This window comes from Phoca vitulina, unplaced genomic scaffold, assembly GCF_004348235.1.
Source record: "Phoca vitulina isolate PV1807 unplaced genomic scaffold, GSC_HSeal_1.0 scaffold3, whole genome shotgun sequence".
NCBI classification, from domain to species: domain Eukaryota; kingdom Metazoa; phylum Chordata; class Mammalia; order Carnivora; family Phocidae; genus Phoca; species Phoca vitulina.
In genome coordinates, this window is record NW_022589706.1 from 63369161 (window position 1) to 63513339 (window position 144179).

The following is a 144179-nucleotide window of genomic DNA, read 5'->3' on the forward strand; positions in this document are numbered from 1 at the left end:
TGTGTGGCGTCAGCTCAAACTGTGATTTCTTGCATTTTCTCTGGGGCTGCCACCTTACCCTGCTTTCAATCCCTCCTTGGCATGCTCCTTCTGCCACTGGGCCTTTCCATTGTCTATTCCCTTTCTCTCCGTTCTTCAGTTACTATAAAGAAGCCTTCACGGAACTACCTAAGTCACAAAATCCCACCGTTAAAAGCTTTCATATAGTCACTCAACCTTTCTTCGTAGCACTCATCACAGATGCGATTTTATAGTTTTATATGTTAGTAATAACATGTTATTACATGACTTATGACTATAAATTCCAGGAGGACAACGACTGTCTGTTTGTGCTTTGTATTGTTCCAATTTTGGCAACACTTTTTTGCATTACAAACATTTTTCCAATTCATATGGAAAAGTATTAAATCAAGCAATTAAGAGCTATCATGACTTAATGACACAGACTAATAAAAGGGATGAATAGAACAAGCTGGATTATTGATGATTCCAAACACATAATATTTCCTCTTATTGGAACACCAATTTACTTTATTATTTTTTCTCTGCTTCTTTCCTCTATGTCACAATGAGACTAGAAAACATATCTGTTTTCTTTAAAATTGCCTACTGGGTCTAGTTATCTCAATCAGAATGCTTGCTAACTTAGGGGTGCACTATCTTCAAGACAGTATTATACTGGGGGAGAAACTACAAATAAAGTTAAACATGGACCTAATTTTTTTCTAGATCTTCCCCATCACTGAAATGTTCTGTGCTTCCTCTTTTGTTGTTCCTTATCTCCTGACATTTCAGCCATCATTATGTGCCTTTAAAAATCAAGTTCCTTTTTTACTGTACTTTTGAAACTTCCAGCCAATTGGATAGGTGTAGAGGGACGTAACAAACAAATCAACCAAAAACACAACCTACAGCTTCTTTGTTTTACTTTTACATTGTCTCAATACCTTGGGTGTTTTTGTTTTGTTTAAGTAGGCTCCACTGCAGGGGCTTGAACCCACGACCCTGAGATCAAGACCCTGAACTGATCAAGAGTTGGATGCTTAACCAACTAAGCCACCCAGGCACCCCACAATACCTTGGGTTTCTAAATAGAACCAGTCACTAAAAAATAAATTTTTATTTTCTTACATTGTCAAGAAGTTAAATCATTCTGAATTCAAATCAAAGTTATATAAAATCAATTTACATTATACATACAACATCAAACATTCATTTTTCTTAAAATAAATCCAGATTTCATTTAATGACATACTGAGATGGTTGATTTCATGTGTCAACTTGAGTGGACCATCAGTTACTCAGATATTTGGTTAAACATTCTTCTGGGTTTATCTGCGAGGGTATGTCTAGATGAGATTAACATTTGAATAGGTATGCTGAGTAAAGCAGATTGCTTTCCCCAATGCTGGTAAACCTCATCCAATCTGTTGAAGGCCTGCATACAACAAAAAGGCAGAGTAAGGGAGAATTTATTTGCTGCATAACTATCTTCGAGCTGGAACATTGGTCTTCTGGCTTTGGACTTGGACTTGGACTGGAATTTATACCATTGACTCTCCTGGGCCTCCAGTTTGCTCACTGCAGATCTTGGGACTTCTCAGCCTCCAATACTGTGTGAATCAACTCCCTATAATGAATCTCTTCATTATATCTATAGATTTTATCTATCTATCTGTATCCTATTGGTTCTGTTTCTCTAGAGAACCCAGACAAATATACATACCATGATATTAAAGATTGACCATAGGTACACAGATTTTATAGTATTTAAACATAGTTATGTGGATTGATTTTAGTTTTAAATTCCATGCAATTTTTTTAAAAGATTTTATTTATTTATTTGAGAGAGAGAATGAGTGAGTGAGAGAGAGAGAGCATGAGAGAGAAAGAGAAGCGGGTAGGAGCAGAGGGAGAGGGAGAAGCAGACTCCCTGCCGAGCAGGGAGCCCGATGTGGGACTCAGATCGCAGGACCCTGGGATCATGTCTTGGGCTCAAGGCAGATGCTTAAGCAACTGAGCCACCCAGGCACCCCTCCACGCAATTTTATCTTTTATATTCATCCATAAATTAGAATGAAGACATACAAACACACACACACAATCTTTGGTCTTTTAAATACTTTCAAATTCTCTTGGTCAAATGGGGGGAAATCTCCCAATCTTTTTTTCCCTCCAAACTTTTCAAAGGAATAGACTACTTATGCTCCATTTATACTCAGTTTCTCCACTCAAATCCCTAATAGTCATTCAGTTGCCTGTTACTTTACCACTCTGTTGAAACTGATCCAATTCTACCATTCTGTTGAAACAGTTCTTACTAAAGTCACTAATAATCTAATGCAGCATTAAATAATTTCCATTTTATACAAGAGGTTCTCTATCCTTATTTTGGAAATGTTGATGCTTTCTTTCCTTGGTACTCTCCACTTCCTCGGTTATTTTGAAAAAGGACTTTGGCTGCCTCCGTTTTGATCTCAAACTTTCTAGTTCTTCTTTCCAGCTTGTTTCTTGCCCTCCCCTGAGGGCAAACCTTCCCCTGATGGGAACCAAAACTACCCCCTCAAGTAATAAGGACTGCCCTGAGTCAGCAAGACCCCAGGTGACCGACTCCAAGACAGTGATCAACCTGACCTTTACTTCGCACCTGCACAAACCCACCAACCTTTGTCCCACATTTTCCTTATATAAACCTGGAAGTATTTTCAGCACTTTGGAGACAGGCTTTGAGAGACTAGTCTGCTGTCTTCCCAGTGTTGGCCTCACTGAACTAAATTCCTTTCTTGTTTCACCACCCCTTGTCTCTCTGGTCTTTGGGTTTTTTCAGCAGTGAGTGACTGAACCTGGTCTCTTTGCAACCTCCAGGGCCAAGCGTTCTTACATGCCTGTGCCCTGGCTACAATATGACAGGCTTCTTCCTGGTTCCTCTCAAATTCTCTACCCATTCTTTCTGTTTCCTTTACCAAATCTGTTTCTTCTGCCTGATCTTTACAGTTATTGCTCTCCAAGGTGACACCGTTATTCCAGTGCTCCTTCCAGTAATTCTTAAGAAATTCAATTCTATACACTGATTACATAACTTGATATCCCCAACCTAGACTTTTCCCCATACGTTCAGCCTCATATCCAATTACTGCTAGATATTTTATACTCAACTCTCTAAAACAAAAATCATTATCTTTTCCCTAAACTGATTTCTGCTCCTGTTTCTCACGTCTCTATTGTAGTAGTCTTCATTTCACCTTCTTCTTTATGAATGAAAATGCTAGCATAATGGGGCAATGTCTGTGACATATGGAGGGTGTAGTAAATTGCATTATTATTTACAACTACTGTTTACAAATATTGGCCGTTCACCCCTGGGAGACAATTGTACTCCCTTGCCTTATTGACAACAGGTCTGACCATGTGACTTGCTCTGGCCAATAAAATGCAAGTGTAATGACTTGTCACTTCCCAGCAGATACTTAAGAGCCAGAACATAGTTTGTCATGCTCTTTGCCCTATGCCAGGACAACCAACAATATTCTAGATGCTCCATCAGCTTAGGCGTAGCATGAAGATGAAGCCAATCTGCCACGAAGTAGTAGTGTGACTGAAAATAAAGCTTTAAAATTCTAGTCACTGATCCGGGGGTCATTTGTTAACATAACACATCCTAGACTAAACTGATGGAGCTGGGACTGGAGAGTTTTACCCAGAGAATTTTATATCCATACATGTGATTAGTAATGTGTAAAGGCAATGGAAAGATGTTCTCAGGTATGCAAGTCCTATCAGACAATCTTTATATGACTTTTTATTTTTATTTATTTATTTATTTTTAAGATTTTATTTATTTGACAGAGACACAGCGAGAGAGGGAACACAAGCAGGGGTAGTGGGAGAGGGGAGAAGCAGGCTTCCCACTGAGCAGGGAGCCGGATGCGGGACTCGATCCCAGGACCCTGGGATCATGACCTGAGCCGAAGGCAGATGCTTAACGACTGAGCCACCCAGGTGCCCCTTCATATGACTTTTTAAAATAAACACCTTAAATATTCTCCAAAGAGTGAAATATGAAGCAAAATTAAGAGCTAATGGAAAACGAGAATTTGAAATGACTAACTACAAGCACTGAAACTTGGTAAAAGAGCAATATCTGAAAAAATCGATGCAAATCTGCTTATAAACTGAATGCAAATATCATAAATAATTCCTAAAAGGAAAGAGATATAAAATATTAATACAGTAACACCTTGGATCTAAATTCCATAGTTGGAAAAGGAAAAAAGTTTACAAAATGCATTGTATCATACTCTGGTTTCTCTTCAGATCGCATAAATCTTTCGCCTTCTACAAAATGCATTGTATCAAATAGAGAAAATTAAAAATACATCATTTTACTCTCAACTATGAATATTATAGAAGTAGAAGTTAAATAATTACTTCAAAGCTCTTAAAGAGTTTAGTAGAGGCTTTTAAAGATGACAAAATAAAGATGTTTTTATTTCATTCCCCTCCTTGAAACCTACTACTACTAATAATAAAAAAAAAATTGACAAATAATGTAGAGAGGGAAAAAACCCTCATCTTCAATGAAATAAGGAAATGATACAACCCTAAATTACAAAATAGGAAGCAGGTTTACCAGGCAATGAAGTGAAATGAGGAAAGAGACTGAGTGCTGAGAACCAAACCATGCCCTCTCCAACCTTGAGCAGGACACAGACTTCTCTCAAAGGAAGAGGCACAATCCTGAAAGACTGTGATTTGAATAGCTAGCTCTGGGCCTGGAGGAGCCTCAGCAAAAGTGGAATGTCTAAGTTGAAGTTGAAGGGGTAGCAGAACTAAAGAAGACACCAGGCTGGCATACCATCTTGACAGGCTTCCGCCTGTTCTCTCAGCCAAGGAGATTGCTGGAGCTAAAGCAGAGTGAGGAAAAGAAACAAGGAGCCAGCAATCTCATATCACTCCTCAGCCCTAAATGAATTCTGCCAGTAACTCATTTACAAGTACTTTGTGTCATGGTAACGACTAACTGTAAGGAAGGCAGGGAAAACAAATACCTATTATAGCTTCTGTGGTAGAGACAAGCAAAGGAGAAAGGTAAGCAAACCTGCCATTTTTACCACCATAAGAGAAGAAAAGAAGAAGAAGAAAGGGAGGAGGAGGGGGAGGAGGAGGAGGAGGAGGAGGAGGAGAACCAGAATGGAACCTAGCAATAAAAAAACTAAAAAGAGGAGAAAGAGAAAATAAATGAACTGGAAAAAGAGAGTATACAGTGCAAAATAAATTATCTAATGAATAGACCAAGAGGGGTTCTTGGGCGGCTCAGTTGGTTAAGCATCTGCCTTCAGCTCAGGTCATGATCTCAGGGTCCTTGGATTGCACCCGACATTGGGTTCCCTGCTTGGCAGGGAGTCTGCTTCTCCCTCTCCCATCCCCCTCACCCACTTGTGCTCTCTCTCTCTCTTTCTCTCTCTCCCCACCAAATAAATAAAATCTTTAAAAATAGATAGATAGATAGATAGATAGATAGATAGATAGATAGATAGATGATAGACCAAGAACTAAGATATGTTTCTGCATTGTCTTTGAAGTGGGTCGAATAACGTCCCCCCAAAATTCATGTCTACTCAGAACCTCAGAATGTAACCTAATTAAGAAATAAGTCTTTGAAAATGTAATTAGTTAAGATGAGGTCATACTGGATTAGGGTGGGCCCTAAATCAATGACTTATATCCTTATAAGAAGAGGAGAGGATATGCAGAGACACATATAGAAAAGAAGGGCATGTAGAGCGAAGGCAGAAATTGGAGTGATGTATCTACAAGTCAAAGAATGCCATGGATATCAGGGAACTACCAGAAGCTAGGAAGAGACAAAGAAGGACTCTTCTCTAGATCTTCAGAGAGAGCATAGCCCGGCTGACATCTTCCTTTCAGACTTCTGGTCTCCAGAAACATGAACCAATAAATTTTTCTTTCAAGCCACCTAGTTTATGTTACTTTGTTATGGCAGTCCTAGGAAACATACACTCTCCAAGAAATTATACACAACATGAATGTGGCAGACACATTCTAGGGTAGTTCCCATGATTCCCGCTTCTTGGGGCTTATGCCCTCATATTATTTTTTCTCCTTCAGTATAGGTAGGACCCATAATCTGCTTCTAATCAATAGAATTCAGTAAATGGGATAGGATGTATATGGCCATATGAATGACATGGAGGTTAGAGGCACCAACCCCTTGTGCAGTCAAAAATCCACATAAACTTTTGACTCCTTAACTTAACTGCTCATAAATAGAATAAATAATAAATAATAAATAGCCTACTGTTGACTGGAAGCCTTACTGAAACATGAAGAGTCAATTGATATATATTTTGTATGTTATATGTATTATACACTATATTAGTAGAATAACCTAGAGAAAAGAAAATGTTATTAAGGAAATCATAAGAAAGAGAAAATTCATTTACAGTATTGTATTTATTGAAAAAAAATTCACGTGTAAATGGGTCTGTGCGATTCAAACCCAGGTTGTTCAAGGGTCAATGGTATATATGATTACATTACCTAAGACTGTGACCCATCTTGTTAAGAGACCTTCCCTTGCTAACTTCAAAGAAGCAAGCTACCATGTTGTGAGCTTCATGCCATTTGGAAAGGACCACAAAGCAAGGAGGGGAGGGTTGCAATAGCCAGCAAGAATTGCAATAGCCAGCAAGAAAATGAGGCCCTCAGTCTGGCAGCCTGCAAGGAACTAAATTCTGCAAACAACCATGTTGAGTTGGGAAGTAGAGCCTTCCCCAGTCAAGCCTCAGATAACAGCAGCCTGACACCTTGATCACAGCTTTGTGGGATTTCAAAGCAGAGGATCCAACTAAGCTGTGCTCAGACACCTGACCCACAGAGATTACAAGTATGTGTTGTTTTAAGCCCCTAAGTTTGTGGTAATATCGTTATGCAGCAATAGATAACAGTGTTCTCTGTTGAGGAAGAACTCAAAGAAGAGAGTCAAGAGTTTGTTTATTTGTTTGTTTGTTTGTTTATTTATTTATTTTTTGAGAGTCAAGAGTTTAACAATTTAAGGCCTTAGAGGAGAGGAATATTGAGATGGAAGACCTCAGAAAATAAACGAAAGAGATAAAAGCCAAAAATACAGTAAAGAAAAACCCAGAAACATGCAGTTAACATTTTGGTGTTTATCCTTTAAATCTTTTATTCCCTCTGCACATATTTGTTCATCTCAAAAATAAAGGCCAATTTTCAGATCTTTAAGAAAAGAAAAAAATTAGACTGACTATACAATCTAATAAAATCACATGATGCAAAATGAAAAAAGTATAGCAATATAACAATAACTAGATTTGATATAAAAAAGATAACATATGGGCATAACGAAGTAAATAGATTTGAAGAAGACATAGAAATTGAGGAAGAAAATAGAAAAAGTGTAGTTAAATAAATAACAACAACAAAAATAATTACATGGTACTTTCAGGAAATGAAGACCAGAATTTGCAGATTGAAAGAGCAAACTTTATCCAAGAGAAAAACTGATGCAGAACAAGTGCACCAAAAAGTATCATGGTACCCAAAATATCCAAATTGTTAAATTTTAGGAATAAAGACAGTATTCTATGGAAATTCTATACAGCAAACCATGTAGCATTCAAAGTGGAAAAAAAAAATCAGGCTCTCCTTGGGTTTCCCCATAGCAGTACTTGAATGTCAGAAAACAGAGGAATGATATCTAGTCTATAAATTTCTGAAGGAGAGAAAATGTGACTGTAAAATTTATCCCTAGCCCAGTTATCCTTCAACTATAAAGAGAAAGACACATATTCTTAAGGATACAGAAACTCAGGGGATACATTGCCCATAGGCCTTTTTGAAAAAAAGTATATCAATGAAATTTAGTCAACTAAGACGAATATAGAATCACAGAACTCAAGAAAAAATAAACTGAGGTTAAAGGAACAATAATGAGCTCTGAATCCCTTTAGGTATAAAGCCACCACTGAAAAGCGTCAAGAATTTTGACTGCAGAATAAGATGTAAATGTTATTAATGTTGACATTATACAATTAATAATATGAATAATGCAATATTCCCTTCCAAACAAGAAGGCCATGGATACTCTGCAAAGTCACATGTGGCTTATGAAGTCATGAGCCTAACCTCCTAACGCTTTGCTTAACTCAAGAGAAAATTTTAAAAAATGTATTATTAGTAGTAAAGAAACACTGATGTCAAGTTCACCAATTCCTCCAGCTTCACTTCAGTTTCTCCTTTTGTTCAATTAAATTTTAACTGAATAATTTATCAAGTACAATCCTTTAATCCCCATTTTGATTCTGTTCGCATCACTGAATATAGAAAAGTGAAATTATGCTAACCAGAGTTCAGTAATGGCCATTTTTGGGCAACAGGACTTGGGATCAATTGTGCCTATCTCCTTTGTATTTTTGTGAACTGTTTATTTAGATTTTTTAAATGATAAATGTGTATGGGGCACCTGGGTGGCTCAATTGGTTAAATGACTGACTCCTGATTTTGGCTCAGGTCATGATTCCAGAGTGCTGAGATTGAGCCCTGCATCGGGCTCTGCGCTGGGCATTGAGCCTGCTTGGGATTCTCCCTCCCTCTCCCTCTATCCCTCACCTCCCCTAAAAAAATAAAGGAAAAAAAATTATGTCTGTATATTTTTATAAAACTAACTTTTCTTATAAATAAGTCTTGTTAATTACTAATGAAATTAAAAGCATAATGTATATATCTAATAAAATGAAAGAGAAGATAAAACAAATTATTGATTAAATAAATATCTATGTCCAAAATTCAACTATATGCTGTTTATAGATATATATGGGACAAAATGACTTAATAAGCCTATAGTTTATTGTGCAGGAAAACACAAGCAAAAAGAAAGCATAGTTGCTATAAGAAATGAATGCATTTCAGAAAAAAAAAACCACCTGCATTAAACATATTTCATAAAAAATAAAGGAAGGGCGTCTGGATGGCTCAGTCAGTTAAGCATCGACTCTTGATTTCAACTCAGGTTATGAGATTTCAGCTCAGGGTCGTGAGATGGAGCTCTGTGGCAGGTTCTGCACTAAGCATGGAGCCTGCTTAAAATTCTCTTTCTCTCTCCCTCTGCCTCTCTCCTCACCTGTCTCTCTTAAATAAATAAATAAATAAATAAATAAATAAATAAATAAAGGAGACCATTCACCAATGTAACTTCATGAAATATCATGTGTATTAAAATGTATTATGCAAAAGCTATTTGAATAAAAGAAGAAATTAGCAGAAATATACATGAGAAAATTTAATTTAGAGTAGGCAAAAAAATAAAACAATTTAAAATATACAAAATATAAATAAAATCAGTTTGTACCCTATAAACAAAGAATATGATTTCTCAGTGCCTAAGAACATCTATAAAATTTGATTACATATTGAGTGAAAAAAATACACACTGATATCTGAAAGATAGAAGGCCATATTCACTGAGCATAATGCAATAAAATTAGATAAATAAAAAGTACCGAAAAAAAAAAGAGGGACTATCCAATCCCTTGGAAATAATATTTTGCTAAAGAATCACTGGTTAAAAAAAGAAATGAAACCTGCAATTATATACGAGTTGGATATTAACAACAACAGTACTACATATCAAAATATGGGTTGGACCCAAAACTATTTGCAGAGAATAATGCATAGTGTTCATGTATTTGCTCTTTTTTTTTTAAGTTTCAGGTATGTATGTATGTATTTATTTATTTTTATTTATTTATTTTTTCAAAGATTTTATTTATTTGACAGAGGGAGACACAGCGAGAGAGGGAACACAAGCAGGGGGAGTGGGAGAGGGAGAAGCAGGCTTCCTGCGGAGCAGGGAGCCCAATGCGGGGCTCGATCCCAGGACCCTGGGATCATGACCTGAGCCGAAGGCAGATGCTTAACGACTGAGCCACCCAGGCGCCCCTATTTATTTATTTATTTATTTATTTATTTATTTATTTATGTGATCTCTACAGCCAACGTGGGACTCAAACTCACCACCCGGAGATCAAGAGTCGGATGCTCTACAGACTGAGCCAGCCAGGCACCCCTCAAGTTTTTATTTAAATTCCAATGTATTTACTCTTTAACAAGAAAAGGAATAAAAGAGGAAGAAAGATAAGCAGGAAAGAAGGAAAAGAATGAAATATATCCAAGAACCAAGAAAAATAACAATGGATAGCTATATAGGGAAATGGAGTGAATAAAGATAAATCAGATAATTAATGAATTAGAAAATAGTAGGACTATCAAAAATACATAACTTTAGGAAACAGAAACGATTCCAACTATTTTCAAGAGATTTACTTCAGTGAATCTGATACCTACAACATAATTAGAAGGGCTGGAAACTAAAGCTTTTGGCCAGGCCTTCAGGAATTGCTGGAGAAGATTGCTGAACTGGACTTCCAGTTTCACCCATGTCATATCAAGAAGATGGAGATTTCAGACGCTGCAACTGGAACGGTTGAATTCAAGTACACAATTATCAGAAGATTTTATACAGGAATTGGAAATCTTGGATCAGAAGCTTCCGTGGCTACCATTGGAATTGCTTCTTTGCTACTCATGACTAGGCTTTGCTCTTGCAGAACCCCCCCCATCTCTACCACTGGGTCAGGCAGCAGCAGCAGCTGGGTGAGATGCATCCAGAACCCTGCCTCAGATGGACCTGGAAAATATGGTTTTAGGCTTTCAGATGCTTCAGTATAAAAAGTGACATTAAAAGCAGGCTGGAAGGAGCGCTGGGTACTAGTTACCTACATCTACCGTAATAGCTAGTATTTCCTGAGCAGTAATACCGGGCACTGTTTTAAGCATTTTACATGTATTAACTGATTTAATCTGCATAATATTTCTACAATTTTTGGTACAATTATTAACCTCTAGTTTACAGACAAGGAAAATGCAGGTAGAGATCAAATAATTTATGCCAAGTTTCATGGTAAAGGCCTGTGTCAGGATTCAAATACAGTCAGTCTCTGACTCTAGAACTTGCAGTCCGTGCTGTTACATGGAACATTTATTGGTTGTTTTCCTTTCTTTTTTAAAGACCAATAAAAATTTGGGGTGCCTGGGTGGCTCAGTCAGTTAAGCAACCCACTGGTGATTTCCGCTCAGGTCATGCTCTCATGGGGTGTGAGATTGAGCCCCGCACCTGGCTCTGTGCTCAGCAGGGAGTCTGCTTGAGATTCTCTCTCTCCCTCTCCCCCCGCCCCTTCCCCCACTTGCACTCTCTCTCCTTTTCTCTCTCTCAAATAAATACATAAATCTTTAAAAAAAAAAAGACCAATAAAAATTTAAAACTTCCGTCAAAGTTAGTGGAGAAAAACAAGAGCAAAAAAACAAATGTATGCTATAGGTCCTACCACTGAGACAGAGGACATAACAAATGTTATATAATGGTACCAGAGGAATCTTGATGGTATTAAATTAAGAAATTTTAATGAAATGGATATTTCTAAGAAAATAAAATAGTCCAAAATTGATGCAAAAATGAATTTGTAAATGTCAATGTATCAACAGTCATAGTAAAAAATACCTACCCTCTCAAAAGTATAAGACCCAGACAGGTTTTTTTTTAAGTATTTTTTAAAAAAAGATTTATCCATCTATTTGAGAGAGAGAGAGAGAGCATGCGAGCACAAGCAGGGGGAGTGGCAGAGGGAGAGGGAGAAGCAGGCTCCCCACTGAGCACGGAGCCTACTGGAGGCTCAATCCCAAGACCCTAAGATCGTGACCCTAGCCGAAATCAAGAGTTGGATGCCAGCCAACTGAGCCACCCAGGTGCCCCAAGACCCAGACAGTTTTATAAGCAACAGCTGAAAAATCCTCAAGGAACAGATAATTTCTATACTATTATGCCATTTATAAAATTTCTGAGCCACACTATTAGGTTTAGTGAAAATGTCACATTGTTTTTCTATAGTTCACCTTAACCACATTAGAAATAACTACATTAGGGATGCCTGGGTGGCTCTGTCAGTTAAGCATTTGCCTTTAGCTCAGGTAGTAATCCCAGGGTCCTGGGAGGAGCCCCACGTTGGCCTCCCTGTTCAGGGGGGGAGTCTGCTTCTCCCTCTCCCTCTGCCCCCCCCCCCCCACTCATGCTCTCTGGTTAACTCTCTTTCTCTCTCTCAAATAAATAAATATCTTTAAAAAAAAACCCACGTATTTCAGGACTTCTATTATAGCAGAAAAATAATATTTTCATAGACGTAATTCCCTGGACTGTTTTCTCTCTTTCTCTTCCTCTCCCTGGGACAGCATTTACCTTCTAAGGGCTTAAGCGTAGTCATAGTCTGATGGCGTGGGCTGTCTGCAGCTCCTGGGCCAACAGCTGCCTGAGGGTTCAATTCTCAGTTATAGCCGCCTCTCCTCAGTGTCATCAGCTGAGTCCTGCTTGACCTTAGCTGGTTTCCAGTCATTCAGTTTCATTACTGTCTACTGCCCAATTCCCTTTCTTACCTGTGAGACTTCTCCAGTCTTCATAGGGTTCAAACAAGCAAGAAGAAAAACATTTGGTTCCTCTGTCATCCTTCTGAGGATACAAAGTGGCTCTCCAAGAGTCTGTCTCGCTCCTGGACCTCTAAATGTAGGGCAGAGGTTTTACTCAGCTATTCCCTACTGTGTAAAGTTGAGGGACACTTCTGGGCTCAGCAGCTTGCAGGTACAACCAGACCTGAAGCTGAGCACAGGTCTCTCCTAGTCCCAGATCCCCAATATTTCCTGCAAGATCATCACCATCCCCTCTCTCCTTTAGGAGCTAAAGGGTCAGAATGGGGGCCAACGTGGAAAGGTTGGGGAGCACTTGGCTTTTTCTTGGTGATTGTACCAATGTCCACGCCTTGCTTTATCTCCATCTCTATGGAGGATAGAGAGAAGACAAGGAGAGGCCATCCTGATAAACTATTTAGAAACTTGGAGTCAAGAATGTGGTGGTCAGGAGACTCATCGTGCTTATTTACATGTCCTGTCAAAATACTTCTTTCTTAAACCTAGACTTGGATCTTTGATGTTCAAAACTAAGAATGTGATGCTTTTGTTTCTCTGCTTCCACTAAGAAAGTTAAAGGAGGAAAAGAGTTTGCTGACCTGTGGGCTAATAACCGTCGACACTCAGTTGACTGTAAGCTCAGTGTACACCTCCTTCAAAAGTTACCCCCATGTGCAGTTTAAGTTCCCAGTCTACTTTCTCTGGACTTTCTCTCTCTCAAGACGTCGATGCACAAATGATCAGCTCTTGTGCCATCTACACTACCTTTATTTTCTAGACCCAGTCCCTGGGTTCTTTTCTGTTATCCACATCAAGGCACACTCAATCCTAAAATGGAGATAAACCTATTGCTAAAAGTTATACAGAAGAAAAATCACTGACTGAAACTTTCACAAAATGAACTGAAAATTGGGGAGGGATAACTGTGCTGCATCGAACGATTTCTGTTGTTGCTGTTTCTTCATGTCAACATGAAGTTTTTCTAATTGGGCTGTGGATTCCTTGGGGCTCACAGACTAAATATTTATAGTTCTTTGTGTATATTATATGCTTAGTGGGAGCTTCGGCAACAGCTCCAGATGTGGAATTACTTCATTGGTTTAGACGGAAACACACAGCAACTTTATCTCTCTACTCAGGGATGCTAACCAAAGAAGACTCCTTACTTGTTTTCAGAATTTTTGGCCACTCTCCTCACCTTCCACACCCTCCATCCGCCTGCCAGCTGGCCCAATATTCTTTTTTTTTTTTTTAAGATTTTATTTATTTGTTTGACAGAGAGAGAGAGAGAGAGAGACAGCGAGAGCAGGAACAGAAGCAGGGGGAGTGGGAGAGGGAGAAGCAGGCTTCCTGCGGAGCAGGGAGCCCCATGCAGGACTCGATCCCAGAATCTCGGCATCATGATCTGAGCCGAAGGCAGACGCTTAACGACTGAGCCACACAGGCACCCCAGGCCCAGTATTCTTGATATCTACTGAGTCTGCTCTGACTGCATTAATATCTCGCATAGATCTCAGTGTGTAGTTCGTGAATCTGAGCAGAGCTTGCCTTCTCAAGGTCCCCTCCACTTTGCCTCAGCTTCCTTTACCTTTTCCAAGAGGGCACTGCAAAAACATCTCTCCTACTCTCCATCTGCTTCACCTCTCATCTTTTCTCAATCTCCTCCTTTGTTATCATTCCCAACATAGTGCCCTTACTCTCTAAATATTTGTTGATTGATTGGCTGGTTCTGCATAATACAAAAAGGGTTACTGACTCTATTTAAAAAATAATGAGAATTGTGACTTCCTGCAAGCATGAGTAGGGAATAGATAAACTCCTGCATGACAGATCGAGAAAATAAACACTTTAGCTTATTAGATTGTTTCCACCGAGATGCAAATGAAGCAAGTGATAAATCACCACCATCAACTAAATTATAAACACTGCTTAGGCTTACACTAATCATTATTATATCTGCAACCATTTTTTTCTTGTTTTTAAAATTACTCTCTCCATCAAAAGGAAGAATGAAAATTGTCCACTGGATCAATAATGTGTTCTTTTAACCTGACCCCATGTCCTAAGAGTGGTTACAGACGCATTAAGTGCTGGTTAGTGTGGGGCTCCATCAGGGCGTAAGGGGCCAATGGTAGCATAAAGAGCAGCGGTCATATTAGAGCCACACTATCTTGTATCCCACTTCTGTTCCATCAACAGATGGTCCACTATGTTTGGTATGTGAAGATCTGGATTTTGTATTCATTTCAATTCATTTGCTTTTTCTTAGTGATGGTAGACTGGTTTCACTCACTCCCTTCCTGAATTGTATTCCCCAGCTTACCATGGCTTCATGGCGGGCCAAATAGACTCCCAACTCAAAAGATTGAGGCGTTCCTCTCAAATTTTAGAAATATAGTGAAATAGATTGTGTAGCTGATTTTATGTGAGTATTGTTCATTGAGGATTATTACACTAGTTGTTTTTCTGTCTTTTTTAACTCACCAGATTAAAATTACAGGGGACCATGGCTTGTTCACCTCTATTTATATAGAGTCTGGACCATTGGTGATGCTCAGTATGTATTTGATTAATAAATGAGTGGCTATGGATGGAAGAGTTGGGAACAGAGGAGAAGAAAAGGCATTTCTATTGGTTTATGATGTGACAAAACAGAGAGAGGTGGGGGGGAAAAGCAAAGGATATTTACAATAAAGACATTTCCCTACCTTGGTTGAAAGGTATAATATGTATGCTAGGAAAGGTCAAATGTGTTCAGATTTGAATACTAGAATGAATGCCAGATTTAGGAGTTTGGGTCTTTATTCTACAGATAGTAAGAAGTTTGAACTATTTGTAACAGAAAAATGTCACATGGAACAATGCTTCAGGAAGATTAATCTATCTGCAGAATGCCAAAAGGACTAAATTAGGAAAGGACTGGAGGTCGGAAGGTGAGCAAAGAGACTTAACTATAACGAAAAGTAAGGTCTGAACTAGAATGTTAGCACCAGAGTAGCAAGGTAGGGATGATGGAACAAATGTTTTGAAGAAAGAATCATCAGAATTTTTGTTATGTTTGGGTTTGGAAAGCAAAAGAGAACCATGCAAAAGATGACTTTCAGCTTCAGAGTCGGGATAACAAAAACACCTTTAGTTCCAATGCCAATAAGATAGGAGCCTGGTGCCATGTTGGGAGGGGGAAGGCACTGGAAATAGATATTAGAAATTTTAATTTTAAGGAGATTGAGAAATATATGAATATAGGGGCGCCTGGGTGGCTCAGCCGTTAAGCATCTGCCTTCAGCTCAAGTCATGATCCCAGGGTCCTGGGATCGAGCCCCACGTCGGGCTCCCTGCTCTGAGGGAAGCCTGCTTCTCCCTCTCCCACTCCCCCTGCTTGTGTTCCCTCTCTCTCTGTCTCTCTCTCTCTGTCAAAAAATAAATAATATTGTTAAAAAAATAAAAGAAATATATGAATATAAATATCTTACACATAGTTTAAGATGAGGGACTAAAATTCTGAGGAGAAAACTGTGCCAAAAATAAACATTTGGTAGTAATCTATATAAAGGTGATAGCTGATTTTTTAGAGAAATGGAAAAAATCTCTAAGAGAGATACCAAGAGAACAGTAGTAATAAAAAATAAACTTTTGGATTATCAATATTAAGTATGGTTATTTGTGGACAATGTACATGGAAAAATAATATTATCAAATTATTGTTTATAATTATTTCACACTTTACCAGGCAACTTAATTTGGTTGTAACCTCTCTAAATAAATGTCTTAAAGTGACTTAAGCTGAGTTAAAGGAACTAAGGATGATTAAAGGCATTCCATCCACCCTCATAGTTTTCAAAGTGAGAGATATTTAAAATTCTAGACAGGGATGGTATTTTTACTTATTATTTCATTCTACTCCTATACATATTTTATATGAATATAACAGTAACTTTCTTTGAGAAATTTATTATTTGTCAGTTTTTGGTATTCCATTATATTATAATATCAGAACATTTCCCTTCCTGCCCTGCCCAGTTTTATTGTGATAATAGGACATCTTAATGTCAAATTTCTAAAAAGTCTTAAAAACAGTTAAACTTTTATACAAATAACATTATGCAGATTGTCTTATACAATTCTTTTACTCATCTTATGTCTCAATACCCTGCAGGCTTATAACTCCCACCAAAATGTTTATTAGTATTAATCAACAATTATATAGTATTTTATACTGGATTTTGTACATAATGTTCAATTTGATATTCATAGTAAATCTGTCAGTATGGTATTATTATTATAATTGCCATCTTACAGATGAATGAAATGAAGCTCAGAGAGGTTAAGTAACTTTCCTAAGTTTTTTTTTTTTCTATTTTTCTTTTTACTATGAAGGCTCATAAGTTCCCCAGTAGTCTCTAAACAATATAAAAATAGGGTGCACAAAAAAATCCACTAGATGTGAGAAATAATGATCACTTTTATATTTTAAATATAAAAATAAGATAGTGAGGCAGCTGGGTGGTTTAGTCGGTTGAGCACCTGACTCTTGGTTTTGGCTCAGGTTATGATCTCTGGGTGGTGGGATCGAGCCCGGCCCCCCCTCAACCAGCTCTGCACCGAGTCTGCTTGGGATTCCTTCCCTCTCCCTAACCCCGGCCCCTTCCCCCACTCACACACATGTGCTCTCTCTCAAGTAAATAAATAAATAAATAAATAAATAAAATATTTTTAAAAATAAGATAGAAGTTAAATATTGCTGATATTAATATAAAGACCGACTGTTGGCATGGCGAACAGCTGGTACGTCCGGTGGTCATGCTCTCTGGCACTCTGGGTACGTACGGGAGGTGTCTGGATGGAAGCGTGGGACCTCCACATGCAGATGACCTCACAGGGACCCCTCTCTTATATGTTTACTCTCAGTGTATCATGTCACAGAGTAGCTTGCATGTGCCCAACTGAGAGGATTTATGGATTAAATGACCCATTTTTAACTAAACTCATCCCCACAAAATAAAGAAATGACATACAGAGATTCCTGTAAAAAAGATGAACATTGGAATAAAGATGAACAATGCTTAAGCAAGTAAATTACAAAATGGCAGAACTGTCCCTTCCCTTACTCATAATGTAAGATTTTTAAATTTTATTTAATTTATTTGTTTGAGAGAGAGTGAGTGAGAGAGAGACCACAAGTGGGAGAGAGTGAGAAGCAGGCTCTCCGCCCGGCTGAGCAGGGAGCCCAACACCGGGCTCAATCCCAGGAACCTGGGATCACAACCGACTGAGCCACCCAGGCACCACCATAATATAAGATTTTTATCAGCCCTATTATAAGATAAAATAATGATCTGAAGAGCAGTTAGCCAAAAAAAAAAAAAAATGACAATCAAGGATACTACTTAAAATATAGATTTATGGGGCACCTGGGTGGCTCAGTCGGTTAAGCGGCTGCCTTCGGCTCAGGTCATGATCCCAGGGTCCTGGGTCCTGGGATCGAGCCCCACATCGGACTCCCTGCTCAGCGGGAAGCCTGCTTCTCCCTCTCCCACTCCCCCTGCTTGTGCTCCCTCTCTCGCTGTGTCTCTCTCTGTCAAATAAATAAAATCTTTAAAAAATATATATATAGATAGATAGATTTATATCCACTGTCATTATTCATGAATATCACATGAAGTGCATATTTTCCCTAGAGATGTTGGCTAATGATTAGTAAGCCATTTTAACACTAAGTACCTAACATGATGACAAATTCTATGTTTGAAATAAAACTCAACTCAGTATTTTATAAAATTTTTCTAAAAACTAATGAAAATTCTGAGTTTCCTTTAAAATTTCTTATTTAATTGCAAAGTAGTCATTCACCATGTCACAGTAAAATTACTGAATTAATACACCCAATATAGTAGCAAACCAACAGGCATTCCTTTTATAGCAAAGTGTCAGAAGATGCCTAGTGAACATTGCTGAGGATTTGAAAAATGTTACAACACATTTCACAATAAAGTAGGACATGCTATACAGTCAAGTATCAATGTTTCTCCAAAGTGGAAGCTTGTGGTATTTTGCTAGATTCTATTTCAATAATAATGTCCACAAAAAAGCACTACTCTTCTAGTCACTAAAGAACTTCTAGCCAAAGTCACTAAAGAACATGAACTAGAAAAGATATCCCTCAAAAACTTCCTTAATGAAAACAATGCTTTCTACAAATATTATTTACATAACCAAGCTGTATTGCCTGGAATTTTAAAAAGTACTCCTAGGTTACAGATAAATTTCAGAGAAAGCACAACTCAAATTTGTTCACTCCATCAATCATAAAAACATAAAGTGAAATTAAAGTCACACATGCACAAAGGGTGTCATCAACATGGTTAATTTCTTTTTTTAAAGATTTTATTTATTTATTTTGAGAGAGACAGAGAGAGAGGAAGAGAGCATGAGCAGAGGGAGGGACAGACGGAGAAGGAGAAGCAGACTCCCTGCCGAGCAGGGAGCCCGATGTGGGGCTTGATCCCAGGATCCTAAGATCATCACCTGACCTGAAAGCAGATGCTTAACAGACTGAGACACCCAGGTGCCCCAATATGGTTAATTTCATAAAAATGACAAATTTAAATCTACAACAAAAGTTCTGAATATTGCAATCACATGTGGCATGATCATAAAATCTTTTATACTACATTGAGTCTAGTTGGTTATCTTGTACCAAACACTTTTTAAATAGTTTTTTTTTTTAAGATTTTTTTTACTTATTTGACAGAGAGAGACACAGTGAGAGAGGGAACACAAGCAGGGGAAGTGGGAGAGGGAGAAGCAGGCTTACCACGGAGCAGGGAGCCCCAATGCGGGGCTCGATCCCAGGACCCTGGGATCATGACCTGAGCCAAAGGCAGACGCGTAACAACTGAGCCACCCAGGTGCCCTGTACCAAACACTTTTAAAAAGCTGAATTTATGGGCACCTGGGTGGCTCAGTCGGTTAAGTGTCTGCCTTTGGCTTAGGTCATGATCTTGGAGTCCTGGGATCGAGCCCCACGCTTCTCCCTCTCTCTCTGTCCTTCTCCTTGCTCATTCTCTCTCTCTCAAATAAATAAAACATTTTTTTTTTTAAGTTGAATTTATGGACAAGTATACATTTTTCTTTAAAAAAAAAAAGATAAAGGTTCCTTTTCTAATATAATGAACAGAGCTGTCTATTAAACTGTTGTACTACCTGCCACCTATCAGGTAATAATAATTTAAAAATCACCCTTAATCTGTCCCTTGGAGGCAAATGTGGCATTTTAATGAGAGAAAATTAGTAGGTTTTTTTTTGAAGGAAGTTGTATTATAAAAAGAACATTTAAAAAAATGGATATTTAGAAATATTTCCATCTTTCTGTGATGTGAGTGTATGGGAGATAATGAGATGAGCTGACCAGATTAAAGAAGGCCTTCCTGCCCAGCTGTGGGGACTGAGGTCAGCTGCTTCAAGGTTAGCCTCAGCTACAGAGCTACGCTTCCTGGGATACGTGGTGACTGAGTGATCCAGGAGTATGAAGGCTCAAGCCCTTTTTGACTAATGCAAGATACACGTTCCTGACTTCCCTATTTGAGGGGTAATCTAAGCATTGTTGGCTTCCATCGAAGTTCGACTTCTTCCTCTGCCTCACTCTGTTTCCTCTTTCTTTTCTTTGGTCCCTGAAAAACATCTTGTCCCCAAACTCAGAAATGTCTGCTTTCTAGGACCTAAACTGCAACATGTATCACTTAGTAAAACTTTGTGCACACCTAAAAATTTGGAAATAGATTTTCTTAACTTTTTAAAAAAAATCCTCTTTACAAAGAATTCCAATGTTTTTGAAAATATTTACAAAGGGGCGCTTGGGTGGCTCAGTCAGTTAAGCATCCGACTGTTGATTTCAGCTCAGGTCATGATCTCAGGATTGTGAGATCGAGCCCCACGTCATGTTGGGCTCCATGCTGGGTGTGGAGCCTGCTTAAGATTCTCTCTCTCCCTCTCCCTCTGCCTCACCCCCCCAAAAAAACCAAAAAATAAGAAAATATTTATGAAAAATACAAAAATTAACTTTTGATGGATTTGTAGGATTTTAGTGATCAAAATCATGGAAGATCAAAATTTACTCTTCAAATTTCAATAAAATCTTTACCTAATTAGTAGATTAAACTGAATTATTTTAATAAGCATAATTAATGATGAATTTTCTGGATTAAGATTTATATATTTGAATGTGGTATATTTTCCAGCCAAAAAACTATTAAATCCGAGTATTTGAATAAAATGAACTTAGATTTAGACTATCAGATTGGTATATTACAAAGTATTAAAACAATGTTTTCAAGAATAATAAAATATTCACATTGTTCTTTCTAAAAACACTGATCTCACTAAAATAATTATTACTAGTTAGAGCAAAGATGTTTTACCTGTTCGATAAATAAAACAGTTGTTTATAAAAGTTCTATTTCATCTTGTCAACATATTTTGTTTACATGTATATAATTTATAAATATGTTGGGGGTTCTTAAAATTTTTTCACTGATATGATATGGATACAACATTAAAAATTTTGGTCATCATCGTAGTACCCATGCACTGCCTTTGATAATCAAAGAAAAAAGACCTGTGACAAAGAGCAAGATGAATAGAGAAAACATGAGAGGATAGCAGAAAGAAAAGTTTATATTTTAGCAACCAGAACACATTCCCTTATCCTGGGATAGCATAAACTAAAATCACAGGAGACTAGATTCTCAGGAGATTTTCTTTGCCTACCACATAGTGTATTCCATACCCTGGAATTCAGGCAATATTCTAGATCAAGAGTGTGATAGTTAATTCTATGTGTCAACTTGATTAGGCCACAAGGTGCCAAGATATTTGGTCAAACATTATTCTGTTTGTGTTTGGAAGGGTGTTTCTGGATGAGGTTAACATTTGAATCAGTAGACTGAGTAAAGCAGATTGCCCTCCTTAATGTGGCTGGGCCCTATCCAATCGATTGGAGACCCAGATAGAACAGAAAGGCTGAGTAACTAGTCATTTTGACTGCCTGTGCTACAACAGTGGTCTTCTGCTCTTGGATTAAAACATACACTATCAGTTCTCCTGGGTTTATAGCTTGCGGACTACAGATTTTGGAACTTCTCAGCTTCCCTAATCACATGGGCAAATTCCTTATAACTGTCTGTCTGCCTGTAACTGCAGTGCAGGGATGCAAGAGGACCTGGCTTTGGGGGTCCCAAACAGACCAGATTCATCCACTCGCTGCTAACAAAATCCAAAAGCAGAGAAACGAGTGTTGGTGAAACAAGAAAAGAATTTAGTTCAGTGAGGCCAACATTGGGAGGACAGCAGACTAGTCTCTCAAAGACCATCTACAAAATGCTGAAAATACTTCCAGTTTTATATAAGGAAAATGTGGGGAAAAGGTTGGTGGGTTTCTGCAGGTGGGAAGTAAAGGTCAGGCTGATCATTGTCTTGGAGTCTGTCACCTGGGGTCTTGCTGGCTCAGTAATAAGGGCAGTCCTTATTGTGTAAGGGGTAGTTTTGGATCCCATCAGGGGATGGTTTGCCCACAGGGTCTTTTGCCTGAGTCAAGGGATAAGGGGGAAAGAAGAAGTTAATCAGAAAGGTGATGGGTATTAAAGAGGGCACATACTGCATGGAGCACTGGGTGTTATACGCAAACAATAAATCATGGAAATCACTACATCCAAAACTAATGATGTAAGGTATGGTGATTAACATAACATAATAAAATAAAGTTTAAAAAAAAGAAAGTACAGACTGAGGTCAAAATGGAGGTAGTTTAAGTTCTTTGTCTGTTATCCATCTATCTATCTATCTAATTATGGAAAATTCTCTATATAATTAGGTAGATAATTCTCCTACCTTCCCCGATTACTGTCTTCACAAAATACTTTAAACTCTACCTGATAAAGAATAGGGAAGTGGAGGGAATGTTACCAAGTGAGGTTGAACTCTTTGTCCTTTGTCCTGAGAGGTCTCTAATTCTACATTGTTGGAAGTTCTTGGCATTAAGAAAATTCTAACATCCAACCTATTTGTTGTAGAATTAAGCTATATTAAGCACTTTATTACTTATATCAAACTTCAAAAAACCAAGGTTAGGTATCAGGTGAGGAAAAAAAGATTACACTTTTCCAAGTTACTCCAAAGCAGAGAGAGTTAAATAATGAACCATATTTCCAACGTCAGATTGAACAATTATCAATATTCACCACCCTTGTTTTATCTACTAATTTATTCTTTCTTTTCCCCTTCTTTTTTCTGTGTTCTGTTTAAGATAAATTCCTGACACTAGGTCATTTTATCTATACATACTTTAATATGTACCACTAAAAAAATAAGAATTTGTTTCTAACACAAACTGTCAACATCATATAAGTCAACATATTTTCTTAATATCATTTAATACACAGTTCATATTTCAATTCTCTAATTGCATCCAAACTCCCTTTTCATGGTTGGTTTATTAGATTAGAGATGCACACAAGATTCACACTTAAAATATTATTTGCTCTATTTTAATCTAAAAGTCTCACTTTTATTTTTAACTTGCCGTTGATTTATTGGTGAAACTGGGTCACTTGTTTTGAGTCTTGAGAAATGACCCATTTGTCTAATTGTTTCCTTGTGGTGTTGTTTAACTTGTCCCCTCTAGCCCCTAGAGGGGCAATACATACATCTTTTTTTTTTTTTTTAAGTAGTCTCCACACCCAGCATGGAGCCCCAGTGAGGGGCTTGAGCTCATGACCCTGAGATCAATACCTTAGCTGAGATCAAGAGTCAGACACTTAACTGACTGAGCCATCCAGGCACTTATCTTAAGCTAGAATTTGGTTTGAAAGTTCTAATTAGATTGATTTTTTTTTTTTTTTTTGCAAGATTACTTGTGCTATATACTCCATATTGCATCATACCTGAAGGCACATGATATATGGCTATCCAAGTTTTACTGATGCTTAAGTTTGATCACTGGTTTTTGGTGGTCACAAATTGGTCCTCCCATTTTTTTTTTTTTTAAGATTTTATTTATTTGAGAGAGAGATCACGAGCAGGGGGGAAGGGTAGAGGGAGAAGCAGATTCCCCGCTGAGCAGGGAGCCTGATGCAGGGCTCAATCCCAGGACCCTGGGATCATGACCTGAACGGAAGGCAGATGCTTAACTGACTGAGCCACCAGGGTTCCCTAGTCCTCCCATTGTTAAGTGTTCCTACCAATTTTTCTCCTAATGGATTTTTCTCAGCCCATCAATTCCTTTACATTTACTTTCTGGAATTTTTCTCTAAGTAACTTTCCTTAATCAATGCGGACTATTTTAAATATTTTACACAGAACTGATGTGATAAAAGCTTATTTCTTTCTCATTAATTGCTATTTTCAAAGTAACGAGTCAGTGCTCTTACTGCCTCCAATGATATCTGAGGAGTTCTTGTTAATTTTTTGTTTTTGGCTATCTCTCCTTGTTGGAATCTCATTATCACTTATGAATTTTTATAAAATTATTTTCAATGAATTGAAATTATTGTTTTTATGCTCAAATTATTCCATCTTTGACCAAGCTGGCTCTTACATTCTTTTGACAAAACCCTATAATAGTTTGATGGCTGCTTTGTCTTCCACCACAAGATGTCTAAGGCTTTTCTTATAAATTGCCTGACCTGGACTGGAATCCGGCATTTTTATAAGGAGCCCTACTTTCTTTTATTGATCAATGATATCTAGAGTTCACCATCTGTCACTAGGTGTAGTCATTGCTTAGACATTTTCAGTAGACAGAGCTAACTTCTTACAGAAAATTTAACCTATTATAGAAAACTTTAAACATACCTATAAGTAGAGAAAATAGCATAATAAACCCCTCATGTGCTATCTTCCATTTTCAACAGATATCTGTATTTTGCTTATCTTATTTTATCTAGTTCCCAACTTTCTATAAAAAGCTCTTGAAAATCTAGGATAGAAATATGGACAAGGGACAGGAAGTAAAACTCTATAAATGAGAAACCACAAATGGTCAGAAAACTTGGAAAGATATTTGAATTTCACAATAATTTTTATTTTTATTTATTTATTTATTTATTTAAAGATTTTATTTATTTATTTGACAGATAAAGACTCAGAGAGAGAGGGAACACAAGCAGAGGGAGTGGGAGAGGGAGAAGCAGGCTTCCCTGCTGAGCAAGGAGCCCGATGCGGGGCTCGATCCCAGGACCCTGGGACCATGACCTGAGCCGAAGGCAGATGCCTAATGACTGAGCCACCCAGGCGCCCCTCACAATAATTTTTAAATTACAAGAAGTAAAGATTAAAAAAATGATTGCCCATTGTGGAAAAGGTTAGAGAAAAACAGAATGTTCATACAGAGCTGAAGGGAATACAAATTGGTGTAAGCTTTCTGGACAGAAATTTAACAAATCACATAAGAAACCTTAAAACTATTCTCTCCTCTGTAACAAAGAGACTTTACAATGCAATGATTTAAATAAGAAAGAGATTTACTTCTTTCTGCTCCATGGAGTCATTCAAGGGCACAGGTTGGCAGGAAGACTGCCACAACATGAGGCACTGTCGTCACGTGCATGGTGAAAGGCTGGGTCACCACTGCAACCAACTTCCTGGTGGCAGAAAGGGGGGAAAAACATGGAAGAGGTATGTCCAGCATTGTCAAGACCAAGTCTAGCCACTCATATTCTATTAGTGAAAATGTAGTTATATGGTGGAAATATAGTTATATGTAGTTATACACTAATCTTCAGGGAAAGCTGGGGAATATAGATTAGTTGGTCAGCCATGTGTAAGAAGGAGGAGAAAATAGATTTTTGTGAACACCTTGTAACTCTTCCATACTTAGTTCCTAGGAATTTCATTCTAAAAATTTAACTTTAAAAATTATGACTGTTCCCAAACATTCACCTGCAAGTATCACAGCTTTGTGTATAATTGTAGAAATTGGAATTAACATAAATGTGTAAAACAGTGGATTCTTTAAATAGATTTTTTTTTCAGAGAGAGTGCACACAGACTTAAGACGAGGTGGGGGGGGGAACAAAGGGAAAGGGAGAGAGAGAATTTATATATATTTTTAAAATCTTTATTTATTTATTTATTTAGTTTAGAGAGAGAGCAGGGGGAGGAGCAGAAAGAGAGGGAAAGAATCTCAAGCAGATCCTGAGCTGAGCATGAAGCCAAGAGTCAAACACTTAAACGACTGAGCCACCCAGGTGCCCCTCTTTAAATTATTATGCATTATTATGAAGGAATACTCTGTAGCCCTTAAAAATGATGTACTGAATACTTAATGACAACAAAAGAAGTTCAATGCTATAGTAGAAATGTTTGAAACTCAAAATGGATTAAAGACCTAAATGTGAGGCCTGAAACCATAAAACTCCTAAAAGAAAATATAGACAGTAATCTCTTGGATATCATCTTTAGCAACACATTTATGGATATGTCTCCTCAAGCAAGGGAAACAAAAGCAAAAATAAAATATTGGAACTACACCAAAATAAAAAGCTTTTACATAGCAAAGGAAACAATCAACAAAACAAAAAGGCAACCCACTGAATGACAAAAGATATTTGCAAATGATATATCTGATAAGGGGTTAATATCCAAAATATACAGAGAACTTATATAACTCAACAACAAAAAACAACAAAAAATAAACCCAAACAATTCAATTATAAAATGGGCAGAGGATTTGAATAGATATTTTCGCAAATAAGACACACAAATGGCCAATAGACACATGAAAAGATGCTCAACATCACTAATCATCAGGGAAATGCAAATCAAAACCACAATGAGATATCACCTCATACGAGTCAGAATGGCTAGTATCCAAAAGACAAGAAATAATAAATGTTGGCCATGATGTGAAGAAAAGCAAACACTCATGCACTATTGGTGGAAAGGTTAATTGGTGCAGCCACTGTAGAAAACAGCATGGAGGTTCCTCAAAAAATTAAAAATAGAACTACCCTATGATCTAGTAATTCCACTACTGAGTAGTTACCCAAAGAAAATGAAAACACTAATTTGAAAATATAATATGCACCCCTATGTTTATTCAGCTTTATTTACATAGCCAAGATATGGAAGCAATCCAAGTGTTCATCAACAGATGAATGGATAAAGAAGAGATATATATATATATATATATATATATATATATACACACACACACACATACACACACACACACACACACCACATACTTACATTATATACTGGAATATTATTCAGCCTTAAAAAAGAATGAGATCTTGCCATAATTTGTGCCATTATGCTGAGTGAAATAAGTCAGACAGAGAAAGACAAATGCCATGTGATTTTACTTATATGTGAATCTAAAAACAAAACAAATGAACAAAAAACAACTCTTAAATACAGAGAAAAAACTGGCTGTTACCAGAGGGGAGGTGAGTGGGGGGATGGGCAAAGTGGATAAAGAGGATTAAGAGGTATAAACTTCTAGTTGCAAAATGAATAAGGCACAGTGATGGAAATTATAGCATGGGGAATATACTCAATAACACTGTAATAACATTGTATGGTCACAGGTGATGACTACACTTATTATGGTGAGCGTTGAGTAATGTATAGAATTGTCAAATCAATATGTTGTATACCTGAAGCTAATATAACATTGTATGTCAATTATACTTCAATAATTAAAAAAAGAGAGAGAAATGTTAGAGGTACTCATCCAGCTCACAATTATTTTACAATTAAATTTTAGTCCCTATTTAATGGGTAGGCTTAGGTAATCATTTTCACATCAAGTGATATTACAGTAGTAATCATTGTGTTTGTATGAGAAATAATCTCAAATATATTTTCTCTCAATATTTTGAACCAAGATGCACAGAGTAGTCATATCATACTGGGATTTGGGGTTGTAAGATGATGCACATGCAGTCTGAGCTGAATGCATATCTTCATGTTCTCTCCATAAATTCTACTTTTGTTCTAAGATTCTTTGAATATTTTGTTTCTTGCAGCTCAATGATCTCAAAAAAAAAAAAATCATGTATTTTTACCTAAAAAAGAAAACAATCAGGTTATGTGTACAGTATGATTCCTCTTTTCAAAAAGACAAGTGATAGAAAACAGTTTATATTACCGACAACAATTAATGAAGGATAGTTGGAAGAAAGGTAGGCAGGGACAAGGGGCCCCTGTCCTAAGAGGAAACTACCCTTAAAAGGATTTTATACCACCCTGGAAGGAGTCCTCCACCCTTTCCCATGTGAACAACTACCTGATAGGTGGATGAGCACATGGACCAAAACCTGACTGGGTGACAGATGCATGGAGGGTTAATCAGATTAAAACAGCCCATCACCACCACCTCCTAAAAACCCCTAGACTTAGAAACTCCGGTGGCAACCCTCTAAGGTCCCCTCCCTCTTTGGGAGCTTTGTACTATAGCTCAATAAACTTCGCTTTGCTGCCCACCACTGTTTGTCGGGTCTACCTCTTCATTCTTCGAAGTGGCGTGACCAAGAACCATGGGCACCAAAGGAAAAGAAATCCTGCAACACGATGAATATCTCTGGGTGGTAGTATTACAGTTGATTTTTGTTTTCTTCTATTAATCTGTATTTTCTGAACTTTTTACAATGAACATGTTTTCTTTTTATTTTTTAAAAAAATGAATAATAGCATTTTTTAGAATTTGACAGAAAATTCTAAAAATCGGTATTGGGTAACCTCACTATCCTTTGGCACACCAGTCTGTCCCTGTTTCTGGATATCACTCCCATATGAAGCTCAGGCAGAACTTGTCAGTACAGAGCAGTTGAAAAATTACCATATGGGAAATTAAAGGCTTTGCATTTTATGAATTCATTGAAAACATTAACATATTGAGTATTTATTTAAAAGATTTAATTTATTTATTTGAGAGAGAGAGAGACAGAGTGAGAGAGAGAGAACACGAGCGGGGTGAGGGGCAGGAGGAGAAGCAGACTCCCTGCTGAGCTGCGGTGCCCCACACAGTGCTCTGGGGTGAGGGGGTGGGGGGCGTATAATTGATCTTATGACCTATGAGATCATGACCTGAGCTGAAATCAGGATGGGTCCCTTAACCCCGACTGAGCCAGAGCCACCCAGGCACCCTGGGAGGTCTGTACTGAAATTAGATACTGGGTCGCCTGAGTGGCTCAGTCGGTTAAGCGTCTGACTCTTGATTTTGTCTCAGATTATGATCTCAGGGTGTGAGATCGAGCCCCATGGGCTCCACGCTGGGTCTGGAGCCTGCTTAAGATTCTCTCTCTCCCCCTCTGCCGCTCTTCTTCCAGCCTCCCCCCTGTACATTTGCATGCTCTCTCACAAAAAAAAAAAAGTTAGAAATCAATGTAGCATTTGTACCTGGATTTGTTCAACATACAGAGGGAAATATTCTCAAAGAATGAGACATAATGAGAATGCTTCAAACCTGAATAGCATATGCACAAAACGCAGACATTGTTTTGCATAATCTGTATGAATCTTCTAACAAAGATAATAATTTGAGCCTCTCAACTGAGGTGGCATGCTATGTTTTTGGCGAAGAAACAGCAACACTAAAAATCATAATTAGAATAGGTAATGATTAAGTTATAGAAAAACCATTTTAAAAATAGCCATAACACTTTGCAACTTTAATAGCAATTCTGCCTCTGATGCAATATAAATCATGAATTAGACTTTCAGCCTCCACAATAAATCCTTTATCAGCACCACAAATTTAGAATATATAAAAATATCAGCACCATTTTCCCACGTGAGCAGCATAACACAGTTCTCACAACTGTGATGTTCTGTAAGAGCAGAGTGAAAGAATCACCAGGACTAATTAACAATATTGTTTACTAGAAGACTTTATGAGGGTATAAAATATATTTTATTAGGGAATAATGATTTGTTTACAGACTTTCAATTATAATCTCACCTCATCTAAAATCATCTTTCTTTACTATTTCCTTTTGTCAATTTCATTTTCCTTGTTTCTATCAGTTAAGTTTAACATATCAGCATTAGCTCTGATTTGTTCCAGTATTAACCGTCTACAATATGCAGGGCACTGCATAGGGAATGGAAGGGGTATACAGATAATATATCACTTCTGCCCTCAAGGGGTTTGTAATGTAGTTACAAAAAAATTACAAAAATGTAACTAATACTTTTAGAAATAATGGAACTAAAACATTTAGAAATAATCATCAACATTTTATAGTTCATTAGATTTGTAATTTTAGTGTAAATATTGATAATTTATTCTTATCATAATATAAAGTCATACTCTTTTATTTGAATCTCTAGAAAAAACCCCACAAATTATTTATTATATTTTAAGACAAAGTGTGTGATGGTTGAAAAAAAGTTAAAAGTTTATTGGCTTTTTGAATTAAACCAATGCTATAATTCAAACAAGCTTTGGAAAACACTAACTTTTGTCTGATTATTTTAATTGAGCATGTACAACAATCATTGCACTTTAATACTCAAAATTGGCAAGTTAATCTCGCATGTCCGTAATTGGAGAAGGATGGAGTTTATTCCTCGGTACCTCGGGCAGAGGGCAAACTTTATAAACCTATTAATGCCAAAGGGCAAGGCTCATGATAACCTGACAGCAGGCAAGCAGGAAGTCATGCTGCCCTCTTCTGGAATGCTGCCTCTCTTCTCCTCATTGTACTGTGCTCTGTGGTGTTGGGGAGGTAACTGAGAGGACACTACCACCCCTTGACCTGAAGTGAGACCTGAGTAATGAATCAGAGGCTCCCCACCCCCTCCCATCTTTGGAATGTACATTTCTCCGCCGTTCCCAGCACCAGGAACCACTGGGAGGACATAGACAGAAATGAGATAGAAATGTATTATTGAGAATCTCTGGGGGATGCACGTGACTGAACCCTCTGAAGGCTTTTATAAACGCTTAGGTTTCTGGCTGGCTGGTGTGCAGATCTCAGCTTGCCAGCCCCCAGAAGACAAGCCTTGTGTATAAATAAGTTCCCTTGCTTATGAAATCTGCCACCCACCAATCTGGAGCGGCTGCCTCCTTCTTGGGTCTCTCCTTGGCCTCCCCCACCACCGCCAGTTTAGAATTTTCATCTGAGGAACTACCGAGGTTTGGAACCAACAGGTGGTAAGACAGTTTTGTATTGTTTCATTTTTTTTTAAACTAAACTGTTCAGATAAATATCCTAAGGCAGTATAAAATTGGAAGGTGGGCATTCTGACTTTGATTAAATTTGCTCCCATGTTCTACAGAAAAGCGATGAAGCCTTTTAAGACCCATTCTCATCTTCATTCCCATGGCTTTCTTACCTCACTACCTTCATCAAGCACGCCTTCCTTGTATCCTCACCCCTCCCTGGGGACACTCCAACTCTCTCCATGTGACAGAAGACTCTTGAGGGAGTCCTGGCCCCCAGAGTCTTTTAGGCCTCTCATCAGTTTTCCTGTGGCAGGTTTGGCTGGGAGGTATGCACCTGTCCGCGAGTCTCCCGGTCTGAGGGGATAGGAGGAATCCGGTGTCTGGAGTGGCACTGAGCTGGGGGTGCTTTGACGTTGCTCCATGCTCTGCACCAGGAAAGACGAGGCTGTTTAGTTCCTCAGTTTGCCTATGCACAAACACACCTATCTTAATTTTCTTCCGAAAACCAGTCTATCCTCGACATGCAGAATTTCAATTCTTCCTATTAGTGTGACTCCAAAACTAAGCTTTGGGAAACAATAGCATTAAATTTGCAAAACCTGGAGGCCCTTAGACCCAGCTGGCTCTAATATGTTGGCAGCCTATGTAAACAAAGCAAAACTGAAGCCAGAGTCGATGCCTATTCGTGTCTCAAGGCTGAGAAAGCAAAACCCAAGGACGACCAAAGAGCCAAGTAGACTTTCCCAACAAAGACCTGCTTAAGCTGGAGCCAATCAAATAATTTCCTTGCTTTGCTTCTGCCTCTGCTCTGTAAAGGTCTCTCCCCTAGCCCCAGCTGGTGGAGTGCTGCAAACCACTTTCAGCTAGGTGCTGAAGGCTCAGTTTGAATAGAGGTATGCTAAAATACGCTCTTCAAAACTGTAATGTACCTCAGTTTATCTTTTAACATTTAGTCTGTTGTTATTATTAATAGTGTGCTATTATTATTGTGCTAAGGGAACAAGCCCCTTAAAGGCAGATTCTTTCTTTCTTTCTTTCTTAAGATTTTATTTTACTATTTGACAGAGAGTTAGAGAGAGAGCACAAGTAGGCAGAGCGGCAGGCAGAGAGAGGGAGAAGCAGGCTCCCCACTGGGCAGGGTGCTCGATCCCAGGACCCTGGGACCATGACCCGAGCTTAAGGGCAGATGCTTAACCGACTGAGCCATCCAGGCACCCCAGATGTATTATTTCTGCAGGCATTTTATAATGTTGGATTGGGTTGGAAACAATACCAAGGTTTTAAGCCTGCATGTACATTTCCTCCTGAGAGTAAGTGATGAATTTAGGTTCATCTTGCCCCCAAAATATAAACCTCATGCAGCATATATACTTATTCCTAGAACAGAAACCTAGGGGTCAAGGCTCTCTCTTCTTGCCAAGTCTAATTTACCATAATATCTAGTTAATCCTACTTCATAGCTATTTCTTGACTCTGTTTTCTTTTTTCCAACCCTTCTTACACTATTGGACCCACAGGATGAATTCTAAATTTTGTAGCCCTGAATACAAGGCATTTTATCATCTGACCCTTGCCTAGCTACTTTGTGGCCTCATTTGCAGCTACTCCTCATTTGTGGTCATGAAAATGCAGCCCTCAGGTCTCCTACTGCAGGAAGTGTAATTGATGGCCCTTGTGTTACAATATTAAACCCTGTTAAGGAACTAGGAGCTTACCCTATAGCATCTGGTATTTCTCCTCTGTTCTTAGGGCATCTAACTTGATTTTTTTAGTTTGGTTCCTGGAGAGTCTCTTCTATGCTTATATGCTTTGGTTCCTCCCTATCTCTTCAGCTTTGCCTCAGAGTAACCTAATAAAATAAAAGTCACACCATTCATTCTACAAATATTTACTTATTGAATGTCTACTGTTTGCCAGGCACTGGGGACATATTACTAAACAAGATAGAAAAAAAAAAAAGAAGATAAAAGTCCTGTTTTTGTGGAGCTTAAGTTGTAACTGGGGGAGACAGACAATAAGTGATAAACATAATATATAATTTAAAATAGCATATGTAAGAAGATGATATGTACTGTGGAGTAAAATTGTATAGGGTAAGACACAACTCGAGTGTGTATGGGGATGGGGCGTGAGTTGCAATTTTTAACACTTTTTATATCAACCTTCTGCTCAAAACCCTCCCAATTGCTCAACGAAGTTCACCATTGGACTACAAGAGCCCACACAATCTGGTCTCTACAATCTCTCTGACCTCATCTCCTTATACTGTCTTCCTCTCTCCCTCTATCTGATGACACTGGCCCCCTTGCTGGTTTTAGAATAGTCCAAGCATGCATCTAACTCTGGCTGGACCAAGCTTCTCCCAGATAGCCACACAGCTGGATTCTTTACCATGTTAGGTATTCTCAAATGTCACTTTTCTCAGTGAGGCTGTTTACAACCACTTTATTTTAAATGGCTTTTTTTTTTTTTTTTAATCCCCTGTAGCCTGTCTCCCATCTCTTTGATCTGATTTCTTCTCAGTTGCATGTGTGTGTAATAAACTATGTAATGGACTTATTTACTGTGTGTTTCTCCCTCACGGAATGTAAGCTCCATGAGGGCAGTGTTCCACTGTGCCTCAAACTTAATAAGTATTCAATAAATATTGGTTGAAAGAGTCTGAGCCTGGATAAAAATGGAGAACCTGAAAGATGGTGGCAAATGGGACCTGTTCTGGTGCAACTTGAGACCTACAGGATAAAACTATCTTACATCATCTCCTTAGATTCATGTATATTTGATCACTTTCTGTAGCCTGGAGAAAATTCTGTTACCATGTAATAGCTGTAAATAGCCTGGGTAACTTTGACGATTGTGATGTCTTCATACTTTGGTCTACTGCGTCTCAGGGGCCAGCTTGTTGTGATTTGCTAAGAGATAACAGAATATATATTTAAAAATCTAGGAAGATAGTTTTTCTTGACCTCATAAATCATAGTAATGAGATTGTACCTGTTGCTGATTTCTCTCCCAAGTTAAGATTACTAGTGTTGGAGTTCTATTTGTACCTGCACATATTGATTTTACCAATATTCCATTAACTATGAAATTTTGATTTTGGAATCCATCAGCTCAGAGAGATAGAAATTCACATACTATAGAATCTCAGTTGTAGTTGCCACTTCCTCCCCCAAATTAGGGTTACTACTAACATTGAAGTCATGTTTATTATTTGTAATTATATCTGCACATGTTGTTTTTACCATTTTTCTACTAACTATGGAAGTTTGGTTTTGAAATGTATCACAGCAGAAAGATGGACGTACATACACTATGGTATCTCAGCTGCAATCGGCTGGGCAACTGCTACAAGCCATGACTTCCAGATGTTGGGAACAGATGCTCTGTGCTCAGTTTTATTCCTCTTATCTCCTATAGGGAAGATTAGGTTATTATGTAGAACATTGCAGGTCATCCTTTTGGGCATGAAATAGAATGGATTGCTTTGTCATGAACATGATAAAAGCTTATGGAAGACATAGGCTAGCATGATTTGATGCTATACTTATGAAGTTTCAGAGTATATTAAAATTCTACCATTCCTGTCAGACTGTATTTTAAATATCATTATATCAGACGCATAGCTCACATTTTTCTATTTCCTTGACTCATACCTTAGTTGGTCTACCTCATAAATTAGGAATTTTGAAGATACTGTTTGGGAACTCTGTCTGATCCTCATAGTTTCTCCTTTATTTGCTGGCTTCCTAATGATTTTGTTTCTTTAGCTGTAGATTCCTGGAATTTTCTAAGTGGATACTATTAATTCAAGTTTCTAAATTCTCTGGGAACTGGTTATTAATATCAAATACATCATTTTGGTGTTCAAACCTTTTTATAATAACACATCGTTGCTATGCTTAGTGCATTCTCTATATTGCTTTCATAAAAAAACTCTCTTTTAAATAGTTTACGTGACAATATACTTGTTTGAATTTTCATTATTCCCTCTGGGTGGGCCAATTTACAAAGGTAACTATATATCTTAACCATTGAAACTAATATTAACAAATCTGGGCACAGCAACAGATAACAAAAGGTGAATGTCTGAATTCAGTTGAGTTGAGGCATTAGTTAGTTATAAGGATGTTCAAGTTAAACCTAAACATCAGTATTGATAAGGGTCAGTCTCTCTATAGCTGTTTTTGTGACTCTTTATATTGTAACTTAAAAACACACTGCAGGACAAGAAAGACTTACTAGCACTCCTGCATGTTGCTTGCTTTATGCATCTGAGGGAAAGAGCTTTCCAATGGAAAGCTTGGTATTTGTGAAAGATGGCATTGATCATTCATACATTCACCAAATATTTTATAAGAAAATGACATGCTAGGTAATGAACTGGTAACTAGTAATACAAGAAATAGTCTTGGCTGTTATGGAACTAATAGGTGAAGACAACAAAGGAACATACAAATATATGAGAATTCCGGTAGCAGTAAGTCCTGTAAGAACACTGGGGAGCATCGCACAGAGAGTGACTGGGATGACTTTGATGGCATGCCAGAGGAAGTTTCTTGAGAAAATGGCATTAAAGCTTAGATTAAAAAAATAAGGAAAACAAGGGGTGCAGAAATCCAAGAAAGTAATGGTATGGCTGGATTAGGGGAGCAAATGGTACAAAATCACGTTGGAGAGAGAGATAAACAAGAGCCAGATCATGGGTGGCCTTGTGGGCCATAGCAAGGAACTTGTCTTTTATTCTAATTGTGATTAAAAGCCACTGAGGAGTTTTAAACAGGGGGGAGAGAGAGATAATCTAATGAATTCTAAAAAGATCACTCTGGATTCCGTAGGGAAGGTGGAGAGAGGAGTAGTGTGAATGTTTTGGAAACTCATTTTTCTGCATCATGAGTGGAACGCAGGGAGTAGCATAGGGAAAATAAGGATCCCCATACCTTTTCCATACTTGAAAACCTGGAACGGTTGTTAGCTAGGATTTGTTTCAACCAATTTAGGTTTACACTAAACACACACATATTATATTTGATGAACACTTATTAATGTGACTTTTTTTGATGCTTTCACCCATTTTTCTACTCTCTTATCTGCCCTCTCCTTCTTGAGGCTTCTTATTTCCCTGAATCTCAGCTACATGAGAAAACAGCTTGCTTGTTAAGGATTTCTCTCTCTTTAAACCTTCTGTCAAAGTTCTGTTATGCAGATTAAATCTTCTTTTTTTTTTTTTATTTTTTTATTTTTTTATTTTTTTTAAAGATTTTATTTATTTATTTGAGAGAGAGAATGAGATAGAGACAGAGAGAACATGAGAGGGGGGAGCGTCAGAGGGAGAAGCAGACTTCCTGCTGAGCAGGGAGCCCGATGTGGGACTCGATCCCGGGACTCCAGGATCATGACCTGAGCCGAAGGCAGTCGCTTAACCAACTGAGCCACCCAGGCGCCCCGCAGATTAAATCTTCTAAGTGAGAATAGGTAAAGATGAAAGTGAGAAATAAAATGTAATGTATGAAATCAAATAATAAACCATCTTAAAGAAAAACCCAAGCTTAAGTGTAAGAACAGATTTTATTCAGGAACTGTTGTGATAGGGGAAAAGAGATCTTGGTGTGGAACTGGGCTCAATTCTGAATGCAGTAAGGACAAGTGGGGGATTTACTGCCAAGAAGTAGGGTGGGTGTCGATGTATAGAAAATTACTAAGAGGTGGGGCACCTGGGTGACTCAGTTGGTTAAGCATCTGCCTCTTCATTTTGGCTCAGGTTGTGATGTCAGGGTTGTGAGATCGAGCCCTGTGTTGGGCTTCCTGCTCAGCGCGGCAGCTGCTTGGGATTCTCTCTCTCCTTTTCTCTCTGCCCCTCCACCCCCTCAAATAAATAAATAAATATTAAAAAAAATTTTTTTTTATTTTTTAAAGATTTTATTTATTTATTTGACAGAGACAGCGAGAGAGAGAACACAAGCAGGCGGAGTGGGAGAGGGAGAAGCAGGCTTCTTGCGAGCAGGGAGCCCGATGCAGGGCTTGATCCCAGGACCCTGGGATCATGACCTGAGCCGAAGGCAGACGCTTAACGACTGAGCCACCCAGGTGCCCCTAAATAAATAAATCTTTTAAAAAAAATTACTAAGAAGAAACATCCAGTGTAAGGGAGATTGTCGCTAAACTAGTATGCCAAGATTCTTGAAGAACTGGGCAATTCGGTCCCAAAAAGTGTGGACACTGAAGCCCAAGGTTGAAGCCTTGCTGAGAAGAGAGCTCAGGGGAGCCTAACTGAAGTTTGGTCAAGAGGTCTTTGTCAATTAGGAAGAAATAATCATCCATGTATTGCTGCCTCTTCACTGCTAACATGAATAGGAAGGATTAATCCCTGTGTAGACTGCAGGGTCCAGGGGAAATCACACTATGATTTTTATTCAGAGGCAGCAGTGTTAAGCAGATCTGAAGGGCAGTCTTAAGGGGAACATAAAATGTTAAAGGAAAACCACATGCATTTTTTGAAGGAAGTGTAAAAGGGAGAAGCAATAAACCAGTTCTATATTCCATACCTTAATGACCTGGGAAGCAGTGGTAAGTATTTTCAGAGCCACTAAGGGCTCCACTTTATTCTAGGAAAATGAATTACAGTGCTTGCTGCATTCATGACCCATACACTACTCTACCTACATCCCTCACTTTGTACTCACAGCATGTATGAGAAAGATGAATCAACCAGCCACATTTTATATTATTTGACTCTGCCCCTTTGGCTATTGGTATAGGATTAGGAGCGCTTGATCTAATGGCAGCCAAAGCATAGGTCTGTTTGTAACCTCTGACATGCATGACTTACCATGAAATGATGATTTGGGCCAACCACATTCTTACTGCCATTTGCACGAATTGAGAAAAGAAAGAATCAGGCCATTAATATTGGGTTTGAAGCGGAGGGTGCATAGGAAGACACTCCTGAGACAAATTTATAGCCACATATGAGAGATTAGATTTAAGTCTATGAAAGGCCAGGACAATCTGAGTTATAAGCAGAAGCTATGTGGTTGGGGGGAGGGGGAGTTCTAGAATACAGAAAGGAAAAACTACAGTTGGTGTAGTCAATTAAAGATGGCTACAAATTCTTTGACACTTTGTCCTATGCAAAGCTGAGGTCTGTATCTCCTCCCTTTTAATCTGGGTGGAATTTTTTTTTTCCTTGATCAATGAAATACAGTGGAAGTAACCCTGTGCTATTTTGCAATCTCAAGAGATTGTTAGCATCTAATTTCTGTCTCTTTGAATATTTACTCTAGGAAACAAGCCAGCATGTTATGTCACTAAGAAGGCTCATGGGGAGGCCCATGTGGAGAACTAAGGCCCCTCTTTTTTTTCAATAACTTGGAATGGGCTCCCAGCCAACAACAGCACCAATATATGAGTCATGTGGGTAACCCGTTACAGAAATGATCCTCTAGGTACTGTTGAATGGCCCTAGTTGACACCACATGGAACAGGATAGAGCCATCTACATCCAGCCCTGCCCAAGCTGCAGGTTCATGAGCAAAATAAATGACTGATGATGTAGGAAAGATATTGGGGTTCAGAGCCAACAGCCAAGAAAGAATTCTCGAGACGTCTTCGTTGCAAAAAGGCGGTTTTATTAAAGCATGGGGACAGGACCCTTGGCAGAAGGAGCTGTAGTGGGCTCATGAGGAGTGGCTGATTATGTACTTTCAGGTTGGGAGGGGGTTAGGGACAGCATAAGCCTCCCAGGTATTTTGAAAACAAGGTTTCCAGGACCTTGTGGGGGCCAGCTATTGTTAGGAAAAGGGCATTTATATTACTGTTTTGTAAAAACAAAGTCTGAGTCATGAGACCGTTCAGACGTATATCGGTGGGTCATATGCTTGGAGGATGATTGCCAACATGTATCTTGGTGGGTAGAGATAAAGGAAGTTTCCAAAGGAATTTATATAAGTTAAAGTAGACTTATAGGATCCTGGGGGGTCGGGCTAAGATTGCCTTTTGCCCTTAGCAAAGTATTAACCTCGAGGCAGCTGAGTCCCTAGAGGAATGTCACTCTGCCGGTTTCAGGGACTTGTCAGTGGGCTGTAGGTAGGAAGGGAATTTAATTTCTCTTTTGCCTTTGTTTCCCACATCAACTGATATTGGTGTTTTTATCTTTAATTGTGGTGAAATACACATAATGTAAAATTTATCAACCATTTTTAAGTACACAGTTCGGTGTCATTAAATATATTCACATTACTGTGCAACCGTCCTGACTGTCCATCTCCAGAACTCTTTTCATCTTGCAGTATTGAAAGTCTATAGCCGTTAGACAACACATTCTTCTCTCCCCCCCATCCCTGGCAATCAGACATTCTTTATGTCTCTATGAATTTGACTACTCTAAGTACCTCATATAAGTGAAATAATGCAAGTTTTATTTATTTATTTTCTTTTTGATGAGTGCCTTATTTTACTTAACATAATGTTGTCATCTTTAGCATAAGGTTCATCCATGTTGTAGTATTAGAATTTCCTTTTTTTTAAGGCTGAATAATATTTCATTGCATATATATAACACATTGTGTTATAGTCCCACATTCATCTGTCAATAGATACTGGGTTGTTTCCACCTTTTGGTTATTATGAATAATGCTGCTATGAATATGGACATACAAATATCCATTTGAACCCCTGCTTTCAATTATTTTGGGTATATTCCTAGAAATGGAATTATTCACTGTCATTTGTTTCTGAAAAATGAAAATAAACTAAGAAGTACTGTTCTCCTTGTTATGGGTTTACCAAACTGGTCAAAAGCAAGTAATCCCTTTAGTATAGAATACATAGCAAACAAGGGGTTGAGGGGGATGGTGTAACTGGGTGATGGGCATTAAGGAGGGCAGTGATGTAATGAGTACTGGGTGTTCTATAAGATTGATGAATCCCTGACCTCTACCTCTGAAACTAATAATGTACTATATGTTTTTTTCTTTTTTTTTTTTTTAAAGATTTTATTTATTTATTTGACAGAGAGAGACACAGTGAGAGCAGGAACACAAGCAGGGGGAGTGGGAGAGGGAGAAGCAGGCTTCCCGCTGAGCAGGGAGCCCTGATGTGGGGCTTGATCCCAGGACCCTGAGATCATGACCTGAGCCAAAGGCAGATGCTTAATGACTGAGCCACCCAGGTGCCCCAATAATATACTATATATTAATTAATTGAATTTAAATTAAAAAAAGAATATATTGCAAACAAATCACTAAATATACACATATAAATTTTCTAGATAGTATTTTTACTGGATATTATGGTGCCTTGTTCCACAAATTAAACTTGAAACTTCTAAATGAGACAGTTTTGTCCAAAATCATTGAAATTTTAGTGAATCCTTACAAATGTAGATGTTCCAGAGCTTTTTAATATTATAAACATATGTTTACAAATTAGTTTATTTTCAGATAATTTATCACCTGAATTTGTCTCTGTCTTGTATTAGTCTTTTGATTTTTATGTGATTGTTCTAAAACTCACAGGTTAACACAACCATTGATTTTAACCATTAGCTTCAAGTGCCTATTCTCTCCAGCTTCTTGTCAATAATAAAATCAGCTACTTTTCATTTGCCTATATCCCTACCTTGGTAGAGTCTGAAAGGGGACATGAGGAGCATAGAAATAACTGGAAGGTAGAGATTTCAAGCACTAAACTGGGGTTCTCAGACAATTCCAACATGAGGGGAGCCCCCCTCCCCCAATGCCAAGCAGTTTTTGGACACCAGCAGGGTTCTAGATGCCAGCAGCAAGCCCTAGGCTATTACTGATGTAGTTTTGGAATGTTGGTGAGGTCCGGAGCCCGATGGCCAAGAAAGAATTCTTGAGATGCCTTTGGTGCAAAGGGTGATTTTATTAAAGCATGGGGACAGGACCCGTGGGCACTGGGGTTGTAAGGGTGACTGATTATATACTATGGGGTTGGGGGAGGTAAGGAAAAGGGAGGTGTCCGAAAGGACTTTCATATGCTAAGACTCCCAGCATCCTGGAGGCCTTGCTATTGTCAAGCTAAGGTTGTTTTTCCCCCCCGCTGCTAGCAAAGCATTAACTTTAAGATATTTGGACGTTTCCTGGAGGAATGTCACACATATCCCACCCAGGACTGGTGGTGGTGGTGGGGGGGGGATGGGGCTTGTGGGGCGTCAGCTTGTGCTTTGTCCTCAGCTGGCTTTCTGTTCCCCCATCATTACCACTGGCAGCAGATTGGAGGTTCCAAGGACCCCTCCTTAGGTTCAATTAATTTGCTAGAGTTGCTCACAGAACTCGGGGAAACACCTAGTTTACCAGCTTACTAAAGGATATGATAAAGGATATGAATCAATAGCTAGATGAAGAGATACATAGGGTAAGGTATGGGAAGGGATGTGGTGCTTCCATGCCCTCTGCAGGGCACCACCCTCCCCGCATTTCTGCATGTTCACCATTTTGGAAGCTCTCTAAACCGCCCTTTTGGATTTTTTTTTTAATGAGCCTTCATTACCTAATCATGATTGACTAAGTTACTGGCCACTGGCTGATTCAAACCCAGTCCCCTCTCCCCCTCCTGGTGGGGCAGAAGGTGGGGGTGAGGGGTGGGAGGGACAGGCTGGGACTGAACTTTCCTACTCTCTCATCACCTGGTTGCTTCCCCCCGGGGCAACAAGCCCCCACCCATCCTTAGGATACCCTAAGGGCTTTCCAAAAGTCACCCCATGAAAATAACAAAAGACACCTTTATTGCCCTTGTCACAGGAAATTCCAAAGGTTTTAGAAGCTGGGAGCTGGGAACCATGGATGAGGATCAAATACATATAATATCACAAGCATTAAGACATAATTGCCATGGCTAATTATTCCCTGAATATTTGAGTTGGAGATGTGAAGGATTATGAAGAGTGTTAATATGTGAAAGGGTTTACGTGTGTGTATGTTACATGTGTTTCTGTGCCTTACTTAGACTGTAGGAGCCCAGAGCCACAATTCTTCACCCCACATACATATTAGTATCACCTGGGGACCTTTTAAAAATACCCATATTCGGATACCGCCCATTACCACCAAGTCAGAATATCTGGAGATGGGATTCTATCGAAGATATTTTTTAAAGTTCTCCAGACGATTCTCATGAGCCCCCAGAGTAGAGAACAACTGGACAAGAGAATAGAAACTGTACGTTTTGCAGAATTTGCACGAGGCCAACTATACTTGGAATACTCATTAAACATTAAGGATGACTCTATTGGACTTTGTTAGTAACAGATGAGGCCTCAATTAGATAGCTAGCCAATCTATTTTGTAGTGCTTTCAGTTTTCAAGTTCACACAGATAAGATGAACGGTATCCATGACAACGCAGATGTGATTCATCCTTTCCCTAGTTTTCTATTTCCTTTGGGACATTTTGTTCCCTAGGATGTCATTTGGGGCAGCTCATATTCTCTATCAGCCATCTGGCATCACTGGTGATTTGACCACGTTTTCATCAACACCTTTTTAACATGATAATCCTAAGGCTTGCCTAATGCATGATATCAGTTCACATAACACTTTTTAAAAAATGGCACAGTATTGACATGGTTGTGATAAAACTTACTGATTAGCTAGTTTACTGTTTGATCATTTACTGGATATTTGTTGCGTGGTCAGTACTTGAATGTTGATCCTTGCCTTCAAGGATCTTGTATTCTAAGAGATGATGTTAATGCCCTATTTTTTACCATTGATTTAGATTCTCAGGCTTGTATAATTGTATTAGTCAAAGTTCTCCAGAGATACAGAGACAATAACATGTGTCTATCTAGATGAAGATATGTATTTTAAGGATTTGCTCTCATGATTATGGAGACTGGTAAATCCTAATCTGCAGGGTGGACCAACAGACAGAGACTCATGAAAGTTCCAGTTCTTGTCCAAAGGCTGGCAGGATGAAGACCCAGGAGACCTGATAGTGCAGATCAAGTCCAAAAGTGATCTGCTGGAGAATTCCCTCTTGCTGGCGGAGGTGGGTCTTTGAGTTCTATTTGGATTATTGGAGGGCAATCTGTTTACTCACAGCTCACTGATTTAAATATTAATCTCATCCAAAAATAGCCTCAAGCTGACACGGAACATTAAGCATCACTGGTTAGAGGCGCTTAGAGCAGCTGCTGCTGATGGTGAGGATGTGTACACTACATTGAATTCTCACCATGTGCCAGACCCTGTGCTACTCAGTTTACACTCTTGAATCCTCACGTTGACCCTATGAAGGAACTACTGCTACTGTCTTCATTTGTCTAGAGAAGGAAAATGAGACTTGCAAAGTTCAGTAACTTGTCCAAATGACAGTCAGTAAGGGTTAGTCCTGCCATTTAAACCCAGTTCTGCTCTTGCCCTTCACTGCCACAAAGCTTCACAAGATTTTTGGGGAAATTTTCTTTTTGCTATTCTCTGAAGTACACTGTTCAGGGGGAAGAATGCGTTGTTGTACCTTCCAAAGAAAATTTTTTCATTATCTTCATTGTTTGATTTAATGCTAACTTGAAATACTAGGGGCAACTGCATTCTAATGTGTTAAATTCAGAGCAAAGGCGTTTTTCCATTGGAAAATTTTCATTAAAATGAAGTGTGCCCTTGCTTCTTCCCATTTGAAGTGGAGAGGAGCTACGTCTCACTGAAGTTTTGTAAAGTGCCTTGAGATCCTCAAGTGACAAAGACTCCAAATAGAGGTGTTGCCATGCTGCCTTAAATAATCGAGTCAATTAACTTAATCCCTCTGATCAATGGACAGTATTAGTACAGCTTTTTGGCTCTTCTGACTTAATTGCATTAGGTCATATTATGAGCATAAAAAGTAATGTTGTCAAGAGAGCTGTGCTGAAAATCAGTTAGAATGGGAATCATGATCTTACCTAGCATAGGAAAAGAGAAAATTGGTTGAGTCACACAAACCATTCTGCAGTGCAGTACCTTTTTATTTTTCATGTCCCTGGTTCACAAAGCATTTATTTTAACTAATTATTTCGTTAACTAGCAATCATTCATTCAAAAAACTTTAATTGTGCATGTCTAATGTGAAAGGTGGGTAACAAACACCTGTTTAGAACTTCAAAAAGCAACTCCACACACATCTCATTTGTCCTTGCCTCTGCTCTGAAATGGGCATTAACTCCTCTCCCATAAGCACTTACTATTTTTATCCATGTTTCTACTCCTTTTCAAAAGTTACTTTTGTTTTAATGTAATTGTACTGATGAAGCGGAAGATCTGGGCTCTCTTCAGAAACAACTTAATAGCTGCTGATTTCCAAAAGTGTATGGTTTTCACTGAAATCTTCCTGCTTGGTCTTCCCATTTCAGTCAGCAAGATTAATTTTTACCATCTGTAATTCTTTAGTTGAACAGATCAATATCATACTGGTTCTTGTCATTTCCTTCAGAAAGTATCAATTATCAGATCGGGGTGTCAGAATTTTGGAACATTATTTGTGAGACAATGTTACATGATGAGAAGAAAAACTTTATGAAGCTTTATCTTGGTATTTAAGTGAAGTGTTACGTATAGGAAGATTGTATTATAAAGGCACACAAGGTTATTTGGAAAAGGAATTTACATTAGACCAGTCAATGATTACCTAGCTTAGGTCTTATATATTGCATATGAACTGGCTCTTCTTCTCTTTAAAGAGAAATAGTGTACTCACTTTTTTAAAGATTTTATTTATTTTTTGACAGAGAGAGAGACAGCGAGAGAGGGAACGTATGCACTTTTTCCCACTAATCATACTATTCTTTGCTTTGGAAAAGGCTGTCAATTAACTGCCAAGTCATTTCCAACATGCTGGACTATGGAATGTACAGTAATAAGTCATGAGGTTGTTATGACTATAGATATAGAAAGGTTTCAGTGAGTTCTTTAGCAAGTTGATTTTATTTTTATTGATATTTAACATCAACAGTCCTGGAGCCTTGAGTTTTGCTGTTTTAGGATTATATAGAGGTAATGATCTTTCTCTGTTTTTTTCTGATAAATGCAGTGGTCATATACATTAAAATTAATTCATATGTGTTGAAGGCTTACAGATCCTCATAATTTCATTTTATTAAACACTTTAACTTATGAAAAAATCTCTTGTTGACTTTTGGGGGAACATTTTCTTTTCTTTTTTAAAGATTTTATTTATTTCAGAGAGATAGCACGAGCAGGGAGAGGAACAAAGGGAGAGGGAGAGAGAGAATCCGAAGCTTGATTTGGAGCTTGATCCCAGGACCCTGAGATCATGATCTGAGCCCAGATCAAGAGTCAGGTGCTCAACTGATGGAGCCACCCAGGCTCCCCAGGAACATTTTCTGTATCTCCCAATTCCCACTTGCCTACCCTACACTTCTCTACTCCACTCTAGGGAGGGGAGGTGTTGAATGGGATTTATCAGGACATTATCCAAGCTGTTTAAGGAGTGGAGCTCATGCAAGATGGGGTAGATGGGATAGCATGCTCTCATCCTCCCTTTTTTGGCTTTCTATATAGCATTGACAAAATAAGATCTGAGATTTAAACATGGCTTTGGAGTGGAAATAACAGAGCAGACCTTCCAATTCAGAGTTCCTTAGGCCTATCCAGTGTAGAGAGGAGTTTTCTACTTTGTCTAATCTAGAAAATTGAGGCTTATTATGGGAGTTTGTGGCAGGACTCAGGCAGTAATAAAGTGTGACTTTGTTTTGATTTATCATACATGCATATACCTCCCATACGACATTCTGGGGAGAGGTGGATTAAGGCATGGGTATTTACATGTCCTAGCAAGGATTACCATGATGCCATTTTAATGACATTCACTCAATCAGTATTTTTTAGTATTTAATAGACTATCATACCAGGTATACTAAAGTAGACTTAAACTAAGCCCACTCTGTTTCCACCTCCAAACCCAAACCAGAGTCTTGAATTTTACTCTTAACGAAAGGTCTTACTTGCTTTCTTCAGAGAAAAAGGGGATGAGAAAGCATATGGAGTTAGTAGAAATTTCCATCCTTAGTGATGGACCAGTCAGTAAACCTGCAATCTGATGGGGGGAGAGGGGGTAGATAAGGGTGGGGTGAAAAGGTAAAGAGAAGGTTCTTTCTTTTTTAAAAAAGATTTTATTTATTTATTTGAGAGAAGAGAGAGAGCAAGCATGCCCCTCCCTGGGGAGGGGCAAAGGGAGAGGGAGAAGCAGACTCCCTGCTGAGCAGGGAGCCCCATGTGGGGCTCAATCCCAGGACCCTGAGATCATGAGCCAAAGGCAGATGCTTAACTGACTGAGCCGCCCAGGCATGCCAAGAAGGTTCTTTCATTGGAGGCCACCATTTTTTACTCCAGATGTAGTCTGAATAACAGCACCCAAAACAAATAAACACAGTAAACACTAAAATACAACTCAAACACCCTGAAAGTAATATAGCACTTATACTTGAGTTTCTTCCCTCTACCAGGGCAAATCTGGCAAAAAAGTACAATTATATCCAGAGGTAAAATAGTCAATAGCATGTCAAATATACCTAATGAAGAATTTAAAATCCCAATATATGAGCTTTTAATATATCCTATTTTAGAGAGAAGAAAACAAGTCTCTCCTGCTCAATATTGACACCGTTGTTCCATTTCTTCCCTAAAGCTGAACACTTGCTCATTTATAAGGAACATTCTCCCTGAAAGTGAGATATCAGATAACTTGATTAAACTAAAAACTCTTAGTGAAGATAAAAGAACAAAATATTTGGTAACATTGATGGAATACTTTGTATGTGCTATTCATCCTATTACACTTTTGTTTAATTTTCCTGACCACTGTATGGCTGACCTTTAAAGATTAGGAAACTGGGTCTTTGAGATGTTAAGATTTTGGAGGTCATACATATAGTAAGTAACAGCCAGAGATTCTTTCTCAGGACTGTCATACTCCAGAGCCAGCCTTCCTATTTGCTATTCTATTCTGCCTCCATTTTATACATATATTAGTATGGTAAATTTGTCTAGTTTAAATATTTGGTTCTGTTCGGGGTACCTGGGTGGCTCAGCTGTTAAGCGTCTGCCTTCGGCTCAGGTCGTGATCCTGGGGTCTCGGGATCAAGCCCCGCATCAGGGCTCCCTGCTCAGCGGGAAGCCTGCTTCTCCCTCTCCCACTCCCCCTGCTTGTGTTCCCTCTCTCGCTGTGTCTCTCTCTGTCAAATAAATAAATAAAATCTTAAAAAAAAAATTTGGTTCTGTTACAAAAATATTGTTATGGTGCACAAATGTCCTCCCAAATATTTGCATCACAATTATGTGCTATTCATTAGAACTCTTAAGTGAGGTAATATTTGGATACTAAATTTGTGAAAAATAATTAAAATTTTTATTTTTTCCCCTACCGAGAAGAAATTTCTACAATTTTCCTGCTTAAATATCTATACAAAATTATCATTCTGTGATTTCTCTGTATTTTTTTTCTGGAATACATGATAGGTCTTAGATATTACCTTTCATTTAATTTGAATCAGAAATAGAGGGGCCCCTGGCTGGCTCAATAGGTAGAGCATGTGACTCTGGATCTCAGGGTCATGAGTTCAAGCCCTACATTGGGCATAAAGCTTACTTAAAAAAAAAAGAAAAGAAAAGAAATAGAGACAATCCTAAATACAAGATTTAAAGATCTTGTCCCTTTTGAGCTTGAATACAAGATCTAAAGCTTCAAGTCTCCTGTGAACTCTATTTGGGAAATAGTTCTATATGGCTGAAATAGAGGTTCCTGAGTGTGTAGTGGAATAAAGATGTGGTTGAAAAGGCAGATTGGGACCAGCTTGTAATATGGCCTACATATACACCTTGTTGGAATAGTGTTGCTTTCAGCTGTTGAATACCCCACACTTTGAAATTAGTCTGCCTAGGCCTTGTGCCTGGCACATAGTAAGTTCTTGTTAAATGGAAGGGAAATCAGCTCTGGCAAGACAACAAAATTTTAATAGAACATCATTAAGAATCACAGATGGGCTAATGTCTCAATATTCGTATTTTTAGTAGCAAAACTAGTTTTGGGAAGAAAACATATAGGAATATTGGAGAATGATTAACTCTAAATTAGATTATAATAAAAGGAAGAACAGGCTTCTGGAATAACATTTAATGCAGTGCCTAGTGCACAGAAAGGGATTCAAGAAATGTTGAATAAATTAATTAAAGAGTGGATGAAAAGTGTACATTATGTGTGTGTGTGTGTACACACTCACACTGATTATACCAGTAAATGATAAATGGGTAAAAAATATTGAAAGTTTGGGGCACCTGGATGGCTCAGTCGTTAAGCGTCTGCCTTCTGCTCAGGTCATGATCTCAGGGTCCCTGGATGGAGTCCCGCATCACATCGGGCTTCCTGCTCTGCGGGGAGCCTCTTCTCCGTCTCCCTCTATTGTTCCCCCTGCTTGTGCTCTTAGCTCTCTCTGTCAAATAAATAAATAAAATCTTTAATATATATATATATAGAAAGTTCAATGTATTCAAATATATTCACATAAAACTCAAAGTTTAACTTTGGAAAAACCCAGTGGGAAGCCAAATTCAGCAAAGCTTGTTCTTTATCTGATGCTGTTAAGCCTTTTGACAGCTTCCTTGAAATTTCACATTCCCTAGTGCAGTACTATAATAATTTAGGGAAGAAATTCAGAAAGATGGTGTTGAAGAATAATTAGCATTTAACTGGATGTGAATGCAAGCATGAAACAATGTCCCAGTGGTAGCAGATATAAAAAAGACTTAATGAAGAAAAGTAATGATGATCAAAACAATAAAAAGATAACTCTTTTTAGACTTCAGCGTCTGAAGTTTTTGAAATACCATTGAAGGTTTCAGTAACAGAATGGCTTGTGGGACACCTGAACATTTCTGCTTTGTTTGGTTTTGGAACTTTAAAAGTAATCTCAGAGCTAATGGGAGAGCGTGGCTTTGTAAAACAATAATTTAAAACCACACCATCCTTCTACTTCCTCCACCATTATGTGATCTCACTCTGGATGAATTCTCTCCTCTGTGGGTGTCTCAAGCCGGTTGGCTTAGGAGGCTGAGCCTAAAGTTAAACCTCACTTAGATAGAATTTTGTGGAATCATGATGAGTATGGTGGACTTTGCTTTTGTTAGAAAAATCAAACAAGAAGAAGGCAACATTTTAATATTGTTAAGTCATTAATTCAGTTTTAAGATCTCACCATCCTGTTAGGGGAAAATACTCAAATTCTCCATCTCCAGCTTTGATCTTTCATGAATACAATTTTTTGGCCTCATTTTTTGTATATCTACAAGCTTCTGTACATACATGTTCTGCCAAATTTTTCCTTTCTTCCACCAACCAACTTTGCACGCTCCCAATCAACTGACATCCTGGTAATAAATTTTGGAATAATTTTCCTTCTGTTTCTTTCTCTGTTCAGTCTGTTACCTTGTCTTAGTAATTTTCCTTTGAAAAATTAAATACTTAGGGGCACCTGGGTGGCTCAGATGGTTAAGCATCTGCTTTCAGCTCAGGTCATGATCCCAGGATCCTGGGATCAAGCCCCACATTGGGCTCCCTGCTCGGCGGGGATCCTGCTTCTCCCTCTGCCTCTACTGTTCCCCCTGCTTGTGCTCTCTCGCTCTCTCTGTCAAATAAGTAAATAAAATCTTAAAAAAAAAAAGAAAAATTAAATACTTAAAAATTAAAGTTAAATAGTCAAAGACTTGCACTCTTACAGCTCTTGTCTGAATTGTCCTCACTAATTAATTGCTTACCTAAAATATTCTTCAGGGAAATAAAGGTAATAGGGTTGTTGTAGGGTTGTAAGTTTTAAATGAATTAATGTATGCAAGAGTATGTAGCATGTACTAGATGCTTAGTAAATGATACTTACTAATGCATTTCCCTGCAAAACTTTTCATGGTTGTATTGTCTCTAGGATAAAATCTAGAAACTCAAACCGGTATTCCAGCTCATGAGAGTTTAGCTGTAATTACCTATATCAAATTATTTTCCACTAATCTCTATTATTTAATCACACAAATCTCTTTGTGCCACAAACAGGCCATATTCACTCCAACATCTCTGTCAACATTCCTGCTCTTTGTTCTTGGGGACTACTACTTTCGTATTTAATCATATGCTCCAGGTTTCAACTCTTGTCTTGCCGCCTCTGTGGAACTTCCTTTAACTGTTCTATGTGCAGGGGGTACAACAATGGACAAAGTAGACAATGTCTCTGCTCTCATGAAGCTTGTAAGCTTGTAGATTGTAATCTAGTGGGGGAATAGATAATAACCAGATCAACAAAGAAATGAACACAATTTGGTATATATACACATAGAAATATCACTCAGCCTTAAAAAGGAAGGGAATTTGACAATATGCTACAAAATGAAAGAACCTTGAGGACATTATGCTAAGTGAAATAAGTCAATCACAGTAAGACAAATAGGGCATGATTCCACTTAAGTACCTAGGGTAGTCAAATTCATAGACACATGAAGTAGGATAGCAGTTGCCAGGGGCTGGGGAGAGAGGGAAGGGAAGTTGTTCAATGAGTAGAGAGTTTCAGTTTCCCAAGATGAAAATGTTCTAGAGGTCTGTTGTGCAACAATGTACATGTAGGTAATACTATTGTACTATTCACTTAAAAATGGTTAAGATAGTAAATTTTATGTGCTTTTTACCACAATAAGTAATAGAAATTATTGAGTTAGTCTCAGATAATTATAAGTGCTGTTAAGAAAATAAAGCAGGATAACAGTGTAGAGTTACTTCAAGGCAATTCTACTTTAGAAAGCCCCTCTGATGGAGTGGCTTTGGAGCTGAGACCGGACCGATGACGTGGATTAGTCAGGAGAGTCTGAAGGAATAGTAAATGCAAGGGTCATGAGGCAGAAACAAATCTGTCCAACATAAAGGAGAAGAGGAAGACAATTCAGAGGGCATGCAGTGAATTTGCTGATGAAGGCAGGCAGATTTTGTAGGGACTGGTGGGCTTTGGAAAGGAGGTTGAATTTTACTTAAGCATGATAGAAATTCATTGGAGAGTTTTAAGTAGTGGATGATAGGATCTGATTCAGTTTTTATTTTTATTTATTTATTTTTATTTTATTTTTTTATGCTTCAAGTTTTTATTTTTTGAAGATTTTATTTATTTGAGAAAGAGACAGAGAACGTGCGTGTGTGTGTGCCTACGAGTAGGGGGGGAGGGGCGGAGGGAGAGGGAGAGGGACAAGCAGACTCCTGTCTGCGTGTGGAGCCTCATGTGGGGCTCAGTTCCCTGACAGGGAGATCATGACCTGAGCCAAAACCAAGAGTCGGACACTTAAACTACTAAGCCACCCAGGCACCCAAAGTTTTTATTTAAATTCTATTTAGTTAACATATATTGTAATATTGGTTTCAGGAGTAGAATTTAGTGATTCATCACTTACATATAACACCCAGTGCTCATCACAAGTGCCCTCCTTAATACTCATCACCCATTAATTCATCTCCCTGAGCACCTCTCCTCCAGCAACCCTCAGTTTGTTCTCTATTACTAAAGAGTCTCTTGTAAGTTTTGCTTCTCTCTTTTTTTCCTTTCCCATATGTTCATCTGTTTTGTTTCTTGAATTCCACATATGAGTGAAGTCATATGGTATTTTTTGTCTTTCTCTGACTTATTTCACTTAGCATAATACCCTCTAGTTCCATCCATGTTGTTGCAAATGGCAAGATGCCTTTTTTGATGGCCGCGTAATATTCCAGTGTGTGTGTGTGTGTGTGTGTGTGTGTGTGTGTGTGTGTATACATATACATATATATATATATACACCATCTCTTCTTTATCCCTTCATCTGTCCATGGACATTTGGGCTCTTTCCATAACATGGCTGTTGTTGATAATGCTGCTATAAACATTGGGGTGCAGGTGCCCCTTTGAACCTGTACTTTTGTATCCTTTGGGTGAATACCTAGTAGCACAATTGCTGGGTCGTAGGGTAGCTCTATTTTTAACTTTTGGAGGAACCTCCATACTGTTTTCCAGGGCAGCTGTACCAGTTTGCATTCCCACCAGCAGTGTAAGAGGGTTCCCCTTTCTCCACATCCTTGCCAACATCTGTTTTCTATGTTGTTAATTTTAGCCATTCTGACAGGTGTGAGGTGGTATCTCATTGTGGTTTTGATTTGTATTTCCCTGATGATGAGTGATGTTGAGCATCTTTTCATGTGTCTGTCAGCCATCTGGATGTCTTCTTTGGAAACATGTCTAATCATGTCTTCTGCCCATTTCTTAACTGGATTGTTTATTTTTTGGGTGTTGAGTTTGATAAGTTCTTTATTGATTTTGGATACTAACCCTTTATCAGCTATGTCATTTGCAAATATCTTCTCCCATTCTGTAGGCTGCCTTTTAGTTTTGTTGATTGTTTCCTTCGCTGTGCAGAAGCTGATTCACAGTTTTAAAAAAGTCGGCTAGCTATAATGAGGAGACAGAGAGAAGTAAATATAGAAGCTGAAACACCAGTTAGAACACATTTTCACTGGAACATGGATGATGGTGACCTGGATGAGAGTTGGGAAGGAGTGACGTTGTCAGAATTCGGATATATTTTGAGGTAATGACCAGTGGATTTGTGGATAGATTGGGTGTAGGGAACGTATAAAGAAGAATTAAGGATGACTTCTATGCTTTTGGCCTGGACAAAAATAGGGGTAGAATTGGAAGAGAAACACATATGGGTTTGAGGGAATAAGAAGTTAAAAGTTTAGTTTTAGCTCTGTTAGGTTTTGTTTTGTTTTTAACATCTCTATCAAGAATATCTATTTTTCACATAGCATAAAATTCATACACTTAAAGTATTCAATTCAAGGAATTTTTAGTATATTCACAGAACCAGGCAATCATCATCACAATCTAAGTTTAGAACATTTTATCACTGCAAAAAGAAACCTGTATCTATTTTCCTGGCCCTAGGCAACCACTAACCTACTTTCTGTTTCTATAGATTTCTCCAGAGTTGGCATTTCATGTTAAGGAATGCTACAACATGTGGTCTTTTATGAGTGGATTCTTACATTTAATCTTATATCCATCACTACTTTACTCCTTTTTATTGCTAAATAATATTCCACTATAGAGATATACCACACTATATTCATTCATCAGCTTATGAACATTTGTTTCTACATTTTAGCTATTATGAATAATGCTGCTATGAATGTGTTTAAGTTTTTATTTGGACATATATTTTCATTTCTCTTCAGCATATGACCAAGAGTGGAATTGCTGGGTTATGCAGTAATTCTATGTCTATTTTGAGAAACTGCCAGACTATTTTTGAAAGTGGCTATACTATTTTACATTCCCACCAACAATGAATAAGGGTTCTAATTCCACTACATCCTTGTCAACCCTTGTTACTGTCTTTGTTTTTCATTGTAGCCATCCTCGTGGGTATGAAGTGGTATCTCATTGTGGCTTGAGTCTGCATTTTCTTAATTACTAATAATGTTGAGCATTTTTTCATGTGCTTATTACCCACTTGTATATCTTTGGAGACATCTGTTCAAATCTTTTGCCCATTTTTAAGTTGGGTTATTGTTCCTTTATTGTTGAGTTGTACTGCTTCTTTATATATACCAGATATAAACCCCTTGTCAGACAATGATTTGCAAATATTTTTTCTCTTTGGACTGGATTTTCACTTTCATGATGATATTATTTGCAACACAAAGGTTTTTTTTTTTTTAAGATTTTTATCTATGTGACAGAGAGAGAGATCGTGAGAGCAGGAACACAAGCAGGGGGAGCGGGAGAGGGAGAAGCAGGCTCCCCGCTGAACAGGCAGCCCAATGTGGGGCTCGATCCCAGGACCCTGAGATCATGACCTGAGCCGAAGGCAGATGCTCAACAACTGGGCCACCCAGGCATCCCTGCAACACAAAGGTTTTAAATTTTGATACAGCCTAATTTATTTTGTTCTTCAGTCACTTTTAGGTCCTATCTAAGAAATGGCTAGGTTAAATTTTAGTTACCTATTAGACATCCAAATGAAGATAGCAGGTAGGCAGTTGTGTATGAGTCTGAACTTCAGAGGAGAGATCACAGTGGATAGAAATGGGAGTAATCAGTGCATAGTTAATATTTAAAACCCTGGGCCTTGATGGGATCACTCAGAGAGAGAGACAGTAGAAGTAGGCAAGTCATGAAGGACACAATTTGTAGTCATTACACATAGCATTGGGGTTCAGCACGTGCCCCAGAGTACTGGGATAATCTACCAATAAAAAGAATCTAACCTAATAAGTAAACACTAAGACCGCCCACTTAGGGATAGGGCAGATATCTCCCCGGAAGAGCTTGTGAGATCGTTTCCACTCTGTGGCTACTGTAGGAAAATCGACTTTTCAGAATAAACTGGAGTAGAATTTTCCCCATATGATCTTAACTTCCTAGGAAGCTTCCAAGACTGGGAGTACTCCTTCCTTATCAAACCTCTGTATAAGGTGTGCATACTGGTCAAAGTGGCAAACAGAATCCATTCCAGCTCGTTTAAGCTAACAAAGAATTTAGTAGAGAAAATCAGGTAGCTTACCGAATCCTTGTCATCAGGTGAAATTAGCAGGAACCACCTCCAGACCCTAGAAGCATGCTGCAGGACTTGCCTACATGGCACAACCCAGCCTTCTGATATCAGGAACCCAGCTTCTCTCAAATTGCTCTAGATGCCAGGCACTCGACTTTATCGCAACTTCTGCGGCTATCCCTTTAAAGCAAGATCCTCAGCTGCCACTTGTACCGGGAAAATAGATGCTCAACACTTGGCCTGTTTCCTCACGCTGTGAATTGAAACGTCATGTGGGGGCACCTGCTTGCTGGAACCAAGGTTATCTGCTTGCATCCCAGTTGCCAAGGATCGGGTGTATGGGTGGGGTGGGGGGGGTCTGGATTTTTCTCTTGAGAAGGTAAAGCTCACAGTAGAGAAACTCATGAAATATAGAAGATATTCAAAAGGTGGTAGGAGGCCATGCAAGAGAGGTCTCCACTCTCATGTGTCGTGTATACCTAGCAATTACAGCACTTCACCATTACCCTGGGGGTGGGGGGTTCTTCTTCAGATAGCATCTCATTGATGGTGGTTACTGTCAAATTCTTCCATTTTGAAGTGACAGTTTCTCCACCTAAATATAACATAGGGTGAACTGTATTTGTGAATTCACAAGTTTATCAGCTATTTGCATTTCTTTTAGAATGGGCCTAACAACTCGATGGTAAGTCATTATATATATGGAATGTTATAAACATTTTAATATACATGAGTAATTCACTCACCTTTCATTATTGAAAATTAATAATTTCTCTTCACAGAGAAAGACACTTTATGATGTTACTCATTTAATGAGATCTACATGAATAGTTTTTGTCTGTGAGCTCCCTGGCAAAGAAAAGTCACCATAAAGATAATAGTACTTATCATTAATTTATTATAAATCTTTAAGATAGCAACTTAGTGCAGCTCGAATAAAAAAACAATTCTGCTTTGCTTAGCCATTGATTTTTTTTTTACTCAACTTTATTGAGGTATAATTTCCATAAAATTAAATAAACTCTTTTTTATATTGGTACGTTTTGGCAATATATCCACCCGAATAATCACCAGCCACAGTCAAGATAAAGAACATGCCCCTTTATAACATCCTAACCTCCCTACCCCTGTGAAACCACTAATCTCCTTTCTGGTCACTACAGATATTGATTTTTTTTTTCACGTTATTGAGGCATAATTTACATACAGGATAATGCATTCATTTTAAGTGTGCAGTTTGCTAGAGCCATTGATTTTCCAAAAGTAAAACTACTGTCTCTATAATGTTTTGCTCTTGAATTCTCTTGTTAATCATTTGTTCATATAGGAAAGGAGTGAATGAATTCTTTGTTTTCTGTACATACAAACTCACACGGAGTCACTCCATACTTTCAGCACGCAGCTATGTGATATCACAATATTCTTGATCCATAAACTATTCTTGAAAAATTGCTGATACAAAGGCCAGGGGAAGCAAATATAAAACTAAGCTACTGATTTAGACCCAAACTACTATTAGCTACTGCCACATACCCATGAATCATAAGATCCCCGAAATACAGATATTAGTGGTATTTCTAGCTAATCACTCTTATAACATTATTTTAAGGAAGTTGGAGTATGAATCATGAGTAAGCAAATGAATAAATAAATATACACTGTTGGTGATTTAATGTTTGATGTGTGTGGGAGAGGTTGGATAGAGTGCATGTTATCCAGGGGCTTCTACTAATGGTACAGTTCTAAAGAAGCTTATCTGAAGCTATTAGCATGTTTTATGAGTTATTGATTTCTAAATGTCTTCCCAGCTTGGCAAGAGAATCAGATCTTAGGGGACAATGCCAGCTAATTCTTTTTATTAGGTAAGATGGATAATGGTTTAAGTGTAGTCCAGCTCCCTGGATGGGAAATGAATAAAATTTTCCACAAGATGGAAAATTTGCATGTGAGTTGCAGTAATAAATGCTGGGAGAAAATGATTATAGCTTGGAAATGAAGCCCCTGAGAAGATTTTCAGGAAGGGGCTCCTGAACCATTTACAATTTGCAAAAAAAGAAGAATAGCAATTGTACAGTCCGTTAATAGCCATCATACAATCAATCACTTCTATTTAACAAACATGTATTGTGAACATATTATGCACAAAGCACCACTTCGGGCCACAGCGATACACAGATGAAGGAAGACTTCTGCTGTCAAGTTCCCACTTTAAACAGGCAGGAGAGAAAGAGCCTTAATGAAACAATTGGAACATAGAGTGCTAAGTTCAACAGAAGAAATATGGCAGCAGGGATAAAGAACACTGGGTTTAGGCTGAAAGAAGCAGAAAAAGCTTTCCAAAGGTGATGATATTTTTGTTAAGTCAAGGAGGACCAGCACACGTTAGCCAGACAGAGGAAACAGAGTCTGTTTGGCTGCCCTCCTAAGAAACCTCCTATTATTAAAAAGTCACATTATAACACATGATATGCTTCAATGGAGAAAGACAGGGAAGAGGCTAGAGGGCTGCAAGATTGTAATGGAAGTTTTTTTTCTTCTGCAGAAATTTCAATGATAAAGGTATCTCTTGTTATAGGTTTAATTTTTATTTTTTGTATTATAAACGACAACAAAAACATCAAAATAAACAAAATCAAAGCTAAACATTTTCTCCTTTACCCTTTGGTCCAGGCAGCCTCAGTTCCTTCTGATGCTGAGTCCTGACCTCAGGTTTATCACAGGTGCCAAAGGTAAGGAAGAGAGCCCAGGAGTACAGGTCCAAAGGAAAATGTTGGCAGAGCATCAGGCCATGTGCTTAAAGTAGTGTTAACATGCTTTCCTGCATGAATTTTTTTTTCTTTCTCCCTCTACTAGTGAGCTATTAATTCCCGGGAGAGATTGATTTATGATCAATAGTCAATAGTAGTTTACACAATGCAAAGTAGGTTTCATAATTAATTGATTGCATTATGTCTGATTGCCATGTATAAAAGCTTGTTCTGTTGGAGAAATGCCTGAAATTTGGTGTGATAAGGGTATGTTGAGAGTGAGGCTGGACAAGTAGCCACATCCTGCAGGCCTTTGTGTTCCAAAGCTAAGGGATTTGGATTTCATTCTGCAAGCAAGCGAGGGTGATAGATTGATGAATTTCGCGGAAGGCTGAGAGATAGCATACCATGTGAATTTAGAAAAGCCCCTGCCCTGGCCGCAGTGTGAAATATAGATTGGTGTGTTGGAGTGATGAGAGAGAGACCATTAAGAGGCTATTAGGATAATGAGGAGCTGAAGTAAGGTAGTGGTAAAGCAAAGAAGGGAACAATTTAGAGAGATAAGGAACACTGAATGATTTTACTTAGTGACAAACTGGATGTAGGGGGTGGGTATCTTTGTGTGTGTAACTCTGTAGGGGGTGTCTAAATTGGCTCCCAGGGGAGATACGGGAGCCGGGAAGAGAAGCAGGAACAGGATTTCTGGAGGAGAGCGCTGGAAGAGGATGGCTCATGTCTAAATTTAACATATATGTGGGACATCTAAAAAGAAATACTCTATAGGTAGGCCTGAAAATCAAGGAATTACAGTTGCAGTTACAGGATTTTGGAAAATAAAATTTCATCAAAATAAAATGCACCCATAGTTAACAACACCAAATTGTCTGTATAAAGAAAAATCATGATTATGGTGGAGCAGTTAGCAATTTATTGCCTCTCATTTCCAGGTCCACCCTCAATGCCTGCTCTGCAGGAATATACCTGGAGCCTCTGAGCATTTCCCCTTTGCAGCAAGGAGCCTGTCAAGCTTTCCCATTAGGGGGTGCTGGAAGGGCACGGGAAGAGGAAGAGATTTCTCTTACTGATTCCTGTGTGTGCCTTCCGTCAGCTCCTGCAGCGTGGATGGCTTCTGTCGGGGCCAGAGCTAAGAGCTGAAGCAGCCTTCCCCAGCTGCGGGCTCCGGGCTGGGCACGGCTTCTGCAACAGGCGGTGGTCCACAGCGTCCTTGGATGTCTCCTCCGGCAGCTTTGTAGCAAGTTCCTAGATTTGGCATCTCTCTGTAAATGGCTTTCCTATGAATGGCTCTTCTGGCATTTCAGAGGGGGGATTTCCAGCCAGCTCCAGATGATGGATTTCCAGAAAATTCCATGGCATGGCACCACAATGACTCCTCTGTCATCCAGTGAGCCGCAGCTGCTGCCCATTCTGGCCAGGTCTGGATCTCAGCTCTGTGGCATGCACTTTCCTTAAGTACCCTAGCTCAGCCCTACACATAGTGGCTGCTCTTTTTTATCTGCTAGTCCTTTATTCTTCAGACTTCTCTTTAGTCAAGATTTAGATTAGATTACTAGATATAGACTAGATTACTAGATTAGATTACTCTTTAGTCAAGATTTAGTTTAGATTACTAGTCAATCTTTTGTTACTTCAACCCTATGTTATAGTTGGTAGCACTTTAACTTCCCATCTTCAAATTACTGGGGTGTCTCTCTTGATTGGAGTCTGGCTGATACAGCCATCTTTTCTGCCCCTCCACAGACCTAATGCCATTCTCCAGAGGCAGTAATTTCTTACTGTTTTTGTTTTTACTATTTTTTAATTAAAAAAAATTTTACGATTTTATTTTTAAGTAATCGCCACACCCAACGTGGGGCTCAAACTCACGACCCCAAGATCAAGAGTCGCATGCTCCTCCAACTGAGCCAGCCAGGTGCTCCTGTTTTTACTATTTTTAATTATTTATCATTTTAATTTTTCCGATTTCTTTTTGGCTGTTCTAAGATAAATGATGACTTAGTGTATTTTTGTACTATCCGTGTCACTTCCATTCCTTTCTCCCTTCTGTCATCCCTTCCTTCTCCCCTTGAAACTAGTATCTAAGTTCCTCTACTGGTCACCCTGCAACTTCAAATTACATACCTGATCCCTATTTCTTATTCTAGTGCCTAAAGAAAACATATATATATTTTTTGTCAACAACTTCATAAGGTGAGAACATTATCACTTTCTTCCTTTGTGCCACCTTTTTTACCCCATTTTCGTCTCCCTATATGTATCGGTTCTGCTTGTATTTTCTTAAATTTATTTTTAATTTTAATTTTTTAAAAGTTTTTATGTATTATTTTTTTAATAATCTCTGTGCCCAACATGGGGCTCGAACTCATGACCCCGAGATGAAGAGTCCCACACTCCTCTGACTGGGCCAGCCAGGCGCCCCCGTTGGTTAAGCGCCTGACTCTTGATCTCAGCTCAGGTCATGATTTCAGATTTTAAGAGGTCTAAAAGATCTCTTAAGATTCTCTCTCTCCCTCTACCTCTGCCACTCCCCCCCTTTTTTTTAATTTGATAAAATTTAGATTCTAATCTATAAACTAGAATGAATCACGTATAGGTAAATTCTTAACATTGAAGGCCAACAAACAGCATTCATGATATTCCAAGCTGTTAAAAAATTGTTTAGTGAGCCAAATAATGCACTGTGAGTATATATCCTTCTTTTAAGTTTACATTCAGGATTTGGTGTCATCCAAAAAAGAATAACCCCAGTGTCAAGTTTAGAAGAATTTTTTTGTCATTTACTCAAACTCATGCTGTGTCTTAGTTTATGTCAAATTTAAGCTGCCTTTCTTCGATAGCTTTTTCTGTTTCTTTTTCTCCTATAAGTGTTGTTTTATCTCCTTGCATCATTGAGCGGAAGTACATGCAGTTTTGAGTTTTTCAAATCCTCATCCATACCATAGATTGTATTGAATTCTCTCCCCATCCCCTTTTCCTTAGAGACCTCCCTCGTAGAGGTCTCCATTCTCCTTTGCCAGTTTAAGATCTTTGTTTTCAATGCCCGTTGTTTCTGTCTCATTGTGTTGGCTCCTGTGCTGGATATTCTCCATTTGTCTCTCTGGATGCACTTTCCACTCTTCATCCTGAGATATGCCCCAGGATGGTGCTTTTATGGGCTGCAAAAATAAGCTTTTTTTGCCCTCTGGCTTCCGGTAGTTGGGTTTAAACAATGGAAGGCATCATATCGGAAGGTGGGAGGAAGGTAAAATTAATGTATTTATTCCTATGGAAACCTCCCTGCTGAGCCATGCGTGGGCAGTGGTTGAATTTCTCTACAGAGAATCACAGAGAATCACAGCTCCTACTAGGCTAAACAAGTATTTTTTTTTTTTTTTTTTAAAGATTTTATTTATTTATTTATTAGAGAGCGAGTGAGAGAGAAACAGCATGAGAGGGGACAGGGTCAGAGGGAGAAGCAGGCTCCCCGCTGAGCCGGGAGCCCGATGTGGGACTCGATCCCAGGACCCTGGGATCATGACCTGAGCCGAAGGCAGTTGCTTAACCAACTGAGCCACCCAGGCGCCCCTAGGCTAAACAAGTATTAATAAAGCTTAACTAGTAGGTCCTTGGAACTGCTCCTTATTCTTGCCCTTTCACACCTAGGGATAGTAGCTTCTTCCCATTTTTCCTAGACTCAGGGTGGCTCTTTATTTCTTACTCGATTCCCTTTATCACTGACCACACTTTTGTAAATTATCGATGGCTTAAGCTCTTTTCAATACCCATTTTGGGGGGGGTGCTATTTTGTGTCTATGAGTAACCTGACTGATACAGGCCCCCATGTCATTTTCTTCTTGGTAGATGAATATATGCATTCAGAGAAGAGAGCAATACTTTTGCTTAATCTCTTATTATGACTGGTAGTTGGGAGTATAGGTGAATCAGAATCAGAATATAGGTGCTATTTGAAGCATGGAATAAGGATAAGGTGACCCCAAATTATGTTTGGAGCATAAGTTGCATTTTTGCCTATCTTGTCGGGCCTATATTAGCAACTTGCCTTTAAGAAGTTAATCAGCTGAATGTGAGCACATTTAGAGAATTTAGCTTAAACTGAGTATTATAGGATTTTTTTTTTTTAGCAACTTATCGGGCTTGAATAAAACTAAGTAAATAACTAATTAGTTAGACAACAACTTTTCATTCATAAGTAGGGGAATTCTGTTTTTGGAGATTTTAGGTTGATTGCTTGTCAGCTTTTTGTACCTTCAAAGCTTATTTTTACTATCTATAGAATAGAACATAATGTCATTTATACTGAAAATTTTAGCTGAAAAATTTAATTATTGCATCTGCTGTAATTAACAATACACATAAATATACATACATTTTAAAAGGCAAGATACACACCAGATTTGCATTCTTATGGTTGTTTTAGTGAATTAATAGGTGGAGTGGAATGTATGTGTCTTGAGAAAAATGTAAGTGATCCCAGAGACTTTATAGAGAAGGATGAGTCAGGGTTCACCCTACCAGAAAGTTAAGTGCGTAGTCACAATGGATTGAAGGCTGCTCTCTCTGGTCTAAACTTTTACCCTTGCTAGTCTGCCATGACATTGTTTTCTAACTCTCTCAAAATTCTCTTTATTCAAGTCATTACTTTGGTTAGATAATGAAGTGGGGGAGGGGAGAAGGGAGAACAGGTCAGCTTGGTGTGGTAAGTACTCCAAAATCCTTGAGTCCATTGGTAGGGGTCTAGATGGATCACATATGCTTAAAATAAAACTGCTCCTTCCCAACAGAAGCTAAGAGAGAGATGGTACATTAAATTAAGATCATTATTACTTCTAAGTTTTTTTTTTAAAGATTTTATTTATTTATTTATTTGAGAGAGACAGAGCAAGAGCATGAATGGGGGGAGGGTCAAAGGGAGAGGAAGAAGCAGACTCTCTGCTGAGCAGGGAGCCTGATAGGAGGCTCAATCCCAGGATCCTGAGATCATGACCCGAGTCAAAGGCAGCCGCTTAACAGACTGAGCCACTCAGGCGCACCTACTTGTAACTTTTTATTCTCATTTTTAGGAAGCCCTAGAAATCCATTTTTCCCTACGTGTGAATTCAGTCTATCAGCATAGCATCGGTATCATATCTCCCTGAACTACTCTATTATTCCATTTATACCTACTTATGTCACAGCCTCTAAAGGAGTCTCCAGATATCCAGGTCACCTCTCGTTTCCTACACTCTAATCCCCATTGAGTTCCACATACCCCCATTCTGTTCTTTTCCCTGCCTTTATCCAACTTCTAAAATTCTTCCACGGTGCCCTTTGGAATTTGAGTTCTTTTTTTTTTTTTTTTTAAAGATTTTATTTATTTATTTATTTGACACAGAGAGAGAGAGGGCACAAGCAAGAGGAGAGGCAGAGGGAGAGGGAGAAGCAGACTCCCCTATGAGCAGGGAGCCTGATGCGGGGCTCGCTGCAGGGCTTGATCCCAAGACCCTGGGATCATGACTTGAGCAGAAGGCAGACGCTTAACCGACTGAGCCACCCAGGCACCCCTGGAATTTGAGTTCTATTAGAAGTAAAATCTCCTATTCCTCAACCTATTCTTTGACTATTCTTTTTCATTTTCTTGCTCTGAAATAAACCTTGCTCTCTCCTGAAGTTTCTGCTTTCCTGACATCTGTCTCAAGTGGTGGCTTTCCATCATTTCCATAGCTTTCTCCCCACTGGGCCCAAGAGTGGAGAATGTCTCCTCCTTGTACTTTATTGCTGCTTCCAGACCATTCTCCCTTTTCCCTACCTATGACCTCTCAACATTGATTCTCATGTTGTCATATTACATCTCTCATTGTCCGCTATTCTTGCCATCACTTACTGATTCTCCAGGTGTTCCCTTTTATTTTCTATGGTTTTACTTGTGGCTCATTTTTGCTTTCTCTAATATACTCATAATTCTTGCTAATTTTAATATGGACACAAAGAATCCTTCCAACATCCTGACCTGTAAGTTCCTTGAACTCTTCTTCAATGAACTTGACTCCAGCCTAGTGTAGCCCCTTACTCTCATGGCTATATCCTAGACTTTGTCATTAGTCTTAATTCTATAATCTTAATTTCTTTTTTTTTCCTTTTCAAATTTTTATTTAAATTCCAGTTAGTTAACATACACTGTAATATTGGTTTCAGGAGTAGAATTTAGTGACTCATCACTTACATGTAACACCCAGTGCTCATCACAAGTGCCCTCCTTAATACCCAATCCCCACTTAACCCATCCCGCACCCACTTCCCCCCATCAACCCTCAGTTTGTTCTCTATCGTTAAGAGTCTCTTATGGTTTGCTTCCCTCTCTCTTTTTTTCTCTTTTCCCATATATTCATCTGTTTTGTTTCTTAAATTCCACATAGGAGTGAAATCATATGGTATTTGTCTTTCTCTGACTGACTTATTTCACTTAGCACAACTCTATCTCCATCCACATCATTGCAAATACCAAGATTTCATTCTTTTTGATGGCTGAGTAATATTCCAGTGTGTGTGTGTGTGTGCGTGTGTGTGTATGAATGGATAAAGAAGGAGTATATACCTCTTCTTTATCCATTCATCTTCTTTATCCATTCATCTGTCAATGGACATATGAGTTCTTTCCATAGTTTGGCTGTTGTCGATAATGTTGCTATAAACATTGGGGTGCATGTGCCCCTTCGAATCTGTATTTTTGTATCCTTTGGGTAAATACCTAGTTGTGCAATTGCTGGGTCATAGGGTAGTTCTACTTTTAACTTTTGGAGGAACCTCCATACTGTTTCCCAGAGTGGCTGCACCAGTTTGCATTCCTACCAACAGTGTAGGAGGGTTCCCCTTTCTCCACATCCCCGCCAACATTTGTTGTTTCCTGTGTTGTTAATTTTAGCCATTCTGACAGGTGTGTGGTGGTATCTCATCATGGTTTTGATTTGTATTTCCCTGATGATGAGTGATGTTGAGCATCTTTTCATGTGTCTGTTAGCCATCTGGATGGATGTCTTTGGAGAAATGTCTAATCATGTCTTCTGCCCATTTCTTTGACTGGATTTTTTGTATTTTGGGTGTTGAGTTGGATAAATTATTTTAAGATTTTGGATACTAGCCCTTTATCTGATATGTCATTTGCAAATATCTTCTCCCATTCTGTTGGTTGTCTTTTGGTTTTGTTGACTGTTTCCTTTGCTGTGCAGAAGTTTTTATCTTGATGAAGTCTGAATAGTTCATTTTTGCCCTTGCTTCTCTTGCCTTTGGCAATATGTCTAGGAAGAAGTTGCTGCGGCTGAGGTCAAAGAGGTTGCTGCCTCTGTTCTCCTCAAGGATACTGATGGATTCCTGTCTCACATTTAGGTCTTTCGTCCATTTTGAGTCTATTTTTGTGTATGGTGTAAGGAAATGGTCCAGTTTCATTCTTCTGCTTGTGGCTGTCCAATTTTCCCAACATCATTTGTTAAAGAGACAGTCTTTTTTTCCATTGGATATTCTTTCCTTGTACTTTGATCTTTGTTAAAGATTAGTTGACCATACAGTTGTAGGTCCATTTCTGGATTTTCTATTCTGTTCTATTGATCTATGTGTCTGTTTTTGTGCCAGTACCATACTGTCTTGATGATTACAGCTTTGTAATAGAGCTTGAAGTCTGGAATCATGATGCCTCCAGCTTTGCTGTTCTTTTTCAGGATTGCTTTGGCTATTCGGGGTCTTTGTGGTTCCATACAAATTTTAGGATTGTTTGTTCTAGCTCTGTAAAAAATGCTGGTGGTATTTTGATAAGGATTGCATTAAATGTATAAGTTGCTTTGGGTAGTATAGACATTTTGACAATGTTTGTTCTTCCAATCCATGAGCATGGAATGTTTTCCCATTTCTTTGTGTTCTCTTCAATTTATTTCATCAGTTTTCTATCAGAGTACAGAGCTTTTACCTCTTTGGTTGGGTTTATTCCTAGGTATCTTATTGTTTTTGGTGTCATTGTAAATGGGATTAATTCCTTGATTTCTCTTTCTGCTACTTCATTATTGATGTATAGAAATGCAACAGATTTCTGTACGTTGATTTTATATCCTGCAACTTTGCTGAATTCATGTATTAGTTCTGGCAATTTTTTTGGTGGAGTCTTTAGGGTTTTCTACATAGAGAATCATGTCACCTGCAAATACTGAAAGTTTGACTTCTTCCTTGCCAATTTGGATGCCTTTTATTTCTTTTTGTTGTCTGATTGCTGAGGCTAAGACTTCCAGTACTATATTAAATAGTGAGAGTGGACATCCCTGTCTTCTTCCTGACTGGAGAGGAAAAGCTTTCAGTTTTTCTCATTGAGGACGATATTAACTGTGGTCTTTTGTATATGGCCTTTATCATGTTGAGGTATGTTCCATGTATACCTACTTTGTTGAGGGTTTTTATCAAGAATGCATGCTATACTTTGTCACATGCTTTTTCTGCATCTATTGAGAGGGTCATATGGTTCTTATCCTTTCTTTTATTAATGTGGTGTATTGGGTTGCATAATCTTAATTTCTTATATCCTACTCCTAAACCAGTGCCTCCCCTCAGCTCCCCTCCAGCCATTCTTTTACCTCCACTGGGACCTACAGTTCATTGATCCACCACCTTTAAACTGTCTCTCTCCTTGTGACATCTTCATTATGCTTCTTAGCCAGCCTCATTCATGCACAATTATAATCATCTCCTAACGTTCACTCTTGACTCTTGCCCCACCTCTCCTTTCATTGTACTGCTTCATGAAACTACAGCTGGGTTAAACTCTTCCTTTTCTGGGTTTACAACCATGCAGCTGAGTATTCCTGGAGAAAAACTTGGAACCATGCTGACTGGTTTCATTTAAATTCAATATATAAACCTCAAGTGGGCCTTTACTGATGCCAGGCAATCATAGTGGCCCACTCAGTCTCCCATTGTCCTTTACAACTACTTTAACATTTCTCCTCTACCCTCAAACCCATAATCCTTTCTTCCCTGCCATCACTCTTAACCTCCTCACCAAAAAAATTGGACCAATAAAAAGAGAACTTCCCTGAAATGTCCATCACCATATCTACCAGTATTTAAACCCTGATACTGTGTCTCCCTGCCTGTTGGTACGCATTAGCTATCCATGGTCTATCTAAAGTCAATCCATCCTCTTGTGCACTTGATCCCTTTCCCTCTTGCTACAATGACATTCATTTAACAGTTCTTCTATCATCTACGTATGTTCTTTGCTCTCTACTAGATCTTTCCCATCAACATACAAACATACTGTAATTTTTCCCATCTAAAATAAAATCTTCTCTTGGCCTATTTTCTCACTAGTTACTCCTTTCCTTTAATCCCCATTAGTGAAAAACTCCTGAGAAGAATTGTCTATATTGGCTGTCTACAATTTCTCTTCTCTCATTTTCTCCTCAACTCATTCCAATCAGGATGACTCCTCAGCACTCCAAAGAATTGACCCCTATCAAGGTAACCAATGATATCCATATTACTGCTTACTACATCTGGTGGCCAATGCCCAGCCCCCATCTTGTTTTATCTATCAGCACTTTTTTTTTGGGTACAATATGGTGATTCATATCTATCAACCTATTTGACATACTTGATCACACCATTTTTCTTGATTCAATTTCTTCACCTGGTTTCCATTACACCACCCTGTTTGGTTTTCCTTGTACCTCACTGTTAACTCCTTCTCAGTCTCTTTCTCTTCTGTCTGAGCTTATCATGTTAGAGTGCTCTAGGACTGAGTGCTTTTCATTCCTTGATCTTCTTTTCTCTATCTATACTCACTCAATGCTGTCATCTAGTGTCAAGCCCATGGTTCCTAAGTCCAGACTTTTCTTCTGAACTCCAGATTCATATAGACAACCTCCTACTAGACATCTTCATTTGGATGTCTATTGGATATCTAAAAATCATCATGTTAAAGACTGAACTACTAATCCCCCATCCTTTACCCATAGCCTTTTCCATTTGGGTTGATGGCAAATCTGCCCTCAGCCTTAGATGCTCAGGCCAAAATTCTTGAAATTATCTTTGACTTCATTTTGCCTACAGTAGTTAATACCCAATCCGTTAAGAAATCTTTTGGCTCTGCTTTCAAATATATCTAGAACCCAGAGTCCTTATAATAGTTTCTGAGGCCCTAAGCACTCTGGGCTCTATTACCACCCTGACCTACCCACTCTCCTACTTTCCCATTCCACTCCATGAAGAAAGCCATGCTGGCCTTCTTGATGTCCTTCCAACATATCAGGCATCTTTCCATATAAGAGGCTTTTTTCAACTGCTCTCTTTCTTTAGAGTTGTCTTCTCTCAGATATTCAGATGGTTTCTTTGAGGTTTTTTTTTTTTTCTCTTTTTTTAAAGATTTATTTGAGAGAAGAGAGAGAGTATGCGTGAGCCCGGGCATGACTGAACACGAGGTGGGGGGTGAGGATGGGAGGGGGTAGTGGGAGAGGGAGAAGCAGACTCCCTGCTGAGCACAGAGCTCCCCACGGGGCTCAACTGGGGGCTCTATCCCAGGACCCTGGGATCATGACCTGAGTGGAAGGCAGATGCTTAACTGACTGAGCCACCCAACTGCCCCTTCTTTAAGTTTTTTGCTAAAACATTACCTTCTCAAGGAGATCTACTTCAAGTAACCCCCTTATCCCCACATTCCCTCTTTGCTGTCACCTGCTATATACAGCTCAGATATGAGAAATTTTCCCTTATTAAAACCTCCTCCTTTTTAATCTCTGTTTTCCAAATCAAAGGTTTATAAAATGTATCAAAGAAATATATTTACTCTGAAATAATTTGTACATATGAATTTTACATACTTTTTTGAGTATGTACTTTTTTGAGTTTGTTTAGTTGAAATGTGATATATACAATTGTAAAAAAAGCTTTCTTGAAATGTAATAAAAATATCAATGATGCAAAATCTTAGAGACTTGGCCACTACAGTAGACACAGGTTAAGAATAGAGATGACTATTGTCCCAATAATAACAATTACTAAGGACCTTTCCATATTTCAGCTACTGTCAATAGCTGATATTTACTGAGTACCTAGTAATGTCAGGCATTGCTCTAAATGCTTTATATAGAACATATTCTTATGCCTCACAGGAATACTATGAAGTAGGTACTAATATATCTTTCCCTAGTGGTGTTGTGGAGAAAAGTATGAAGGCAGGGGGTGAGCAAGTGTGGGAGCAAGGACACATGAGCTTGGCATTTGTCCTCCATGCTCCTCATTTGTCCATGCTACCCCAAGCTCTTACTTGAGAATCTGAAGGCAAGAGAGAAGTGAATGGAGCTCACAGAAGTGGGCAGGGCCAGAAGAAACAGGAAATATTGAGGCAGAAATCACAGAAAAATTGAGTGTTCTAGCAGGGTTTTAATAATGGCTGCTACTATCTTTTGCCTCAAATAAATGTAAATATTTACCATAAATAAAGCTCTTATAAATGGAGATGTCTCCTGGAATTCTGGGACTAGGGAAAAGGCCCAGCACCCAGGAGCTGAACAAGAACTACAGTGTACAAAATCTAGTCAGAGAGTCATGAATGAACAAGAGATGCTGGAAGGAGGGGAAAATGAGAATCAAAAGGGTTAGCAAACCAGGTTTTTGTGAGGAGCACAATTTTGCCACCTGAATCTGCATTTTCTGGCCAACATGCTAAACCGAGCTACTGTCAGACACTGAGCACAGGTGAGTAGATTGGAAGAGAGCAGCCTCGATTTCATGCTCCCTACTGAATCTCCGCCAATGTGGCAAGGATAAATGATGGAAATCAATGGTCTCATCCATGACTCCCCTCTATGGAGCCTCCCCATGTTCAGTTTTGTGTCCGGTGCTTTGTGTGACAATGAAAAAAATCTGATGGCATTTTTTGATATCCAAAGTTATGAGAGCAACGTTTCAATGCATATTTTATTTTATTTTTATTTTTTAAGATTTTTATTTATTTATTTGGCAGAGAGAGAGACAGCAAGAGAGGGAACACAAGCAGGGGGAGTGGGAGAAGCAGACTCCCTGTTGAGCAGGGAGCCCGATGCGGGGCTCGATCCCAGGACCCTGGGACCATGACCTGAGCCAAAGGCAGACGCTCGATGACTGAGCCACCCAGGTGCCCCCAATGCATATTTTATCTTGACACTCTTCTGCCCCGTGGCTGTACTTGATGGGAAGGGACTACTGCTCCAGTCATGATTAATCAGTAACTGACTCATTCTGTAATTGGAAATGCAGCACAAGTCTGAGAATGATAATGCCGCTTCAAAGCCCTTTGTTTATGAAACGTTTGATCATAATTTGAAAAATCTACTTGTTTTTACATCAACCTATGAGGTAGGTTATTGCCACTGCCATTCTCACAACGAGGATGTGGAGCTTGGGTAATTCCTACAAGGTCATAAGAGAAATTACTGGCTTAGGATGAGACGTCACAGTCCTCGTTTCACCAGGTTATTGCCCTTCGAGTCACGTAATTATAGTGACAAATAGAATGAACAGGGATAATGTGTTAAGAAGTGAGGCAGGCATAGAAGTCTGTTGATGCAAAGAGCTGAAAGGCAAAAGGGGCCATTATTCAGGCAACAAACATAGATTGTGCCATGCTTTTAAGCCACTAAAGACAAGTAAAATAAATATCTATTGGCTTTTTTCATTGTCGTTCTTTGTGCTGTCTCTATTGCCTGCACACTGACCTTGCTTTTAGGTTTGTCAAGTGACTCCACAGTAGCTCTTATCATTGGTAGAAATGACCTAGGTAGGGCTTGGTGTTCCCATGGTGTTCCATGTTTTCATGCTTCCTACTCAGAAGGCAAATGGGGAGTGGATAATTAACTGACAAAATAAGATCAAAACACAGTCGAGGTTTTAACAATGTCATTCTGCCTTCCTTTTTAGAATTTTATGAGATATATTGCTCTCTTGAGAGAGAAGGACATTGAGGGTGAGAACAAAAGAGACTATTATTTTACTTGATTTCCCAATGTGATGATTAACAAAGGGAGGTCTTTCTAGATTAGGTATGTGAACCATAGACGAACACTGAGATCTCAGGAGTCAGAAGAAAAGCTCAGGCTTTATGATTCAGAGAAGGGAATTATTTTACTTGGATTTGACGCTGAAGATTTAAAAGGCAGGTCCTCACTGTCCCATTTTAATTGCCGTCCTGCCCACGAGTGACAGGAGTGAACAAAGGCAAGTGTAGTGGTGAGCGCTCTGTGACAGAATAGACCGAAAGGATGTCCTCTGAGTGCTGGCAAGAACAGAGCTTGTGGACAGACATGGGCAGGACTAGCCTATAACAAAGTGACAGCCCATTTAATGCATGTGTGGGAGAATAGGGAGACATTCCTCACCTCTGCGTGTCAAGAGTAAGAACAATTATAAGTAAGAGAAAGGGTGAATGCATAGTGTGGAAAAAACCTTGGGAATCCCATGTCAAGTCAAGATGGTGCAAGGGGAAAGTAGTTCAGCCTGCCCTCCTCCCCTTGGGTAGAAAATCATGTCTGAGACTACTCAAGTATAGCATTGACCACTGCGGAATTTTTCCTGCACATCAGCAACTGAATATTTTGGGGGAGGGAGAGAAAATTGGCCTGGTTAGGCCGCCTCCTTTGTTCTCTTAGAGTGCCTTGTATCACCCACATCCTGGGCTTACAATCCTGTAGTTGTCTGTGTCGTTATCTATATCCCCCCACAGATGTAAGCTCGGTGAAGGGAGGGATCTTGTCTGCTTTTTCCGTGTGGTGTCTCCAGTGCCCAACACATTGGGCTTGGCACTTAATAGATTACGTGGTTGTTGGTCGTCCAAAGGAATGAATGTTGCATCAAGAAAGGGCTTGTACATGAGGCGCCTGGGTGGCTCAGTCATTGGGCGTCTGCCCTCGGCTCAGGTCATGGTCCCAGGGTCCTGGGATCGATCCCCGCATCGGGCTCCCTGCTCGGCGGGAAGCCTGCTTCTCCCTCTCCCACTCCCCCTGCTTGTGTTCCCTCCCTCGCTGTGTCTCTCTCTGTCAAATAAATAAATAAAATCTTAAAACAAAAAAAGAGGGGGGCTTGTACAGATGTGAGAAAAAGCCAAGTTTTGTTTCCCAAATCTAATCATAATATTGGTACTCTTTGGAGAGACATACAGTGTGTAATTAAGACCAAGACTGCCTAGGTTCCAAATGTAGTTTTGTCATCTCCAGGATATGTCATCACATGATGTTCCCTAACTTTATCTGTGAATGGGGACAGTTACACCCGCTTACATCAGTGGATATGTCAGGGATGTAAGTTTGGCTGTATGTATAGAAAACCCGGATAGGAGTTCAGTTGATCCATGAACAACATGGGAGTGAGGTTGGTGCCCCTAACCCCCCAACATTGTTCGAGGGTCAATTTCAATTCAAATAGGATAAGAGTTTATCTTTCACTACCTACTGAGAACCCGCTTGAAAGAGAGGTAGTTCCGAGCTGTGTGGCAAGTCTATGAAATCATGACCCAGGCTCTTTCTACCCTTTCTTTTAGTCAAGCTTGGAGTGTGCCTTTTACTCTGGTCACCTGGTGGGTGCTGGAGCTCCAGCTACTGCATCTGCTCTCCAGGTGGGAAGAAGGAGATGAGTACAAGCAAACTTTCCATGAGAGCGATTTGCCTCCCTTTCAGGAGATTTCTCAGTCTCGACTAAAAGCTTCCACATATATCTCATTGGCCAGAATGGTGTCACATGAACCCCTCCTCTGAATAGGAGTCTGGGGACTGTGTCCTCTTTCTTACAGCTGGGCATATTGCTAGTGCCAAAATAAAGAGGATTCGGCTGGTAAGAAAAAGTGGGGATTGGATATTGGATAGGCAACTAAATGTGTTGGAGCAGGGAAAGGCACACACAGTGGGTACTCAGGAAATGTTGCTGTACACACTCTCACATTAGGCTTGCAACTGTAATTAAAAATGTATATAAATATACAGAAATGGTGGATATGGAGACTTGAACATTGGATTTAGAAGATACACCTTTTGGGTGGCTTTCCAGCACATGGATAATGATTAATGTTGACAGGGTATTCACTGTGAATCTGGTTCTTTGTTTCTGTTTTTTAAGATTTTATTTATTCATTTGAGGGTGAGAGGGAGAGAGAATCTGAAGCAGACTCCGCACTGAGCACAGAGTCCAATGTGGGGCCCAATCCCACAACTGCGCGAGACCATGACCTGAGCCAAAACCAAAAGTCAGATGCTTAACCGACTGAACCACCCAGGCGCTCCTGAATCTGGTTCTTTGTATGTATTCATTCATTTAACCCTTAACCACGACTCTGAAAAGTAGTGACAGCTATTATTTCTCTTTGTGGATAAGGAAACTTATCCACAGAGTTAAGTAGGATGCTACCACAACCATCATGTGGTAGAGTTAGGCAAGATTTGAACTCAGACGATCTGCTTTCAGAGTCTGTGCTCTTAATCACCAGTGTAAGTGAGAGAATGTCTTCCAAGAAAAGTGGATTTTTAAATATCTTGTTTTCTCTAAAAATTTCCCGGCTCCCTGGATGGAGTAAGTTAACTATAAGATCTTACAAATTCATTAAAACTTGTTGTGTCTCTGTGATACCATGTTCAAAATAAAGAATAAATAGCAGATGGTGGTATCTGTTAGGATATAAACCCGATAAGGGAAAAGACTGCCATTTTTCTGGCTGAAGGAAGTGCCTGATTTAGTGTCTCAAATATTGTGAAAGTACTTGGCAAATCACATTTGTTAGCGAAGCCCACATTTTGACTTTCCCAGCTATCAAGCCTCAATATATAAATATGCTGCAATTTGAGAGTTTCTTTACAGATGGAACTAACATTCTCATCTTTAGTCAAAATGAGAATATGCTGTTTGTAGAACCATTTGAAGCTGAATGATCACCAACCAAACAGCTTGAAAGAAAAGGCACATATAATCAGATTACAGGCATATATGTATACATACATATACATTTGCATATATTTTACATGCAGATATTACATATAGATATTTGTATATAGTTACATGTCAACATTACATGTAGATATTATAGATATTATACATGTAGATATTATATTTTACATGTAGATATTATAAGCACTTGTGCTTATACACGAAGAAGTCACCTGATTATTTTTAGAACATCTGTCAGGAGAGGAGGACATTACCCAGGCAGCCTTCAAGGAAGACCCGAAGGGTAGGCAGAGAGTGACTATGAAGAAGTGCATGTTATCTACACAAGGTCAGGCAAAACAAAGCTTGGAGCCGGTTCAGTGTTAGGATGAAGGCAATTGAAATGCAAATGTGAGAGAGAAGGAGGTGGTAGTAATTACAGGACTCTCCAGGGACCAAATAATTATCAGTATTAACCCTGACTGCAAAGTCAGGAGAGGGGTGTGGTTCTCTTGCCGACAGACAGCTGATGGGCCGTGGGGTGGGTGGTGTCTTGTAACTGCTTCTGATTGGCTGCTTTCCCATCCTTTGAAAGGGGGAGGGGAATCAGCAAGTGGGTTTACAGGAACCATTTCATAAAGCTGGAAACTGGATGCTATTTCTACTGTAATTAATTCCGGGGGGGCTGCTTTTTCCCCATTCTCCCCTCCCTTGTATTTTGCTAGCCAATGCCAATCTGTTGACCCTTTCCTCTGCCCTCAGAGAAACCTCTCTGCTAGGGCTGGTGGCCACTGCTTTTAGACACACATGCTCAGGAATCAGTAAGTATTTTCTCTGACTAGTTGGCATCGTTTCCTGCGGACTTCATGGTTTTGGTGGTTGTTCTTTCTTCATGTTTGCACATCTAGTGTCATAAAAGTGACTACGAGGGTCCAACGAAGCCTGCCAATTCCATCTAAAACCTCTGTGGTCCTCGCTGGCTGGTTCCTAAACTGCGATTGCTTTAGGGGTGGTCGGGAGATTATTTGCTGCTCTCCAGAAAGAATATCACCTCTTGAGACATAGTATTAATGCTATTGTTATTATTGAAATTATTAGAGCAATGATCTTAGGTAGACAAAATCATGGAAGTATAGGAAATCAACTGCCTTTGATTTCAGTAGAGGAGAGGAACTTTTTTATCTTGTTACCTTGTCATTGCTTTGTAGTTTTTGAACATGTGTGTAATTTCAATGGGAATGCCTATTTTCCTAAGGCTAGCAGAGATGAATGAGGACAAGAGGACAGTGATAACTATTTATTTCTTCCTTTTAATGGAAGTTTTACTTGGTATGGTTTTTTTTTTCCCCCTTGGTATGTTTTGTTAAAACTTTGTAAAACATACACACTGATGTTTGGAATTTTAAAAACATCCACTTTTTTTAATTTTTTTTTTTTTTTTTTTTTTAATTTGCGAGAGAGAGAATGAAAGAGAGCACGAGAGGGAGGAGGGTCAGAGGGAGAAGCAGACTCCCTGCTGAGCAGGGAGCCCAATGTGGGACTCGATCCCGGGACTCCAGGATCATGACCTGAGCCGAAGGCAGTCGCTTAACCAACTGAGCCACCCAGGCGCCCCCAAAAAACATCCACTTTTTAAACTTTTTATAAAAATTTATTTTCATGACATCAGGGTATTTGCTTGAGCAAGACTATTCAAATGTATTTCCATGGTAACAGAATAAAAAATATTGAATAGTTAAATCTGATTGTTTTGATTATTATTTTTTTAATATTTTTTTAAAAAGATTTTATTTATTTATTTGACAGAGAGCGAGAGAGCACAAGCAGGGGGAGGGGCAGACAGAGGGAGAGGGAGAAGCAGGCTCCCCGCTGAGCAGGGAGCCGGATGCGGGCCTCAATCCCAGGACCCTGGGATTATGACCTGAGCTGAAGGCAGATGCTTAACGACTGAGCCATCCAGGCGCCCCTGATTGTTCTGATTATTAAAAAAAAATAGCTACTTATCTATTTTGGGGCATTCCAATTTTTAGTATCTTTTTTCCTTTAGAAATACCATACTTCATTAATTTGGATGATATTAATTGGCAATATGTCGTAGTTAAGGCTGAATGGAATTCTTCTAGTCAGGTCTTAAATCAACGGTACAGCAAATAGGTTGAGAAAACAAGATTGTAGAAAGAATGTTTCAAAAAAATAATGAGAATACAGTTTTTAACTCTTCATTGTCTATCCAGAAGTAATTTGGAAGCGTATTTGCACTAAACAACTTGGTGGTTACAAGGTTACATTCATTACAAGTTGCTCCGCCTCACTTGGTTTCATGAGCAGCTGACGTTTTCTTTTGATTTGTGATTTTTAGTGATGGTTGCTTTGTCCTCCATTGCTCCCCATACATATGTCTGTTAGCCTGATGGAACTGCCTGTGTTTCTGTGGCCATAAGCAGTGCATTTCTAGGATGTAAACTGGAGTTATGTCCAGTCATCAGTTTATAAAGGTTGTAATCCCTCAGGATTACACTTAACAGCAGTATGAACAGCTCCTGTGAATGATTCTTTTTTTATTTCCTTCTATGACCTGCAGAGTATTTTAGTTGTGATGTTTAGAGGTGGCAGAAGATGTCCTGCCATTAGTACAGGGCGACAGTACCTTTTAGAATTTGCTTGCAACTTTTATAATGCTGTAAAATGGTATTGTGGTTTATGTATTGCTTTAATTTCTTGCTTTAACTGAGAGGTTTTAATATTATCTCCACGGGAAAACAAAATGTTTTTCAACTAAATGATAACATTAATATCAGCAGTCATCATTATTTTGTAAAGGGGTTTCGTAACAAACCCTAGGCATCTAATTTAACATTATTTTGTTGTGACATAAAAGAGAAACTATGAGAAAAAAACCTCAGTAATTTATATGCGATGTATTTTTCCACTATTCACCCCTAAGATCTCTTGTGGTTTACCTTTGTGGTAGCTATGGAATGTTAGACTAAAACAAGATCATAATGAGGTATTTATCTAAGGCAACACGTTGTTTTAGAATCCTTTTTAATGTAAACATTATAATGATAAAATTAGAAACATCTATTTGTTATGCTGATGACCTTAAAATGCTGATTACAAATCATTATTAGCCATTGCTTTAACCTTCATTTCTCTACTTTATGTTCTCAAATAGAAACAATTGTCACTTTAAAGGATTCTATTTTGGCTTCACATGGCGGTGCTAGAATTTCCTAAAAGGAAAATGAACATTATCTAAAAGGGAATTGATTGCCAAAATACACGTTCCACAACCTTGAATACTTATTGGCTGGGTCCTCGACAAAGAATGAATGAACAAATATTTACTGAGTGTCTCCCATGGGCCCAACCCTGTTCTAGGCATGGAGGGGGTAGCAGTCAACCAAACAAAATTGCTGCTTTTATGAGCTTACATTCTATAGCCTAGAATGGTCTACTTTGCAACACTTACCCAAACTCCAGTTGATAGAGGTATTGTTTGAACTACAGTGATAATCTGCTATTTTCCCATTGGGATACTCTGATCAATGATTGATTTCAGATTCCTGTATTTTTAATGACATGAAAGTTGTATTTGGAATGAGATAACAGCCATGTGGTCATGCTGGGGATTCTCCATGAATCCCTATGGAATGAGAGTTGCTCATCAAAGCTCTAGATGGTCTAGGTCAGTGGTTCTTAAACTTTAGAGTACATTTGAAGCAACTTTAGAACTTGTCAAATGTAGATTCCTGATCCCACTTGGAGAAATTCAGATTCTTTAGATTTAGGTACATGCTTAGAAATCTGCATTTTTGACAAGCACGTGGTTCTGAGGATGGTGGCACCTCAACCATATTTTGAGAAACACTTGTTTTTAGATTTTATATATGTGGCATTTACTAATATTACAAACTCAATCTAATTATATTAATTACGAAAATTACAAACTTACGGACAACCTTAGCTATTGTGTAAATGAGATATATGATCCATGTGAGAAATTAATTTTAGCATGAGATGTAGGAAATGTTTACTTTCTCTAGAGAATTAAAATATTTTATCCCAGTGCTTAATGTCAAATGTGTAACTGATCATGCTTCTCTTTCCATTTTCTCAGTCAAGCAGCTTTGCATCAAATTGATAGCTAAACAATAGTCAGAAATTCATCACCGTAAATACTCTAATTCTTTCACACTACCCTCCTCCACACCACCAGAGTCTGTAATTGTTTCTTCTGACCTATCTTTCTCGGTGGTTCTGATGATATATTTTTATTCATATTTAGCAATTATACTTTTATAAACAGCCCCAAATGCTGTGTGGAATGAGATATGTTATAAACAAAATACTTCATAATTCAGACTTATTAATTCAGACAAATATTTCTTCCAATTTAGTATAATTTAGGTATCACTATGCTAAAGAGGAGAGATATTTCCTCATTTTGCAGTAGTCATATTTTTGAAATTTGTATTCATTTGGGAAATACCGAGAATGTGGTTAATAAATATTGGCATTTGTAATAACCATCACCCCAGGCATATGTGATTATGCAAATGTGATATGAAAGAGACAGTGTGCTGGAGAGTTGTGGACCAAGAACCACGAGCCTCGGATTTAGTCCTACCTCTATTTATAATCACCTATATGGCTTTGGAAAATCATGACCTCTTTGAACTTCTGGTTTTCCTTTTATGAAATCACATGCTTTGAAGTAAATAATCTCTGAGGCTCTTTTAGGCTTATTTGCAGATTAATATAATTTCCTCAAAATTTATATAGTATTAATCCTTTTTTAAGTATGTCTTTAAATAACAGATAAATACATATGTTTAAATGGGATATTTTTATTTAATTGGACAATCCATCCTTCAGAATTGATCATGACATTAAGAAATGGGCCAGACTCAATTCTGTATTAGGAGCTTCTTACACATAAGACTAAAAGCCTAGGTAAAGATTTGCTGACACCTCCAACCCCTGTCTGTTTCATAGTAGCTATACCAAAGAGGATATGGGTATGTATATATACTTTATCAAGAAAATTAAATTACATTCAGACAGATGTAAAGTTTTCATCTCCAGATTTGTCTCAATACTTTTCCTCCTATTACCCCCAATACCCATTTAGGCCTTCCATGCACTTAATCCTCCTCACTCACTTGATTCTTCAGGGTAGACCGCACGTGGAGATTATAAACCACTGTCATGGTGATTTTCTAATGCTCATTTATGAGAAACTAAAATCAGCTTGGAGAATGTTTATCTCTGCCTCAATTGCTCACTTAATTGCCTAGGCTTATAAAAACGTTTTTTGATGACTCAAAGACATACTTCCAGTGTTCAGTGTAATAGCCATGATGAGAACCTCAAAGTATTCAAGGCTTCTCAATAGAATTTGTTTAATATACTGTGCAATCTTGTTGCCTAGAGAGGGAGAGACAAAACATTTTCAGCACTCACAGTAGCTGGAGCATGCTTTTCTTTGTTTCTTCTATAATAAACCTTCAGACAGAGTGGAAGCTGTCAGCATATATCCAGAAACAGCAGAGTCTTTAGACATCCAGTTAGTACTAAGATCTGTAGTCAAGAGCACACAAACCACAATCAGCACTAATTAGTCTTTTTCTTTTTCCCCATTGTGCTGGGACAATAGGAATTGTTGTCAAGAGCAATGACCATCAGATATTTTATTAACATGTGCATGTTTTTTTGTCAAGCTTACAGTTTTTAAGAAATGTTTCTCTCAACTAGTGTAGTCCTAGGGATCACATTAGAGGAGTCTACGTAACTGTAGCCGAAATTTATGATCCATTTTTTTCTATTTTGACATTCCATAAAAGAGATTCATTGATGATTAAATAGCAAATTATTTCTTGAAGACTGTCAGGAATTGGCTCTCAGTAGACCAGCTGGGGCAACCACAACTTTTCATCCAAAACCTATTTTGGGGCCTATGTATCTCCCATTGTGAGAGGTACAAAGATTTGTTACACGTGGTCTCATCCCTGAGGGAAGTGGGGAGCCAAGGCATCGGCCCATAAAAGTGTGACTAATTTGTGAAAAAGAACCACAAAGGATATCTTCAACCAAAGCAGTGTAGAAAGTGCTGAAGGACTGATATACACAATAAATGCTGAGTGTACCGGATGAACAAATTACTGTGGATAGGAGCAGTCAGAGGGGAACCATTACTGAGGAGGGCACTCTTCAAGCTGGTTGTGATTTTATTGCCAGTGAGGAAGGGGTGGGATGTTTCACAAAAGCAAATAGTGTGTGCAAGATTAAAGTGAGAGGAAAATAGAAATCTAGGGAATAGATCAGACCTGCTTTTAGAGTAAGGTTTGGTGACTGTAGAGGGATTTGGGGAGGCGTCATTGGAAAGGGAGGCTGATGCCAGAAAATGATACATCCTTTAAAAGCTGGCTCAGAAGTTTGAGTTTTGTGCTGTAGGTGATGGAGAACAATCAACCAGGGGGAAAACCATCACTTAGGAAAATGTAATTATAACAGACAGGAAGAATACAGCAGTAGTTCTCAAAGTGGGGTCCACAGGCACCTTGGCATCCCCCAGGTCTTTTTAGGGATCTATGAGGTCAAAACTATTTTCATAATAACACTAAAATGTTACTTACCTAGTTCACCATGTTGATAATTTGCACTGATGATACAAAGCAGGGTGGTGAAACCATTGACATCTTTGTGTGAATCAAGGCGGTGGCACTGAACTAGAAGTCAGATTATCACGACACACTCGCAGGGCCAGTTTTGCTTAAGAATGTCCCTATGGGGGGGCCTGGGTGGCTCAGTTGGTTAAGTGTCTGCCTTCGGCACAGGTCATGATCCCAGGGTCCTGGGATCGAGCCCCGCGTCAGGCTCCCTGCTCAGAGGGGAGTCTGCTTCTCCTCTGTCCCTCCCCCCTAACTTGTGCTCTCTCACTCTCAAATAAATAAATAGAATCTTAAAAAAAGGAAAGAATGTCCCTATGAAGTGGTAATAATGTTTAATTTTGTTAAATCTCAACCCTTGAGTACCCATCTTTTAGTGTTCTTTGTGACAAAATGGGAAGTATGCATAAAACACTCTGTTGCATATTGAAATACGGTTTTTTTAAGGAAGTGCCCTTATTTTGTGGTAATCTGACCTAGCCACTTTAAAAAAAAAAGAAACATCATTTTTATTTGAGAGAAAGGCAAACTGGTCATTCAGATTAAGTGTTTGGTAGACATGTTCTCAGAAACAAATGATCCTGGAGATCTAATATATAGCATGGTGACTATAGTTAATAATAATGTATTATGTACTTGAAATTTGCTGAGACAGTAAATTTCAAGTGGTCTCACCCAACACACACAAAAGGTAAATATGTGAGGTGATGAACAGGTTACTTAGCTTGATTGGGGGAACAATTTCACAATGTATATATATTTCAAAACATCATGTTGTATACCTTAAATCCGTACCATGTCTATTTGTCAATTATACTTCAATAAAGCTGGGGAAAAAAAAAAAGTAAAATTGATTGATCAAGAATAAACCAACAAAGTGAGCCTTTCATTTCAAGAGAAACAGCTGACAGTATTTATTGCCAATGACAAAATTTGAGCATTCAGATGAAAATTAGAATTTTGGAAAACTTTTATCTGCCACAGTGAGGTTGACAGATTTCCAGTACTTAGAGACATTTCTGATGAGATCAGTACTGATACTAAGAAATGTGATTTTTTTTTAGAAGGAAATTTGTAAACATTTGGAAGATCTGTATAACTCATTGAAGTAATACTTTCCAAGTGAACAATATATGATGTTACAAAATAATGCAGGTGTAAAAAGAAAATCCATTCAAACTTTGAGACAATCTAATGAAATTTAGTGTATCCAAATTCAAAAAAATCACTGAGATGGTTTCAGATTCCATATTCTAGCTAACTTTTAAGAAATCTCCTTTGGTTCAAAAAAAAAAAAAAAGGAGAAAAGAAAAAGAAATAAGCGTTGGTTGAGTTTTGCTGGTAATATTAAGGAAAAGTATCAGTAATTGCCTGAAAAGGCTATTAAATTATTTCTCCCTTTTTCAACTACATATCTATGTGAGGCTGGATTTTCTTCATGTACTTCAATCTCAACAGCATATTGCAACACATTGAATGCAGAAATAGATGTGAGAATACAACTCTCTTTTACTAAGTCATCCACTACAGAGATTTGTAAAAATGTGAAACAATAGTACTCACCCCACTACATTTTTGTTTGTTTGTTTGGAAAATATAATTATTTTTATATGTTATATATAATTTGTATTTGTATTTATTTATTATTTTAAAAAATATTTATTTTTTTGAGAGAGAGAGCATGAGCGGGTGGTGGGGGTGGAGTGTAGAGGGGCAGAGGGAGAGGGAGAAGTAGACTCCCCAGTGAGCAGGGAGCCCTGATATGGGCTGATCCCAGAACCCTGGGAACATGACCTGAGCCCAAGGCAAATGCTCAACTGACTGAGCCGCCCCGGCACCCCTGTGTTTGTATTTATTAAGTTTATTATTTTTTACATGAATTCTCAGTTTTAATTTCCAATACAATAAATATCAATAGCTATCACCTTAATAATAGGGCCTACCCCAAAGTGTTGTTGTGAGGGTTAAATGAGTTAACACTTGTAAAATCTTTAGAAAATGATGGTACGTAGTAAAGACTCATAAATGTTTTCTATGATGATGATGATGATGTTTTCTTTTACTACTGCCTGAGGCCCTCAAAGACAAATGGGTGATTTGTAGTGAAACTCTTAGGGATTTATGTCTTCAATGCTCATGTATCTGCCCACACTGATCATAGAGCAAGACAGTTGCTTCTGTCTCTCTTTTGCCTTGTCAATCTCATGTGAGCACCTCTCCCTGGTAGACTATAGAGATTCCAGGGGAATAATGTTCCCTGGCTTTTAGTCCCTGTTCCACAAGAGAGCAAGGAATGGTGCTGAGTTGGTAACAGATAATCTGAATCACAGGAGTTAACAAAATTAAACACAGGTTAAAAAATTAATTTGGGATTTCTTAAAGTTTTTATTATGCTAATGGGCATTGTAAAACTCCAAAGTAGATCAGTTTATATTTTCCAAGCACCTGAGCATGGAAGAGTCTGTTATTTTCTTGAGCATTCTGGGCTCAATTAAAGCATTATGATGCCTATTGGCATTGATGGACTAGAGTCAGTGAGGGTCAAATGTCACAGATTAGTGCCTTAATTCTTGTGATGCTAATAGTTTCCTGGGAACACCAGACATTTCAACACTCAGAACCATTGGGAAATCTCTCATCACCTGACGTTTTTCAGCCCAATCCACCATGTTGTTCATCTTTGGAATGTCACGGGCACATTTTAAAGCAAAGTAAAAATAGGACATAGAAACAAAGGAGAGTCAACAGGTATAACCTTCATAAAATATGGTCCTATAATTGTGATGCCATAACACAGTTGAATTTTGAACAGAGGTAGATTATCTAATTAGTGAGTACGCTTAACTGACTGAGCCACCCAGGTGCCCCATTTTCAATTCTTTATTACATTAAAATTACTGTCATGAATTAGTTTATCTGTGATTGTATAATAAATTTTGTTGGTGTTTGTATCAGCAAATTTAAAACCTCAGCTCTGGGAATTATATTCCTTCTGCAACCATATACTGAAAGCACTACACGTGTATGTACACACCTATGAGAGAATTCTATATATCAATCAATGGGGCTGCTGGGGACTGGTTGTGTCTCCCCAAAATTCGTATGTTGAGACTTTAACTTCCAATGTAACTCTATTTGGGGTAAAGAAGTTATTAGGGTTAAATGAGGTCATAATGTGGGGGCCTGAATCCAATAGGATTAGTGTCCTTATTAGAGGAGACACCAGAACGCTCATTCTCTCCCTCTCTCTGCCATGTGAGGACTTAGTGAGAAGGTGGCTCTTTGCAGTCCAGAAAGAGAGATGTCATCAGGAACCAAATCCCCTGGAACTTTGATCTCACACTTCTAGTCTCCAGAACTGTGAGGAATAAATTTGCTTGTTTACGCCACCTGGTGTGTGGTATTTTGTTACAGCAGTTCGGTCAGACTAATACAGGGGCTGATGAATAAAAAAGTTTACCTGTCAAGGTTGGAAGCAAGGAAACCTGTAATCTTGCTTTATTCTAAGAACCAATGCCAGTTTGCAGGGGATTATTATTATTTTTTATTGTTGCAAAAACACATAATGTTAAATTTACCATCTTAACCATTTTTAAGTGTACAGTTTAGTAGTGTTAAGTATATTCATTCACATGACTGTGCAACAGATCTCTAGAACGTTTTCATCTTGCAAATCTGAAACTGTATGCCTACTATGTACTAATTTTTCTTCCTCCTTCTTCCCAGCCTCTGGCAACCAACTTTCTACTTTCTGTTTATATGATTTTGATTACTTTAGATACTTCATATGAGTGGAATTATACAATATTTGTTTTTTTGTGACTGGCTTATTTGGCTTAACATAATGCCCTCAAGCCTTATGCATTTTGGAGCACGCAACAAGATTTTCTTATTTTTTTTTTTTAAGACTGCATAATATTCAGTTTTATGTATATACACCATATTTTATTTATCCTTTCATCTGTCGATGGACGTTTGGGTTGATTCTACCTCTTGGCTATTGTGAACAGTGCTAAATGTGAAGGGGATTATTTATCTGTTTATTGCAGGAAATGATTTTGAAGAGGCCATTATTCCTAAGGGCAGTGGATTCATTTAAGTTTTCACTTCAGTGATAATGATATATAATAAATACCTGTCAGTACTATGGTGAATAAATAGCTGGAGGTGTGAAAGATGACTTTGAAAACAAATACAGAGAAGCAACTGCAAAGAACTGTGGTTAATGGTATAGTTGGCCCAAGTCAGTTGTACATCAGTCCTTGCCATATAACTCATTTGAGCTTTCATAACTGCCATCACAGGTAAGTTCCCGATGGTTTTCTGTCAGTGATAATATGATTGCTATAATGTATAAAGTCAACTGCTAGTTTTCTTTAGGGACTTGCTAATTGGAAATAAAAGACTCAGAGTTATTTGGATTCCTTTTGCATTCCCTCCCCACCTCCTCATCTTTGTTTAATCCTTCGTTACTCTCAAGTATGTTTTCCTTTAGAGGGTTTCTTCTGAGATGATGGGATACCCCAACCCAGTCCTCACACCTTCTCTCCCTCTACACTTTCTCATCCAGTCCCATGGTTTTCAATATCATCTATATGGTAATAATTGATATATCCCATTCCTGCCTATCGCCTGGATTCACATCCACATATTAAACCCCCATCGCTGCCTCAGTTTCTGTAGCAATCTCCTAAGGGTGTCCCTGCTCCCCACTGTAACCAGGAAAATCCACTCCTGTTTTGTTTTTTAGGATGTTAATTCTCTGTCTTTATTTTACTTTATTTATTTGTTAAGATTTTATTTATTTCTTAGAGAGAGTGTGCACATGAGAGAGACAGAGAGAGTGAGGGAGAGAGTGAGAGCCGGAGCAGGGGAAGTGGGAGAGGGAGAAGCAGGCTCCCCGCTGAGCAGGAAGCCCTATGCGGGCGGTCCCATGACCCTGGGATCACGACCTGAGCTGAAAGCAGATGCTTAACCGACTGAGCCACCAGGCGCCCCTGTCTTTATTTCACTTTATATCTTAGGTACATATATATGTATTTTAAAATAGATTTTATTTTTTAGAAGTTTTAGGTTCACAGCAAAATTGAGTGGAAGATACGAAGATTTCCTGTATATCTCCTACCTCCACATACATGCAGCAGCTCAATTCTTTTGACTGATGAGTGGTACTATGCCATTTTCCTGTTTGGAACCCTCCCTATGATATAGAGAGTAAAAGCCATACTTCTCACCTATAACACTCTTCGTGACCTGGGCTCTGGCTACCTTTTCAACCTCTTTTCCTATCATCCCTCACTCCCAAGCTGCTCCAGCCACATGACTTTTTAGCTACTTCTCAGACATGCCAAGTCCCTCCCTATTTCTGCTCTTTCATATTTGCTGTTTGTTCTATATAGACTGCAAATTTGCCAGATCTCACACGGCTCTCTATCTTACTTATTTAGCTAGCTACTCCTTTGTCATCTTAGAGAAACTTTCCCTTTCCCTGCGCTGCCCTGTCACTTTCTATCCTCTTACCCAGATGTGGTTTTCATCCTTGAACTCCAGGACTCTCGCTACCTGACATTATATATTACTTTGTATGCGTTTATGGTCTGTTTCCCCGGCTAGAATGAAAGCTCCACAAGAGCAGGGATGTTTCTAGTTGGTTTTCTATTGAATCCCTGGTTGCCTAAAACAGTATTTAGTATATAGTAGTCTCTTTAGACCAACTCTTTGCATGAATATGGATGAGTTTGGTGCTAATTATTTTTGAATGTTGATTCTCCCCTGTTTGTATGCTCAGCTGTTCGATGTCTTCACAACCTTCTCTCCCTTTTTATTCTTATGCAAGATATTAGATTTTGCTCCAATGGGTTTTGATTCATTAAAATATCTTTTGAATTTAAGGACATGCAGTTATGTTCTTTTCATCATCTCTAATGACTTTCTCTTTTGTTCCTTCTCTCACTATCCATGATCAATGCATGAAACCTGTATATTTGTGAATTCCTTCACATCCAATATGCTCTTTAATTAGTAGAACATTTTCTGATTTATCCACTGAAAGTATAGGCCCTCTTAGGTGTAAATTCCCTCATGTTCTCCGTTTTTTTTAAACTTCAAATTGTATTTAATTTTTTAAAAAGCTTTATTTATTTTAGAGAGAGAGAGAATGCACTCGTGGAGGGGAGGGGTTGAGGGAGATGGAGAGAATCTCAAGCAGACCCTCTGCTGAGTGTGGAGGCCGACTCGGGGCTGGATCCCAGGATCATGACCTGAGCTGAAATCAAGAGTCGGACGTTTAACCGACTGAACCACCCAGGCGCCCCAAACTGTATTTCATTTTTATGTAAACTTTCTTTTCCTCTTCTAGCAGAGAAAGAGGGCTCTAAACCCTTTTCCTATTGCCTCATCTCCACAGCTCTTTTACCTCAGAAGTAACGTTATCTTCTCATTATCAAATCCAATAATTTTTCTTCACCTTCATACCGTATGACCTCATGACCTTTTTTGACATTTGACTTTGCTGATCCATCCTATATTTCATAACCGTCTTTCATTATTGTTAGCTCTCTTTAGCTTCCTTGTTTTTCTTTATATGTATTTGGCCATTCCTATGTTATTTATTTCATTGGTTCTTGTTTTTCATATACAACAACAAAAACAACAAAATGGGTGCTAATTGAGGTTCTGTATTCAGTTACTAGGAACCAAAACCCAACTCAGACCAATCTAAGTGGGAACAAGAATGTAACAGTGGGCCTGATTCATAGGCTCTAATATTGCCATTAGAATTTGTCTGCCCTGTATTCCTCCATACTGTGGGCCCCATGTGGAGGCAAAGTTGACCACTGACAGTTCTAGGCTTACATTGTCATTATAGCTGACAATCCTGGGGAAAAAAGAATGTCCCTCTTCTGATAACTTTGTAGATATTTGAGGTATACTTTACTGGCTCACCTGGGTTCTGTCATCATCCTTGAGTCAGTCACTACGGCCAAGGGAAGGGAGGACTTGGAATTACCAGGTCTGGATCGCACACCCACTTCCTGGAATTGGGATTTTGGACATATCTGTTTCTGAAACACATGGCCTGAGAAATGGGAGAAGGATGGGCTCCCAAAGAGATACTGAGCATTTTCTCTTCCTGTTCTTTACATTGTATCCCTGGGCCATGGTGTCTACTGTTTTAACTTACGTGATCACCCATATGCTGATACCTTGCTAATCTCATAATATGAAAGAGCCTAATTACACTGGAAAGCCACTGGAAAATTAAATGCAGTCAAAGTTACTGCTCTAAGGGCAGTGGCTCGTCCTGATGAGGAAAACTCAAGGCACAGTGTGGTTTGTGAAGTATCAGTACCAGGATCTGGTAAATGAATTCAGTAGCTGAGTAGGTCAGTATTATTCAAAGTCAGGAATTGCAGGACTTTTTTCTTGCCTCATCAGGAAGCCCCCTTAAGGCTCATATGAAGCAGAATCTGACCCCACAGCTAAGGGAGGACTAGCAGGAATCCTTGGGGCATCAGGGCCCTACTCAAGCAGGTTGGTCTTCAGCATAATACCCTAGTGCTGGGGGCAGAGTAGGAGAGTATATAGATTCACCGGGAAGAGCCTAGGGTGGTGGCAGGCAGGATTCCAATATGGATGGGACCAGTATAAGGCAGGGATGGGAACTGGCAATCTGTGGCTTGGAGTCCACACCCAGGGTTTATTGTTATATAATAAGGACCAGATATGGTTAGAAGTATAACTTTGCTATAAACTCCAAGTATTGTGACTGCTCAAAGATAGGCTTTTGTGCATTTGTTTTTACCAGTTGTATTTGTGTTTTCCTGTTTGTAAGTAATGAATTACAAATGAAACAACTAGTTTGGATGAACTAATCTCTGAGATACCTTCCAACTATATAAGTCTATAATTCTTTGTTTTCCTTTTTTAAATGATTTTATTTATTTGACAGAGAGAGAGAGAGAGAGACAGTGAGAGAGGGAACACAAGCAGGAGGAGTGTGAGAGGGAGAAGCAGGCTTTCCGCTGAGCAGGGAGCCTGATGCAGGGCTCGATCCCAAGACCCTGAGATCATGACCCAAGGCGAAGGCAGACACTTAACGACTGAGCCACCCAGGCACCCCACAAGTCTATAATTCTAAGAGTATTCAAGAATATAATTAATAACATAAAGGCAGAAATTTTGTCTGTTTTTCCCCATGAGTTCATTAAGCTAGAACAGTTCCTTGCACAAAATAAGTATTTGTTGAATTTCAAAAACTGTTGTCGTACATGGAAAAAGAAAAAGTGGGCTTTTGCTCTCAATTAAGAATCAGATTTAAACTTTTTTTGTAGTTTATGACATGAAAGGGGGCTGATAACAGTTTGTCAGGAGACCTGGAGAATTCTTCACTATTATAAGAAAACTGTGATAGAGGCAGCTCAGAGACATTTGTAATGCTGATTTCAAACAAGTTTGCTTTCAATTTATTTGAATGGGTCTTGGTCTTACATTAAGGGAAGAAAGGAGGTAGATAGAATCATAAGACAAATGTTTTTATTTTTTTTAATTTTAAAAAATTTTTATTTTTTAAAATTTCATGGAATTTTTAAAAAAGATTTTATTTATTTACTTGAGATAGAGAAACAGAGAGCGTGAGAGGGAGGCAGAAGCAGACTCCCTGCTGAGCAGGGAGCCCGATATGGGACCCGATCCCAGGTCCCTGGGATCATGACCTGAGCCTAAGGCAGATGCTTAACTGACTGAGCCACCCAGGCGCCCCACAGATATATTTACTTTTAATTAGCTTTAATTCTTAAAAAAAAAAACAACAACCAGGTATTCATCCAGTACCATTCTGTGGAAGGCTTTTACCACATGATGGTATAATGTGAGAAATTTCCTTAGAATCATTAAATAGGAAACCAAAAAGTTGAAGTTGTGTTTTTCAGAGCTGAAATCAGAATTGTTAGTAGTGTCAAGTTGTAAAACCAAATTACAACACTAGGTGGCATGAGATGCAAGTTGAAAAACAATGGTGTCAGGTAGAAAGGGTAACAGCTGATCTATACCTATATCCTAGCTTACTTTTGTATGTAGGCATATTAATCTGGGAAACTCTCACTAGGGAGAATGTGAATTTTGTTTTGATCTTTACTTATGAAACACATATAATAAAATAAAAAACAAGGCATTAAGCTCTTAGTTTAAGAAAAATTAAAGAAAAATAATTTTAAAAAACAATTTTTATTAATTGAGGTCATTGGAGACTGAGTTAAAAAATTAGGGGGGGCACCTGGGTGTCTCAGTAGGTTAAGTGTCTGCCTTTAGCTCAGGTCATGATCTTAGTGTCCTGGGATTCAGCCTCCGACTTGGGCTCCCTGCTCAGCGCAAGGAGTCTGCTTCTCCCTCTGTTCCCCCCTCCCCGGTGCTCTCTCTCTAGTGTGCTCTCTCTCTCTCTCAAATAAATAAATAAATGAGTCTTTTAAAAAAGTTAGGGGGTATTAAGGGATAAATAAAGTTAGCCCCAGGCGAAACTACAGAGTGGTTTAATTAATTCCTGTCTTTGGTGGGAATCAAAAGAGATGGTTCTCTATTTTCCCACTTACTTTTGGCAAGTCCCTTCTCCCAGCTGCTGCTCTCCTTGCCCTCCCCAGCTGCTCCATGCTCACCACTGTGGGCACTCAGCAAACTCATTTTACTTGTACATTCATCAAAACATGCCTATTCTATGTCTCATCATCTTGGAATCCGAAGTTTGAGTGCTTTCTATACACTGGCTGATCAAGAAAACAAACCATGGGCATTCATGAACAGAGAACTAGTTCAGCTTTGTTTCATTCTCTTAGATGAAGTGCGTTTTCCTACAGGTTTCTATTGCTCAAGATCTGAGCAGGAACCAGAAAGCGTGTGCAATGGGGAAAGTGGCGAGAACATTAACTGGTGGCGGGGAGCCACCTTGGGACTATCAACAAGGGGGAGACTATTACCACCCCTTGCCATGGAGCTGCGTGGGACGTGCCTCCCGCGAAGAGCTGCGGACAGAAATAGAAGAATGAAGTCGCTCGAACAGACTTAAAGCTCCAGACTGCTCAAGGTGGTGGTGGTGCATGTGTTTCGGTTAAAAGATAAATTGAAGCATGTTAAAATTTTTAAGTGTTTGAGCAAAAATTGATTTGAATTGGGCAGCGTACACTCTAGCCCATAGAGAGAAACTCCGAGGAGCTTTACAAAATGAAGGACTTGTAGGCAGAAGGGAGCTGGGGACGGCAAGGATCTATCAGGCAGATTACCTGACTGGTGCTGATCAGGTGATTCCTGATGGCCTGGTTTAATATGTCATTTCTGGAACAGCCAAAACCGTGATTAAGTCTTAGTATGGTGATGTGGAGCTTAGCATAAACAAGTCAATTTTGGGTCTGTTGTCTTTTTTTTTTTTTTTTTTTTTTAACAATTCCCCACTTTTGATTAGACTCTGAGACTTGATAAAAAACTTAAGGTCTTAGCCCTATTCTCAGCTACCACTCTGGAGTTCTCGCAGTTTTTGCTAAATCTGTGTTACTCACAGGTCACACTGTTGGGTTCACATTCTTTAAGTTGGTCATTCTCTTTGTTCCTTTTACGATGTTCTATTCTTAGGGAGGTCATTTGCTTGGTGGTTAGCAGCTGTGAACATGCATTTAAAGCTTTTGAGAGAATACAGTACACTAGGGAGACTACTATGATTATTATGAGCAGGATCATTCTAAATGTGTGTACACTTTACAGCCATGGTCCCCAAGACCCAAACCAATCAGACTCAAATTTAAGTCAAAGAAAGACCCCTTTGAAGAGGTCACTTTCTTAAGCCAGCTGGCTTGTTCAGTGATCTTATGTAGCTGGATATCAACTTCCCTAGAAATGTTAATCTAAGTGTAGCAAGTGCTCTTGGCCACAGCACAGACATCTCCTTGCTTAGCTAAGAGCTAATTAAGGGCTCTCGTATTATCATGAACAACTTTGGCCAGAGACTGTGGGGATTTTTGTTGGGCCGCTATTTCTTTAGCAACAGATTCTGCAACATCTTTGAGTTCCTGATCATTTAGCCTCATTTGCACTTACTCCTAGCCAAGGGAGTAGGGTTCTGCCAAAGAAAATGGATTTTGAATCATAAATGCCTCTTGGTAATTCCCATTTGGATCTGTGGTTCACTACTGAAAAGGTGACAGTGGTGGAGGCCAGTAAAATGTAAGGGTCTGTAGACCACACAAGTGGTTTTATTTTGATTACCTTGTGTCCCTTTCATCATATAGAGCCTGGATGCCAAGTTTCTCAGGTTTGGGATTGTTAACTACAGATAGGGAAATGGACCCATAGGTTTAGGGAGTCGGACACGGTAGAGATGGGCCTGAGTTTGTTCCAGAGAAAACGAGGCTTTGGAGATCAGGGAGAAGTTTGCGATGGGCAGAACTACGGGATCACCAGCATTGTGGCAAATCCAACTTTGTTTGCAGGTTGGATTACCCCTTTCTGCAATGGCCTAAGATACATGAATAGTGGTATTATCTTTCCAGGCCAGAGCAAGGAAAAGGTAGATAAAAGAATCCTAAAAATCTTTATGTATAAGAATTAGGAAAAGTGTGGTCAGAGAGGAAAGTAGAGATAGAAAGAGACATTCCTGTTCCACATCTTGGGAGGAAGCAGGCTGCATCAGGGTCAGCTACTCCTCTTCCTGGCCAATTTGATTTCGAGGTCTTCAGCATTTGCCTAGGACCAGGTTTCAGGTGGAGCCTCCTTCAGTAGTGAAATATTTCTTTTTAAAGATTTTATTTATTTATTTGAGAGAGAGAGCAGGAACACAAGCAGGGGGAGTGGGAGAGGGAGAAGCAGGCTTCCCGCTGAGCAAGGAGCCCGATGTGGGGCTCGATTCCAGGACCCTGGGACCATGACCTGGGCCAAAGGCAGATGCTTAATGACTGAGCCACCCAGACATCCCAGCAGGGAAATATTGACCCGGCTTCTGACACCTTGTAATTTGGCAGTGGTGTCAGTGGTCAGGAGTCCTCGGTAGGGTCCTTACAATGAATGTCACTTTAAAAAAAGCATCAGAATAAAACAATAACTGTCTGTAAATGACAAAAGATTTTAAAATGCCCAAGGTTTAAGATCCAATAAGAGTTCATTATAAGGGAATTGGCAAGGAAATTTGGTTATTTCTGTGATATATAACATTTTAAGATAATAACTGGAACTATTCCTGTTAACATTATATCAGGGCATATCAGATTTTTAGGAATTTCATACAATTTTTTAGAATACTTATTATCAATAACATGTACTCATACCTAAGAAGGTTTATCATCACTTATTTGACAATGCTTCTCATGTAATTTAACATGCCAAATAAACCTAATTAATTTAGCATTTCTCCTGTACAAGATGAGAGATAAACCCTTTGAAATTTTTCAGGGATCCTCTGGAAAATTTCAAAGTTACTTTGAGGTCAAAAAGACTACATTTAAAGATTTTATTTATTTATTTGAGAGAGAGAGAGATTGAGAATGTGCAGGGGGAGGGAGAGGGAGAAGCAGACTCCCCGCTGAGCAGGAAGCCCGATGCGGGACTCAGTCCCAGGACCCTGGGATTCTGACCTGAGCCGAGGACAGACACTTAACCTACCGAGCCACCCAGGCACCCCAGAAAGACTACATTTAGAATTTCATTTTGGGAAGTTGTCAAAATGTCAAAAGGTTTGAACATTTGACTAAATAAGATCACAGATTATTACCAAATAATGTTTAATTATTTCTTTAACAAAGTGACAAGAGAAGATTTCATTTTATTTTATTTTTTAAAAGATTTTATTTATTTATTTGACAGAGAGAGACACAGCGAGAGAGGGAACACAAGCAGGGGGAGTGGGAGAGGGAGAAGCAGGCTCCCCGCGGAGCAGGGAGCCCGATGCGGGGCTCGATCCCAGGACCATGGGATCATGACCTGAGCTGAAGGCAGACACTTAATGACTGAGCCACCCAGGAGCCCTGATAAAAGAAGATTTTAAAGGCAAATACAGAAGGTTACAGAGTTGTGAACAAAACTTAGCTCTTAATATTGGGAGGACTGGGTGTTCTTAAATGATTAAAGATGTGATGAAGGCAATGTGAAACACAGTAAGTTATTTTGGTAAGACAACATCTTTGCTTTCCACATAGATTACTCAAAAAATAAAACAATAAAACAAAAACCTTTCACAATCTCTTATCAAGAGTAGACCAATAATCAAGAAAACTGTCTTTCTAATAGAAAACAAAATTCTAATTTTGCACCAGTGTACTTTTGACATTAAAACTCATTTTAAAACCTTAAATAAATCCATTCTAATCTAAGCCAGCTTGACTATGCATAACATTTTTTTTCCAACAAAACTTCTACAACTATTTATATCCATCCAGATTTATTGTGGTTTTTTCTTTTTTTCTCATTCTGGAACAATCATTCATTTTATTTTCCTTACTTTTCATACATATTGTTTCCTTTCCCTCTTGTTATTTCTAAGTAGTTTTAATTACATATGTTAATAGAATTCCGTACCCTTAGAATCCTTTATTCCTAGTGAAAACTAAGAAATAAGCAGTTGTGGACGTCTGTTACACTAGCATTCTCTGGATTGGCGAACTTATAAATACATTTCATAATTTCTAAAATTATATTCTTGCTCAAATTATTCAGTGTAGCATAAGCTATGTTAGCTGATTGACCCAAATAAGCCAAAAGTAGATAAATTTGTGTTCAATAATTAATGTTTCAGTATTTTATCTTATTTGAAAATGAACTAGATATTCAATAAATATCCATCATTTAACTTATCTCAGTATAACTTTAAAGTTTCAAGTTACCAAAAAAATTATGGAAACTTTTTACGTTGACATACTATATAAAACATAATTATCGTTGGAAAGTTCATTTATAAACTTTTATCTTAATTCCATCTATTTAATTCACTTGTTCTTAACAATTATGTTTAGATTAGTCTTGAAAATTTTATGAGACATTAAACAGCTAACCATTATTTTAAATTATCTCTCTTGTTGACAAAGTCTGTAACAGAGATAATGAGCTTATTTGACTCTTAGTAAACCTAGGTAGAATAAATGTATTACTAATGCTGATAACATGCCTGCTTTGATTAAACTGACAGTTAAACTAGCTTTTTAAATTTTTTTTTTACTGAAAATTATCCTCAGTCAAATGAAGTTGGAAAATATTTGGGTTAATTTCCATATTTCTGAGAATATACTTGATTTATATAAATACCTGTTTGTATTTAAGCCAAGTAAATAGAGGTCTTTACAAATTAATTTTGGCAATACCATCTGGAGATAGAAAAAAAAAAATCACAGGGCGCCTGGGTGGCTCAGTTGTTTAAGCGACTGCTTTCGGCTCAGGTCATGATCCTGGAGTCCTGGAATTGAGCCCTGCATCGGGCTCCCTGCTCAGCAGGAAGTCTGCTTCTCCCTCTGACTCTCCCCCCTCTCATGCTCTTTCTCTATCATTATCTCTCTCAATAAATAAATAAAAATCTTTATAAAAAAATCACATTTATAACATAGACACATATGTAAACATACGGACAAATGCAAACAGATACAGCTTTTATTTTAAAAATTTGGCCATAAGACAGCTCCAATAATGCAATACTCTTTTTTTGTAAAAGAACAAATTACATTCCTGGCAGATGGAGTAAGTTAAGGTTACCCACTCAGATGACAGATGGCTAAAGATTTTTGCTAATATTTGTGCAAGAGATTTTTAGGATGTTTTACAGGCCTCGTTATTAAAATAACCTTTCCTTTTCTTTTTTCTTTTTTTCTCCTTCTGATTAGAATTACCTTGGTTTCTAGGGAAAAGCAGTAGAATACTTCCATCTCAAAAAGCACAGAGAAAGAATGCAAGCTCCACCAAGATGATTTTTGTTCCCTAGGTCTAGATTTTTATAATATCTTCCGGCCTTTTGAAATAAAGAGGGGAGGTCTGGGATTGGTAAATAGGATAGATGGGCTTTGAGTTGTTTCTAGAGTCACATTTCTTTTCCTATAATAACTAGATTTATAAGACAAGTACGGTTGTTTTTAGTTCCTCAAAGAACTGGATTGCAAACTGAAGAATATCCAGAGGCTGACCCACCACCCATCCAACTATATGATCCTCAGTTTGCTTCTTTATATTATGGAGAAGATCTTCAGCTAAGATGTAAATGGAAAGATCCCTATGTTCTAGATTGAAAGTTGTGTGTCTTGGAAAGTTTTAATAAATCCTTCCACAAAGGTTTCAGAATGTTTCCCGCTGGGTATGTAGTTTCATTTTAGCTTAGGGGAGAAGGTCTAAAATAAATTCTTATCAGGCTCTGAGTATCAGCTTCCAATTTGGCCAATGTCTGACCATAGAGTTACTTCAAAGAAAAAGCAAAAAAGCAAAAAAAATTTTTCAAATATCTTGTCAGGCTTCAGGTAACAATAGTAAATACTCCTGGCAGCAATTGAACAAAACCCCTTGGACTCAAGAGGCATCCCCAAAGAAGGTGCAAAAGATACTTCCCTTGCAAGAACCAGAGCCACTCCCAAAGATAACCAAAGAAGGACAGACTTAGACAATTGCCCTGAGTGCGGTCAATGGTGGTAGGACACTAGCAGCAAATGGAGTGCAAACCACATTTCTGTCCAGCCAAATGGGGTGCAACCTGCATTTCTGTTTGACCATATTTTGGGGTCCCAACCTGAGGGTTGCCAAGCCAAGTTGTTAGGACACAAAATGAGACAAACAAGAAGGCAATAGCTGTCCCTGGGAGAGTAAGGATCAGCAACTGAAGGGTACTCAAAAGCAAATTCACAAGTCACAATTCAAAGATCGAATTCTTACAAATGTTTCTTTGTCTGCCAGTGTGAATTTGAAAAGGAAAAACGTAAAATTTTACTTTCCTCTCTCAACCAGGCACTACAGACAGAGATCTGGCAGTGCTAACTTGGGTAAGAATTCTCACCCCTTTCTGGCTTCTGCCGGTTTTTCCAGGATCCTGTCTGTAGGCCCTGGAGCAAGTAGGGTCCACCAGCAGATCTCATGCTGGTCAACAGAAACTATAGAGGGGGAAAAGTAATTTTCCCTCTGCCCCTCATGGTGAGTGCTTGGCTGAGACTCCTTTTTCTCTAGGACTCCTCATAAATGGATAAACTTATCTAGGTTAAAAGTTCTGCAAGGTGGTCACTGCAATTCAAGATTATCTTTGATAAGATTAACCTGCTTATTCAGCCTTAAACATTTTTTTTTTTAAATCACCCGAGGCCTCACACTGGACCCAGTCCAGCTTAAATCAGACCTAGTCCCACCTCAGACCCAGTCTAATTTCCAGTTCAGACCCAATCTGACCCTGGACCTAGTCCAGGTTGAAGCCAGACCCAGTCTGACTCGGGCTAGTTTCTGGACCCAGCCCGAAAAAAGAAATGGTCAAATAAAGTCTGAAAGCTCATAACACAAAAGCTGCAGAGTTGGAATCTGAGAGGGACTTGCCCACCACCTCCAGGGAGCTCAAGAAGTTCAGCACGTACCTTCATTTGGCTGTTCATTGCTCCTGGAAGCTGTCAGAGGGCCTCCTTCAGTTCCCTCTTCTGACACCAGAACCATTCAAAGATAAACTGAGGCCTGTCTCAGGTTAAGATATTATAACTCAAGCTTGCTCAGGTGACAGAGCTGTTTGAGCTCCCTGATAGGTTAGTTCTTTATTTCCATGCAAAATGGTTCTGGCATGTTCCCCTGAGGAGAAGAACATGGGCCAAGAGAGGGGCTGAAGTAGGGAGGAACTTGGCCAGGACATCTCCCAGGCTTGATTTGGACGGTTCCACAAAGGACTGAGCCCAAGCAGAGTTCAATATTCTGCATATAGTAGACCGTTCTGCTATACTGTGTCTTAAGTAAAAATTAAAACAGAAAATACATTTTCTTTTTTTCTGGTCCAGATTGTTCTATGAGAAAAGATTAACATATCCCCAGAGACTCTGGTAGCAAAGATTTAGAAATGCTTCACCACCACAGACTGTTCACTAGGTTACTGAGGAGAAATTTTACAAATAATTAGCATTTTGGTCACCTTCTGACTGAGAACCTCAGATTCTCCTGGTATTTAGCACCAGGTTGCTAAGCATCTAGGGGAAAACTAGACCATCTTCATGCTCTTATTTTTTACTTTAAACAATCTCCAGGCAAATTATGTAAGCCCATTGTCCCAGCTACCAAGTATGTGCAAATTGATCCTCAAGTTGAAACATTCTTCTCCAATTCCAACCCAACTGCTTCATAACCCACTTTTCTGATCTCCTTTTCAGGTAATGCCACTGCAGTCTACCTGTGAGCGATCCTGCAGGACACCTTTGTCCTACTTCTCAGTAAGTCATTCATTTCTATGTACTTTTTCAATATTGCTGAACAGTCTCTCCTCTCCATACTGTTTGCCACTGCCCTGGGTTGGATCATTTCCCCACATGGTCATGTGCTCTGGTCATATTGAATTCCTTGCTTTTCTTCAGATTAGCCATAGACCCTCATGCCTTTGTATTGCATCTCTACATTTTATCTGCCTTCATTAGTCAGCTCATGTCAGTCCCTCTGTGTTGGGAAGCCATGACTGACTTCTCCAGTAAACTTAGCACTCCTTTCTCTTGGTTCCTGTGGTACTTTGTACATATTTCCAATATGTTATGGCAATTACTACTGCACTGTATGTGCTTCTTTCTATATTTGTGTCCTCAGAATCTTGAAACTCTTTGAGAGTTGGGACTTTGTCTTAATAGCTCAGTATCTCTAAACAATCGAAATCATCACTGAATAAATGTGAATTACTAAATAAATGATTGCATATATATAGGACCATCCCTTTGGTATGGAAACCGAACACTCATATTCCATTGGTGAGATCTAGGCAAATGGCCCTACCTAAGGGGAAGCTAGGAGATATAGTCCAACTTCAGTCCCATGTTTGGTGACTAGCTGGCTCATCTGCCCTAAGGAACTGTGTTCTTGGGAGAATGCATATTTGGAAATGTTTTAAATAAAAAATTTTATCAGTATAGTGAATCCTGATCATTCTTCTGGCCTTCACACCTATTTTTGTGTGGTTTTTATCTGCTACATATTTTTATTTATTTATTTATTTATTTATTTAAATTAACATATAATGTATTATTTGTTTCAGGGGTACAGGTCTGTGATTCATCAGTCTTACACAATTCACAGCACCCACCATAGCACATATCCTCCCCAATGTCCATCACCCAGCCACCCCATCCCTCCCACCCCCCTCCACTCCAGCAACCCTCAGTTTATTTCCTGAGATTAAGAGTCTCTTATGGTTTGTCTCTCTCCCTGGTTTTGTCTTGTTTCATTTTTTTCCTCGCTTTTCCTATGATCCTCTGTCTTGTTTCTCAAATTCCTCATATCAGTGAGATCATATGATAATTGTCTTTCTCTGATTGACTTATTTTGCTTAGCATAATACCCTCTAGTTCCGTCCACGTTGTTGCAAATGGCAAGATTTCATTTTTTTGATGGCTGCATAATATTTCATTGTATCTATATACCATCTCTTCTTTATCCATTCATCTGTTGATGGATATCTGGGCTCTTTCCATAGTTTGGCTATTGTGGACATTGCTGCTATAAACATTGGGGTGCCCCTTTGGATCACTATGTTTTTATCTTTGGGGTAAATACCCGGTAGTACAATTGCTGGGTCGTAGGGTAGCTCTATTTTCAACTTTTTGAGGAACCTCCATACTGTTTTCCAGAGTGGCTGCACCAGCTTGCTTTCCCACCAGCAGTGTAAGAGGGTTCCCCTTTCTCTGCACCCTCACCAATATCTGTCGTTTCCTGACTTGTTAATTTTAGCCATTCTGACTGGTGTGAGGTGGTATCTCATTGAGGTTTTGATTTATCTGCTACATATTTTTATTGATAAAAACTTTGTATCTTTGTATTATCTTTGTATCATGTAGATGTTCTTTTTTATGAAGATTTTATTTATTTATTTGACAGAGAGAGAGAGAGAGCGCACAAGCAGGGGGAGTGACAGGCAGAGGTAGAGGGAGAAGCAGGCTCCCTGCTGAGCAGAGAGCTCGATATGGGACTCGATCCCAGGACCCTGGGATCATGACCTGAGCCAAAGGCAGTTGCCTAACCAACCGAGCCACCCAAGTGGCCCCTAGATGTTCTTGTAAGTAGCATATAGCTGAATACTTTTAATAAGTCCAATAGGATAATATTTCTTTATTGGTAAATTTAAATATTTAAATTTGAATTTTATACTTAATGCAGTTTATGACATGTTTGGGTTTAATTCCTCCATCTTATTTTACAGTTTTTATTTTGTCCTTATATATGATTATTTCCCCTTTTGTACCTTCTTTTGTGTAGGTAAAGATTTTTAAGATTCCACTTTCCTCGGGTGCCTGGGTGGCGCAGTCGGTTGAGCAACTAATCTTGGTTTCGACTCAGGTTGTGATCTCAGGGTCGTGACCTCAGAGTCGCGAGATCAAGCCTCGCACTGGGCTCCTCGCTCAGCAGGGAGTCTGCTTGAGATTTTCTCTCTCTCTGTCTCCCTCTGCCCCTCCCACTTGTGCTCTCTCTCTCTAATAAATAAATAAGTCTTAAAAAAAAAAAGAAAAGATTCCACTTTCCCTTCATCTGCAGTATGTGCATCATCACTTTCCTAGCTAATACCAAACAGTTTTCCAAAACGGCTTTACCATTTATACTACTCTCAGCGGTGCATGAGAATTTTCTTTGCTTTCCATCCTCACCAACACTTGATAGTGTTTGGCTTCTACTATTTTTGGCAACCTGGGAGGGGTGCAAAAGTAACAGTTCTTTATATTATCCTCTATACCAGTTCTTTGTCAATTATATGTGTCACAAATGTCTTTTTCCACTCTGTTACTCATTTCCTTCTCTTCCAAGGTGTCTTCTGAAGAAGAGTTAATTTTAATGTAGTTAAATTTATCATTTTTTCTTTATGGTTAGTAATTTTTACATGTCAAATATCTTTCCCTCCCCTGAAATCTTGAAGATATTTTCCTATATTATCTTCTGAAAGCTTTATGGTTTGCTCTTCTCAGAGGTCTTTTTTTTTTTTTTTTTTTAAGATTTTATTTATTTATTTGACAGAGACATAGTGAGAGCAGGAACACAAGCAGGGGGAGTGGGAGAGGGAGAAGCAGGCTTCCCGTAGAGCAGGGAGCCCGACGTGGGACTCGATCCCAGCACCCTGGGATCATGACCTGAGCCGAAGGCAGATGCTTAACGACTGAGCCACCCAGGCGCCCTCAGAGGTCTTTAATTTACTTTGAAGTGACATTGTTCCGTGGCAGGAGGCAAGGTTTTTTAAAAAATGAAGTTACCTGGGGCACCTGGGTGGCTTAGTCGGTTAAGCATTTGACTCGTGATTTCAGCTTGTGTGATGATCTCAAGGTCATGATCTCAGGGTCATGAGATCGAGCCCCACATTGGGCTCCGTGCTCAGCGGGGAGTCTGCATGAGGTTCTCTCCCTCTCCCTCTACCCCTCCCCCACCTCGTGTGCTCTCTCTCTCTAAAATAAATAAGTCTTTTAAAAAAATAAAAACGAAGATCATCTATTTACAATTTGTAATAACACCTCCTTTTCCCTTGTTTGTAATAATTCCTCCGTCATATATCACATATTCATATATGTGTGTGTTATTTCTGGCCACTCTTTTCTGTTCCATTGATCTATTTGTCTATCCCTGAAGCATGGCTAAACAGTCATATTTGCTCTAGCTTTATAATAAGTGTTGCTGTCTTGTGGCAAGTTTCTGTCTGATCCATCCAGTGTAGCCTTGAGCTGGAAGGCTCTAGGTTCCAGGAGCCAGCACATGCCTTCAGGCAGGAGTCATTTGAGTACCAGTTTATCACACCGACTCCTGCTTCTTCCTCATTCTGTGGCCTCTGAGGACTTCTTTTACTTTTCGTATTTTTAGCTATTTACTTAAAGAGTCTTTGTTCTTTATTGCAAGTCATCTCACATTGGTGTTTTGCCTGGAAGGGTTTTTCAGGATATTTGTTCTCTCTATTCCCAGAGGCCAAAGTCTCCTCCATTTGGCAAGGTGAAACAATGTGCTTTAAAGAACATTTCCAGATTTTGGGAGGAAATATTACTATAAAAATTTTTTGGGAGTATGAACAGGGAGAGGAGGATGGAAAAGAAAAGTTTAGTTTTTATGACTTATACCCATCATCACGTAATCAATTATATTCTGAGGTCTTGATAGGCTTTATCAATTAAAATACTACATCTAGCATGGAATATTTTCAGAGATGTAGCCTACCATTTTTTTCCTATAACAAATAGTAAATTCTTCTTAGTTGACCAACTGATGGTATATCCCAGAAGACAACTTTTTTAAAAACAAACATTTATATAATCCTTATCATGTGCCAGACACTATTTTAAGAGGTTTACAAATATTAGCTCATTTAATAATTCCACAACTTGATGAAGTAGGTAGTGTTATAACAGATTGATTAACTGAGACATGGAATCATTAATTAAGTTGCCTAACATCAACAGCTGGTAAGTGGTGGAGCAGGAATTTGAATCCAGACAGCCTGGCTCCAGAGTCAGCTCTTCTAACCACAAAATCATGCATAATTCAGCTCTTGTTTCTCTGGAGTTCGTTGTCTCCCAGGTGATCAAAACCTTAATGATAAAACATGATAGTAAACTCTGAGGAGAGAAATGAGAAATCATATTATATTTGGTATCATTTATAATAATTTGGCAGTGAGATCTCAAATGTAAGCACGATCTAGAAGTAGACTATAGCAGGCTCACATTATATTTTATTTATTCAACATTTCTGAGTACTGATTATGTGGCAAGTTATTTTGCTACATGCAGAGGGAAAAAACACGAGTGAGACATGCTCTCCTTCCTCTAATTCTTGCCTGTAGAGTCTAGCACAAAGTTCCCACGAATGGCAGACATGGGTTCCGTTGAACAGAGGCACATCTCTGGAGGAACTTTCTTAGATCAACAGTTTGGGGTGGGAAGTATAAGAGAAAAAGGTCAATATATATAAAAGAAAGCAAGCAGGGAGATGGACTGTTTTGACCACTTGCTGATTTATTCCTATATACTGGTGGCCTATTTCTATTTTCTGGGACAGTACCAAAGGATTTCTTTTTCCTCTGCTCTGGACACTGCAGAGAAGATGTGGATGTGATACATGTGAGCATGTTAGTTTCAGGGAAATTGGTGAGGAAGGAAAAAGAAAGTGGCACATCTCAGAGTTCACTAATTGTCGTTTTTCCTGGAATGTGAAACAGGGAAAGCAAAATTGCAGAGTGTTCTAAGGTAATAAGGCAAAAGATTATCTGCAGTGTAAACGTGGCTGCTACGACTCCTTATTCCAGTTGGATAATCATCTTGTATGTGACCTTGAACAATTTGTGCTTGGGCATTTTTTTCACTACCCAATTCTCAGAATTGTAAAATAAAAGAAAAACCAAAATGAAGTCAATCAAAATGTCAAAAACCAAAGCTGATAAAAAAAAGTACAGGCTCTCTGAGTTTTTAGGTTATTGTTTAGTTGAAAGTTTTGTTTTTTGTGTGTTTTGTAAATACTTTCAAGTCATGTAAATACTTCCAGAAAAATCCACAAAATATGCTCTTCATAAAGCGCTGACTCAACTAGTCCACAATCAGTAATATACGTTCTTGGGTTCCTCTTTCAGTAGCAGGAATAATTCTATACTACTCTTTCCATTCATCTCCTTTCACCCAGCTTCCTTTCCTTTTGTGACAGATAGCATGTAGAAGACCATTAAGTGGAATTTGGTGAGATAAAACATTGATGTAAATTGATTTAATTAGAAGACCACAATTACTCTATTGATTTTTTGTACTAAAGAAAATGTCATTGCGCTTGTTGTACATCATATTGGAAAAGTTTTCAATTAGCAGTAATCATACCTCAGGTAAACCTCATTGGCCATGATACCACCACTGCACAAAACTTGTATGTCATATTAGAAACCACACAGAATAATTTTAGAAAAATGGAGAAAAGAATTAGGCCAAGGCTTGCAAAGAAATATATGTTAGAATAACATTTTTAAAGGGTATGTTAGTAACAAGACTTACCAGTGAGATGAAACAAAATGAGAGCAATAGCATCTTAATATTCAGGAAAGCTAATGGAATTCAGGTTCACATCATATAAAAGCATTTCAAAGGACTTGGAGCTTTGTGCATGATTCTGAACCTTATATGACAGGAATGGTAATGAAGCATCAATAAAGACAGCGATGATGATAAAGGATCTTTAGGTCATAGATCCTTGTGAAGACTAAAAATATGAGGTCAGTGCTCATTCTTTTTTTTTTTAATTTTATTTTATTATGTTAATCACCATACATTACATCATTAGTTTTTGATGTAGTGTTCCATGATTCATTGTTTGCGTATAACACCCAGTGCTCCGTTCAATATGTGCCCTCTTTAATACCCATCGCCAGGCTAACCCATCCCCCCACCCCCCTCCCCTCTAGAACCCTCAGTTTGTTTCTCAGAGTCCACAGTCTCTCATGGTTCGTCTGCCCCTCCAATTTCCCTTCCTACTATCTTCTTTTTTTTCTTTTTTAACATATAATGTATTATATGTTTCAGAGGTACGGTCTGTGATTCAACAGTCTTGCACACTTCACAGCGCTCACCATAGCACATACCCTCCCCAATGTCTATCACCCAGCCACCCTATCCATCCCACCCCCACCACTCCAGCAACCCTCAGTTTGTTTCCTGAGATTAAGAATTCCTCATATCAGTGAGATCATATGATACATGTCTTTCTCTGACTGACTTATTTCGCTCAGCATAATACCCTCCAGTTCCATCCATGTCATTGCAAATGGCAAGATTTTGTTCTTTTTTGATGGCTGCATAATATTCCATTGTATATATATACCACCTCTTCTTTATCCATTCATCTGTCAATGGACATCTTGGCTCTTTCCATACTTTGGCTATTGTGGACATTGCTGCTATAAACATCAGGGTGCACATACCCCTTTGGATCCCTACATTTGTATCTTTGGGGTAAATACCCAGTAGTGTAATTGCTGGGTTGTAGGGTAGCTCTATTTTCAACTTTTTGAGGAACCTCCATACTGTTTTCCAGAGTGGCTGCACCAGCTTGCATTCCCATCAATGGTGCAGGAGGGTTCCCCTTTCTCCATATCCTCGCCAACATCTGTCGTTTCCTGACTTGTTAATTTTAGCCATTCTGACTAGTGTGAGGTGGTGTCTCATTGAGGTTTTTTTTCCCAACCAACTGAGCCACCCAGACGCCCCCTTATTGAGGTTTTGATTTGGATTTCCCTGATGCTGAGCGATGTTGAGCACTTTTTCATGTGTCTGTTGGCCATTTGGATGTCTTCTTTGGAGAAATGTCTGTTCATGTCTTCTGCCCATTTCTTGATTGGATTATTGGTTTTTTGGGTGTTGAATTTGATAAGTTCTTTATAGATTTTGGATACTAGCCCTTTATTAGATATGTCATTTGCAAATATCTTCTCCCATTCTGTCGTTTGCCTTTTGGTTTTATTGACTGTTTCCTTTACTGTGCAAAAGCTTTTTATCTTGATGAAGTCCCAGTAGTTCATTTTTGCCCTTGCTTCTCATTCTTGAGAGGGAAATGAGAGGTGAACATGATGAATGCAGTTAAAGTTTGGAAGACAGAAAAGGTATATGAAAGGAAACTCTTCAAGGATATAATAGTTCAAAAGCAAGAGGGCATGAAATAGAACAAAGAAGGGACTGACGTTTAAAGAATATTATCGAGAGTGAAGTTTAGATGTGGAAATAATGACCATATGTGGCCATGGAATTTTCCATTTAAGAAGAAGGAATTTATTAGATATTAGGTAAAATCACAGAACAAATTGGAAGGTGTTGCAAGTATGACCTGGATGTTCCTTCATGAAGAACTTGTATTTTATATCTTGGAGTATGTGTTATGGGTAGCTTGCTCAGAGGTAAAAGATCACATCTATTGGGCAGTGGATAGTATGTTATATGCTTCATTTAATTCATTGCTGACAATCAATCGTTGTATACATGAAATTTTTATTTACAAGTATTTATATGCTGGTATAAAAACTTGTCACTGGAGGGTGCCTGGGTTTCTCAGTTGGTTAAGTGTCTGCCTTTGGCTCAGGTCATGATCTCAGGGTCCTGGGATGGAGCCCCTATGTTGGGCTCCCTGCTCAGTGGGGAGCCTGCTTCTCTCTCTCCCTCTGCCCCCCCACCCCAGCTCATGTACACGTGCATGCTCTCTTTCTCTCAAATAAATAAATAAAATCTTCAAAAAAACTTGTCATTGGAGAAAGCTATATTTAACTAGTTTTATAAAGAATAAAAAGACATACATAGGGGCTACTCAGGTAGATCTGAGAGGAGACCAGAGGTCAACTGATTCCAATTGAGTACTTTCTTCATTAAATGAAAGCAAACTGTATGTACAGGAAACTTGGATTTCCCTGAGCTATACCAACTTAAAGGTAAAAATGTACTTATATTAATTACAGTAAATTATGTTTTTTTTTTTCTGGATTTTTTACCACCTACTATTTCATTACTCCTGTTATCCCTTGTATCTCTTCTATACATTTCTGGGCATCTGCAGGGTTGTCTCCTGTGATCTTACAAAGATGTCTTTTTAGCTGCTATGTAAAGGCTTTTCCTAGCTGTTTCTGGTGTCCACAGCTTTCTAGTAGGCACAGCCATTGGGCACCACCATCCAGTGCCAATGCTGCCCTTGGATGTCCTAACGCACTACCATGCTATGTGGGACCTTCAGTGAAACACGGGCCCTCAGCCACACCCGGCCCCCTCCCTGCAGAGATGGGAGCGTGTCTCTCTCCCATGTTGAGTTTTGTTTTGTCATGCGGATACCAAACTAGTACTGCCTTGGTTTAGATGCCTTAGGTTTTAGTGAAAAGATCACATATATATTGATTTAAACCTAACTAGGATTGAGGGAATGGGTCAGGATAGATGACTTACGATAAACACTTTGCTTTATCTTTGTTGGTGACTAAGGTCATTTGGCCAAGTTATTTACATTCTTTGGACGCATTCTTTCCTGAGGCGCTTGCTTCTCAGTCCTGAATGCAGATGTATTTCTGTATTTCCTCCTCCACTCCTTTTCCCAAGCCTGTCAGAAAAATTTAGACATGTCAGAAGCCCAAAAATGAACTACTTAGATAGAAACTGGGAGATCAGTTTGAGTGCAGAATCTTAAAAAATGAAACAAAACAAACAATAAGGAGAAGAAAAGGTAGAGGATAAGTGGAAGAAAAAGGGAAGGCAAAAAAGAAAAAAAAATTAAAAGCAAACAGTAAACCGGTCTCCCAGTCTGCTTTCCTCCCTTGCTCAGTATGTGGTCTTTTAATACTCTGACTCTGATGTTTCTTTGTTTAATATTTAACATTTCCCTTCTCTTGGTATCAAAATCTGATACTGCTTATCAGATGGTATCAATTAGAACCCAACAAAATCTTTACATTTTACACTTTACACAGTAGATACGATTTCATGGTTCAAACAAAATTAAGTTTTGAGCAGTGATAAGCTTACAGGCATCTAGTTTGATTCTCTTTATTTTGGAGAGAATGTCAAAGTATACCCTGATGGTTGCTGAAGAGGAAGAAATTCTCTTTGCAGGTCTTTCCAATTCTCATTGCCCCCTGCCTTCTGCCATAATATTTTTGTTGGTGGCTGGCTGCATCTTTATAATATAATTTTCCGTGGCATAGATTTCTTTCCCACCGGGCCAGTAAGTTGCTGTTTAAACCCAACTGAGCAGATCGTTTTCACAGATGTTTCAGTGACATCGACAAAGCCTGTGAGCTACTAAACACTGTGGGGGCCTGACTCCGTGGACCGAGGTTCCTTTAATCTCTGGAAGGTAGGGCTGCACAACCTCACAGGCCGGGTGAGACGAGCCCCCAGTGCCAGCACACTGGGGAATTTCTAAGGCTAGACCAGCATTCAGTTCTTAAAGAGAGGAAGCATGTCATGTTCGTTTGCTGATGATCGTAGCTGAAGTGTGAACCTTGGCTATACATGGCAAAATTAAGAAGGCTATGGCAAGTTTCTAGGACATCATTAAAACCTGCTGGAAAGGAAGTTCAGTTTTAAAATGGAAATAATTACAATTCACATACCACTGTAATATATAATACAGAGTGATCTCTTGTAGCCTTTGCTTGATTTCCCCCAGTGGTAACAACTGTTGTGTGAAAACAACCAGGATATTGACATGGATGCAATCCAACAAATTTTATTCTTATTTCCCCAGTTTTACCCGTACTTTCACGCATGTGTGTATGTGTGCATATTGTATGCATGTGTGTATATTATGTTCTATGCAGTTTTATCATCTTTGAGGTTCAGGTATCCACCACCACAGTCAAGATACTGAACAGGTCTGATACCGTAGGGATCTCCCGTGCTCTCCTTTTATAATCACACCTACCTTCCTCCTGCTCCCACATTTTCCTTAAACAGCCACTAATCTGTTTCCTATTGCTACATTTTGCCATGTCAATAAAGTTATATAAATAGAATCATGCCTGAGGTAATCTTTTTTAAAAAATGGACTTTATTTATTTATTTTTAAGTATTTTATTTATTTATTTGACAGAGAGAGAAAACACAAGCAGGGGGAGTGGCAGGCAGAGGGAGAGGGAGAAGCAGGCTCCTGGCTGAGCATGGAACCCAGTGCGGGGCTTGATCTCAGGACCCTGGGATCATGACCTGAGCTGAAGGCAGATGCTTAACCAACTGAGCCACCCAGGCGCCCCTGGACTTTATTTTTTAGAGCAGTTTTCAATTCACAGCAAAGTAGAGCAGAAAGTACAGAGAGTTCCCATATCTTCCTGCTCTAACATGTGCATAGCCTTCCTCCCTGCCCCCACCCCCCACCCCGAATAGTACATATATTACAATTGATGAACCTGCAGTGACACATCATTATCACCCAAAGTCCACAGTTTAGATATTTTATGTCAGGTTCACTTTTGGTGTTGTACATTCCATGGGTTTGCACAAATGTATAATAACATATATCTATCATTACATTATCACACAAAATAGTTTCACTGTCCTAAAAATCCTCTGTGCTCTGCCTGGTCAGTCCTTCCTCCCCTCAACCCCTACAACCATGGATCTTTTTACTGTCTCCATAGTCCTGCCTTTTCCAGAACGTTATGTAGTTGGAACCGTACATATCATAGTTGGATTTCAAAATTGGCTTTTCTCACACAGTATAATTCTCTGGAGATTCCTCCAGGTTATTGTGTGTATGAGTAGCTTCTTCTTCTTCTTTTTTTAATTACTGTAGTATCCCATGATAAGGATGTACTGCAATTTGTTTAACCTTTCACCTGTTGAAGGACATCTAGACTGATGCCAGTTTTTGGCTATTATGGTTAAAGCTGCTAGGTACATTCATGTACAGGTTTTTGTGTGAATGTAAATTTTCCTTTCTCTGGGATAAAGGCCCAGAAGTACAATTGTTGGGTTGTATAGTAGTTGAGTGTTTAGTTTTATAAGAAATGGGCAAACTGTTTTCTAGAATGACTATATCATTCTCTGATTTCATCAGCTCTATATGAGTGATCCAGTTTCTAAACATAGAGAGTTATGCCTGTCTTTGGTGTTGTCACTTTTTTATTTCAGCCATTCTGATAGGTGTGTACTGAAATCACACTGTGGTCTTAATTTGTATTTCTCTAATGGCTAGTGATGTTGAACATCTTTTCATGTGCTCATTTGCCATCTGTATGTATATCCTCTTCATATGGGCTTTCACAGTGCAAAATTTTAAATTTTGATGAGGTTCAATTTATCAGTTTCTCTTTGTATGGCTTTTGTTTTTGGTGCCAATCCTAAGAATTAGTCTAGCTCTAGATTCCAAAGAATTTCTCCTGTGTATTTTTTTCCTAATAGTTTTATAGTTTCAGGTTTTATATTTAAGTCTGATCTATTTTGAGTTCATTTTTGTACACAGTATAAGATTTAAATCAAGGTTTATTTATTTTTTTGCCTGTGGATGTCCAGTTGCTGCATCGTCATTTGTTGAAAAGGCCATCCTCCCTTCATTGAACTGTTTTGTAGCTTTGTCAAAAGTCAGTAGACGTATTTATGTGGGTCCATTTTGGGTTCTTTATTTTGTTTCATTGATCTGTGTGTTTATTATTAAGGTAGTCTCTTTTTGTGATCTAATTTGATGAGTGTATGTACTTTACTTGAATTCACTATTTATTTATTTATTTATATTTATTTTTGAGAGAGAGAGAGTGCGCATGTGTATGAGAGGGGGAAAGGGCAGAGGGAGAGGGAGAGAGAATCTTAAGTAGACTCCCTGCTAAGTGTGGAGCCTGACATGGGGCTTGATCCCAGAGCCTGGAAATCATGACGTGAGCCAAAATCAAGAGTCAGATGCTCAACTGACTGAACCACTCAGGTGCCCCACTATAATTTATTTTTAAGATCACAAATTTATGGTCATTCTAGATTCTTCTTGTTTTTAATAATTAAAGTGGTGAATCCAAAAGCTGAGATAATGGAATTCGCTGACATGGCATAGGAACTTATTTGCCAGGTACTCCTCTAGTATTATCTAGTACTGTATTATCTAATCTGTGCCACAATCCTAGGCACTAGGTACTGTAGATGAAGAAACTGAAGCACAGAGGAGTTAATGGTTATACCGCTCTTAGGTCAGAATATGCACCATGACTCTTGAGGTAGGACTATTATTCACAGTGCTAGGCTAGTTGTTAAGGAAGAGTACATATTTATACCCTGTAGGAGCCCAGGTAATGTTTTTCATGAAATATGTATTTTTTTATGCTGTGATGAAAGTTTGTGCTTACATTTTGCAGATAAGCTGACCCACTATAAAGATAAAGATGCAGTTTAAAAACAAAATGTGTCTACCTAAAAGTGCACAGAATTTTCTGGAAGACATCTTTGAATGGTATTTAAAGCACTTTGTTTACTTTTCCTTGCTACTTGATGATCCTTACTTTGATAATATCTATCTTATTTTTTTTATTGATATATCTACCTTATTTATATTAATTTAATCAAAAAGCGGGAAAGGAAAAGGTTTAAACTTTAGGACCCTAGACAGTGTGTATTGACCTACTGTTATTTCATCATGGTTTTATTTAAATTATGCCTGGTCTATGTAGAAGTTATTGCATTAATCCTTTTGTGAGTGAGCTTAGTTTTTTTTTTTAATAGTGAAAAGAAAAATGATTTCTCCATGAAGCCCTCCTCACTTGGGTGTTGAATGAAAAAATTTTGAAGCTCTTTAAATCATTCAGTGGAAAGCCCTTGATAATATTATGAAAGTTTTAAAAAAATGACTGTTTTGAAAGATTTTATTTATTTATTTGGAAGAGAGTGCGAGAGCACAAGCAGAGGGAGGGGCTGTGGGAGAGGGAGAAGCAGACTCCCCGCTGAGCAGGGAGCCTGATGTGGGGCTTGATCCCAGGACCCTGAGATCATGATGTGAGCCGAAGGCAGTTGCTTACCTGACTGAGCCACCCGGGCACCCCTAGTAATTGTTTTGTTATAGAAGTTATTTTTTCCTATTGTTACTGTAGTCTTTTCTTCTACTTCCATGGTGGTATCGACATTTGGCATTTCTCTATGCCGGTTGTGCTGGGCTAGGTAATGGCTCTGCCAAAGATATGTGTGTCCTAATCCCTGGACCTTGTGACTATTACCTTATATGGCGAAAGGGATCCAGAGATGAGAAGCTTATCCTGCATTATCTGGGCAGGCCCGAAATGTAATCACAAGAGACCTCATAAAACGAAGATGATGTTTTGTGAAGAGAGTTTTGTGAAGATGATGGTAGCAAGAGATTGAAGTGATGCAGGGAAGTAGTCTAGAGCCAAGGGATGCAGATCGCCTCTAGAAGCTAGGAAAAAACAAGAAAATGAATTCTCCCTAGAGCTTCCTGAAGGAATCAGCATTGCCAACAGCTTAACTTTAGCCCAGTAAAGCTGACTTCAGACTTCTAGTCTCCAAAACCGTAAGAGAATAAATTCACGTTGTTTTAAGCTACCAATTTGCGGTTGCAGCAATCATAGGCAACTAACAACGGGGGTCATACACACAGGTAGAATAAGGGAATACTGCAAGCATAGTCTGATTTGTAACATGCTGAGCCCAGAAATTCCTGAAATTTAGTTTCAGGTGGTTGATGCATAATTATTTTTCTTCTGATACTATTGTCTTTAGAAAGGTGGCCTGCACTGCCTTTGAGTCCAGGGAAACCAGGGAGAGGAGAGCTTGTGGGATGATATCCAAAGGAAAAGTTGGTCTGGCAGGGATCAGGGCAAGCCAGGAAGGAAATTGAAAGATACGGTTCAGGGAAAGAGTTCTTATTTGATAAGTCAAAGTTTTAATGAGGAAGAAAGCTAAGGAGCAAGGTGAAGATGGAGTAGCAGAGGGTCAGTGGAGGGGGAAGCTGAATTAGGCAAGGCTGTGAAAGTTGGCATCAGTTAAAGACTCGCCAGAATGAGGAACTGGAAATTGCTCAAGGTTACTTTCACTTTGGTTGCCTAGTAAACAACTGTGTAAATTATGTTCATCAGAAAAGTATGTAAGTGAACGTATGCAGTTATGGGATGTCTCCCTCGTTCCTTAAGGAGCGGCCACCCAGATGCTGTTGTCACTGCTGCCTGTGGGGAATTTAAGAACACTAGTTCAGGGGAGACAAGAAACCTCAGGCCCTTCTCTGCTGCTGAAGCAATTATTCTGTTGGTGGGAACACGGCATGTTAGTGGCAATAAAGGCATTCCTACCTGTGCCTCAGTCATATATGGCTATGTTCTAGTTTTTGTTGTGTGTTGGGCTCATGGCAGGCAGAGGAGATCATGTGAAATGAGGGACACATTCAAGGAGGTGTTGAATATCTGAAAAGGAGGGTCAGATGTACATCAGATATCCCTTACACTGCTACCACAGCGATAGGTAAGCTCCCCGAGATTTAGAGGAGAGGTCAAGCAGAAAACAGAGAACCTAAGTAAGTGATCCCTGAGATTATACCCCCAAAGACTAATCTAAAAGAGCCTGAATTGATCTTAAAGAAAAGACTGAGATACCTTAAATGGACAAATGAGAGTTTTTGTTTTGTTCTGTTTTGCTACTACACAGGAATGGGGGCTCAAAACAGAATGAAGTTAGTTATAAAAGTAAATTTACCTTTAAATAGTTTTTTGCACACTTGAGTAGGAAGGTACAAATCTTGATCCTTGTCACCCAAGATTAATCTTTTTTTTTTGAGAGAGAGAGAGCAGTGGAGAGAGGCAGAGGGAGAGGGAGAGAGAGAATCTTAAGCAGGCTCCACACCCAGCACAGAGCCTCAGGCGGGGTTTGATCTCACAACCCTGAGATGATGACCTGAGCTGAAATCAAGAGTCAGATGCCTAACTGACTGAGCCACCCAGGTGCCCTCTCCCCACTTTTTTTTTTTTTTTAAAGTAAGCTTTATACCCAATGACCCAATATGGGACTTGAACTCATGAATCTGAGATCAAGAGTTACATGCTCTAGTCAGGCGCCCTCCCAAGGTTAGTCTTTTAATTTGTGTTCTTAAATCTACTCTTTATCTGCTCTAGGACTGTATTTATATATGTATGTTCTATATGCTCTAGGACTCTCTGTACTCTCTGTTTTCTTACCCACAAACCCTTCCTGGGTACTTCTTAGTTATCTCAAAAATTGGTCACCATTGACTTTATATGTGCCAAGCCTTGTAACTTTTCTGCAGTCCTTATTCTATATGATTTCTGTGCCAGTCCTGGGACAATCTGTCCTCAGATTCCTCCTCATGCATATTCTGCTCTGTGTTGTATGCTGGTGTCTGAGTCCTGTAGGCTGTATTTCCTGGTCTCCTGGACTTGCTTACGACTGGGTTGAGACAAAGACAACAGTGAAGAACGGAAGGAGACTTCTCTGCTAACTCCAACATCTGCATCATCCCTGGGTCTGCTTTGGTTATTATTCTCTTATTCTCTTGACTTTTAGACACATTTCTAAGGTCTAAGGCCATTTCAAAGGTCTACGAGTTTTGATTGTTGCAATATGTTACAATAAACCATTCACTGCCTTCCCTATCCCCAGCCTCAAACATATGTAAGTTTCTTAACGATTGCATAGCATTTGACTTTAAATGTTTATTGGTTCAGTGAATAGGTAGAAGTATGGGGTGAGGTAATAGAGTATCCCCTCCTGAGGGAAAGATCATAATCAGCTTTTTGCCGAGATTCTAATACTCTGCTGAGCATCACTCTCTTTGTTACCCATCGAAATGTGTCTTTTCTTCAGGTGTTTTCATGCAGAAAAAGGTGGATAAGAGAGCTTCCTCTACCGATATACTTCCTGACTCATTGGAAAGTAACAAGACTGGGTTGAAAATTAAAGTAGCTCCAAACATAATACAAGTGTGGAGATAGTGTTTCTCAAAATTTTCCTCCATAGTATCCATCAGGGCAGAAGAAAGTGAATATGTATGTCTGGACCTGAGATCCATAATAGTGGTATGGATTAGGAAGCCAACCTGCCACAAATGGAGAGTTGCTCTTTAGAATTAATTTAAATGTAAATTTAACCCTACTTGTGTGTTTTTTACAGCAGAAAAGTCTTCTACCTTGAATCAAGCAGACTTTCTCAATGCATGGCCTGTTTTACGCTGAGACTTTGTGTGCCCACTGGCGCACCGCTCCCTAGCAGGTGCCCCACGTTCTCCATGCTTCTTATTTGAGAAGTACAGCACTAGGGTACAGATAGACAGCTTGCTGGTAACAGATCTCTTTCTAAGAGAACATTCTGATGGAGGAAGACAGCTGGAGGCCATCAGGTGTTTGTAGTAGGGGCAGGAGAGAAGAGTTTGTCTGGGGATGGGACAGGTGAATGAAGGTTTAGGGTGGGAATCCCTTTGGGTTTTTCTTTTGGCTAGTCCTGATGTCTGAGAATTCATGTAAGTGAATTTATATGACTCATAAAAATCCCTAAATTTCTGTAGTTGTTGTTTGGTCATATGTTAGCAGCCTGGTGACTTCTAGGAAAATATCCCTTGGAGCTCTTGTTATTGGTCACACTCCCACCTAACACCATGCTCCTGAAGAGGATTATGTGTTACAACTTGGATTGGGGTGCAGGAGGGGTTGGGATGGCACCTCTATCTTTTTGAAATGCTGAGTGTATTTCCCATGCTAGTTAATGTGAGCCACAACTTTTCTCTTTAATAATTCTAAATGACTCCACTTCCTGTTATGAAAGTGCCAGTAGGAGAAGATCTTATTTCCTAGATAACCTGTGTGTTCTGCTCCAAACCACAACTGCAACTCTAAATGCAGCTTTACCATCTGCTTAAACGTCGTGACTGTGGTCCTGGAACACAAGTCACATAATCTGCTTCTTTTAGAAAGGTTGACATTTCTTGCAGCGCACTTCACCTTTGCTCTTACCAGATATGTGCAGTTTCATTTAGGAGAGAGAAGTGCTGAGATGGGGGAAAATAGAAGCCTTGAATACATTGTAAATCCGATATGCAAATTTTATCACAGTTGCATTGTTTGCTAAAGTTCATTTTGAGGCATTCTGGGATGTGATTAATTTTAAAGGCAATACAGGATGTTGTCTACTGAATTTAGAGGCCCTGTGGGATAAATGAACCTGCCCGTTTCCTTATTACCAAGGGAATGTTTAATATAAAATGGCAGCATAACAGAGTAGAACATTATAGTATCTTATTTTTACTGGGGCATAAACTATACTAGGAACTGAGCTATAGGATAAATGGGCCTATTGCAGCATAGGTCAAGCTAATAAAATACATTAAATTCTGTCTATTTGTACTTTTCTGTGCATCACAAGAGTGCCTTGTACCTTTTGGAGAAAAGGTTCTAGTTTATCTATCTACCTACCTACCTACCTACCTACCTACCTAATTATCTATCATCAGTCAGTCATCTATCATCTATCTATCTTTCCAAAGGAGTCTAGATTTCCCCAGCCATAATTTACTACTTCCTTATCAAAATTTATATTCCATAGAGGTTGCAGCAATCATTTGGCAACTGGTCTTGGGTTATTTTAAAATTGACATTTAGATTCTGTATTATTGCACAGCTAGTATCTTTTTTTCCTACCTGGATTGTAAGCCTTCAGAGAACAGGGACTATAATTTAATTTTTGTATTACCCAAACATCCTAAGGTAGTTCTCAATGAATATTTTATTGATTTTCAATTATATAGGAACATTTTTTTAACCAATAAAAGAAAATGGGGTTTCAAAATATTTAGCAGTTACTCAAGGAACCAGGTGTATGCAGTCAGATTATATTCCTCTACATGGGGAATTAATTACCTATGCCAATTCATTTCATGGATATTATCAAGAATTTAGTTTTTAAGGCACTGTGTATGGTGGCAGGGAGAATGGGTAAGTTCTTTTTTTTCTTAGTTTATGAGACGATTTTATTTTTCTCCTGGGCACACAGGAAGACTTATATTTCCCAGTACCTCTTTGTGTCCAGGTGGACTGTGTTACGGAGCTCTTCCAATGGAAGGTGAGTGGAAGTGATATATGCCACTTCCAGGCCATAAAATGCCCTTGTGCAATCTTCCTTGCTCTTTCCCCCTAACCACACAGCAGTACAGGAAGGCTTTTGATATGGCGGAACACACAATGGAAATATCCTGAGTCCTGAGTTGAGCACTTGGAAGAGCTGCCCAGAAGATCTCCTGGCCAGGAACTTCAGCTCTGGATTTTATATGAGCAGGAAGACTGTATTATTGAATAAAGCTGCTGAGATGCTGCAGCTGTCTGCCACAAGTTAATGTGGAGTAATACATGTAGAAAAATCAGTAATAGGGCTTGAAGGGTTAAGAGCTTCAATTAGAGGAAAGCAAATGAGAGGAGAGAGGGAGGGGGTTTGGAGCCGAGGGACATGATCTTTGGGCTCCATGGACTGGATGCTCAGAAGGAAGACGCTGCTGGTGGTGTTAATGGCTCTAGGAACTTGAAAAGCAGAGATGTCAAATATTTAGTTGAGATGTTTTTAGAATGTAATACTTGAGGGGCACCTGGATAGCTCAGTCGGTTGGGCATCTGCCTTCGGCTCAGGTCATGATCCCGGACTCCCAGGATTGAGCCCCATGTTGGGCTCCCTGCTCAGTGGGGAGTCTGCTTCTCCCTCTCCCTCTGCCCCTCCCCCAGCTTGTGCTCTCTCTCTTTTGCTTGCTCACTCATTCTCTGTCTCTCAAATAAATTAATTAATTTAAAAAAGAATGTAATACTTGATACATATAAAAGAAGTAAAATTTTACATAGTAGTAAAATGAACACGTGTGAACACACCACCAGGCTAAGAATCAGAACATTATCATTATTGTTGAAACTTCAACTTTATGGATACATTTTAGAAACATGATGAAAAAAAGCAAGTCTCAGAAGATTATAGATGATAACCTTTTTTTATAAAGCTAAAAAAAAACCATATTAAAAAGAGTTAGGTATTTAGGGATACATACAGGCCTAATTTTTAAGTGGCTATGCTGTGCTCTTTTGCCCTCAACCCTTGGTAAAACCTTTCTGAATTTTGTTGGTATACTGGGAGGATAAGGTCTGAAATTTAGTGAGAAAAGAGAGATATATAAATATCTGATTATAGTCTCACTTCTCAAAGTGTGTTCCGTGGACCAGAAGCCTTGGCATAACTTGGGATCTTATTAGAAATGCAGAATCTCAGCACTAATGAGATCTACTGAATCAGAATCTGCATTTTAACAACGTCCTCGGTGATTTGTATGCACATAAGCCTGAGAAGCACTGGACTATATATATATATATATAAGCACATCATACAGCCCATTCTCCAGAATCCCTGTTCTTTCCCTTCTCCTGAGTTGGCTCCATATATTGTGTTCATCAGATAGTTCCACAGGGGGACAAGAGAATGGGTCAGGAAACTAAATATCTGTTGAGGATCACTTTGAAATACAGACATATCTAGAGTTACCCTTCCTTCCTCTTCCCCCACTCCCTAATTCTCGGTTATAATCAGGCTTATGGTAGCCGGAGTCACTGACTCATATAAATCCCTAAATCACTGTAATGGCTGTTTAGCCATATGTCAGGAGCATGCTGACTTCTAAGGAAATATCAGAGCGCCTGTTATTGGTTATACTCTTACCTAATGCCATGTTCCTGAAGAGGATCATGTGTTACAATTTAGGAATGACTGGGATGAAGCACTAGTGTATTCTCTTCTCAAATGGCACCTCTGTCTTTTTGAAATGCTGGGTTTATTTCACACACTAATGAATGACCTTGCTGGCTGCTAATGAATGCCAGAAAGCATTAATTTGATCCAGTTTTTACCAAGTCCTGATGGATCCTGTCAAGAATTGGGCTAGAAGATGAGATTAGACATTTCCTTAACTAGATTTAAAAAAAGGACAGTCTCTTTAGTTCTGTAAAATGAGTTGACATGTGGCATTAAATTCATTGTTGTTATCTGTCATTGGCTTTTCTGGGAAGAATAATGAATGCTAAACTTTGTTAGAAATATGGTTCAATCTGAATATCGCAAATGTGTTGGTAGACCAGAAGGAATGTAATTGTTTTATCAGAATGACTTTGGTTTGTGGAGGTATAATTAATGGAAGAGATAGCTTATGCCATCAGACTTTTCCATTTATGTTTTGAAATTCTAACAAAAACCTAACAATGAAATATATAAAAAATAAATCATACTTCAGAATATAAAAGAGATTAAAGAATAACTGAGGGGACTTCTCACTAAGCATGGTGGACAGTATTTGTGCATTCTCTTCTACCACCACCACTAAAAGCTCCCTAAAATGATGATGTAGAGATTAAAAAAAAAAAAAAAAGCCATAAGTCTCAAGGACAGAAAGTCCAGGAGGAGAGAACAATACAACATAATTTGGAAAGGAAAAACAGATTCTTCTGGTAATCTATTCTTTTCTTCGATCTCCTGTTGAGTTTGTAGGTGTTCAGAATGGTTTGATCCCTATCCAGCTGAATTCCTGAGAGGAGACGAAATCCAGGTCTCCTACTCCTCCGCCATCTTGCTCTGCCCCCCATCTCTTCTGGTAATCTATGGCTACATCATTAACTATCTCAAAAGTTAATGGATTAAAACAAATATTTTATCAAACTCTACAATTTTTATGGTAAAAAATTTGGGCAGGTTTCAATTGGGCGATTCTTTCATTTCACATGACATTGACTGTGATCCCTGAAGGCTATTTATCTGGCAGTCGGGCTGATTTGGAGTATCCAGGATGGCTTTACTCATGCACCTGAGGAGGGAGCTGGAGTCTGAGCTCACTTGGATCTCTTTCTCTCTCCATGTAGTCTCATTCAGGGTCTTACCGTGTTGCCTGTCCTGCAGGGTGGTTGGATTGTTTACCCGGAAGCTCAGGGCACCTACATGAATGTTCAAGAGATGGGATATGGAGGCTGTCACTCTGTTAGGGCCTGGGTCTGACAACTGGCACAGCTCCATTTCTGCCATATTTTGTTAGTCAAAGTAGTAGTTTCAATAGAACACATGGGCCAAAAAAATTATGGCTATCTTTATTACCTATATATATGAATAGTAACAGACTTAGAGCGAGGAATCTGAAACTAAGGGTAGCAGTGAGGGAAACACAGAGGTCAGCTGGGTCTGCCTCAGAGCCCTGGAAAACTAGGCTTAGGAATTGCAGGTACTTCTGAAAAGACAGAGGTGGTACAAGTAAGGCCAAAAATATATACCATGGGTTGAAAGTCTGTACAAAAGCAGTTAGGCCTTCTGATTCCCTTCCACAGTTTGCTGAGCCCCTTCTCCATGCTGATAGAAGACTAGAGGTTTAATTTCTGGAGAGGTTCAACCAAGCAGACTTTGGACTTGAGCACAACTGAAAGCAGGAGAAGGATACAGAAAACAAAGATATTAAATTAAAATCTACATATCGTGCCATGAAATCCCTTCCACTCATTTCCTAAGTGGGCTTTCATGATACTGAAGACTCTTAGGTAAGAACTAGAGGACTTACATCTAAAAGAAAATGTCTACACATGTGGGCAGTTAAGGATCCAGGGGGATGACATCGTCAGATCCACGACAGTGCAGCAGTCAACAAGTCCCATCTACACATACAGCATCTACTCAGTGTTTTAGTGCCTCATTCTTAAAATCAGCAGTCAAGGATCGATAGACATTTGAGGCAGCTTCTTTTGGAAGCAAACCAAACCTGTAGGAATAAAGATGAAAATGTAAAAAAATAAAGTCAAATAATGAAAACTGTAATTAATATCCCTAAATATATGAGAAAATATATTTTATAAATGAAACAAAAAAGGCCATCAAATAAGCTAGAATTCTTATATTCTATAAGTAATCTAAGGCTATATCATTAACTATCTCAAAAGTTAAATAAAAACTATTGGATCACATTGAATAAACAAAGAAGCATTCTTGGAAATGAAAACTATGGGGCCAGAAATTAAACATTTAATAGAATCTTTGAAAGATATATTTGAGGAAACTTTATGAGTAAAACAACCAAAGAGATGAAAAAGTTGAGAAATTATAAGAAAATTAGTAAGTTCTAGAGTTCTCCCATCAAGATAATAGAATAAGCAGAGAGAACAGAGAACACAGAGGGTAATAAAAATAAGGGAGAATTATCAGGAAGACATACCATCTCTGAAGGTTATGGATGGACAGACTGATAGGGACCACTGAGGGATAAGAAAAGGATCCATACAGTGGTACATCATCATGAAATTCCCAGAAAATTGACAAAGAGAAACTCCCAAAAGTCTCTGAGGAAGAAGAAAATTGACCAGGTTCAAAATTGTACACGTTTTCTTATGAGCAACCCTGAATACCAGAAGATAATGGAGTGACATATTCAAAATTCTCATTGAAATGATTTCCAATCTAGAATTCTGTGCTCAGCTATCAATCACGTGGGGGAGAAAAAGGCATAATGCTTTTAGGTGGTTAAAATTGATAGACTTATTCAGGATAAAAAAGTGGTGAGTGATCATTTCTGTTTATTATGCATTCAATTCTCAATTAGACTCTAAAGTTCCCAAGGGCTATGATTTTAATTTGTCCTGCACAGCATCTGCATACGGTAGGCATTTATAAATGGTGTTTATGAATAAATGGACTCTGCTCTGCTTTAAATCACAATTATTGGAAGTGATGAATATAATAGCATTGCTTTGACATAAGAAAGTAACTTATTTTCTTACTTGCCATTTCTTGAGAGAGAGGGAACAAAAGACAGAGATAGATTCAGCTAATGCTTGCTTGACTACTGCTGGATGGAGAGTGTGATAGTGACTGGCTTTTTAAGTCCAGTTCTTATTCATGGGAGTCCTGATTCTACTTAGATACTTTGAGGATGTAAACTTCAAATACCCTCCATTTTCCATAACTCAAATGGGATTCTGCCCTTTCAATAGTCAATTCACATTCATTATTCTCTTCAGTTTTTCTTGCCCAGCAATAAAGTTGATCCGTTGAAGACCAGTTAAGATAATACATGGTTACAGAATGCCCAGTCTACTGCAATCACATGATTTTATAACTACCTGGATTTTATCTATTTCCTTTAGAACATTGTAAACTCCCTGAATTTTTAAACAACGAATCTATTCCAGTTTGTTTCATATGATATGTGGCCAATGGCTTTTTGAAATTGGGTATTGCCTGAGCTGTAGTAAACTTGACTTATGAGAGGGGCACCTGGGTGGTGCAGTCGGTTAAGCCTTCGATTCTTGGTTTTGGCTCAGGTTCATCTCAGGGTTATGATCTCAGGGTGGTGATCTCAGGGTCATGAGATTAAGTCCCACGCTGAGCGTAGAGCCTGCTTAAAACTTTCTCTGCCCCTCTCTCCTGCTCTCTCAAATAAAATAAATAAATCTTTAAAAAAAAACTTGGCTTATGAGAAACATGTTCGGCTTAATGCTCTAAGAGAATAATATTCTTAGCACTAACTATTGACATATGTTTTCAATAAATTTCCTTTAGAGTTTATATGAAAAACTCAGTGTATGTGTGTTATGATGTGAGCATCCTCCCAAACTGTTGGTTGTACTAAACATATCAGGTCCTTTATGACTCATGGAGGAGTCAGTTCTCTAGAGTCATCAGCCTTCCTCTCAACAGGAATGAAGAGGGCGGCCTGGCAGCATGTGGTCATTATGATTCCCAAATAGCCATTCCCTGATTCCAAATGGTGTGTAGGGTAGATAGTGGGACTCTTCACCTTTAAGAACATTTGGATGAGCATATATCACTGTAAATTTAATTATTTGGCAATTGTTGAGTAAAATCATCTTTAGAAGATAAACTGTCTTTAGAGATATTTTCCCAGTTCCAAATTATTAAAAAAAATATTGCCTACACAGTAACACAACTATAATATTTAATTAAGCTGCCTATTTAGTGACTTTCCCAAGAGACTTCTTTCTTGCTTTTCCTGTGATATGTTGTAACATTACAATAATGGGACTTTATTATTTCTTATTTTCCACATGCACTGCTCTGATAATTGGGAAAAGTCAGAAAATCCAACTATTGAAATGAGTGACCTTTACATTTGGAAAACTAATTTGTTCAACAGAAATATAGGAACTCTGATTACATCACTTAAAATACACAGAATTAATGGTCGGGGCACCTGGGTGGCTCAGTCGTTAAGCGTCTGCCTTCGGCTCAGGTCATGATCCCAGGGTGCTGGGATCGAGCCCCGCATCGGGCTCCCTGCTCGGCGGGAAGCCTGCTTCTCCCTCTCCCACTCCCCCTGCTTGTGTTCCCTCTCTCGCTGTCTCTCTCTGTCAAATAAATAAATAAAATCTTTAAAAAAAAAAAAAAGAATTAATGGTCAATTTAACTTTTTATTAAAGGAAATTATTTGCTTAATCAAAATATGTATACTGTATCTTTTTTTTTTTTTTTTAAGATTATTTATGAGAGAGAGAGGAGGGAGAGAACAGGGGGAGGGGCAGAGGGAGAGAGAGAATCCTCAAGCCGACTTCCTGCTGAGTGGCAGAGACCAGGGCAGGACTCTATTCCAGAACCCCGGGATCACCACCTACGCCAAAGCCAAGAGCCCAGGAATGCCCTTCTGTCTGTTTTTTTGGTCACTTACTCTATTTTCTTTTTTGCCACCTCCTCCTCAAATTTAACAAGCTTTTGATATTTATTTTACATTTGAGAATTTAAAGATTTTAGATATAAGCAGTAATCAACGTCCAGGAAATGAGCAGCAAATGTGTCATAACAGATACAGGCTGGAGAAAATACATGATTTATTCACCATCCAGCCCAGTTTCCTCCCAGAATTCCTTTTTTTTTTTTTTTTTAAAAATTTTTTTTTTTTTTTTTTAAGAGAGGGAAAAAGCGGGGGGGGGGGGTAGCGGTAGGCAGAGGGAGAAGCAGGCTTCCTGCTCAGCAGGGAGCCCGATTTGGGACTCGATCCCAGGACCCTGAGATCATGACCTGAGCCGAAGGCAGATGCTTAACTGACTGAGCCACCCAGGCGTCCCCCCTCCCAGAATTCCTATTGGAGAAGAGCAGCCTTGTGCTTTAAGAAGTCTTGTTCTTTTTTAGTTGTTGTTTTTGTTGTTGGTGGTGTGTATAATTGCAAATTACATCAATTTGTACTCTTAGAAAGCAGTAGTGTCCTGGAACCTGTTCCTAAGTATTTCCTTACTTTTATTGCAGATTTCAGCTGTGAACTATTCACATGACATGACTGTAAAGGGATCATTTAAAAATATATACATTTGTGTATTTATATAATATTAAACACAAAAATATATACATATAGTATATATATATAGATAGATAGATACACACAAGCTTACTATTTTACATAAACATGGTCATATTGTAAATGCAGCTTTTTCCCCTTTGTTATTTTTTATTTGCCTCTCCCCTCCTTGACTTTTATTTTTTATTTGACTTCTTTTTTTTTTAATTGAAGGGTGGTTTTGACATACAACATCATATTAGTTTCAGGTGCACAACATAGTGAATGGACAACTCTGTACATTATTAGTGCTCACCACCATAAGCATAGTCACACCTGTCATACAATGTTACTAAAATGTTATTGACGATATTCCCTATGCTATACTTTTCATCTCTGTGGCTTATTTTATAACTGAAAGTTTGCACTTCTTTTTGTTTTGATTTTTTGTATTATGTTCAGTTAGCCACGGTATAGTACATCATTAGTTTTTGATGTAGTGTTCAGTGATTCATTAGTTACGTGTAATACCCAGCCCTCCTTGTCTTTACCTATTACTATACAGTTCTCCCAGCCCCAAAGTAACCATCTGCTTTGTCTTCTCCTGCATTTCTCTTCTGTACTTTATAAAGACCTATAATACATATGTTATATGTATTTAAGTATACAGTTATAGAAGGACACTTTGTCATTGATTGCTTTATGAAACAGATCACATTATGCTTAGCCTTGTGCATTTCACTATTTAAAAGGATACTTTTAGCAATTTGTTTCTAATGCTTCTACAAATTGCAGGTTCCTACTCTTGCTATAAAAAAGGAAGAATCCATTAAAACACTCCTGTGACAATTGTGTCATATAAATGAAGAGAGAGGGCTGAAGAATTATATCACTCTTTTGAATAGGCCCTGGTCAGTAGTTCAAGTAAGAAGAACGTAAGGTTTAGTAATGTGATTAGTATTGACTTTCAGACCGATGGCAGGGAAACGGAGCCTTGAGAATTGTGTATATAAGTATGAGGGCGTCTGCAGTGTTGTTGCGGTGGTGAGAGCATTAATCTCTCTGAGGTACCCTAACTTCTGGATAGAAGAAGACTTGGGTTCAAGTTTGTTACTAGGATTGTGATCTTATAAAGATCTTAAGTTATTAAAGTCTCTAATCTCTCAGCTAGAGATAATAATAATAGTTGTCATACCAACCCCATAGGTTATTGTTTTGAATTCTAGGGGATAAAATATTAAAGCATTCCTTAGATTGTAATGTGATTTCCAAGTGACAATTGCCCTTATTTTTGTTTTTTTTACATATCATTTAAAGGCTATAATAAACATATTTGAATGATAGTTCAGCTCTGCTCTGTCCAGTGTGATAGCTACTAACCACATTAGCTACTAAGCACTTGCTGTGTGACTAGTTCAAATGATACAGGCTGTAAATGTAAATGCACCCAGGATTTTAAGACCTAGTATGAAAAAGAAAGGTAAAATATCAAACTAATTGATTATGTGCTAATTGATGCTTTTTGGATATATAATTAAATAAAAATATTATTACAATTAATGTCACCTGATTGTTTTCCCCTTTTAATTTAAAATTATGTATGTGTCTGTCAGCAATCACTCAGCTGCAGGTGTGACCTCCGTGGGTATGTTTGTACTGGGTGGCCTCGCTGCCTGACTTCAGCAGGCACACTGGGACTTTTAGTGCCTACGGAATTCCCCATCCATGGAGGGCACTTGTATGGTCATAACCAGTCTGAGATCAGGTCTTCCCATTTCAGGTAAATTAATGGAACATGTGGGGTACTAAAGAGCTAGCAACCTAAAAATGCTCTGCTCTTTTCCTTAATTAGTTTTGATGGAATTCAGGATGGCTCACACATTCTGTCTCGTTCTCCCTTTGATCACCTGCTCAGGCTTCAGCTCTGATTCCTGCCCAACTTTACATTGCTGCTTTCATCTCTTTAATTAAGACTCTCTTGTAAATGACCTTCTCTTAAATCTTCCATTAGCTGTGCCCCATCCCCCCCCACCCCAAGCCCATCTCCTCATTAAATGTGCCATGTTTCATGCCTGATGGCTGTGAGCTCGTAACCAGTGGTCTGACTTCACCTCTGGAGTTGAATCCAAATGAAAACAGCCTTTGTTACTACTGAGGCTGGGCTCTAACAAGGATCTTGTTTGTTATTTATTAATTTTTTACTTACATAGTATTAGACTTCACAGTTACTATATACATTACTGAGTAGATTGTCTTTTAATGATGATGCATTGATTGACTGGTGTATCAATAAATAAGGCATATATGTTAATCTGAATAACTTTAAAGCAAACCTGACAGAGTAAATGCATTCAAAAGCACAAATCTGTGTTCACTAACCTTATGATGGCAATCATTCTATAACATACATGTACATCAGATCATCACCTTGTATACCTTAAACTTACGCAGAGTTATTTGTCAGTTATTCCTCGCTAAAGCTGGGGGGTAAAAAAAAGAAAACAACAAACCGAAGCACAAATCTCGAGAGGCTGTACAGATATTCTAATTCCATTGCCAACGCTTAAGTGTTACTTATAGTCACACTTTGTAAGGTTTTATTTTTATGATATCTGCATTTCGTTCGGTGTGTTCTGAGGAACTCAATCGTAGAGCATAAATAAAATGCACCCTGTCAGAATATCCACAGCATAGCTGCAGATGGCCCGAAGATGTGGTGGAGGCTCTGCAGCTGAAAATGGCAGAGGACGAGGGCAGGAGAGAATGATGAGCCAAATCAAACAAAATTAAATTGAACTGTGTCCAGAATATTAGCTGAAATGAAAGGTGGAGAAAACATGGTTTAGTAACATGATAAGAGAGAAGAAAAAAGAATGCCTGGTCCTGACCTAAAATTATTATTATTATTATTTATTTTTTAGATATCTAATTTATTTATTTGAGAGAGAGAGAGAGAGCGCACACACAAGCAGGGGAAGGGAGAAGCAGACTCCCCGCAGAGCAGGGAGCCCCATGTGGGGCTCGATCCCAGGATGCTGGGATCATGACCTGAGCTGAAGGCAGACGCCCAACCGACTGAACCACTCAGGCACCTCCTGACCTAAATTATTAATCTGACATTTCAGTTTGGTTTGGTTTCTTTGTTTTATCTAAAAATCTTGCTTTTGACAACCCTTGGACTCAGCCTGCGAGGCCAGGTGCCTGTCTGCACTCCTGTCCTCTGCGCTGGTCCCTTTGCTTGTGCTGTGACAGTCTTTCAGTGCAGCAAGCAAATGTCTTTTCTATTAGAGAAGGTTTCCTGTTAGGGGCCAGTGAGGATTAGAGGTCCTTTAAAAAAACAAACCGGACTTCTTCATCTCTATGTGGTGATATTTTTCTCCTTAAAAGTAACACAGCTTTGGGGCACCTGGGTGGCTCAGTTGTTGAGCGTCTGCCTTCGGCTTGGGTCATGATCCCAGGGTCCTGGGATCGAGCCCCACGTCGGGCTCCCTGCTCGGCAGGAAGCCTGCTTCTCCCTCTCCCACTCCCGCTGCTTGTGTTCCCTCTCTCGCTATATCTCTCTCTGTCAAATAAATAAAAAAAATCTTTAAAAAAAAAAAAAGTAACACAGCTTTTAGGTTTAGTTTTGCCGTGTTTGGATACCTCTATTGGAAGGTTTTGAAGGGAGCAGGTACGAACTTGACTGGCCACTTTTAAAGAAGTCATTTTGAAAGTAGAAGGAGAGAGAGTCAGTTGGCCAAGGAGTGACTCGTCAGGGTCTGAGTTCCCTAACTAGATAAAGTGTGTTAGAGAATGTCACAAAAGTGTGAGAAGGAGCCTTTTGGGTGTTGACAATCTCTTCACCTGTTTATTCAAGAACTGTTGAAAGTGTTGGCTTATTAGAAGACCTATAACTCATATAAACTGAAACTATACCTTAAGCTGATTTCTCAAAGGGAAAGGATTCTGTCATATATACATACACACACTTATTTTATGTTATGTTATTTTATCTTTTAGATTTTATTTAAATTTAAGTTAGTTAACAGATAGTGTATTATTAGTTTCAGCTGTAGAATTTAGTGATTCATCAGTTGCATATAACACCCAGTGCTCATTACATCAAGTGACCTCCTTACTGCCCATCACCCAGGTACCCTGTCTTCCCACCCACCTACCTGGCCTGCCAGGTCTCTGTGGACAGGTCTGCTGTTCACCTTATGTGTCTGCCCTTGTAGGTTAAGGACCTTCTTTTCCTAGCTGCTTTCAGAAATCTCTCTTTATTTTTGTATATTGCAAGTTTCACTATGATACGTTGTGGTGTGCCCTGTTTTTGTTGATTTTTGAGGGGAGTTCTCTGTGCTTCTTGGACTGTGTGACCCGACTCCTTCCCCAGATTAGGGAAGTTCTCAGCTATAATTTGTTCAAATAAACCTTCTGCCCCTTTTTCCTGCTCTTCTGCTTCTGGGTTTCCTATGATATGGATATTATTTTGCTTTATGGAATCGCTGAGTTCCCTAAGTCTACCTTTGTGATCTAATAGTTTTCTTTCCTTCTTTTCAGCTTCATTATTTCCCATAATTTTATATTCTATATCACCTATTTTATCCTCTGCTTCTTCAGTCCTCTTTGTGATTATACCCAGTCTGTTTTGCATCTCAGTTATAACATTTTTTATTTCAGCCTCCCTAGTTTTAGGTCTTTTATCTCTGCAGCAAGGGTTTCTCTGGTGTCTTCTATGCTTTTTTCCCCCAAGTCCAGCTAGTAGTCTTATGACTGTTGATCTAAATTCTTGTTCAGATATATTGCTTATGTCTGTTTTCAGCAAGTCCCTGGCTGTGATATCTTCCTGACCTTTCTTTTGGGGAGAATTCCTCCATCTTGTCATTTTGGCTAAGTGTCTATCTTTTGTGTGTTATGAAACCTTGTTATGTTTCCTGCACCTCAGAGTAATGCTCTATTAAGAAGAGGGCCTACCCTGTCCAGGGCCTGGCACTTCAGGAGGTGTTTCTGGTGTATGCTGTTTGCCTTGTGCTGTTGTGTTTTGGTGCTCTTTCCCACTGGTCTGTCCTCTACAGAGGTCCTCCTTGCTTGTAGTGGGGAGTGTTTGGACATTTAACTAGGTGTGCTTTGATTTGTTTTTTGAAAAAAGCCTGGAGAAAAGAGAAAGAAAGAAAGAAAATGAGAAAAACAAAAGAGCTTGCTTCAAAAAAAAAAAAAAGAGAGAGAAAAGGAAAATGAGCAACAACAACAAAACCCCAATCAAAAAAACTATAAGCCTGATTCCAAAGAAAAAGAAAGAAAAAAAAAAAGGAAAAAGAACACTGATCCAAAAAAAAGGAAAGGAAACAAACAAACAAAAATAATAAAGAAACAAAAACTATAAGCCTGATTCCAAAAGGAAAAAAAAAAGAAGAAAAAAAAAATACAGCCTGGTCCTATTTCCACCAGAACTGAAGGGGATGCTCTGAAACACTGTATGATCAGTAGACTGGGGGAGCCCCCCCCACCCCCCGCAGCGCTGGCTCAGGGTCAGTCCGGCCACAGTGAAAAAAAAGCACTTGTCAAGCACAGGGCGTGTGGGGTTTGATATAAGCAGCTCCCACCTCCACTGGGGGCCGCTGTGGTTGTTCTCTGATGTCCGACCGTGTTGTAGCTGGGATAAAATGGTGACACCCCACTTTCTTGTTCCGTGACAGGGGAATCTCACACCACCCACTGTTCGGGAAGACCTTACAGAAAAGCATAAATAAAATTCTAGAGTTCCACTCTAGATGCCCAATTCTCCTGCATTTTATCTTTGGCCCACAGCTGGGAGTCAAAACTCCAAATCTTAAAGGAGCCAGCACCACTCAGATCCACACCCTCCACCACATTAGAGCCTCCCTGTGCTCTGATTAGTGCCCTTTGTCCCAGAAAAACAGTCCCCTGCCTGCATGGTGTGCGGAATCTATGGTATGTCACCGTGAAAAGCAGTGACCAGGTTATCTGCCCTCTGCGTGCACCTCTGTCCCAGTGGATGAAAGGCTGTTTGCTGGCACCTGCAGGGTCTTTTGTCCTTGGAGAGGATGTATGCCCTCTTCCATAGAAGGGGACCGATCTCTCCCAGTGTGACCCAGAGATCCCTACACCACTTTGTGTGTGCTCCCTGCCAGAGCCTTCCTACTCTCCGGGGGAGGACCCTGCAGCTCCGCTCGGGTGAAAGTCGTGCACTTCCAAAACCTCAGAGCTTGAGTCCTTCCACTCACTGTTGGCAAAACATATGTGCCACTCAGTTCCCCCGTATCCCCAGGCTGTGGTCAGAGAGGCTTTTACCTTGTGCGACCCAATGCCACACTCTCTCAACCCTCTCTCCCTCTCTTCCTTTTCTCTCCCACAGAAAGGGTTCCCTCCCTTCCAAAGCAGGGCAGCTTTTCTCTCTCCCAGGTCACTTCCACACACCTTGCACCTGCCAGCTGTCTGCCTCCGACCGTGGAGATCCTTCCTCCATTCCTCAGATCGATTTCCTGGGTGTTGCAAGTGATCTGACCTCACTACCACTGTGCTCAAGGGACGAGGCAAGCCCAGGGTCCCCCTACTTCTTTGCCATCTCAACTCCTCCTCCACACATACTTTATTTTTAAATGAGAAATATATTTATAATAGGTATAGCTTTGAAGATGATTTATCATATTTAGTTACATTTATCAAAAAAAATAAAGGGGCCTTTTTCTCTTGTTTGTCTTCACTGTTTTCTTCCCACAAAGGTTCGGAATGTCATCATTCTCAAGGTCTTTAGAATTCATCTGGTTGAAGCTGAGCTAGAAGTGCTGGGTATCCAAGTTTGAGAAGGGAAGAGAAGGCGATGCATTTGAATAATTGTGCCTCAGCCAACAGGTGCTCTGTTTGTTGCCTTCTGTCCAGATTTATTAGCTATCATCCACCTTAGAGGAAAATTCCAGGGAGTTGTCAGGATATGAAGGAATATCAGGCAAGATTTCAAAGGCTCTTTGCCTAAGGCTCTCATCTTGTGGACCTCATCTTAGTCTACTGTGTGACTTGTCCGTTATGACATATTTTACCTCTTGTATCTATTGCCCAAGAAAATACAGAATGGACTTCTCAGGTGTGCTTGAAATACGGCTAAATAGAATTTAGCCTTAGGTATTACATTATTGGACCAGATTAGGCTGCCATCTATTCAAATCCCGTGAGCCTGTTTTTATAATATCTACCTTATATTAAGTTGCTTCTACCTTTTAATGAAGTACCAAAAGTAAGGCTAAACAGCCCAGTAGATAATGCTTGTTCCCCAAAAGGATGACTATTCTTTTTTTTTAAATTTTTTTAAAGATTTTATTTTATTTATTTGACAGAGAGAAAGACAGCGAGAGAGTGAGCACAAGCAGGGGGAGCAGCAGAGGGAGAGGGAGAAGCGGGCTTCCCGCCGAGCAGGGAGCCTGATGCAGGGCTCGATCCCAGGACCCCGGGATCATGACCTGAGCCAAAGGCAGACGCTTAACGACTGAGCCACCCAGATGCCCCAAGGATGACTATTCTCTTCACCGTTGTTCTTCCCATGAGATCCTCAGGTCACTCTGAGTATTTCAGAGAATATTTGACAGCCCCACATTTAAAATCAGTAAGATTTCCTTGGGGCACCTGGCTGGCTCAGTCGGTAGAGCATGTGACTCTTGATCTTGGGGTCGTGAGTTGAAGCCCATGTTGGGCCTAGAGATTACTTAAAAAAAATCAGTAGGGTTTCCTTACAAAAAAATAGGAATCCAGCCTCAGAATACCTGAGACGAAGTCCTAGGACACTTTAATTTCCTGACATTCAGAGTTAATCCCGTTCTTCTAGAAACAGCACAGTGTTTATTAAGACCACAGATTGTGGAAGCTAACTATGTGGTGTTGGATCCTGATTCTGCCAGTTAACAGCTGTAAGATCTTAAGCAAGTGACTTAACCTATATGTATTAATACAATAAATGTTTTCTATTATTACTCTAATTATTAAGATCAGTGGTGCTACTCAATATAATCTCTTGGCATCCTCAGTTATTTTTAGAAAATTAATATAAAGATACAATAAATAATTCCAATTCTCTCTCAAGAGTTACTTAGGCTAGGGGTAGGATATCTCACATAAGTTATTCATTTTTGTTTGTTTTGATACTCTTACTTTTAGAATGGATTTAATAAATGTCCCACTTATTATCAGGACAAGATCTTTATAGTTGGTGCTTTTTAATTCCCTTCTGTTAACATGAAAACAATGCTGAAGATTCTTGTTTTTGAAAGTGTTCACAACAAGGCCTTAGGATGATGACTCATGCTACCCATGGATATAATATAGTTGAATACAAATTTGCTATTCAGTTTACATGTTAGAGCCCCTTTTTGAATTCCATGAAATTACAAAGACTGCTGCCTATCCTGTCCAAAGATGCAACATTCTATAAGGGAATTTCTTTTTAAAGATTTTATTTATTTATTTAATTGACAGAGAGAGAGAGAGACAGTGAGAGAGGGAACACAAGCAAGGGGAGTGGGAGAGGGAGAAGCAGGCTTCCCCCTGAGCAGGGAGTCCGATACGAGGCTTGATCCCAGGACCCTGAGATCATGACCCGAGCCGAAGGCTGTCGCCCAACCAACTGAGCCACCCAGGCGCCCCTCTATAAGGGAATTTCTCGATGCCTGCAACTTGGAGCAATTTGAAGAGCTTCTCCTTAAATTATTTACATATTTTTGTAAGGATAGGAAGAGTACTAATTTCAGTGTGTGTGACATACTTGAAAAACAAACAGAACACTGAGAAATAGAGACTATTTCTCATGCACAGGTTTAATTGATGATATTTGACACTCAAAGTTTCTAGTTATTGTATCTCTTAGCCCGATGCCCGATGAACATACATGTAATTTGGGATTTTCTCTCACTGTATTTGTGTAATTTTTCTTTCCAGTTTCTTTCTAGTTAGTGAATCTTTTTTCTCAGGCTGACCCTCATTTCCTATCACTCAGTCCAGGCAGAACCTGTACTAAATCACTGATTCTAGGAACCTCTACTTCAGCACTCCTATCTTACCTCTGAAATAGTGAAAAGCTGCTCACGCTTACTGCAGTGACTAATGTCTTATATCTAATTAATTCTGACCATGTCTGTTCCTTGATAACCGTGAAGTCTCAAGTGAAAGTAAACTCTGTAAGCCTGTCAGTGTTCTTAGTGACATCCCCAGGGTTGGGGATCAAAGGGAAAGATCTTGATCATCAGTGTTCTTGTCTGACCGTGGCAATAGAGCTGGTATGAGAAAATTCTTCATCTCTGAAATTTCAATTCACTTTTTTTCCATGACTTCCAGTAAAAAGAAAAAAATTGAGGAAGTGAGAGTGGGTTAGCAATTGTATTTTTAGTTGTTATCCAAGAGTTTGCATCAGGGCCCCCTGGCTCACATAAAAAGAATACCTTCCCCCCAAGCTTGTTCCAACAACTAGACAGTTCACTGCATTTTAATGCATGTATGCTAATCATTCATACGTGGATTACTCATGTATCAGAAATAAATTCATATTCTTCAGAAGCAGTACCATGGAGTAGAGAAGGCCCAGTCACTTATTGTTAGTATGGTTTTTAACAATTAACTTGCACTTCAGTTTTTTCATATTTAAGATGGGAATAATATTTTCTTCACAAATTTGTTATATTACATGGGCTGCTAGATGTGTAGCACCTAGATAGTGATTGGGACAGAGAAGTTCTTTACTACATTTTATATATATATTCTTTACTAAATTATACATATATATATGAATATATATTTTAAAAGATTTTATTTATTTATTTGAGAGAGAGAGAGAGGGAGAGAACATAAGCAGAGGGAGTGGCAGGCAGAGGGAGAGGGAGAAGCAGGTTCCCCGATGAGCAGAGAGCCTGATGTGGGGCTCGATCCCAGGACCCCGAGAACATGACCGGAGCTGAAGGCAGATGCTTAACTGACTGAGCCACCCAGGTGCCCCTACTAAATTATATAATTAGTGGTTCGATATTGCTGTCTGTTATCATTAACGTACATCATCTTTACCACTATCACCACCACTTCACCCCAACCTGGGAAAGCACTGCTCACCTTTACTCTTCTTCCCCAAGAAAAAGCCTAAAGCAATAGCAAAATTTCAAGTGGCTTATAATGGGTCTCAAAAAAAGCTTTAGGCTTAGCTATCTTGATCTTTTGTAAAATGGCTTGGATGAGAAGATTAATAGAAGTATAAATCTTCACTAGAATTAATCTCTTTTTATTTTATTATTTTAAGGACGTTCCCACCTAGAAGCTAGTAGAAGGTGTTTTTTATTCAATACACTGCCCCCCTTCACCACACACACCCCTTCTTGGTCTGGTCTTTCATTTAAAATTGAACATGTCCCCATGAGAAGCTCTCTTGCTACAATGTTTAGAATCTGTCCTGAATAATTGGCTCCAATCCTGGAGAAAATAATTTTATAATTCAGAAAAGATGGTCTGAATTATACATGTGTATGTCCTGAATTATAAGCTGATCTGTCTGTTGGATGGTCATTCAAAACTTTGAAGAGATTGTTATTAAGGTAACTTTGTTGTCATTGAAAATTGAAACTTTTCCAAACTGTTTTACAAAAGATTAGGCTGGGGTTATGGGTTTTTGGGGGGAAGATCACAGAGGTAAAGTGCCTTTTTCATTACATCATATCAAGAGTACTTACTATCAACATGACTTATCACTGTTGATGTTGACCTTGATTACATGAATAAGGTAGTATTTGTCAGGTTTCTGTCCTGTAAAGTTATGTACCTGCCACCCACCTTTCTATACTATACTCTTTGAAGAAAGTCAGTATGTGTAGCCCACACTTAAGTAGTGGGTTATACTCTAGTTCTTTGAGAGCAGGGTATCTATATAAATCATTTGGAATTCTTCTGCATGAGAGATTTGTCTGTTCTCTTTTATTTATTTATTCAATACTGTATTCATATCAGTATGGACTCCATGGATATTACATTGAATTTCTATATTATTGGAAAATAGAAGACTCAGAATAAAGCAGAAGGGAAGAAATTTAAAAAAATACCTGATTGTTTCACTGCAGATTTATTCTCATTTTAAGTTGTTACGAGCAAAATTCACAGCCATTCCCTTTTTTCCTTACTAGTCATGCTGATGTGTGTATACAATTTCCATAATTTTACAAAACTTAAAACATATATAAGAATAGGAGTTAGGGTTTATATTTTATTTTATTCTTTTTTTTAAAAAAAGATTTATTTTATTTATTTGAGAGAGTGCAATGGGGAGGAGCAGAGGGAGAGAGAGAGAAACACAAGCAGACTCCGTGCTGAGCACGGAGTCGGAGCAGGACTCAGACTCACAACCTCAAGATCACACCTGAGCTAAAACCAAGAGTCAGATGCTCAACCGACTCCACCACCCAGGCACTCCAGTTTATTTTAAACTAAAAATAAAATACTTATACTTGAGGACTTTTCTCTCCTTAGGCATTCAGTGTCAGGAAATATTAGGAGTATGAGACTCAACAGAATATAGCAAAACATAATCTGTATCAGCCTTTGGTCCTAGCCTAATAGGTAGGAAGTTTTGTACATCACAAGGTACAGTGGATATTCCAAAGCAGGGGCAATTTGTTTCACTACTCCTGAAAAACAATCTAGTAATTACTTTATAATTTCTTTTAAGGCTAATTCTCTTCTTAAAGGGGAGACATATTTCTGTTTTCATATTTCCTATCGCAAGGAGGGGCTTATGCTATTCTTTTTTTTTTTTTTAAGATTATTAGAGAGAGAGAGAGACAGAGGGCATGGGAGGGGGGCAGAGGGAGAGGGAATCTTAAGCAGACTCCATGCTGAGCGTGGAGCCCAATGCAGGGCTTAATCCCACGACCCTGAAATTGGGACCTGAGCCGAAACCAAGAGTCAGATGCTTAACCCCCATCCAGGCACCGCAGGCGGCTTATGTTATTTTGATTCTACAGTGATGACCAAGAGTAATTGCATTTGGTCCCAAACCTGCTTATGCTGGTTAAGCTTATGTTTTGAAATTCCATACTTTAATTAAAATTATGAAAATCTGCAAGAGTGTAATAAGATAGTAGTTGTTCCTGTGAAAACTGTGAACTTAATACTCCTATGTGGAAATTAAGAAACAAAACAGATGAACATAGGGGAAGGGAAGGAAAAATAAAGTAAGAAAAACAGAGAGAGGGAAACCATAAGAGACTCTTAACTCTAGGAAACAAACTGAGGGTTACTGGTGGGGAGGTGAGTAGGGTTACTGGTGGGGAGGTAACTGGGTGATGGGTTCTAGGGAGGACAATTGATGGAATGAGCCCTGGGGATTATATGCAACTGATAAATCACTAAGTTTTACCCCTAAAGCTGATAATACACTATATGTTAACTAACTTGAATTTAAATAAAATTTTTTTAAAAAGATACAATTCAAGAATTGTAAAAAATGATAAGTTCAGGTACTTAGCAAGTATTTAACTTTTTACTCTGCTTAGAAAACCTCAAACTGAAATCATAGACATTGCCTCATAGGTAGGCTGGCTATGCATCCTGGCTTATGCGGAACTGCTTGTTTTATGGTTGGAGATCCAGTATCCCACGCCCAATTGAGCATTTTTCCTGAAACAAAATGTTATCATTACTGTTTGCATTAAAGTAAGTCCGAATGGGTTAGACTTCTGTGTGGTCCTGGGAGTTTTTGCCACGGCCCCTTCTCTGATGTGTGAGATGTGTATGCAGTAAGCAGATGGCTCATCGGACAAGTTTTGTCTTGTAAAAAATATTTACTGAAGAAAGGTGCCCTGAAGTGGGTGAAAAGGCAATATTCTGAAAATACTGGGTTGAAATATTAATATATTTCTAAGTGAAAAAATTACCATCTGTAGTGAATAAGAATATTTTCTTATTTAAAAAATGTTATGCTACACAGAAAAGTTCATTGAAGGTGTCAACATTTTAAAATTTATTGACTATAAAATGCTACTTTGAAAATGATTGCAGGCAATTTTGTGGGGGGAAGAAACAACAACCAAAAACAAACCAATAAAAGATTTGGAAAAACTACATCAGTTAGAAGAATTCCAGTGACCTAGAAATAGACAGATATGGTTAAGAAACTGATTAAAGTATGTGAATGCATATTGAAACTACTTATTTATTCTGCTTATTTTATTTTAAAATACATAATTAATATAAAGATTTTAAACATTTGTTTTAATATACATAGGTATATTTTTTAGCAAGAATTTTAATTGAGAATAGTTTTTAAATAAAGTCATTTGTCAGTCAATAAGTAAATATAAAATTATATAAATTATATAATTTTAATTACTTTAGTAACTTCTTCACTCTCCAAAGTCCTAGTTTGATGATAAATTTTATGGTCACCCACAATATTGATGTGGAACTCCAATCATTGATTTCATAATCAAAGAAAGGTCCTTGGTCCTCATTTTACAGATTGGTGAAAAGTGTTCAACAACTTTTATAAAAATACCGTGTTTCATATTCTCCTTTTGATGCCAATAATTATCTATTTCATTGATTATCAAACTCAACTGGGAGTAGTTTCAGTTGCATAGAACAAAACAAGATAGAAGAAACTAGATAAAAGTTTATTTCAATCTCAAAATAAAAAGTAGTGGACAGTGAAGTCGGCCTTTGATCCAAAGTCTGTGCTCTTTTTCACTGCTTGGTGTGTAGCAGTCACAATGCTTTCAACTCTAAGTAAAGAAAATCCAACTACAAGTATCACTCTTAATTCTCCATGTAACGATAAGTTTGGAATTAGAGGAAGTTCCAGGGTTGGTTGATTTAGTGGCTCAACAATGTCCTTAAGGACCGAGGTCTTTTTAATCTTTTAGTAATCTGTGATTGCAAGACAGATCAACAACAACCAGAGAAAAAGAAGAGGGTCTCATCTCTTGCATTCCATGTTATTATCGGAGCAAACTTTTCTAAGAAATCCTCCAGCAGATTTGTCTGTAGGTCTCATCAACCAGAATTGGGTCACATGTCCATGCCTGAACCAATCACTATCAAGGGAAATGGGACATCATGTCATAATTATGACAATAGTCATAATTCACCTTGGAGAATTAACCTTCTTACGTAAGAGAATAAAGCCCCAAACAAAAGTCTGATTTGCTCTTAAGGAAGAAGGGCCCTGCCTGTTGGGTATATAATCAACAGTATTTGTAACAATTAGCTGTCTCCGTATTTGCTGTCATGATCAATTATGTTGTGGCTTCCCTCCTTCAAATACTGTAATCACACTAAACCTATGGGAATTTTCCCATTAACTGCAGTTGGTAGACATGTTATCACTTCCTGCAAAATGAATCTTCATGGTGACAGTTGTGCTTGAGCCTCTTTTCTTTTCAAAATATCCTCAAGTCTCTTGGATAAATTGGATACATGTTCTATGACCATAGTGTTAATTTAAATAAGTATTATTGAATACCTAATATATGCAAAGTAACCCACGAATTGTGGTGTGATATAGAATGAATATGGTTTCTGTCTTTAAGGATCTTAGATTATAATAAGCATAAAGATAATCATCATTATTTAAGCTTATGACATAATTTTATTGTCTAAATAGAATAACTTTAAAGAAGCACCTAGATATCTTGGCCACTAATTCTCCTAGGGAAAAACTTAACACCAAGTACAAAAAAAAAAAAAAAAAAAAAAAATTCAGTAGCATACATCCTTTCTTACATTTAAAATAAAATCCCAAACCAGGTTTATTGAATAAAGATGCTGTCCTAATTGGCAACCTGTCTGGAAGAAGACAAAGTTAGATCCCTTCCTTATATCATTCATTAAAATAAATTCTAGATAGATCAAAATTAAAAAAAAGAAAATATTAAAGATAATAGGAAACATGGCAAAAAAAATGAGACAGAAACCTAGGAGCATAAAGGAAAAGGATGATATATTTCATCCTTGAAAGATAAAAATAAGTTAATATGACAAAAGACCACAAAGTCCAAATATAAATGATAGGTGGAAAGGGCAATGATAGAAATCATAGATCAAGGGTTATAACCCTAAAATAAAAAGATTCCTATATGTTTTTGCATGTGCAAGTGCTCTGCACTACACAAGTAACATGTGTGGGTGTTTGGAAAGTTTTCAAATCCTTGTTTAATTCGCTCAGCTTGGGAGGTGTCTATTGCTGTACACACAGAGCGGGTTAGCCTCCTACCTCAACAGAATGCTGGTCAGGCTGCTCCATTTTCCACAACAAAATGAGCAGTTTTACCTCTATTTCTCTGATATCTAAAGCATGTGTTTTGAACCACAGCTGACATCACAGCCTAGAAGCAATACAAATGAAGTTAGAGGAAGCAATTCATGCTGACTACAAAGTTGCTTTGCATAAAGTACTTTTAAGACATCTGCTACTTGAGAAAGAGTTCTTTCTGTTCTTTGGTGGAGTCATCAGGGAACAGCCTTTCCAAGCCACAGTATCTCATCCTAGTATCCATGTGTGTTTTGCTCGGTCTTTATGGAGAGGGTTTATAATTGAAACCTGCGTTTGAGCGACATTTCTGTGCCATTTGTAAAGCCATAATTGATTAAATGACAAATTTTTACAATGTTAGCCAGATTATCCGCTATAGGCAGGAGATGAATTAATTCCTGTTTAAAATTGTTTCCAGGAATAAGTTCATTTTTGCTGATGAATTTGTTCTTTTTCAAAAAATTATCCTCCCTGGGAAACTTAACATCAAATACGATGTTCCAATCTAGCAATTAGTTTCTTTCAGAAATCTTTTTTTTTTATACATTTTTTAAAGATTTTATTTATTTATTTGACAGAGAGAGACACAGCGAGAGAGGGAACACAAGCAGGGGGAGTGGGAGAGGGAGAAGCAGGCTTCCCGCTGAGCAGGGATCCCGATGCGGGGCTCGATCCCAGGACCCTGGGATTATGACCTGAACCGAAGGCAGACGCTTAATGACTGAGCCACCCAGGCATCCCTTCTTTCAGAAATCTTGTAACGGATAATCCATTTATCTTTTTAGATGGTCACCTTTCTACTTTGAAATTTTTTTAACTAGTATTCTCCAGTTTTATGATGTTTTTAATTTATTAAGTCACGTGAGGTTTTAGAAGCAGAAAATACAAATCCCTCATCTTACATGCAACAGAACGGAGGCTCAGAAATGCTAAGTGACTAGTGTAGTCTCATGCTAATATGCAGTTGAACCAGGGCTAGAGACCAGTCCCTTGACTGTCAGTATATAATTAGTTCTACAGGGGCACCTGTGTGGTTCAGTCAGTTAAGTGTCTGGACCCTTGGTTTTGACTCAGGTCATGATCTCAGGGTCATGGGATTGAGCTCTGGGTAGGACTCCAAGCTCAGCACAGAGTCTGCTTGAGATTCTCTCTCTCTGCCCCTCCCCCCTTGCTTGTGCACACGCGCGCTCTCTCTCTCTCTCAAATAAATAAAGCTTAAAAAAACCCAAAAAACTTGTTCTACATTACTTTCTAACTTCCTAGCCAAGTTTTCAGTTTGAGAGACTATTCCTTCAGAATCAGGCAAATTGTAGTTTCTAAGATTTGATAGCAGATATCAATTTCCAATTGTGTCTTTGGAATTAATTATTTTCTTTTTAAATTTAAGTTCTAGTTAGTTAACATATAGTGTAATATTAGTTTCAGGAGTAGAATTTAGTGATTCATCACTTACATATAACACCCAGTACTCATCACAACAAGTGACCTCTTTAATACCCATCACCTGTTTAACCCACCCTCCTCCCCATTCACCTCCCCTCCAGCAACCCTCAGTTTGTTCCCTATAGTTAAGAGTCTGTTTTATGGTTGGCCTCTCTCTCTTTTTTTAACCCCTATGTTCATCTGTTTCATTTCTTAAATTCCATATATGAGTGAAATCATATGGTATTTTTTGTCTTTCTCTGACTTATTTCACTTAGCATAATAAACTCTAGCTCTATCCACATCATTGCAATTAGCAAGATTTCATTCTTTTTGATGGCTGAGTAATGCTCCATTTTATGTATAGATCCACATCTTCTTTATCTATTCATCCATCGATGGATATCTGGGCTCTTTCCATAGTTTGGCTATTGTGGACATTGCTGCTATGAACATTGGGGTGAATGTGTCCCTTCAAATCACTATTTTTGTATCCTTTGGATAAATACCCAGTAGTGCAATTGCTGGGTCGTAGGGTAGCTCTATTTTCAACTTTTTGAGGAACCTCCATACTGTTTTCCAGAGTGGCTGCACCAGTTTGCATTCCCACCAACAGTGTAAGAGGGTTCCCCTTTCTCCACATCCTCGCCAACATCTGTTGTTTCCTGACTTATTAATTTTAGCTATTCTGACAGGTGTGAGGTGGTATCTCATTGTAGTTTTGATTTGTATTTCCCTGATGCTGAGTGATGTTGAGCATCTTTTCATGTGTCTGTCAGTCATCTGGATGTCTTCTTTGGAGAAATGTCTATTCATGTCTTTTGCCCAATTCTTAACTGGATTATTTGGCTTTTGGGTGTTGAGTTTGATAAGTTCTTTATATATTTTGGACACTAACCCTTTATCAGATATGTCATTTGCAAATATCTTCTCCCATTCTGTAGGTTGCCTTTTAGTTTTGTTTACTGTTTCCTTGCTGTGCAGAAGCTTTTTATTCTGATGAAGTCCCAATAGTTCATTTTTGCTTTTGCTTCCCTTGCCTCTGGAGGGTCTAGTAAGAAGTTGTTCTGGTCGAGGTCAAAGAGGTTGCTGCTTGTGTTCTTCTCTAGGATTTTGATGGTTTCCTGTCTCACATTTAGGTCTTTCATCCATTTTGAATTTATTTTTGTGTGTGGTGTAAGAAAGTGGTCCGGTCTCATTCTTCTGCATGTGGCTGTCCAGTTTTCCCAGCACCATTTGTTGAGGAGACTTTTTTCCATTGGATATTCTTTCCTGCTTTGTTAAGATGGCAGAGTACTAGGAGGATCTTATGCTTGCCTCATCCCTCGAACATAGCTAGATAAATATCAAATCATTCTGAACACCCAAGAAATCGATCTGAGAACTGAGAGAACAAACTGCCCAAGTAGAGGGAGAGAAGAGGCCACATTATGGAAGGTAGGAGGTGTGGAGATGTGATTTGGGGGAGAAGAGGATCACAGGTGCTGCAGAGGCGAGGGAGCCCCGGTCACACACACAGACAGAGAGAGAGAGAGAGAGAGAGCATGAGAGAGCAGTACACAGGGGATCACACAAGAAAAACACTTTCCCCAAAACATCACCTGGGAAAACAAGAGGAGCTGATTATCGTGAGTTTTTACAACCAGTGGAGCTCAAAGACTGGAGTTGTAGAGATCTGTACCATGGTCTGTGTGGCCCCGGCGGGCACTGTGCGCTCCTGGGGAATTCATTAATTTTTAAAGGCAGTTCTAAAACTCCAGTTTAATACTATTTTAAAGGTATATATTAAGAGCAAGGAGACATATATTTAGATTGCTAAATATATTTTTACTATTTAATAGTGGTCTGGCCCCATATTAGTATGACCTTGACTTTGAAAAATCCAAATATTATAGTTATAAATTATAATATGGTAGAAAGTCACACAATATTTCTCCCCAAATAGGTCCTCAGTACTATTTTGTAAATGTTTCTACCCAGAAAAACACCACTTGACATATAACCAGAGGAATAAATTTCAGCTTTTTTCTTTGTGATTTCTTCAACTCCTCTTTGACTACCAGCCTAAGAATTCTTGAATCTGGCAGGTGTTCTCAAGATTTTCTTAATTCTTGATTGAAAACAACCAATTTCCTATGATTTCCTTTCTAATTGTATGACATACCATATTATCTTATTCCCTGATCTCTAGGTTACTAGTCTCTCAAAGGCTGTTTGTAGCTATATATAGCATTCAAGTATTTGTCAAATAGAAAAAAAATGTTTCCATTCTGAGGGTTGCACACAAAGAAGCCCTGCCTAACTCGAGCTGCCAAACTGGCTGACTGTTTCTCCTGGATCCTCTCTACTGCACATGAAGAATGTAAACAGGTGCACGGCTGCCTTTCCCCAAAGGAAAAAAAAAAGGTTTTTCAACTAAAGTACATTTCCAGCCATACTAAAATACACATTCTTGGGAAAACAGAGGCCAAATTATTGGCGGTATCTTTATCTTCATATTGATCCCATTGAAGTCACTGGACTTCAGAAGTGTTGGGTGCAGTGGAGAAGAGTTGGGTGAGGTGGGCAGTGTGAAACATTGCCTGGTTTGTAGTGAATCACCATAACTCGTATCAACACACGTTTCCTAGGGCTTCCTGCAAGTCTGGTTGGCACCAAGGGGGTTGCTATGGATTTACAGTGTTTAGTTTGTTACTGGTACGCAGGGTTGCGGGTGACAGCAGGTCATGGGTTTGTGGCAGATGGATCAGCTGCTTTTCCACTCCCAACCCCAGCACAAGAGGAAGCTTTTTTTTTTTTAGCTGAGAGACAAGGTTCTCACAAGACCAGAATCAGCCAGTGTATCAGAGGCAAGAGAAACTAACAGTGTTATAAAACATTACTTCACAAAGAAATTTCTTTTGCTCTTCCAGCCATATCATACATGAGTCTAAGTCTAGATTTCTAGGGACTTAACCAATCACTACAGTGCTACTCCGTGCTCCCTACGACACCTCGAAAGTTCATTTTATGATAAAGAGATATCCGGTTCTTTAGGTACTCTATCAGGTGATCTCTCTCTTTATCGTTCATTATGGAAAATTTAAAATAAAAACAGAAGAGAGAATAATGTAAAAAACTGATCATCCAGTTCCAAGAATTACCAGCATATGGCCAATTTTATTTCAACTATAATTTTTATATTCCCCTTCCCCTAATGGATTATGTTGAAGCAAACTTCAGATAGCCCATTAATTTATGTTAGGGTTTAGTGTGCATTGTAAAAAAAATGAGGACTATTTTAGCATCATTACATCCCGCAAATTAACAATTTCTTAATATCACTAAATGTCCACTCGGTATCCAGATTTCCCTGATTATCTCATAAATGTCTGTTTACAGTTGGTATTATTTGAATCAGGTCCCAACAAAGTCCACAACTCATAGTATGTCTCTGTGCTTAGGGAGCACATCAAGACTTCTTTCTTTTTTTTTTTTTTTGCACTATCATTTCCAAGATTATTACAATTTCTGTAGGGTTTAAGACCAGCCTCTGGCTTGAGCCAAATAATTATCTAAACAATAAGCTTTGTCAGTGTATACTTTAGAGTGAACAAACAAAATCAATAGAGTGAATATGAATTTAAAACAATATTAAGTCAAACTCAGAAAATGATTATGTAAAATATTAAAAAGTTAAATTATTGAATATAAATACAAAATTTATAATTTTATAGATTAATATTTGACATATCAAATATTATACTCTTAGAAATATGAAACCATATTCGAAAGATTAATAAATTCTAAATAACAGCTCTTCCTTCCTGTTTGTTTTTGTTTTGTTTTTTTTCCTTTTTTCACTTGCCCTTTACTTGTTGAAGAAAATAGGTCGCTTGTTTTTAGAATTTCCTACGTCCTGGTTTTAGCTGATTGCATTCCAGGAGGTGTCATTTACCGTGTTCCTTTCAACTCCTGGATTTTCTGTGAAAGAGCAGGTGGGCCTAGAGGCTTAATCAGACTCACCTTTTCTTTTGTGGCAAGATCACTTGATTAGAGGTATAATGTATTTCTTCCTGAATCACATCAGAAGGCTCAGGACATCTGGTTGTCATTTTTTTGTGATAATTGATCAGTGAGTTCAGATGTTGTAAGCTGATCCATCCATTATAACTTCCCCAACTGCCCTTCGCCTGCTGGTTTTACCAGCCTTTGCCCATTATTGCCTAGATTCATTATTTCATCAGGGTTGCAAAAAGGCTCTACTCTACTTCTATCATTCCACTTGTATTTATTAGCTAGAATTTATTCATAAGGTAGAACATTCTTTTATGGATTACTTCAATAATCTGGAGAACAGTTTGTATAGTAAAGGCAAGGCAACTATTTTATTTTTTTACTTCTCATTTTATTTATCTTATCATTTTGAGGCAACTATCAAGCCCTCATCTTGACTAATATACACAAGATGGTACACATAAACCAGAGCAATGACATAACACAAGGGAAAAATCAGAGACCTAGACACCTGGGAATTAAGGTGTCTCACCTTGTCATTGCGGGGTGTGTTGTAGTTGGTTATACCTGTGACATTTCTGGCACAAGAATTGCTCTGTAGGCTAAAGGAGTATCTTTAATTATGAAGTTTTATTTCTACATTTCCACAGAGAAATTCTCCTATTCCCATCATTTCTGGCATTATTAGGACCTCTGTCTGCTGCCTTTAATCATCATATACATTTTTAGTTCCTTTTTTAAAAAAGATTTTATTTATTTATTTATTTGACAGAGAGAGACATAGCGAGAGAGGGAACACAAGCAGGGGGAGTGGGAGAGGGTGAAGCAGGCTTCCCGTGGAGCAGGGAGCCCGATGCGGGGCTCGATCCCGGACCCTGGGATCATGACCTGAACGGAAGGCAGATGCTTAATGACTGAGCCACCCAGGTGCCCCTACATTCTTAGTTCTGATAAATATATTTGTAATCTCACTTGCCAT

At 38.7% G+C, this 144179-nt stretch overlaps 1 non-coding gene across 1 annotated transcript; it reads right to left on the reverse strand.

The window, feature by feature from the left end:
* Positions 1-102515: 102515 nt before the first annotated feature.
* Positions 102516-102653, reverse strand: LOC116630384. Its single transcript, XR_004298964.1, has one exon. It is a non-coding gene; the product is annotated as a U4 spliceosomal RNA (small nuclear RNA).
* Between the last annotated feature and the right edge of the window lie 41526 nt (positions 102654-144179).